Below are 142,363 nucleotides of genomic sequence, written 5' to 3'. Positions count from 1 at the left end.
TTCTGTCTGTCTGTCTGTCTGTCTGTCTTTCGTTTCTAATGTTTTGAAGTGTGCATTAGCTATTAAGGGGCATAACACACGTCACAGGTGCACCTTCGTTTATTTTATATACTGTATAAAGAACAACAAAATAAATACTTCTCTATAGCAGAAACCCCCTTCATGGATCACTGCCTTGCCGTGGCGAAGGGGCTTGAATAACTCAGAGAAGCTATGAACTATGCCGTGCAGGGCACCCAAGATGAACAGGTCATAGTGGAGAGTTTTGACCAAACGTGATCCACCTGGAGGAGGAACCGGCAAGCCACTCCAGTATCCCTGCCAAGAAAACTCCATGGAAAAAGACAACAGGCATATAAAAGTTATGATGCTGGAAGATGAGCCCCTCAGGTCGGAAGGCGTCCAACATGCTACTGGGGAAGAGCAGAGGACAAGTACAAGTAGATCCAGAGTTGATGAAGCGGCTGGGCTAAAGCCGAAAGGACGTTCAGTTGCGGATATGCCTGGAATCGAAAGGAAAGTCCAATGCTGTAAAGAGAAATATTGCATAGGAACCTGGAATGTAAGAACCATGAACCTGGGTAAGTTGGATGTGGTCAAAAATGAGATGGCAAGAATAAATATTGACATTCTGGGCATCAGTGAAGTAAAATGAACGGGAATGGGCGAATTCAGTTCGGATGACCATCATATCTACTACTGTGGGCAAGAAACCCGCAAAAGAAATGGAGCGGCCCTCATAGTCAACAAAAGAGTGGCGAAAGCAGTACTGGAATGTAATCTCAAAAATGATAGAATGATCTCGATACAAATCCAAGGCAGACCTTTTAACATAACAGTAATCCAAGTTTATTCACCAACTACTGGTGCTGAAGAAACTGAAACTGACCAATTCTATGAAGACTTACAACACCTTATAGAAGTGACACCAAAGAAGGATGTTCTTCTCATTATAGGGGATTGGAATGCTAAAGTAGGGAATCAAGAGATAAAAGGAACAACTGGCAAGTTTGGCCTTGGAGAGCAAAATGAAGCAGGGCAAAGGCTAATAGAGTTCTGTCAAGAGAACAAGCTGGTCATCACAAACACACTTTTCCAGCAACACAAGAGACGACTCTACACGTGGACATCACCAGATGGGCAGCATCGAAATCAGATTGATTATATTCTCTGCAGCCAAAGACGGAGAAGCTCAATACAGTCAGCAAAAACAAGACCTGGAGCTGACTGTGGCTCAAATCATCAACTTCTTATAGCAAAATTCAAGCTTAAACTGAAGAAAGTAGGAAAAATCACTGGGCTGGTAAGATACAATCTAAATCAAATCCCTTATGAATACACAGTGGAAGTGAGGAACAGGTTTGAGGATTTAGATTTGCTAGACAGAGTGCCTGAAGAACTATGGATGGAAGCTCGCAACATTATACAGGAGGCAGCAACGAAAACCATCCCAATGAAAAGGAAATGCAAGAAAGCAAAGTGGCTGTCCAATGAGGCCTTACAAATAGCAGAGGAGAGAAGGCAAGCAAAATGCGAGGGAGATAGAGAAAGATACAGTACAGGAAATTGAATGCAGATTTCCAAAAAATAGCAAGGGGAGATAAGAAGGCCTTCTTAAACGAGCAATGCAAAGAAATAGAAGAAAACAACAGAATGGAAAGAACCAGAGATCTGTTCAAGAAAATTGGAGATGTGAAAGGAACATTTCGTTCAAAGATTGCCATAATAAAGGACAAAAGTGGTAAGGACCTAACAGAAGCAGAAGACATCAAGAAGAGCTGGCAAGAATACACAGAGGAATTATATCAGTAAGATATGGATGTCTCATACACCCCAGGTAGTGTGGTTGCTGACCTTGAGCCAGACATCCTGGAGAGTGAAGTCAAATGGGCCTTAGAAAGCACTGCAAATAACAAGGCCAGTGGAAGTGATGGTATTCCAGCTGAACTATTTAAAATTTTAAAAGAGGATGCTGTTAAGGTGCTATACTCAATATGCCAGCAAGTTTGGAAAACTCAGCAGTGGCCAGAGGATTGGAGAAGATCAGTCTATATCCCAATTCCAAAGAAGGGCAGTGCTAAAGAATGCTCCAACTACCACACAATTGCACTCATTTCACACGCTAGCAAGGTTATGCTTAAAATTCTACAAGGGAGGCTCAAGCAGTATGTGGACCGAGAACTCCCAGAAGTGCAAGCTGGATTTAGAAGAGGCAGAGGAACCAGAGACCAAATTGCAAACGTGCGCTGGATTATGGAGAAAGCTAAAGAGTTCCAGAAAGACATCTACTTCTGCTTCATTGACTATGCAAAAGCCTTTGACTGTGTTGACCACAGCAAACTATGGCAAGTTCTTAAAGAAATGGGAGTGCCTGATCACCTCATCTGTCTCCTGAGAAATCTCTATGTGGGACAAGAAGCTACAGTTAGAACTGGATATGGAACAACTGATTGGTTCAAAATTGGGAAAGGAGTACGACGAGGCTGTATATTGTCTCCCTGCTTATTTAACTTATATGCAGAATTCATCATGTGAAAGGCTGGGCTGGATGAATCCCTAGCCAGAATTAAGATTGCTGGAAGAAATATCAACAACCTCAGATATGCAGATGACACAACCTTGATGGCAGAAAGTGAGGAGGAATTAAAGAACCTTTTATTGAGGGTGAAAGAGGAGAGCACAAAATATGGTCTGAAGCTCAACATCAAAAAAACAAAGATCATGGCCACTGGTCCCATCACCTCCTGGCAAATAGTAGGAGAAGAAATGGAGGCAGTGAGAGATTTTACTTTCTTGGGCTCCTATGTTTGTGCTTGGTTGGTACATTTATGAACATTTATTATATATCTAAGACCTTAAAATTCTTATAATACAGACACACTGCCCAAGGATCCCTTTGGTGCTGCTAACACAGCGGTTTGACTTCACTCTTGGAGGCGTACTCCTTTGTCTCTTCAGAAAGACTGATGCCGACAACAATACCAATTTAAATAGTCATGGCTTCCCCCAAAGATTCCTGTTTTCAAACCTCGCAACAATCAACTAAACGTACACAATCAAAATTTCATGAATAGTGTGTAGCTAGTGTTATGTACTGAAGTTCTCACCCTGGGCTAGCAGGAGGATACTGTAGATAGTTATGCAAATAAGGGATCAAAAGTGACGTTCAGTGATTGGATAGTTTTTAGAAAGTTCTTACAATTATGTGTACTGGAGCTCCATATAAGCAGGCTGACTGAACCCTTCAGCTCAGTTCTGTTCTGGCCTCTGAATAAACAAGAGCTTTTTGAAGAATCGCTTTGTCGTCTGATATGTTCACCCACAACTTAACAGCTAGATTCACTTGTTTTGGGATAGCTGACTTTCTGTTCTTTATATGAACCGTGCTGCTGATCTATTGAGGAAACATTCCTGGCATAAAATAGCATTCTCCCTTTCATCTGTCAGAACAGTTGCTTCCAGTTATTTGGGCCTTAAGATGGGGTGGTTGGTAACATTTTGAGAGATCAAACTAAACATTATTTTTAAAAGCCAAATGACCCATGTGGCTGTCCTTAATAAGCAGATCTCACTGTGAAAAACACCCTGGTTGTGTTTAAAATAGCCAAAAATACATCGTGCTGAAATGTGAGCAGCCTGTGCCATGGATACGGGGTTCCCCAAATAAAAAGAGAGGTTATTTCATTCTAGTTGACCAAAATTTCTGAAAGGCAAAGCTTTCGCTCTTCTTTCTATGTCAGCATTCATGTCTGGTGACAGTAGGACAACATAGCTGTCAACGTTTCCTTTTTTTTTAAGGGAAATTCCCTTATTCCGAATAGGATTCCTCACAAGAAAAGGGAAAAGTTGACTGCTATGTAGGACAATCCATACCCTTCTTTTGTATTCTATACCAAAGTGGCCTTCACGTACTCTTCATGTACTCATGCAATGTATCTTATCTGCCATGGACCTTTGAAGAAGATGCTATCTAGAACTAAAAGCTCTTCTTTGGATGTAGTGTAGGCACAGGCAAACTCGGCCCTCCAGATGTTTTGGGACAACAACTCCCATCATCCCTAGATAACAGGACCAGTGGTCAGGGATGATGGGAGTTGTAGTCCCAAAACATCTGGATGCCTGATGTAGTGTATGGGCTTGCCACATGATAATTTTAGGCAACTCATCTCAGTTGCTCTAATTACATTTTGCCTGGTTCCATCCTGGTTTGTGGGCTGGGCAAACATTTACTATTATCAGAATTTCGATCAGGTTTGTGCACATGGAATTGGTACCTCTGCTCTGTCAAAAGGTCTGGATCACATTTTGGAGGATAGCTGTGGAGGCCAGTCACAAAATGGCATCCCTAACACAAAATGGTTGCCATGTGGGGCATGGCACAACTCATGTGTGTGTCATGAGTCCCAAAAAGACATTCTGGAGAAGCTGGTCAGATCAGGATCAGGAGGTGTTTTGCCCTGTGTATCACTAATGATGTCAAGATTCCTGTGTCTGGCTGTGTCTTACCTGTGGTTGCTTTTTTCCACCCCTAGTTACTGAGCCAGCTCTGTTGCTATGAAGGGAAAACCTATCCTTCCATGCTGTTTATCATTTCTACTTCCTTTGGTTTTTTGGTCATGCAACCAAAATGAGCGATTTCCTATTCTATGCAATTAATAATCCCAAACACGATTTCTGGAAAGTGTGGATTTCAAGGGTTGCTCTAATTACATTTTGCCTGGTTGAAGAATAGCTGTGTCGTCTGATATGTTCACCCACAGCTTAACAACTATGGTAGGTTTTTAGACCTTTAAATGTCCCAGGATGAATGCCCAATAAACAGGTAGAGAGGAGCCCTTGAACGGATACAGGCTGAGAGCCAGAGAGCTTAGTTGGAGCTCTGGAAGATACTGAGGGCGTCTGCTGGTGTGTTAAGCTGTGAGTCTCCACCTATGCTCAGCCTATATATTTCCAAATAAACACAAAGATTGCAAATCACCAATAAACCTCCACTTAAGTCATTCAAAGGAAACCAATCGAGGTAGGCATTGCACCGCTGCATGCTGAAGTTTTGATCTTGATCAGTGCCCTCCTCTGCACTGATGTCAATTCAAGCAACACATTTAATGTCATATGTAGCTTGGCCCTTATCCAGATGATTAATCGAGCCCAAATAGGAAACCTCTGGTAGCTACCACAGCCGGGAGGGGACCCCAAATTGTTATGTGCTGAAGTTCTCACCTTGGGCCAGCAGGGGGATACTGTTCAGGTCCACATATGCAAATAAGGGATCAAAAGTGACGTTCAGTGATTGGATAGTTACAGAAAATGGTTACTGTTGCGTTCTAGTGGAGCTCTATTTAAGCTGGCTGGCTGAACCCTTCAGTTCAGTTCTGTTCTGGCCTGTGAATAAACAAGAGCTGTTTGAAGAATTGCTGTGTTGTCTGATATGTTCACCCACAACTTAACACAAATGTTTGGAGAGAAAGCAATCCATCTTAATGGATTGCTTTATCTCCAAAGTAATGTAGCCATATTAATGGTCCATATTTACCATCAGGATTAATTTGGGTGTATATTTTTGGTCTGGTTTTAAGAACTAGGTGTTTAGGTAACATATGGGGTTTATTATTACTATTATTGTGGCACCTAAATTATGATCAGATAGGGTGTTGTTTTATTCTAGTTCCCCTTATCAAATATTTTGCTTCTGAAGATTTTGTGATGGTGACCAGAGGTGCCATCTTGAATAAAATATTGTGGGGACCAGTAAGCAACACCCTGCACAATCAATCACATGACGTAGTGCACACACACCATTTCAATGGGAATGCCCATCAACGTTATGGGGGCCCGGCCCCCTCAAATCTTTTATTGTGGGGGCCTGGCTCCTATGATGGTGACCTGTGTAATAGTCAAAACAACTGTTACAAGTAGCCCTTGATAGACCTCTCCTGGGTTAATATTTCTAATCCTTTTCTAGCATTTATTTAAAAACACCACCACATCTTGTATTAGTCAATTCCATATACAGTGGTACCTCGGGTTACATACGCTTCAGGTTACAAACGCTTCAGGTTACATACGCTTCAGGTTACATACGCTTCAGGTTACACACTCCGCTAACCTAGAAATAGTGCTTCAGGTTAAGAACTTTGCTTCAGGATAAGAACAGAAATCGGGCTCCGGCAGCGCGGTGGCAGCAGGAGGCTCCATTAGCGAAAGTGGCGCTTCAGGTTAAGAACAGTTTCAGGTTAAGAACAGACCTCTGGAACGAATCAAGTACTTAACCCGAGGTACCACTGTATTAATTGTGTGCTGTGTGAATAACCTAATATCTTTCTCCAGGTATTTCCCTGCCCCCCCCCCTCTCTGAACTTCTCAGTGGCTTCCGGCTGGCCACGGTTTAAAAGAGAATATTGGACCAGGAATTGGCAAGATTTGGCAATGCAACACTTTTTTTAAATTCTAAGTTAAAGCTGCAGTCTGAAAAACACTAGAGATTAAGCCTCATTGGATGCAGCAGGACTTACTTCTGAGTAGGAATGCTGGAGAATTCAGATGAAAACAGAAATGGGAGCGGAAGCGGCCAGTGCTTGTTTATTCATTCCATGTCTTGAACGGAAATCAATCTGTTTTCGTTGCTATCAACCAGCAAACAATCTATAACTGATTGTGTTCCCCTCCCCCTTTTGCATTGTGTTTCCTCTGAACGGAAATGAATGGAGTGGTGTAATGTAATGATAGTGCAATTTATACAACACATAGAATTAACTGTGTAAATTATATAAGTGATGTAATTTTGCCACAGCAGAGACAAATAATGTAGTTTTTGGTGGAAGATGAACTGCAGTGGAAGAGAAACGGGGCTGCATGCAATGAATGCATGGCAGAATGGCAAACAATCCCTACTTCTGAGTAAACATGCCTAGTGTTAGGTTGTGGGTGAACATATCAGACGACACAGTGATTCTTCAAACAGCTCTTGTTTATTCACAGGCCAGAACAGAACTGAACTGAACTGAGGGGTTCAGTCAGACTGCTTATATAGAGCTCCAGTACAACGTAACTGTAACAATTTTCTGTAACTATCCAATCACTGAACGTCACTTTCAATCCCTTATTTGCATAACTATCTACAGTATCCCCCTGCTGGCCCAGGGTGAGAACTTCAGTACATAACACCTAGGTTTGTGCTGCAAAGCTGTAACCATGGAGGTTAGAAATATTGCTTGCTAATGCCAGCTCCTTGAGCTTCTGTTAAAAGGTTTTAAAGGAGCAGGTGCTGGTCTGAAAAGCTGGCAAACTTACCTAAGGTGGTGTGTTTGTGTAATACTTAAACTGAGAATTGAATAATGTGGAATAAAAGCATGTGGTATTGGGTGGTAGCCTACTAAGTTTTACACAGAGTAGAGCTATTAAAATTAATGAGCATGACTAAGTTAGGTTCACTAATTTCACCAGGTCTGCTCTGAGCAAAACCCAGTTGAATACCACCCACTGTGTGTTTCCCGTTACTTGAAGTGGTTTTCTGACACATCCATGCTTCTGTCCCCAAGTTCCTATCATTTCCAACCTCACCTTTTCCTTTAATACAGTAAACAGCATTCGCATTTCAGGTTGTGTTCGTTTGCATAGCTGATGTAATGAGAGCAAGCAGGCTTGAGTCAATGAAAGGAGGAGTGAGGAAACGCCTCGTTTTGCCAAATGACGCCTCCCCAATCCTCCTCCTCCAGAGTTTTGCAATCCTCCTCTGGCCCATTTTGGAAGGACACCAGGATCTGGCCATGCATGCTGCAGGCATTCAACATACGCGCTTGTAGCATCTGCACACCCTTCAAGATCTTGCCCAAAGAGTGAGCAATCATTTACACACAGTCCAGCGAATATCAGGCCACCCACTTGAGATTTTAACTTCAGAGCAGTTTTGTCATGCTGACACCTTCTGACTGTTACACACCCTTTCCTCAGGCTTAGAGCAAATTCAGTCTCCCCAACTCCTCCTCTCCTGACTTATTTCTCTTTTGCAATCTTCCTCTTGCTTAAGATAGCCAGATCCAAGTTTAAGAAATAAGAGGCAGGTGAGTGTGTAGCTAATCAGATATTAGTGCTAAGCCAAAGATGTGTGGGTGTTTTGTTGTTTAGTCGTTTAGTCGTGTCCGACTCTTCGTGACCCCACGGATCAGAGCACGCCAGGCACTCCTGTCTTCCACTGCCTCCCAAAGTTTGGTCAAACTCATGCTGGTAGCTTCGAGAACACTGTCCAACCATCTCGTCCTCTGTCGTCCCCTTCTCCTTGTGCCCTCCATCTTTCCCAACATCAGGGTCTTTTCCAGGGAGTCTTCTCTTCTCATGAGGTGGCCAAAGTATTGGAGCCTCAGCTTCAGGATCTGTCCTCCCAGTGAGCACTCAGGGCTGATTTCCTTAAGAATGGATACGTTTGATCTTCTTGCAATGCGTGTGTTTAGGTTGATGTTTTGTCCTTCTGTCCCTTGAAGTAAGCTCCCATCCTTTGTGGTTGTTGTTATGTACTGAGTTGAATAGGATCCAAACTGAAGCAGTCTGATTGGTCCTAGAACAATAGGATTCAGAATGCAGCAGTCTGATTGGTCCTAGAACAATGCAGCAGTATGATTGGTTTGCAGGAACCACCCAATCATGCTCCAGATAGAAGTGAATCCACAACCTAATTGGCTTACAGTAGAATTCCGGAATTAGCCAATCATGTGCAGCCCATTGTGTAAATAGTGTATATAAAGCAGATACTGTGAGGGGACATTCATTCATTCCTCCTCACCACTATGAGCTGAATAAAGAGCATGAAATCACCTTGCGACTCTGAGTATATTTCAGTTGTGTTGTTGTTTTTTATTTGCACCCCTTTGCAAAAGGGTTGGGTATCTCCAGTGCTTTTTTTTTCCTTTAAAAAAATGTTTAAGGGGTACTCTCATTTTCCTACTCATATTGAAATACTGCCCTTCAATGAGGCCAAACTTAGTTTCACAAAATGCTTAGGGATATGCATACCCCTGCGTCTCCCCAGAAAAAAAGCACTGGGTATCTCAAAGGGAATGTGCCCTTGTTATGAAGGCAATTTGACCATCATCCCCTCCCTCAGTTGCTCATCCCCTCCCTGCAGTTGCTCATATTTGGCTAATGGTAGGATTAGTGAGGGTGAGATTGATGTACTGCTTTAGGTTGTTGCACAATCTTCCTGTTTGGATACAAATCCCTATCTGTATCATCATTTATTTACTTATTTATTTATTATTAAAAACATGTCCATACTGCTTCCCCCATCAAGTCTCAGGGCAGCATGCAGCAATATTAAGATATACAGTGGTACCTCGGGTTATGTACTTAATTCGTTCCGGAGGTCCGTTCTTAACCTGAAACTGTTCTTTACCTGAAGCACCACTTTAGCTAATGGGGTCTCCTGCTACTGCTGCGCCACGCACGATTTCTGTTCTCATCCTGAAGCAAAGTTCTTAACCCAAGGTAATATTTCTGGGTTAGCGGAGTCTGTAACCTGAAGCGTATGTAACCCGAGGTACCACTGTATTTTATTCTCCTTCTCCTTCTTCTTTGGTGATCACTCGTAGCCAAGTAAGATTGCCTTCTATGAATACACTTAAAAGTGGATCCGTAGGTGACTGTGGAGGCCAATTCTGGCTCCGCACATCCTTCCACAGTGGGGGACATAGGTTTCCTGGCGGGAGTTGATCACGGTGAGGATTTACGAAAGTTGCCTTCCTCTTCGCTCGTCACAGGAAGAGAATGCAACTGAAGAACTAGGACAGAGTAAAACAAAATCTAATGTGCTGAGATCAAGCACCAGCAAAGGCCTGAGAGCTCAAAGGTGTTTTTAAGAGACACCTGGATGTCATTACTGTGGATGCTTGCCTAAGCTCAGAGGCAACAAGTCATGCGTTATGTACCACTAGAGCTAAATCGAGACAAAGCCTAATTATGCTGCACTGATGGGTAATAAAACTGCTAGTGCAACACCACAAGTCAGGGCATATTGGCTGGGTTGCCTTGGCAATGGGGACACACTCTCCTCTCTAGAACACAGGCAGAGTCAGCATAATATGAGGGCTTGGCTTGCACTCAGTCACATTGCCAAATCTCATTAGCTATTTGTGGAGCTACTCTGGGATACCTAATTGACTAGAATCGCATGGTGAAGGCCTTTCAAGTTAAAAAAAAAATACACAGAGAAGATGGTAAGGTAGCAGCAGACCAGCAGTTCAGTTGCAACAGAAAGGTGTCTGAAATCTATCGAGACGATTGGGCATAAATACTGGCCAGTTCATTTATGTCTGGAAGCTGTGGCTGGATGGTTACGTGGGAGCCGGTTGAAGTTAAATCCTTCGAAAACAGAGGTCCTCTGGCTGGGACGGAGCGATATGGGATTGAGGGGGCAACTCCCGTCTCTTGCGGGGGTGCAATTAGTGCCAGCATCATCCGTGAAGAGTTTGGGTGTAATCTTCGATACCTCCCTCTCTATGGAGGCGCAGATTACAGCTATAACAAAGGCGGCATTTTTTCATCTCCGCCAAGCTAAGCAGTTGGCTCCTTATCTCTCTCGCCCTGACCTAGCCACTGTGATCCATGCGACGGTCACCTCCAGACTGGATTATTGTAACTCGCTCTACGTGGGGCTGCCCTTGAGACTGACCCAGAAACTCCAGCGGGTGCAGAATGCCACGGCGAGACTCCTTACGGGGTCTTCGCTGCGAGATCATATCCATCCGGTGCTGTACCAGCTGCACTGGCTCCCGGTGGAGTACAGGATCAGGTTTAAGGTGCTGGTTTTAACCTTTAAAGCCCTATACGGCCTAGGACCCTCGTACCTACGGGACCGCCTCTCCTGGTATGTCCCACAGAGAAATTTACGATCTGCAAATAAAAACACCCTAAAGATCCCAGGCCTCAGAGAGGTTAGGCTGGCCTCAACTAGAGCCAGGGCCTTCTCGGCCGCGGCTCCAATCTGGTGGAACGCTCTGTCACAAGAGACTAGGGCCCTGCAGGACCTGACATCCTTCCGCAGGGCCTGCAAGACAGAGCTGTTCCACCAGGCCTTTGGTCAGGGCGCAGCCTGACCCCCTCCTCTGGCAATCTGCACAAAATTTTGCTTGATGGTTGCCATTAATTTGATTTTAATTTTATTTAATTAATTTTATAATGAATGTTTTAGAATGTTGAACTATTTTGATTGTTGTTAGCCGCCCTGAGCCCAACTTCGGCTGGGGAGGGCGGGATATAAATAAAATGTATTATTATTATTATTATTTACACGAATTAACATCATGGAGATTTCCCTACAAAACTGAATCAGGATTATCTCGCCTGCACCAAAATGTGTAGGGTTAATTTGTGGTTAGTAGTGAATGAAAGGCATTCTGCACAATGTGTACAAAATGGGAATCATATACCAGGACTGGAGATATACCACTACAGTGGTACCTTGTGTTAAGAACTTAATTCGTTCCCGAGGTCCGTTCTTAACCTGAAACTGTTCTTAACCTGAGGTACCACTTTAGCTAATGGGGCCTCCCGCTGCCGCCGCCGTGCGATTTCTGTTCTCATCCTAAAGCAAAGTTCTTAACCCGAGGTACTATTTCTGGGTTAGCGGAGTCTGTAACCTGAAGTGTCTGTAACCCGAGGTACCACTGTATTGCACTGGCAAAACAGCTGCCATATCCAATGTGTGCTCAGGCCGGGGGGGGGGGGGGAATACAGAACTGGAAAACACAAAAACAGCTTAAAAAGCAAATAACACACACACATTAGCATCTTTGGAAACATGTCACAGCACACCAGCCAGGGATCTCATTGCCACCCATGTGCCATGCAGGAATAGAGGGAGCCCGTCTCTGTAGGTCAAGCCATTACTCACATTGCCACACACCCTAATATGCAAGAAATATAGACAACTAGCCACAGGCTGTTAAAGCAGCAACGGTCAGGAAATTGCTGGTTTGAACCACGCCCAAGAGTAAAAAAGGTTACTCCCCCCCCAATACTATACAAGGAAGACATAAAAATCAGGTGGTAGCAGCAGCAGCAGCAACAGAAAAGGAACACTGTTTGTTCTCAGGGTGTTGCTGGATCAAATCCATACAGAAGGATTCCGTCCAATTTCCTTGTAGGCACCATTTATTGAAAAAATGGGATGGCTAATGCACACAAACAAATGCACACATGCTCCCAGGGGCAAGGAAATGGGAGGGAAGCCAGCGGGAGAGAAGTTTCCTGCACTTTTTAAATATATTGTATCCTTGTGAACCATTTAGAAACAATTGTAGTTCAGTGGTATATGAATTGTTTAAATAAATAAAAGTCAATACCGTTAAACCGCTCAGGACCGCAATACTTCATGGACCGCCGCTTTTCATATGAACCTACCAGGACCCTGAGATCATTTTCCAAGGCCCTCCTTCGTGTGCCTCCTTATTGAGAGGTCTGGAGGGTGGCAACATGAGAACGGGGCCTTCTCTGCAGTGGCTCCCTGTCTGTGGAATGCTCTCTCCAGGGAAGTTCGCCTGGCGCCTTCATTATACACCTTTGGGCGCCAGGCAAAAATCTTCCATTTTAACCAGGCCTTTGGTTTACCTGATCCGACATCCCATGCTCTTTTAAAATGCAGCTCTTTTGGGGAGGGTGTTATAGGGTTATTGTTATTGTTTTGATTTTATATATTGTGATCTTTTCTGTGAACTGCCCTGAGACCTCCGGGTATAAGGCGGTATATAAATTAAATCAATCAATCAACTGGTCTCAAAGTTGTGCCAGGGACGCGGGTGGCGCTGTGGGTTAAACCACAGAGCCTAGGACTTGCCAATCAGAAGGTTGGCGGTTCGAATCCCCGCAACAGGGGTGAGCTCCCGTTGCTCGGTCCCAGGTCCTGCCAACCTAGCAGTTTGAAAGCATGTCAAAGTGCAAGTAGATAAATAGGTACTGCTCCGGCAGGAAGGTAAACAGTGTTTCCGTGCGCTGCTCTGATTCGCCAGAAGAGGCTTAGTCATGCTGGCCACATGACCCAGATACTGTACGCCAGCTCCCTTGGCCAATAAAGCGAGATGAGCGCCGCAACCCCAGAGTTGGTCACGACTGGACCTAATGGTCAGGGGTCCCTTTACCTTTAAAGTTGTGCCACTGATAGTGTCAGGGCTCTGAATTGAAGGGGTATAGGATATGGAACATGTGTGATCTTCCCCAGTGCAGTTCATGCCCTGCCAGTGACGCTGCACCTTTCAACCTGTTTCACCAGCATGCATACCTTGAGTTGTTCTGCCAGCACCTCTGCCTGGGCAGTGGCGTATCTGACATTCTGTTTTGGTGTACTGGGGCTTCCACCAAATCTTATTGTGCTGGAGGATCTCCAGTGGTGCTCATAGCCTCCAAAATTTGTTCTAGATACCTGTTTTTTAAGGGCTTGTTCAAACTTCCACTTCCCTGCTCCTTAAACCCCCTCTTTAGTGTTCAGCTGGAAATCCAGACTGCCAATTGTTCCGATGGAGCACTAAAGAGTGGCTTTTCCCAAGGGAGAGCAGCAGGATAAGAGGCAGTGTGGATGAGTCTTAAATTGGAAGTTTGGGCTGAGATGAATAAAGTTTTCACCAAGGAACAGGTGGGTGTTAGGCCTGGGCATCCTTTAGTCAATAACTGTGTGGCTGCCCAACACACTTTGCTGCCTGAGGCAAAAGGACAAGATGGCACCCCCTCTATTGATGGTGGTCCAGAATTTCCGCTGCACCTGAGAGCTGCCTCACTCTGCCTAATAGTGGGACTGCCCTGTGTCCGCCGTCTGACGAATAAAATACACAGATAAAATGAATATATGAATAATAATCAGAAATTGTATGCTGCACAATTGCAGCCTAAATCATAAACTGATAAGGGGAAATGTTCTCAGAAGCACTGGGACTTGCCACGTGTTCCAAGGAACTCTAGCTTCTGCCTGAGCCCATAGTGACCCATTTTATAAACATAATTATACATTTGAATCATAAAATTGCAGAGCGGCACCAGATGTAGGGTGGTGTGGGTGGTTCCCCTGCACAGGGCACGGAGCTAAGGGGGTACAAAATAACAACAACAATTTAAAAACCTGTATTTATAGGGGTAAATATATAAGTAAAATAATAATAATGATAATAATAATTTTAAAACCTATATTTATATGGATAAATATACAAGTAAACATAGGGAAAACTGTACCAAAAGGAATTGTTGTGAAAATAAGAAATATCTGGGGGAGAGGGCCGCCAAATTTTGTCCTTGCTCAGGGTGCCCTATTACCAAGTCCACTCTTGTTGTAGACTTGGAAGGGACCCTGAGGGTCATCTAGTCCAACCCCCAGTATTCAGTTTCCACTTTTTAAAAAAATAAATGATAATTTCACTTTAACAAAAAAATTAAAAGTAACCCACATGGGCGTAACCTCAGTGGAGGCAGGAGGGCAGGCTGCCCTCCCCCAATCAAATAAATAAATAATAATACTTAAATAAAAGCAGAAAATTGTGGAAAGATTTTGATAGATTTTTCTGAGTGCTTGGGGTCAAAAGGTCGTAATCTAGAACTGTTCTTGAGACATTTCATTATCTGCTTGACAGACCTGGATGGAGGATATAGCAGAGTCCGTTCGCACAACGGAATGATGAATAGTACATGCCACATGCTTTTTGTTGTTTTATTTACAGTTCATTGTAGAGAAATTACAATCATGCATCTTGCCTCTGAGGGAGCAGAGAAGCAACCGTCCTTTCTCCTCGGAATGAAGAACACCGAGAGAAACAGAGAAAACAGGAAACCAGTGTACGTCACATCCAGCTTCCCATTCCCGTGGGAAAACCCAACAGTACTCTGACTGTGGAATGTAAACATTGTCTTGTGACAAGCACTTTGCTGCACAGTGAAGAGAGCAGAAACCAACATCCTCCCCCTTTCCGTGAACATCACTGGGCAGCGTGTTCGTACAATATCAGTACAAACCCAACTTCTGTACATAGGTACAGTGTTGATCCCTTGATACAATCTTGGACAATACATCAGCAGGAATTTCATTACCTGGCATATAGGACACCGTTACGAGTCCCTTCTGAATATGTTCCCTAGCATGTTGCACCTTCAACTGCAAGTGCTTCGTGCTTTGCTTACAACCTTCCGAATTCAGCAAAGCCAAACATGCTTTGTTGTCCTGGTAAACCTGGATTGGACATTTGACAGGAATTTTCATGTCTTTGCACAATTGTAACAACCATTCACAATCCTTAAGTGAATAAGACAGTGCATTCAGTTCAGCTTCACAAGTACTTAAGCTAATTGTTGTTTGCTTCTTGCATGACCAATCAAATAGACCCTGATTGTACATGTAGCAAACTCCAGACGTACTTTTCCTGTCTGTAGTGTCACTTCCAAAACTTGCATCTGCAAAAATCTCAAGACCACCAGACTTCTGATTGTTAAATCTCAGTCTGTAATGCATAGTGCCTTTCAAATAGCGTGCTATGCGTTTCAGAGCTTTCCAATCCTTAACAGTAGGATTGTTAACTTGTCTGCTTAGCAAATTACAGCTAACAGCAATGTCAGGTCTTGAACATCTGGCAATGAAGTTTAGCTTGCCTAGCACACTTCTGTACAGTGTAGTGTCAGAAAATGCTTCTTCAGTGTCTTCTACCTGATAACCTGTTGTCATGGGTGTGTCTACAGGGTTAGCATCCATCAGGTTTAGTTTGTTTAACACATCAGCAATTTTCCTTGACTGGTGTACTAGAATGTTACCACTTTGATCTTTCTCTATTTCCAGAGATAGGTAGTTGTTTACCTCACCAAGATCTTTCATGTCAAAGTGCTCTTTCAGTTGAGCTAGGGCGTTATTGTACATTGAGACATCTTTCCAAAAGAATAAAATATCATCAACATAAAACAAACAATACAGCTTCTTTTGCCCTTCCTCTTTGACAAATACACATGGATCAGCTTTCCCTTGCTGAAAACCTAGAGAAAACAATGCTTCAGTGAGTTTTGTGTGCCAACACCGTGCACTTTGTTTGAGACCATAAAGGGACTTCTTCAGAGCACAAACAAATCCCTGTTTTACCAGTACGCCATCAGGTGGATGCATATAAAGTGATTCACCTAGAGATCCGTACAAAAACGCTGTATTTACATCATGGTGACTAATGTGTAGATTCTCCTCTGCAGCTAGCTTGAGCATAAGCCTAATGCTCTCATATCTCACCGTGGGTGAGTAGGTCTCGTGATAGTCTTCACCTGGTACCTGTGCAAAACCTCTGGCTACCAATCTGGCTTTGTGTCTGACTATCTTTCCATTTTGATCAGTCTTCGCTTTGAAGACCCATTTGCTTCCAAGCAGTTTCATTCCTGGAACTACTGGAACTAGCTCCCAAGTTTTGTTCTTTTCTAAGGAATCAAGCTCAGCCTTCATAGCATTTAACCAAGGCTCAGCTTCCTTAGAATCCAAATCCTGGATTTCTTGGAAACTTGAAGGTTCAAATACCTTCTTGGAGCTTTTAACAACTGCCACTGCTGTCTTAGCATATTCATCAGCAAATCTCTTTGGAGGTCTGCCTTTTGTGGCTCTTTGTGACCTGCGAATTAGCCTTTGGTCTTCAACACTTTCCTCTTCCTTCTTTGGAGAAAAGTGGCCTATTGTGAACAATGGTTCTTCCAATTCCTGATCAGAGCTTTCAGAGGGTCGCATAGAGGCTTTCGCACTCTTGAAATCCTCTGACTTATCTGATTCAGTTTCAGACTCAGAATCAGAACCTTCATCAGTGGGTGTGGGTTGTTGTTGCTGCTTATCCTCAGTCTCATCACTGTCATCAGGATAACATTGAAAAATTCCCACATTCTCCCCCCACTTGGCATTGTACTCAACACTTCTTGTGAGCTTAATTGTCTTAGAGTCAGTCATCATTATTCTGTAAGAACCTTTCTGATAACCTAGTAAGATACCATGCAAACCACGCTTGCCTAATTTGGAGCTTTGTGGTGAATGAATCCACATGTCCGAACCAAAAATTCTCATGTGTTTGATGTATGGTTTCTTGCCAAACATCTTCTCATAGGGGGTACAACCAATCGCTGAAGATAACCTGCGATTGTAACTGTAAAGAAAACATGAGAGAGCTTCGGCCCAATAACTCTCTGGTAGATTGGCATCATGCAGCAAGGTTTTTAACCCTTGAAGCAATGTTTGATTTGCCCTTTCGCAAAGCCCATTCTGCCATGGCGAGCGAGGACTGGACAAATCGTGTTGAATTCCTTTCTCAGTCAGAAAAGCTTCAAACTGCTGAGAAGTGAATTCTCCCCCGCGATCTGTGAAAAGAATTTTTATCTTCTTACCATGCACATTTTCCAACCAAGCACAGAATTCCTTGAACCTTGGAAAAGCCTCTGATTTCTGCTTGAGATTGTACACATAAATATACCTGGAAAATGCATCAATGAGAACCATGAAGAACCTATTGCCACCTAAAGAGGGCGATAGTGGACCAACTAAATCAGCATGAACAATCTGGTATGGTTCTGTAGCTTGCCTACTAGACACCTTACCTTTCGCAGCCATTTTCACCTTGTTTGCTGCGCATGCCTTGCACTTCATGTGGTACCTGCAGGGTTTAATAGTCATACCTTCAACCAAGGCAGGCATTTTAGATACTGCCTCAAAATGCAAATGACCAAATTTTCGGTGAAAATCATGAATACATTCTGCATGCAAACTTTTGTTAGAACCTGCAATGCAACAAGTCTCATTCTGCACAACATCATCATAATACAAAACAAACAAACGATCAACACATTCAGCATGCAAAACATAATCGTCTTTCTTTGTGATGGTGCATTTCTTGTTCTTGAAGGAAACGTCAATGTTCCGTTCATTCAGCTGCATCACACTTAGAAGATTGTGTGTGGCATCTGGAACATAAAGTACATCATGTATCTCTAAGTCCAAACTGTGAAGAACAACAGTTCCGTAGCCTTGACTGGGGATCGTGTGGTCATCCGCCTGGTGAATCGCACCTTCCTGCGGTGTAAAAGACACGAACAGTCTCTTATCGTTGCACATGTGGTGTGTAGCTGCTGAATCAACAACGAAGAAAGATCTAGACGTCTTCTGGACCTTTGCGACCTTTGGAGTGAAGCGTGAGACCATTGCCTTGTGCTGCGTTGTCCTGGACACCGGACCTTTGCCTTTGCTTTGGCCTTTTCCACGCGCTGAACCTCCGCTGCGCTGCTCTGTCTTGGCCCTGGGATATTTGCATTCCCTCTTCATATGGCCTAGACGTCCACACGAGTAGCATTTCACTGCCTTCAAAGCTTTGGCGCCCTCTGGTGGTTCCACTGCACTCTGGGATGACGTCTGTGAAGACTCCCCCTTTCCCATGCAGCTAGCACCCCGGCGATCTGCTTCATTCTGGATCACGGCAGTAACATAGTTTACTGTGAGCTGAGCAGTCGGTTGAACAGCAATCTGAGTGGCAACGGACTCCCAACTTGGACCCAAAGAATGTAGTATCATGAAGGAATACACAGCCTCTGGAAAGTTGAGTCCTCTCTGTTGCAACTCATGTCTCAGATTTTGCATCTCCATCAGGTGTTTACGCACATCTCCACCTTCAGCAAGAGCCATATCATGCAGCTTTGCATAATAGTACATTGAGGAACCAGCTTCTGTCCTCAAGTGAGCCTGTCTTAAAGTGTCCCAAATTTCTCTGGCTGTGGTCTTTCCACGCAACAGACAGAGCTCTTCTGGGGATACTATCAACGTAAGCGTTCCCCGTGCTTTGGAATCCTTAGCATTCCAATCAGCTGTAATTGGAGCTGGGGGGTTGTCTGTAATAACATTAAACAGACTTTCTTTCCGCAGAATTGCCTCTGCATACTGCACCCACTCTGTGTAGTTATTCTTATTGAGCTTAGGAATCCCAAAAGCATCAACCAGCTTTGCGTTTGCCATTTCTGCTGCTTAAAACGAGCTGCGTCACAGTCCTGCAGCTTTAGCCAAAAGCACTTTTAAAAGTACTTTCGTTTTCCCAGCCATCCAAGCCTGTGAGCTTGTGCCTTTTGGAGCCTTTGCCTGTTACGCGGCAAAACGGCTTTAAAAGTTCAAAGTCCAGCCATAAAGCATAAACAAGGAGCTGGCAGGCTGCTCCGGGAGCATGAGCACATACCTTCATCAATCAAACTTGACGCGCAGAGCAGATAACGCGATCCGTTCCTCTGTACCTCTGCCGGCATTCCGACTCGGCTGCTGGAGTCTTTAATCCTCTGTTTGACTTACGTCTTTCTGGGCCCGGAACCAAAATGTTGATATAGCAGAGTCCGTTCGCACAACGGAATGATGAATAGTACATGCCACATGCTTTTTGTTGTTTTATTTACAGTTCATTGTAGAGAAATTACAATCATGCATCTTGCCTCTGAGGGAGCAGAGAAGCAACCGTCCTTTCTCCTCGGAATGAAGAACACCGAGAGAAACAGAGAAAACAGGAAACCAGTGTACGTCACATCCAGCTTCCCATTCCCGTGGGAAAACCCAACAGTACTCTGACTGTGGAATGTAAACATTGTCTTGTGACAAGCACTTTGCTGCACAGTGAAGAGAGCAGAAACCAACAGTTGACAGGTGTCTTGCCCCCTCAACATAAATCCTGGCTACGCCCATGGTAACCCATTTACAATATTTTAAATAAAACTGAAATGTGGTTGCTTAGCCTCCCTTCAAGTGTCCCTATTTTCCAGGAACATCCCTGATTTAGAGAAGCCGGTTTCTGATTTGATCCTGGAATGTCCCATTTTTCCTCAGGACGTCACTATTTTTCTTTTCTTTTTTTAAAATATTTTTTTATTAATTTTCAATACAAATATACATGTAATGCCATATCAGAATTTATCACAGATTATCTCTTTTAGACTTCCTTCAGCTTCTCTGCCAATCATCCGTATTTGATTTTTAGTTACGCATTTCCTTAATTTGATATTGCCTTTTGATATACCCTCCCTCTCATATTATCTTTTTTACAATACTCCTCAAATTCACAGAGCTTCTTGAAACCCCACCAGCGTTGTCTGTTCATCACATATACTTTCCAGATACCCTACAAATTTTCCCCAGTCCTCGATGAACTTTTGGTCTTGTAGATATCTAATCTTCCCAGTTAATTTGTCCAGTTCTGCATAATCCATCAGTTTCATTCTCCATTCTTCCAGCGTCGGTAGTTCCTCCTGTTTCCATTTTTGGGCCAGTAGTATTCTTGCTGCAGTTACTACGTACTGGAAAAGCTTACAATCCTTTCTATTTATTTCATTTCCTACTATTCCTAAAAGGAAAGTCTCTGGTTTCTTTATGAATGTATATTTCAACATCTTTTTCAATTCGTTATATATCATTTCCCAGAAACCTTTCACTTTCTTACATTCCCACCACATATGGTAAAACGTCCCTTCTTTTTCTTTACATTTCCAACACTTATTACATGTTTTAAACATTTTTGCTAATTTTACCGGTGTAATATACCATCTGTATACCATTTTCATACCATTTTCCTTTAACGCAGTACATGCTGTAAATTTTAAATTTTCCTTCCATACTTTTGCCCAGTCATCAAATTGTATATTATATCCAAAATCTCTGGCCCAGTGAATCATAACCGATTTGACTTCCTCATCCTTCGTATACCATTCCAACAGCATCTTATACATTTTTGACAAAATTTTACAATCATTATTTATTATTTCTGTCTGAAATTTTGAGTCTTTTTCTAGGTATCCACTTTCTTTAAAATCCTTTTTAAACATTTCATTAACTTGAAAATAATGCAACCAATCATATACATGGGACGTCGCTATTTTTCACTGGAGAAATGTTGGAGGGTTATGGAGTTATGTGAGCCGTCTGAAGGCAATCCTGTGTAAGGAAGTTTTTTTTAAAAAAAGTTTCATGTTTTATTATGTTTTTCCAAAACTTAATATGTTTATTATGTTTTATGCTGGAGCAACCCAATTAGATGTGTGGGGTATAAATAGTAAAATTATCATTCTGGAATGGGACGTCCCTATTTTGATCGGGGGAAAGTTGGAGGGTATGAAACACCCGTCTTGTTAAGTTACAATAAAGAAAGTAGGAGCCGGCAGATAGGGAAAACTACAGCTCCCAGAAGCCTTCGCAACTCCTCCTCCCCGAGCATCCCCGTCCCCCAAGCACCCCGTGTTCAGCTCGCGGGCGGTGAGCCAATGGGCGAAGTCAGGCATCGCTCAGGCAAGCAGCACGTGGGGGCCATGCTGCCCAATGGCAGGGCTGGGAGTGCATCTAGCCATATGAGAAGAGGCAGAGAAGGAGGAGTGAGCCAAAAAGAGGGGAAGGCGACGGGAAGCGAGAGGAGAGAGAAAGGCTCGGACAAGAAAGCAGCAGCGGGGAGCAGCAGCTTCCGAAGTTGGGAAAGGCCCGGGGGAGGGAAGAAGGACAAGGCACTTTGCAGCAAAGGTAAGAGGAGGGAGACATTGATGATAATAATAATAATAATAATAATAATAATAATAATAATGCAAATTCAAATGAATAAATGCATCTGTTTATTTCCATCGCCTCGTTCTCTGTATGGATGCAATGGGGGTATATATATATATATATATATATCACTGCATCTCCTGGGCTGTCAAGGGGAGCGGGGAAGAAATGATTTTAGAGGAGCATTGTTCGAGAACGACCAGGGACCATCACTTTTCCCCCCACCCCAGCATCCCTGCAAGAGGTCCTAGAGAAAAGCAGGGCCCCTTCACCCCAGTGAGTTTACCTATTGCTGGTTTTAGATTGTAAAGTCATCGGTTTTCTCATTAAAATTGAGTAAAGTGTAAATCTTGGTTGTTAAACTTTCCCCCCCCTCTTTTAAACACAATGCACTTGGCCCAATTTTAATAACTCGTCTTCCATTAGCACCAGAAGTGCATCACTGTTTTATTTCCCGAGAATACATCTATGCGCCAGGGTAGAAGTGAATTGTCTGCTCTCCCTGGCCCCCCCCCCGAGGGGTTGCAGCCAAATTATTTGGGCGAAATATTGCCAAGAACATTGGAAGTCTCGCTTGTTCCATCAGCCCTTGAGTGGAGAAAGGAAGGTCTGAAATTTTGAACCATCCTTGGGCATGTTGAGGGAGAAAGGGATACCTGCTTAGGTGTGTTTTGGAAGAATGGAAAGAGAGAGACTTTCCTCCTTTTCATAAGTGCTAGCATGTAGGCATGACCTGGTGAAACTGACTGCCACAGGTTCAGGTCAGAGACAAGGAAGTACTTGCACATCGCATAATGAAATTACGGAGTGCCTGGTCACAACATGTGGTCCTGGTTGATAACTTTAGATGGCTTTTAGAAAGCTTAACAAATCTTGTGGAAGTTGGACCTGGCACTGGATATCAGTCTTAAGAGCCAAAATAGAGTCCATATTCTCAGGCAGTGTTGCATCAGAGATGCTTGGGAGCAGAACAAAGGAGGGCTTAATGTGCCCTTGTTGTGGGCTTCCAAAAAGCTACCAATGTGGGAAATAAGATGCTGAACTACAAAGATCTTATACCTTGATATAGAAATGCCATTCTTGCTAAATTTACCTTACCATCCTAAATGTAACCGGGAAATCAGTATGGTGTGATCGAATCCTTCCTATGGTTATTACTTGTAAGGAAAGGTGTTGTAAGTCCTTTGGCTCATCGGGTAACAGGAGATTAGCAAGTTTAAGAAATCATCATCACCATCTCCTCCCCTGGCCTTGCCACACTTTTGTCAAGTCATTTGCCTCAGCTGTTGACTTCATTTTGTGTTTGGGCAGATCATATTCTCTCTTGATAGTTTTCTATCATACAATGTTATGTTGGCATGAGCTAAATGTTAAAAAAAAAATAAGACAGCAACATGATGGAGAGCATAGGACACACAGGAACCTTTAACTCAAACAAACACATATTTCACTACCCACTGAGAGAGCTCATGTTATTTTTGCTGTTAAGGATATATGGAGCTGCCTCATGGTGACTCAAAACAATGGCTTAGTATTGTCTCCTCGGGCTGGTAACTGGTCCACCAATGTTTTGGGCCAAGATACCTTTTACAGCTCTGCAATGGCAGATCATTTTTAATTGGAGACATTGGGAATTAAACCTGGAATCTTCCACATGTGGTCTTTTCCCCTTAGTTGTGACCCCCATCTCAGAGGACCTGAGAGACTGTTTTCTTTTTACTGGAAGAGTTTATGTGTAGTAAAAAGGCAAGAACACTGGTCACTGATCCAGTCTGAGAAAGTTGGAAGGCTTACCGTATTTTTCGCTCTATAAGACGCACCAGACCATAAGATGCACCTAGTTTTTGGAGGAGGAAAACAAGAAAAAAAATATTCTGAATCTCAGAAACCAGAACAACAAGAGGGATCGTTGCACAGCGAAAGCAGCGATCCCTCTTGCTGCTCTGGCTTCTGGGATAGCTGCGCAGCCTGCATTCGCTCCATAAGACGCACACACATTTCCCCTTACTTTTTAGGAGGGAAAAAGTGAGTATTATAAAGCAAAAAATACGGTATTTAAAGGGCAGGTTATTGGTAACAAAATATTCCAGAGCCCCTATGATGAATATCTTGCCTCCATCGAAGCAATGCCACTCTCTGCTGTTAGAGTTCACGTGGGCTAAACAAGCAGGTACCAAACAGAGAATTCAGGGTGAGGGGGTAAATATTATTGAGATTTTACTTAGCTGACCTCTGGTATATCATGTCGGAGACATCAAAGTTATATTGACTTGTAAACCTGGGAAATCAAGAAAAACAGCTGATAACTCTGCTGGTCAAAACATTATTCTATAGAAGTCTGGGTACTCTTTTGGTATATATCAGTATTTCACATCTCTGAGTCGAACAGTGAATTGTTTTCTTTCACTGTAGAAAGAGGACTGCAGTGTATAATTAATGATATTGGGAGTTCTTTGAAGGATGTTCTGGACTAAAGTGTGTGGGTAGGTTTTGTAGTTGTAGAAACAAAGGGGCACTAGGATTTCTGCTGAGTGCTTAAGCCCAGGCTGCTGACACACATTTGCAAGTGCTAATTTATTTGTACAGGAGCTTCTGGACAAGTTAAGTTGGTAGCTGGCTGGGGTGGGGTGGGGGAGTCTTACCAGTATGCTGCTTTGGAGGATGCCCAACTGCCTTATAAGCAAGGTTAAAATATTTCCAAAATGGGTGGGGGGTAGGTCAGGAGACATGTAAAAAATGCAGGGCTTGGGCCCACTGAGCCCCACCACTTTTGTCTGATCTTCCCATATGCCAAAGCAAGCCAGTGATGGGGCCGGAGGGAACCATGAGGTTATGAAGTCTGACACTGCAACCCAGACTTTTTTGTAAGTGTGCAGTTTTGGCCTTCTTTTAAGCAGCGAATTGGGAGCTTTCAGAGATGCTCTGTTTCATTCAAATCAGAGGCTGGGAACCTGGTTCCCTCATGTTGTTGGACTACAACTCCCATTATCCATGACCATTGGCCATGTTAGCTGGGGCTGATGGAAGTTGGGAACCCAGCAATATCTGGAGAACTGCAGGATCCCAGCTTCTGATTTAAATGCTCCAGTTTTCAGACCATAGAGATGTTTGGAGGGACTATTCCGGTGTTAAAAGCGTGAGACTTTATATAAACGATACCTTCCCACCACCATTTTTTAAAAGCACAAAAGGTGCTCAGAGACATTCTGCCTGATACTGGTTCCAGTCAGAACCCACAAACCCAAAGTGCTGCTTAGTTTTCTTAGCTTAGTTGTAAGCAAGATGAAAGATGCACTTTTAACTCACAGGTTCGTGGTATCCATGCAGATATGAGGGATTTTAACTGTGCAACTGAGCAGCTCTTTACACATGTGTGTTATTTAAAAATGGGGGGGGGGGGAAATAAGAATATAGGCAGGCTCCATTAAAATCCATGGTTTGCTGGTTTCCCTCTCCCTCGCCCCATGCCATCTTTAACTGACTCCAACCAAAGACGGATTGCGGCCATAGATTTCAGGTATGACCTGTGTTACGAAAGCACAAAAATGACAGACTCGGCCTGCTTGAAGCCATGCGTTGGCTTCTTTAATAAATCAGAGTGAATAATGGGGAAAGCTGATCTTGATCAGTGTTTTTGTGCCTTGGCTGGCACCTTCCCACCCACTATCCTCCGCTAATCCAGAACGAGACCTGTCTGTTAAGTACCCATTGAACTTTCTTTACAAAGCAAAGAGGGCATATTACTTGGGTTGGCTGGGGTGCATAGCCCTGTCTGCGGTTTGCCTGCCTTCTGAAGGTGGCACACGCTTGTAGAAATTACAGTTTTAAAAAAACCTGGATACTTCTGCAGTCCGACGGTGTAACATTTGGTGTAACAGTGGTGATCTGTTGTGCTTCTTAAGCTGCTTGGTCAGTGTCATTTCAGTGCTTTCGCCCCAATTGTCCAACGGGAGAATTAAGGTCAAGGGGTTAGGTGGTAGAGAAGAGGAAGGACTTCGACATTTCTTTCCCTGCGAGTTCTGTTAGGAACCAGTGTGGATAGCTAATCGGTGCTAGGGCATCGGTTCATATCTGATCCCTTGCAATGGCTATGGACTGTCTCGTCTGAAGACCGGTTGCTGGGGAAAGTGCTTTAGTCCTCATGCCCTCATTGCGGGCTTTCCATAGGCCGTGAGAACAGGATCGTAGAACCATAGAGTCCAACCCCCTGCATTGCAGGAATATGCAGCTGTCTCTTATGGGGATTGAACCTGCAACCTTGATATTATCAGCCTCATGCTCTGAGATTTTGGTCTGATGCAACAGGGCCCTTATGGGTGCAGCGCTCTTACATTACAGACACAAAGTCTTCCTGAATACCAAGTCTGATGCTTTCTTTGTCTTGGGCAACAATGGACACTTAATCTCTTGCTTTGCTCTCCTTGTCTGTATACAGGAGACAGTGGATAGGAATTGAGGTTAGCTGTGTTGTCCTTCTTCCTAAGTGCTGGCTAAACTGTTACCGCAGACTCAAGCTGCCTGAATACAACTGGTTAGTTTCTTATGGGGTGTTTCCGTTTTGGTCGGCTGGGTGGTGGTCATTATGGTCTAGATGTTGGGGGAACTGTGAGTGAAGGCAGTAGAGGATGGAGCCGTTCTTAACATTTGCATTATTTTCTGTGCTTTAACCAGAATTCTTAAGACACTCCTGCTTTTTGTGTATTAAATTTACTGTTATCTGTCCAGGACTTTGGGATGAATCAGGCATTTGGGATGAAGCAGGTGCCTACCTGCCTTTTATTATCAGTCCGCACTACAAGATGCATCAGTAAGTCTAGAAACAACGTAGTATTTGTCATGATTTTTATTATTTATTGGTCCAAACAATAATTTTAAAGACCTTGCAAGATTTTTAGTGTGATGGAACTCTTACATCAATCAGGTAAAATGGGCACTGATCTAGAATAGCGGTTTTCAAGCTATATGCCCAGGCGCTTAGTGGTTCCTTGCCAGGCAATCCTGTACATGTTTACCTAGAAGTAAGTCCTGTTTGCTTCAATGGGATTTACTCCCAGGTAAGTGAGTATAGAATTACAGCTTTAGGAGCTTATTGGAGGTTCTGCAATGGTTGACTAACCATTTAGTTTGGCAGCATATGGGGGGCTATCAGTGTTCAAATTTAAAAGGTAAAAGGACCCCTGACGGTTAGGTCCAGTCGTGGACGACTCTGGGGTTGCGGCGCTCATCTCGCTTTATTGGCCGAGGGAGCTGGTGTACAGCTTCCGGGTCATGTGGCCAGCATGACTAAGCCGCTTCTGGAAAACCAGAGCAGCACACGGAAACGCCGTTTACCTTCCCACCAGAGTGGTACCTATTTATCGACTTGCACTTTGATGTGCTTTCGAACTGCTAGGTTGGCAGGAGCAAGGACCGAGCAATGGGAGCTCATCCCGTCACGGGGATTCGAACCGCCGACCTTCTGATCGGCAAGCCCTAGTCTCTGTGGTTTAGACCACAGCGCCACCCGTGTCCCTTGTTCAAAATTAGCCGGGTGCCTTTTGCACCTGGCTATTGGCCCCTGCTCCTTGGGAGAAAGGCGATGGCAAACCTAGACAACATCTTAAAAAGCAGAGACATCACCTTGCCAACAAAGGTCCGTATAGTAAAAGCCATGGTTTTCCCAGTAGTGATGTATGGAAGTGAGAGCTGGACCATAAAGAAGGCTGATCGCCGAAGAATTGATGCTTTTGAATTATGGTGCTGGAGGAGACTCTTGAGAGTCCCATGGACTGCAAGAAGATCAAACCTCTCCATTCTGAAGGAAATCAGCCCTGAGTGCTCACTGGAAGGACAGATCGTGAAGCTGAGGCTCCAATACTTTGGCCACCTCATGAGAAGAGAGGACTCCCTGGAAAAGACCCTGATGTTGGGAAAGATGGAGGGCACAAGGAGAAGGGGACGACAGAGAATGAGATGGTTGGATGGTGTTCTTGAATCTACTAGCATGAGTTTGATCAAACTGCGGGAGGCAGTGGAGGACAGGAGTGCCTGGCGTGCTCTGGTCCATGGGGTCGCGAAGAGTCGGACACGACTAAACGACTAAACAACAACATTGGCCCCTTGCAACTTACTGAATATGCATGGGCTCCAGGATAGTGCCTGACATTTCCACTATCTGGAGGTGCATGTCTGGGAATCATTGGTTCTTGGCTGTTTTCACACACACACAACCTGTAGAATTCTATCAGTTACGTTTTATCTGCACAGTCAGAATGAATTTCAGGAACAAAAATGCTTTTTTCTGTGCAGCCTGAGCAGGGAACAACGTTATAGTTAATTGTTGTTGTTTGTCTTCATTTACCCTACCCCACTGCCCTACATTATGAATGGCCTGTATCACCATTAAGAAAAATAGGGTTGGAATGGGATCAAGTGACTTGTCTTCTTTAAGTTCTCCAAGCTCTTAACTTAGCTCAAGGTTGTCTTCTGAGCCAGCCAGGTGTTGAACTGATAATCAATCACAGCCGGTTCATCGTTTGAAAATCCAAGACTTGAGAGCCATCTGGCCCCAAGATGGCAACCAGACATTCCGTTTGGGCGACTGTAACCATGGTTTAAGGAGCCATTTGGCGCCTAGCTTATACAGTATATCTTGAGTTCCTAACACTGTTTCTAAACCTGGCTTATACCTGCTGATTGGCTCTACCTGTAGGGCCTAGGAAAGGTTATTGTAAGGCTTGCCTTGTTTGTTAGGGAGAAAATGTTCAATTGCATCGGGGAAAGGAATGTTTCGGCAATTAGGTATTGGGCAATATTTAATATTCCAATCCTTTTGCAAGCCAAGATCCTGTTCCCAGTATTTGCAGAGGGGCAAAAGTGACGGAGGAAGCTCAGCTGCTGACGTAGCCACGCTTTGGCTGAGCTGGCCTCCTGTCTGTTAGCACAAGGCAACTTGCCAGCTGTTACACCTTTTTGTGGAGTCGAAACCCCCGTTGAGAATGGCAGCTGTTCTGCCTGAGATCAGGCAAGCAGAACAAGGATATGGAGTCCTTCCTGTGCATTTGACAGCTACTTGAGGAAGGCTTTGAATATTTATGGTTGATGTGGCATTTTGTCTTCTTGCTTTAATTTGGTTTTTTTATTTCTTTTAAAAATAAAACCTTATTGTATGCTGAGCACCAATGGGGAGATTGCCCCAGAGTGACGATGCATGTCAATTTATGAGAGCAGGAGGACGATAGCAATTCCTCCAGTCCATTTCCCATTTAATCCATAGAAGTGCATGGTCATTCCTGGACCCACGTTCAGGGAACCTAAACCGAACATCTCTCCCCTGTATGACTTAGTAAGTGTTTTGCTAGCGGTGCCTCCATTTTATTTATCTGCTCTTAGAACGTTTTCTGTTTGCGCTTCTCTACAAACCCCCTCCCCTCCCCCCCCAAAGAAAAAAGTTCTCCTTTTTGATGGATGCCAGTGGGGAAGCTGCTGTGGAGTGATGGCGCGTATTAATGTTACAAATTTGGTCAGAGGCAGACGGAAAAGCAAATGGCAGGTGCAAGGCCAACAGCAACGCTTTGTTTACTCAGCAAAAGCAGACACTGAGACGGCTGTTTTGCATGAAGACTTTTGTGAAAGCAACTGAAATGTGGCAACCTGTAAAAGGGTGCTGGGAAATAATTCATAATGAATTGGGGAAAAAATGTTTAAAAGTACTTTTCCAAAACAATCCAGAGTCCTTTTTGTTGGGGATAATTCAGACTGAAATTCCCAGCTGTCAAAAAAGGTTATTTATGTATGCTACTACTGCGGCCAAGGTTTTGTTAGCCCAAAGATGGAAAATGTGCGAGGTCCCAACCAAAGAAGAAAGGCAACTTAAGCTGATGGAATATGTGCAGCTTGCAGACCTAACATACAGAATAAGTCACAGGCTTCCTCAACCTCGGGCCTCCAGATGTTTTGAGACTACAATTCCCAGCATCCCTGACCCCACTGGTCCTGCTAGCTAGGGATCATGGGAGTTGTAGGCCAAAAACATCTGGAGGGCCGAGGTTGAGGAAGCCTGGAATAAGGGAACAAGAAGAACAAACATTTGAAGAAGATTGGAAAATGTTTATTGAATATATGGGGCGGGGATTGTGTACACTTGAAAACGTTGGCAGCATTAAGATAAATTCAACAGTGTACACAGGTTTTGATGAATGTAATAATGGAATACTGAATGTTTTGGTTTATGTAAAATATGCAGGGATTTATGATAGGCGAAATGAACCATGGAAAGAGAAGAAGGCAACTCAATGACATTCTAAGGTTGCTGAAACGAATATTCTAAATTGTAAAACAGAAAATTTCATAAAAATTATAAACGTAAAATAAATACTTTTGTGAAAGCTCCTTGTACACATTTTAAGATCCTGTGCTGGTAACCAAAGAGTGTAGGGCAGGGGTCATCAAACTTTTTCAGCAGGGGGCCGGTCCACTGTCCCTCAGACCTTGTAGGGGGCCGGACTATATTTTTTTGGGGGGGATGAACGAATTCCTATGCCCCACAAATAACCCAGAGATGCATTTTAAATAAAAGGACACATTCTACTCATGTAAAAATACTGATTCCTGGACCGTCCATGGGCCAGATTTAAAAGGCGATTGGGCCTGATCCGGGCCTCGGGCCTTAGTTTGCCTACCCATGATGTAGGGACATGGAAAATCTCAGAAGCCAAAGCTGAGGGCAGACATGTTGTGCCACTAAGGCAACTCGAGTGACGGCAAGGGATCCAGAAGGGTCCCCAGGGATCCAGTACCTGCTCCTTCAGAGGGAGTGTAACTCCATCACGAGCAAGCATCCGCCCATCCATCTGGTCTAGGGAACTGTCCATTGGCAGTGTCTCAATAATATTTGGGCTGGGCTTCAGTTTGTTCGCTCTCATCCAGTCCATTACCGAGGCAAGACAACGGCCAGCAAACCTTCAGACAAACCTGAAGATGTAAAGCAGAAGCAGAGCTGTGTGGCACGCTGACGACATATTCCAAAACTCTGGATGATCCCACTCAGTGGTTTCATGTAGATGTTGAACAGCACATGGGATAACGTTGAACCCTGAGGAACCCCACCTTGACATCTCCACAGGACTGAAAAGCACTGCCCAAACATCACCTTCTGGAAACGACCGTCCAAATTGGACCAGAACTACTGCAGGGCAGTGGCACCCCTAAAATGGACAGCCGTTTCAGAAGGATACTACAACTGATGGTCTCAGAAGCCGCTGAGAAGTTGAGGAGAGTTAACAGGGACACATTTTTCCTGTCTCTGTCCTGACATGAAAATCATATAGGGTCATCATATAGGGTGACCAAAGCAGTTTCTGATATTTGGGAACCTTGCCCGAGAAGGGTAATCTTTGGTTAGGGCCCCTTGGTTGGGGGTCTGTGTGGCCCCCATTCAGCGTAGGAGTTAGAGGGGAAAGTGGTCAGTCCTTGGAGTTCTTTGTATGGAATTGCTTGCCTTGTCACGCTCTTTGGAACTGCTCCGATCTCCCTTCTTCCTGTCATGCTCCCCTGCCCTTTTCTGTCAGATTCGTAGCGCTATTTGACAACAGCGTCTGGAAGATTGATGTGACCTCCGTTCACAGAAGAAGCAGGTCTCTTGCAACATTCCTGGGGGGAAACGAATCCTTTGCAAGTTTTTCATGCCTACTCCTGAAAATGAAATGGAGACTTGTGTCTCTTTTAGTGCCATGAGAAGTAGCAAGTGTTTGTGGTGGGTGGAGGTCTTCCAGAATAGGGAACTGGGTGCAATTCATTCTCTCCCTACCCTGGCAAAAGGTGGGTTGTACCCAAAGCAGGAGTGGGGAGGAGTGAAATGATGGGAGCATGGCTCTTGGGCCTGAAGAAATTAGACACACCTTCAGTTCAGAGATGCAGCAGAATTGACTGCCCTCAGAGGAGGTACAGACAGAAAAGTGATGTGTGCTGAGAGACAGGAGGTGAGCTTCCCTAAGGGTAGGTAGTTCTCTTTCTTTCACCTTCTAAGGCTGTGTGCCCATCATTTGAAGCTCAACCCCTCCCAAGAACCCTGGGAGTTATAGTTGACTCCCATTGGAACTCCCAGCACCCATAACAAACTACAGTTCCCATTTTTGAGTGGTAGGGGAAACATGCTTTAAATGTACGGCATGTTCTGTGCACAGCCTAAGAGTAAAGTTGCTGTTTTTAGTGAAGCGTACCATCACCTTTTATTGGGACACGGGTGGCGCTGTGGGTTAAACCACAGAGCCTAGGATTTGCTGATCAGAAGGTCGGCGGTTTGAATCCCCGCGACGGGGTGAGCTCCAGTTGCTCGGTCTCTACTCCTGCTAACCCAGCAGTTCGAAAGAACGTCAAAGTGCAAGTAGATAAATAGGTACCGCTCTGGCGGGAAGGTAAACGGTATTTCCCTGCGCTGCTCTGGTTTTCCAGAAGCGGCTTAGTCATGCTGGCTACATGACCCGGAAATTGTACGCCGGCTCCCTCGGCCAATAAAGCGAGATGAGCGTCGCAACCCCAGAGTCGGCCACAACTGGACCTAATCGTCAGGGGTCCCTTTACCCCCTTTACCATCACCTTTAATTCAGAGAAAAGTGTTCCTCTACTGCCAGACATTGGGAAGCCGAGTGCTATGGGTAGATGCAAATGTTTGAGAGTTGCACAGAGGTCTTCTGTGTCTTTAGCAGGTGCATGGCAGACAGAAACCTCACCAACACAGTCTTTCTCTGCTTGGCACTATGGCGTTTGGGAAAATGCTGTACTTTTGGTGTGGGCAGTGATGACCAAACTTGGCCCTTCAGCTGTTCTGGGACTACAGTTCCCATCATCCCTGACCACTGGTCCTGTTAGCAAGGGATGATGGGAGTTGTAGTCCGAAAAAAACAGCTGGAGGGCCAAGTTTGGCCATCACTGGGTGTGGGGAACCTTTAGCTGCCAGAAAAAGATGGCAGCCGTTGGCTGGACGGGCAGGCAGTATCTTGGAACTCTTTTAGAAATCTTAAGGGCTCTCTAGCCCTGTTCAGGTGTTCAAAGAATGTGTGAGGACGCAATGTGTGGGACCCGTGTGCACACCAGCCACCCACTTCTAATGTCTCCATCTCTTCTGCCCCCAAACCCATGATCTTTAAATCCCCCAATGGGGCTTCTGTAAATGCATGCTTATTGTGGGTTTATTCTGGGCTCCTTTTGGAATAACAATACAACGCCAGCCTTTATCTTAAAGGCTCAGTTAAGGGTGGATTTGCTTCATGTGCTTTGGGTCTGTTTTCATCCTGGCATCTCGATGGGGTTTCTTTTAGTTATGGCTCCAAAATGCACCCATGCAAAAGCTGGCCCTGGGCCTGTTGGAGAAACAAGTGCTTTGATGGATCTCCCTGCCACATTTGGGTGCTGTTGAGAGAGTGCAACTGTGGCTTTCAGCAGAGAGCTCAGTGTGACTAGGGATGCTGGATGTGTCCATGTGTGGATGTCCCATTTAAGAAAGGATAGCAGGACCGTTCGTGGCTGTGTTGACTTTTCAGCTAGCTTGGTGGCCTAGGTGCTGTGGAAGTGACTCTCCAGCAGCGTGTTTGACAGTAAAGGAAAGATGTAGCTTGAGGATGTCTGACTCGTAATCTCTCTCCTTTTAACTGCACTGGCCTGGTACATTAGTGGCTCGGTGTCTATAGCTGATCTCAAAGGCAGGGAAGGAAGAGTTGGTCTGATTTCTGCCTTTCTGCTGTCTGTGAATTAAAATACTGTGTGTCCTTGTCTGTCCTGCTCCTTCAAGTCATATCGCATGCTGTTCAGCATAGTAATTGTCCATCAACTGAGCAAGGGGTGAGCAGGATCCTATTTTCTCATGTTCTCACTGTCGAGAGAAGTCTATCATTTCTTTATTCTCCCCATTTACAAGTCTGTGCTCTGAGACCCAAAGCTGTCTTTGTGTGTGTACACACTGTCTTCCCTTGGAGCAAAGATAATTGATTATCTGTCGCCGGTTACATGCATAAGCAATTGACAGCCTTCATTGGGTTTGTCTGGGCATGTTAAATTGCGAGATTTCTCGGATTTATCATCCAAGAAAACAACTCTGCCAAGAAAGCTCTACCAGGTGATTCCCAACTTCTGGTGGCCAGGGGACACTTTGCTTTCATGCACTGCAAAAGGTTTCTCCTGCAGTGTGAAAAACTTAATAATTTCCTTGCCTTTCCAATGGAGCCTTCTTGCTATTATTCTACGTGTTTTGCTCCTCTAAGCTTGCTGCCTGTTTAGAGGAGAATTACGATGCAAGCAAGCCTTTCTCTGCAGAGATCCAACAGGACGGGGGTGTGGAATTATAGGCATCTTGAATTATTTAATTTCTCACAGCGCAGCTAGGAATTCTCTGGTGCTCCAATTGTTTTTCTTCCTCGAAAGGACAGGAAAAGCAAATCGAAACAACACTTTCACAAAAGCGCCCTGCCGGTCTCTTCAGTTTCTTTTCCCCCCCTCCCCAGCATCCTCCAACTTTCTCTGTTGATAAAGGCTCTTCAATCAGCACCCTCATCAGCCTGATTGCTTTGTGCCTAATTGTGTCCTTAATGCTCTCCTGCACTGCTGAGATTGTGATGTCTTCAGGCTTGAAAATGGAAAGGAGAGAACTTTTGGTGGATGCCTTTGTCTTTTAAAATTTGCTTCTAGTTAGTACAGTGGTACCTCAGGTTACATACGCTTCAGGTTACAGACTCTGCTAACCCAGAAATAGTACCTCAGGTTAAGAACTTTGCTTCAGGATGAGAACAGAAATCGTGCTCCAGTGGCGCAGCAGCAGCAGGAGGCCCCATTAGCTAAAGTGGTGCTTCAGGTTAAGAACAGTTTCAGGTTAAGAACGGACCTCCGGAACGAATTAAGTTCTTAACCCGAGGTACCACTGTAGAATTATACACGGCCTCAGATGTTTGGGATGACGGGTGATACAGAAACGTGAAGGCCAGGGGTCAGCAAACTTTTTCAGCAGGGGGCTGGTCCACTGTACCTCAGACCTTGTGGGGGGGCGGACTATATTTGGGGGGGGGGAATATGAATGAATTCCTATGCCCCACAAATAACCCAGAGATGCATTTTAAATAAAAGGACACATTCTACTCATGTAATAACATGCTGATTCCCAGACTGTCTGTGGGCCGGATTTAGAAGGCGATTGGGCCGGATCCGGCCCCTGGGCCTTAGTTTGCCTACCCATGGTGAAGGCTGCAGCTGCCTTTAAATGTGAAGGAGGAGTATCTGCAGAATTCATTCCTTTCGCCAGATTTATTTTGCAAGGTATCTTGTCCCCCTGCCCCCCTCCAGTCCATCCACATTCTCAAGGAAGGTACTAATTTGCAAAACATGTTTCACGGAACAATCGGAAAGTGGAGATCTCAGGGGGGGGGGAATCACCCCTTTCCCTAAAGCCTACCATTTACAAAAATGTTTGCCTGAAAGGAGAGTATTTTCTAGCTCTTGTAAAACAAGTAAACCTGGATGTTAGAGATAAGATTGGTAACAGCATCTGATTTGCTATGAAGGAATAGCCTAAAGTACAGAATTGTCTAAATGAGGTCTCCTTCTCCGTATTTTGAGTGGGAGTGGCAGTGGATTAGAGCATGGGTAGGCAAACTAAGGCCCAGGGGACGGATCTGGCCCAATCGCCTTATAAATCTGGCCTGCGGATGGTCCGGGAATCAGCGTGTTTTTACATGAGTAGAAAGTGTCCTTTTATTTAAAATGCATCTCTGGGTTATCTGTGGGGCATAGGAATTTGTTCATTCCCTCCCCAAAAAATATAGTCCGGCCCCCCACAAGGTCTGAGGGACAGTGGACCGCCCCCCTGCTGAAAAAGTTTGCTGACCCCTGGATTAGAGGTTTGTTTCAGCATCCATTAAAAAACTCTTGAGTTTGGCTCTTTGTCACAAAGGGCAGCAGACTGGACTCCCAGGCAGCTTAAATACAATTCCTCCAATGGGCTCCCTTTCTGTTTCCAAAGGCTGTGGGTTTGAGTACCACACAATTGCGTGGGAATCCAGTCTTGTGCTGAAGACCCGCCGGCTGAGGATTCAGCTTTGATTGCGCAACAATGGGATCTGGCCGTGACAGCATAACCTTTAGCAAACCATATCGCAAAGAAGCGTTGCCAGTTAAAACCCATTGTCTGAAGTAGGAACCAAATCAAAGAAAGGGAAAGAAGTACCCAGCGTCCTCACACCTTTACTTTTTGCTTTTTTTAAAGTTCCTCGCTTCCCCGCTATCTCCCAACATTTCTTAGAGACTTCAAAGGTTGTAGATCAAAAGTGATTATTAAGCTCTTTCCTTTATTCCCTCAACCCTGCTTTAATCTGGGTTCTCTGCTTGCTCCAGTTAGCATAGGGACAATCACTTGAACAGAAGTAACTGCCTTGACTTCATCTATCTCCTTTTGAATTTGGGCTAATAATAATAGGCAATAGTAAAACAAAAAACCCCACTATTACCTAATTCATCTGCTGGAGCAGGGGCGACCCTGTCACCATAGTAACCCTGGTGAGTGGTTTTGTTAATGCCTTTTTAAAAATAAATTCCTTCCCCGGAAGACAAGTTCAAAATATTATACATATTTGTACTTTTCTGGGACTAATGGGTTGAGAGTACGGTCAAATGCTTTTGAACTTCCATATTCTTTTTGGAAAGCTTTATTTGGTCTCGACTTGGTTATTGGCACAGAGTGGACTCACCAAAAGCCAAAAAAACACAGTGAAAATTCAGTCTGGGTAACATTTGCACTATACAGTGGTGCCTCGCAAGACGAAAAGAATCCGTTCTGTGATTCTCTTCGTCTAGCGGTTTTTTCGTCTTGCGAAGCAAGCCCATTGACGGATTAGCGCTATTAGCGGCTTTTAGCGGCTTATCGGATCAGCTGATAAGCGGCTTAGCGGCTTAGAAAAAGGGGGGGGGAGGAAAAAACCCCCGCAGGAACTCGCAAGACATTTTCATCTTGCGAAGCAAGCCCATAGGAGATTCGTTTTGCGAAGCACCTCCAAAACGGAAAACTCTTTCGTCTAGCGAGTTTTTCGTCTTGCGAGGCATTCGTCTTGTGGGGCACCACTGTACATTTAAATTACATGACTTCCCCCAAAGAATCCTGGGAATTGTAGTTTATTAAGATCGTTGGGAATTAAGACTCAGTAAGGGATAAACTAGGGACGCGGGTGGCGCTGTGGGTTAAAGCCTCAGCGCCTAGGGCTTGCCGATCGAAAGGTCGGCGGTTCGAATCCCCGCGGCGGGGTGCGCTCCCGTTGTTCGGTCCCAGCGCCTGCCAACCTAGCAGTTTGAAAGCACCCCCGGGGGCAAGTAGATAAATAGGTACCGCTTACCAGCGGGAAGGTAAACGGCGTTCCGTGTGCGGCTCTGGCTCGCCAGAGCAGCTTTGTCACGCTGGCCACGTGACCCGGAAGTGTCTGCGGACAGCGCTGGCCCCCGGCCTCTAGATGTGAGATGGGCGCACAAACCCCAGAGTCTGTCAAGACTGGCCCTTTCGGGCAGGAGTACCTTTACCTTTACCTTTAAGGGATAAACTGCAGTACCCAGGATTCTTTGGGGAAGCCCATGTGCTTTAAGGTGTGACCTTGAATTTGGAAAAAAAGGCAGTCACTTCTGCCTTGGAGGACAGAAGCTCTTATGTGCCACCAGCACTCCCAGTTTGTTCTACAAAGGGGAGCATCCATTCATTCTGTCCCCCCCCCCCCGCATTTCAAGTGGTACTGTCCATTAGGAATATTGTCTTGTGACTACCATTTGGGACTGTGCTGGAGAAGCAGTACCTCCAGATTGAAGGCCGTGTTAAATTACATTCTAGGATTGACACTTTTCATCAAAACCTTTTAAAATCACTGACCTGGGTGTATCCTCCTCTTTTTTTTAACGTTTGCATTAGGTAGCCATGTCCGCCAAAGCAATTTCGGAGCAGACGGGGAAGGAATTCTTGTATAAATATATCTGCACGTCCTCAGCCATCCAGAACCGCTTCAGATATGCCAGAGTGACTCCTGATACCGACTGGGATCGGCTAATCCAAGATCACCCCTGGCTCTTGACTGAGGTGAGCAGAACCGGCTGTAGTTGTTGTTCCCCACCACCCCACAAAGCAAAAAAGAAGTTCTACAGGCCCAGAACAAAATGCTTTTAAGCCTCCTTGTTGTGCAGACAATGGAATGTACACAGCTGAAAGTTCATGGGCATCGGGAATGCTTACATAAAGGACTCCATCCACTCTTAACGTGTTTGAGGAAGAGGAGCTCTCCAAAACAGGCTAAACCTTTTGCCCATGGGCAAGAAGCGTTGGTCCCACTATGTGCTGGCATTCGTCATGCTTGCCTTCGTGCTGAAATAGACCCTTGGTTTCTTAGGGTCTTGGTTATAAAAGATTATGATAATAATAATAATAATAACAACAATAACAACAATAATAATTTATTATTTATACCCCGCCCATCTGGCTGGGTTTCCCCATCCACTCTGGGCGGCTTCCAACTGAATATTAAAAACAATACAGCATCAGACGTTAAAAACTTCCCTAAACAGTTGTCTTTTAAAAGTAAAATAGTTGTTTATTGCCTTGACATCTGCTGGAAGGGCGTTCCACAGGGCAGGCTCCACTACCGAGAAGGCCCTCTGTCTGGTTCCCTGTAGCCTCACTTCTTGAAGCGAGGGAACCGCTAGAAGACCCTTGGCACTGGACCTCAGTGTCCGGGCTGAATGATGTGAGAGGAAATGCTCCTTCAGATATACTGGACTGAGGCCGTTTAGGGCTTTAAAGGTCAGCACCAACACTTTGAATTGTGCTCATAAACGTACTGGGAGCCAATGAAGATCTTTCAGGACCGGTGTTATATGGTCTCGGCGGCCACTCCCAGTCACCAGTCTAGCTGCCGCATTCTGGATTAAATGCAGTTTCTGAGTCACCTTCAAAGGTGTCCCCACGTAGAGCGCATTGCAGTAGTCCAAGAGGGAGATAACCAGAGCATGCGCCACTCTGGCAAGACAGTCTGTGGGCAAGTAGGGTCTCAGCTGCATACCAGATGGAGCTGGTAAACAGCTGCCCTGGACACAGAATTAACTCCCAGGCTGCACACCTGGTCCTTCAGGGGCACAGTTACCCCATTCAGGATCAGGGAGTCCTCCACACCAGCCCGCCCCCTGCCCCCCAAGAACAGTACTTCTGTCTTGTCAGGATTCAATCTCAATCCATTAGCTGCCATCCATCCTCCAACCGCCTCCAGACATTGACATAATAGTTTTTTAAAATTATTTATACCCCGCCCTCCCCGGCCAGAACCGGGCTCAGGGCGGCTAACACCAATAAAATTACAATAACACATAATAGGAAAGAAAAAAAACCCAGTTAATTAAAATACGGGTTAAAATACAATTTAAAATGCAGATGGTCCAGGAAGAGATGGATGATAGAACTCCAGCGGTCAAGAAGTGACCTGAAACTGTTCAGACTTCCCACCACTCTCGGTCAACACAGTCCACCTTTTGCTAAAGAATTAGTGCACGTCCCACCTTTCCTTTTAATGCAGGGATTGGGAACGTTTTTTTCAGTCTGAGGGTGACATCTCCTTCTGAGAATCCTTCCAGGGCCACATAACGGTGGCTGGCAGGGCCAAAGCCAAAAGTGCATGAACCAGCACATGGAAACGTTTGCTTTCATACAGGAGGTTGGTTTCTATATACACAGACCTCCCCGTCCTCATTCCAGACAAGCAAGAGGCGTTGTAAGGATTCAAGGGGACATTGCAGTCAGGCAAAAACAAGTGGAATGTGATACAGGAGCAGAGAAAAGTGTGTGCATCCAGGGGAAGAGTCTTGAGGGCCAAACAAAAAGGCCCGCAGGGCCACATGTGAGATTCTCCAGCCCCATTTTAAATCACACCAATTTGCTTTCAGTCATAAGAAGCTAGTGATGAAGGAGGAGGAAAAGGGCTGAACTGAGCTTTCATCAGCCACGAGTCGAAGGTGCACACTTCATCACGACTTAGGAAAAGTAATTAAATTCTCAGGGTGACATTTATCTTAAATTGTTGTTGTTGTTTAGTCGTGTCCGACTCTTCGTGACCCCATGGACCAGAGCACGCCAGGCACTCCTGTCTTCCACTGCCTCCCGCAGTTTGGTCAAACTCATGCTCGTAGCTTCGAGAACACTGTCCAACCATCTCGTCCTCTGTCGTCCCCTTCTTCTTGTGCCCTCAATCTTTCCCAACATCAGGGTCTTTTCCAGGGAGTCTTCTCTTCTCATGAGGTGGCCAGAGTATTGGAGCCTCAGCTTCAGGATCTATCCTTCCAGTGAGCACTCAGGGCTGATTTCCTTCAGAATGGAGAGGTTTGATCTCCTTGCAGTCCATGGGACTCTCAAGAGTCTCCTCCAGCACCAGAATTCAAAAGCATCAGTTCTTTGGCGATCAGCCTTCTTTATGGTCCATCTCTCACTTCCATACATTACTACAGTGGTACCTCGGGTTAAGTACTTAATTCGTTCCGGAGGTCCGTTCTTAATCTGAAACTGTTCTTAACCTGAAGCACCACTTTAGCTAATGGGGCCTCTTGCTGCCTCTGCACCGGCGGAGCACGATTTCTGTTGTCATCCTGAAGCAAAGTTCTTAACCCGAGGTACTATTTCTGGGTTAGCGGAGTCTGTAACCTGAAGCGTATGTAACCCGAGGTACCACTGTACTGGGAAAACCATAGCTTTAACTATCTTAAATTGCCTCCCCTCAATTGCATTGGTACTTGTTCCACTTCCCTGTCTGGTCAGCTGTAAGTAATTCCACTCACCACAGGGGAGCCCTAACATAACCGCAAGCTGAAACACTCATGCCAGCGTGTAAGGATCCAAAAATATTTCTTCCAGCTCTTGCTTTGAGGATCCTATTAATCCTTGAATTAATTGAGAAAGCCACCCGGAGCCCTTGCTGCCTTCCGGCAAAGCTCACGGAAAACTATATTCTCCTCGCTGAGGCATGCCAGCCACTGACTCACATAACTAAGTGCAGGGTATTTAATTAGCCAGCAGTACAGCTGCCTTCCATCAGAGAGAAAAATGGGACTGTGTGGCAGATCTGTGTTTGGCTAAATGTGATTAAACTGGATGGCAGCCAGGAGATCAAGCTTATAGAAAGGAACTGGGGACAGGATGTCTCCTTGCACAGTTAAAAACTGGACCGAGGCCCTAAAACTTCCCAAGGTGACACAGAGGACCTAAGATTCTGTACCAGCTAAGGTTTGCACCCCAAACATGCAGCTGGCCACACTTGTCAGCTGACTGGTCAAATACTGTGAATCATAGAATTGTAGAGTTAGAAGGGAGCAGGAAGATCATCTAGTCCAAACCCCCGCCCCATAATGAAGGAATATGCAGCTGCCCCATAATAAAGAGATCAAATCTGCAACCATGGCGTTATCAGCACCACGCTCTAACCCAGGCACCCCCAAACTCAGCCCTCCAGATGTTTTGGGACTACAACTCCCATCATCCCTAGATAACAGGACCAGTGGGCAAGGATGATGGGAATTGTAGTCCCAAAAAACATCTGGAGGGCCGACTTTGGGGATGCCTGCTCTAACCAACTGAGCTATCCAGGCTTGTTAACGTGTTAATATTAACAGCTAACTTGATTTGTTTCTGTAACTAGGGTAAGGAATCGAAGCTGCCGATGATCACAATAGTTTTGTCCTCTTTCTAATTTAAAAAAGAAGGAATGATTTTTGAATATTTTGTCAGCCAACTATCCTAGCCCTATGCGGCCCAGGACCCTCGTACCTACGGGACCACCTCTCCTGGTATGCCCCGCGGAGGACCTCAAGGTCCACTAGTGACAACACTTTGGAGGTCCCAGGTCGCAAGGTGGTTAGATTGGTCTCAACGAGTGCCCAGGGCCTTTTCAGTACTGGCCCCGACTTGGCGGAAAGCTCTGTCACAAGAGACTAGGGCCCTGCGGGACTTGACATCTTTCTGCAAGGCCTGCAAGACAGAGCTGTTCCGCCTGGCCTTTGGTTTGGACTCAGTCTGACCCTTATGTTTCCCTCCCCTTACGGTTTTGATTTATGGGCTACTATTAAAATGAGGCTGCATTTTAAATTGTATTTTAATCCGTATTTTAAATTGGTTCCCCCCCAATTATGTTTTTATTGTAATTTTACTGGTGTTAGCTGCCCTGAGCCCGGTTCTGGCTGGGGAGGGTGGGGTATAAATAAAATTATTATTATTATTATTATTATTATTATTAAGCCATGAGGAGAGAGCAACGCCTGCACAGTTGTGTCTGCTTTCTTGTGCTAAAAATGTGCACAGATTGCTTCCAGGAAGCAACACTTATCTATGATCTTAGCTGTGCCGGTTTCTTTGTTATTTCTGCTATGTGACCTCTTTGCATGGAGAGCGTACAAGCGCCTAAACTAGGCCTCGCCCTTCTCGGAAACTGGCAAGTTGTTTGCAAGTTTTTCCACTTATCACCTGTAAGGCTAGTTTTCCACTTTTGGTTTCCCTTTTTTTTCCAAATCCCAGCGTCTCGTGGTGAAGCCTGATCAGCTGATAAAACGGCGTGGCAAACTGGGCTTGGTGGGGGTGAATCTTGACCTGGAACAGGTGAAGGCCTGGCTGAAGCCGCGTCTCGGACATGAAACCACAGTGAGTGTTGCCATTATTTCTTCCCCACCTACTTAACCGAGCTGTTGTCAAGATGAAACGCTGCAATAAGCTTCCTTTTGAGGATGGGCAGGATATTAACGAAGCAAATAAAAAGCGGCACGATTAATTTATGACCTTAAAAGAAGGCATTTTCCGTGGCAGCCCACTAAGTTGTGGAACTGAGGCACCTTTATTAATATAGCTTCTGGTGAATGCTGAAAACACACCTCTTCACCCTGGCCTTTGAGGTGCATCTTTTAAAGGCCCCCTTATTTATGTAATTTAAAGTTATTTTAAACTGTTTTTGGTATTGTGCCTAAATGTGGTAACCCACCCTGGGAACTTAGGGCGAGGGGCAGGGAAATAATAATAATTTTGTGAGAAAGTAGCACTTCATAATGCAGGGGTGAATAATACCTTTTGTTTTTGATATTTGGATGGGGTTTCTCATCCAGAGTATGTTTGTTTCTCATTTTCCACAGATTGCCAAAGCTAAGGGCATCCTAAAGAACTTCTTGATAGAGCCTTTCGTGCCACACAAACAGGTTAGTTTTATTTGTATGCGCAAGCGGAGATTTGCACGGATAACAGTTATTGCGGGAGCACAGCTTTAGTCTTGCACCTTAAAGGTTGCAGCTCCTTTCCTCCAGGACTCTTTTTCCCCACGGAGTGGCTTTTATTAATCAAACCAAAGAATTTTGAAAACCTTGGCAGAGAAATTGGATAACCTCACCTCGAGGCAACAAACAATGTTGCAGGGAGGGGTAGTGGAAACTCTCAGCCTGCTCATGTTCTCCTTCATATACTGTATTTTTCGCTCTATAAGACGCACAAGACCATAAGACGCACCTAGTTTTTGGAGGAGGAAAACAAGAAAAAAAATATTCTGAATCTCAGAAGCCAGAACAGCAAGAGGGATCGCTGTGCAGCGAAAGCAGCAATCCCTCTTGCTGTTCTGGCTTCTGGGATAGCTGTGCAGCCTGCATTCGCCCCATAAGACACACACACATTTCCCCTTCCTTTTTAGGAGGGAAAAAGTGAGTCTTATAGAGCAAAAAATACGGTACTTCCGTTGGTTCCGAAAACGCAAAAAGCTCTGCTGCTCTTTGGTCTGGTAAAACCTTTACCATTCCGGTGTCTCAAATCCACAGGCGGAGGAATTCTACGTGTGCATTTACGCAGCCCGCGAGGGAGACTACGTCCTGTTCTACCACGAGGGCGGCGTGGATGTGGGGGATGTGGACACGAAGGCTCAGAAGCTGCTGGTGCGCGTGGACGAGAAGTTGGATGAGCCCAGTGTCAAGAAGCATCTACTGGCACATGCCCCGCCGAACAAGAGAGAGTAATTCTGAAATCTTGCTCTTTTTATACATATATTAAAATGTTAATTGTGGGTTATGGACAGACGTGTTTTACATGGGTACCCCAGCTCCCCTCCCCCCCAAGTAGAGCTGGGCGATATATTGATAAGTTGTCCGAAACCGGTATGGCGTTCAGATCGCACCAGCTCTAAGTTGCCTGTGGATGGAAAAGGCTCAGGCAGGCAGATCCTGAGAAGGTTTCGGTGAGCACCTTCTTGGACTCCATCTGCCTGTGCCCTTGAGGAAGCCCCTTGCCGCTCGTGAGCAGTATCGGGGCTTGCTCAGCTGGGGTTGGTGGTGGAAGGCTTCCCACCCCCCATCTGAGCAGTTTAACGAAGGACCGACGCTCCTCGTTTGCACGAGAGCAGGGGAGGCATCTGGCCTCGCTCACTAGGGCTGGGCGATGCAACCCTGCTGCTGTTTCTACCTCCCCTAACTTGGGGGAACAAGAAGCAGGCAAGATACGTTTCAGACGTTGCGGTATATCAGCACATCATGGTATTTAGCTGCTCATATAGCACAGTGTTGAGAACCAGCCCTACTCCTGAGAAGAGCTTTGCTTCAAAGTCATCCGAAAGGTGTCTTCTGTTTTGCTTTTACAGTGGTACCCTGGTTTATGACCATAATCCATTCCGGAGGTCCGGTTGTAAACCAAAAGAGGTTGTAACCCAAGCCGCACTTTCGCCAATGGGGCCTCCAAAAAAAGGGGGGGCTTTAATAAAAAAAGGGTTGTAATTCAAAAAAAGGGACATGCACTTCCGGGTTTGACGTGGTTGTAATCCAAAACGGTTGCAAACCAGGGTACCATTGTATATGGTAGGCAAAGGTTCCCGGGAAGGGTTTGGAAAATGCTTCTGGGCCAGCTTTAGTTTAAAGGGACAGGAAGGAACTGCTTTTCAGTACAGTGGTACCTCTGGATGCGAACGGGATCTGTTCCGGAGCCCCATTTGCACCCTGAAGCGAATGGCAACCCGCGTCTGCTCGTGCATGCAATTCGCTGCCTCTGCGCATGCGCGCCACGTCATTTTGAGCACCTGCGCATGCGCGAGTGGTGAAACCTGGAAGTAACACGTTCCGTTACTTCCGGGTTGCAACCCGAAAATGCTCAACCTGAAGCAACTTCAACCCGAGGTATGACTGTATCAGATTTCAGTTATGTTCCTCCTCTAGCATCTGAAGCTGTCAGGCAGGACTTCCACGCTCAAGGCCTGGGTATACCTGTGGCTGGGGCAGGCCAGCCCTGCAAGCTTGCACCGAAGCTTGTAGTCACCACTTGCTTCGCCCCCTCTGCCCCTCTCTGGACAAGATCCCCTCCAACCAGCCATTCCCATAGGAGACACCAGTGGATAGGGGAACATACCCTTCTGGACAACAATGCTTGAAGGTGCCCTGAACAACTTTGGGTAGCAGTGCCCAGCTCTCCCGCCTGCGTTCCTTGCTGTAGCAAGAAAAGCCGGCCCAGGGAGGGTTTCCTGTTGGGCCCTGCATGGCAGAGGCTCTTTAGGCATCTTGATCATCTCGGCATGGGAGCTGGGGCAGTGGCAGGGACTGCAGCGCAACCCACAGAACAACCCTTCACCTGCCTCTGCGGCTTCGAAGTCTAGAGGAAGGCCAGCAGCTCGCTATAGGGAAGTGCTGCTTGCTATGGCGAGCATAATTGTGTGAAGTCCACTTGTGGTCTTTAAGAAAAGCATCCTTAGTACTCACAAAGGTTGGTAAAGAAAACATCCTCTGTTTTTCTCCTGTCCTTTTTTTGTTTCTGTGGTGGTGAACGGCTGGGTTCTCCCCCCCCCCTTTTTTTCTTTTCTTTTTACACTAAAAAATCATTTTCTCGACATGGAGGTGCCCTGCTGACATTTTGAAGGAGCCTGCTTTCCTTTTAATGTCGTCTTCAGGCGGATAATAAATGGCCTTTAGGGAGGGATCGCGATGGCAGATGACGCAGTCCCAATGTCTGACTCATTCAGGCCTGGGCGTCTGAAACCTCAGCTGGACTGATGGCAGACAGACTGAAGGAACTAACGATATGGCTGTATAACAGGCCCAATGTGGAGTGTCTTTGGTGTGCACCCATTTGGTTTTGATGAATTTGTGTCTGTGTCTGTGTCTGTGTCTGTTTTCCCATTTTGTGTGTGTTTCTGCCTTCTTTATATAGTGTCTTGGCGAGCTTCATCTCTGGCCTCTTCAATCTTTACGAAGACTTATATTTTACGTACCTGGAAATCAATCCGCTAGGTAACTCCTCTCTGTTGTTTTCAGTGAAATGTCCACATCTCATTCATTCTGTATTCTGCAGTTCTCAATTATACGGCGAAGTGTGGTAGAATAGAAAATGAAGATGGAGCACGGGCCGCTCGCTGCAGACAGGCAATGCATTTCCATGAACTTGTTCTTGTCAGAGTAATTTAAATTAGGCCTCCTCCACAAACAGGGAGCGTAGAAAGTGTCCATCAGTCTTTGAGAGCGCTGATGCAAGCGAATCTTTCCGGAGATTAATTTTGACGTCCAGTTCTCACAAGCTCCAGAAACGAGGGTCAAACTAGATGCAATATAAAATGCACTGTCGTCATTCTCCCTCCCTTGTGAGTTTGAAATAACAACCATGTCCCCTCTCAGCTTTAAAAATAAATAAATTAAAATAAACAAAAGGGTGAGTGATGAAGAACAATGATGTTTAGCATCACATCTAGTCTGGTCCTGAGAAATCCACTTTGATCAGAACATGTAGCATCCTTTATTTCCGAGGATCACTTAATATTTTTATTTATCTAGGGATTTTATTTGACATGGGATATATTGTGCAAATTCACTGCACCCTTGCCTGCATGTAGCAGGCATGGTTGGTGTATTGCATGATGTGTGACTTTCCCTTCCCCCAGCTGTATAATTCCCAGGGGCTTCTTTTGGCCCGTGGTGGGTATATGCAGGAAGCAGAGGTGGGGGTGGGGATGACAAATTTGCCTGCCACTTCTTGTTGTTGTTAAATATACATACTGCTTATATGCCAATATGGCTTCCAAGTGGTTTGCAACTATAAAATCAACCCACAATTAAAATACACGTAATATTAAAACATCCTTAATCGAAATATACAATCAAACAAATAACAGAAAAAGCCACTGAAAACCCACCTCTCAGATTAAAAGAACTAAATACTTAATAACCAGACCCAGGTGTCTTCATGAAAAAGGAGGGGGGACGACCCACAGATCATCATGTAACTATTATACACTTAATGCATTCAGGAGATAGTTGTAAGAGAGGTATTTGTAAGAGAGCACATTTCTGTTCAGTGAAAGTTGGCTTATTCATGTGTTACGCAATGTTACTGGCCTTTCACCCAGTAAAGATAAAAGGGGAAAGTCTAGCTCCTCTTTCAGGCCCTGAGGGAGACACATTTTTAAAAAATACTTCAGGATCCACTGTGTTTATTTTCTAAGTAAAGGTTTTGTTCTGAGTCTTTGGATGCTTTTTTGTGTTTTTTTTTCTGGGGTGCTCCTGCGATGTGAAGCAGCCTGCAGCCATGTTCATAATGGTCAGAAGTAGTTTGCTGCAGACTAAAAGGCACTTTGGCACATAAATATCACAGAAAGTGACCATGTATGGAGTTGACCTTGTTCAGCGTGGACTGGCTGTGGGTCTTGGGTAGATGTTAGCCACCCCTGTCTTTTCTGCGCCCAGATTTATTCCAGAAGTGTGCCCCAGCCATTGGAAGGTGCTGGTTGTGCTGTGATGGTGGATCTGGTTGAGCACTCAACAGGGAAATTTCCTACCTAGGCAACACCTTGAAACTAGATGCTTTTCCATTTGTTTAAATAAAAAAATTCCTTCCAGAAGCACCTTAAAGACCAACTAAGTTAGTTCTTGGTATGAGCTTTCGTGTGCATGCACACTTCTTCAGATACACATTCCATTTGTTTGTCCTTGTTAGTAGGTTCATGCTGATCTCCTCCTTCTGTCTCCCCCTCTCCCCTCGCCAACAAAGTTGTAACCGCAGATGGCGTTTATGTTCTTGACCTCGCTGCGAAGATCGACGCAACGGCTGACTATATCTGCAAAGTGAAATGGGGCGATGTGGATTTCCCCCCTCCCTTTGGGAGAGAAGCTTATCCAGAGGTAAACGAAAAGGGCTGCTCTCAGGGTGGTGTTAGGGAATTAAGGTGGCCTAAGTGCGTTCTGTTGAGCGTGAGGCTCCTTGACTCCAGCTAACGTGCAAGAAAGCCTCCGTCTCGAAATCCGAATTCCCATCAGAACATTTTGGTCTCCCCAAATCCCCTGTGTCTTGTTGCTTGGCAGAATGTCTCCAGTGGTTATCTGATGCTCTGGCATTTCTTAATTTAGTAATTACAGCAATTGCACAAAATACAAACCAAGGTAGAAGGCTGTTGTTTTTTTAAAAAAAAGAATTGTTGTCTGGCCAAGAAATCCATTTAGATACCTCTTTTCTTCCCTGCCCGCCAATCCCCATTAGTGTGTTATTGCTCAAGTGCTGACACTTAACTCAATTTGGCCAGGTTTCTAATGGATGAGTTATTTTAAAATAAAAAAAAAACACACGACCTCACTGAATCATCCCCCTTCCCAGGCACTAATGAAGACTCTTAGACTCTACACTTGTTAAGAATGTTAATGAACTTGGGTCTGGCCTCTGCAAGAACAGAAAGAAATGTTCTCAAAATCCACAGGGTAGGAGCAGCACCAAAAGGAAGGTTTTATTATTATTAACTGAGGTTTGGGCCCCTACCTATTAACTGAGGTTTGGGCCCCTACCTAATCACTTCATCAACCCCCTTTTTCTTCGTACACCTTTCTTGAACATCGGTTCTTTCGTCCGTCCCTCCAGTGGTAGCTGTGGTAGTTTGGCTAGCCTTGGAGATGAACAGAAAGCACCCCTCCTGTTTTTCACTGGTTTCTCTCTCTCTCATTTTGGGGGGTGCTTCTACAGCATTATTTGGGACCTGGGGTAGTCCAACTTCCTTCCTCTTCAGATCTAATATTTTCACCAGAGATTTACGTTGGCCTGGAATTGTTTAACTAAAATTTATTAGATTCCCATAGCACCTCACAGTATAAAATTGCTAGGATGACAAGCCTGGTATCCATACTTGACAGGGTAGGGCAAGCACAGGGGTCCATTATCCCTGGAGGACCAAATACAACTGATACCTGGCTGCCTTTTTTAGGAAGGCTCAATCTCTGTTATTAACTGAGGTTTGGGCCCCTACCTAATCACTTCATCAACCTCCTTTTTCTTCGTACGCCTTTCTTGAACATCGGTTCTTTCGTCCGTCCCTCCAGTGGTAGCTGTGGTAGTTTGGCTAGCCTTGGAGATGAACAGAAAGCACCCCTCCTGTTTTTCACTGGTTTCTCTCTCATTTTGGGGGGTGCTTCTACAGCATTATTTAGGACCTGGGGTAGTCCAACTTCCTTCCTCTTCAGATCTAATATTTGCACCAGAGATTTAAGTTGGCCTGGAATCGTTTAACTATAATTTATCAGATTCCCATAGCACCTCACAGTATAAAATTGCCAGGATCACAAGCCTGGTATCCATACTTGACAGGGTGGGGCAAGCACAGGGGTCCATTATCCCTGGAGGAACAAATACAACTGATACCTGGCTGCCTTTTTTAGAAATAATAATAATAATAATAATAATAATGGGGTTTTTTTAGTGGCTTGATACTTTGAAGAGAAACCCCAGTCCAGGCGGTGGCTGAATCCCTCCAACGCAGTTATCCTCAGTACCTCTGCCCCCGTCAAACACCACTGGGGAATGCTACTGAAGTACTACTGAGCAGATAGAGTTTTGCTGCTTTCAACACTGCCACCCAACCCTTCTGCCTCGTTAGTTCTTTTTTGGGTGAAAGAGTGGGGAAGTTTATCATGCCTGTGGCCTCCTCCTCAGACCTGGCCTTGACTTTACAGGCTTGTTTACATTATTATTATTATTATTATTAATCATTATTATATTCAGCTTAACAGGAGACTTGGGTTGAGAGATCAAGGGAACGCCTGTGTAAACAGGTGTGCCAAATGTCGTGACCTCCCTCAAGGAATCATGGAATCGTATTGCTGTAGGGGGAGAGGAGCCATGACTGATGACACACCTTGTAAATTCCTGAGGGTGGGACTAGATTTTATCTTTGGAAACATTGGTTTCAATATATGTGTTTGAAAACACAGAAATGAGTGCAAAGATGTGCACCTTGCCCCATTTTGACTCCAGAAAAGACATTTATCTGGCTTCATAACTCAATGAGTGAGCGAGTGTCATTTAAATTGATCTACGGGCATTTGTGGGGGGGAATGGAAAGATGGGGAAAGAATTACTTGCTCCTCCTTTATTTCCCCCCACAAATGCTCCTGGCTTTGTGTTATGAGAGAAGTGCGGAGTTTACTGTTTTGTCCTTAGAAGTTTTGATTCTAATAATATGCGGGCTCTTGTCTGCAGGAAGCCTATATCGCCGACCTAGATGCCAAGAGTGGAGCCAGCCTAAAGTTGACCATCTTGAATCCCAAAGGCAGAATATGGACCATGGTGGCTGGAGGCGGCGCCTCTGTAGTGTACAGGTACCAAGCGCATATCTTGTGGGAGTGGCAGCTGAATAATGTATGGTTCAACTCCAAGTTCCATCTTTTGATTAGTCATCGTTTGCTCTTCCTTGCCCAATCATCCCACACGGGTTAATCATTGTTGGAATGGAATGATGAGACTTTTGAGAGGTCCCTGGAACTCTCTCGGCGGTACATTGCCCTTAATACTTAGGAGATTTTGCTGTCCCTGAAATGGAGCCTACGCTTAGGCCTTAGACAACATATTCCATATAAATACACAGACTGATAACCTGATACATGATTTGCCACCCTGGGAATCTCTGCTATTTTTGCTTTGCTTTCAAAATGCAGTTGTAGCAAAAATGTATAGTGAGAATTCTCAGGTGTTTAGGCTTGTGGAGCGCGGCTTCACATATCAATGCCTGAGAGGCATGGTGGTCCTGCCACATTTTTCTCCCAGTTGCCATGGTGGCTGGAAGAAACTGTGCTTAGGCTCAGTTATGAACACTGCTGGGTAAATTCTTACCAACACTTAACTTTGGGAAGCCGAGGATATTTTATGCAAGATAATTTGATACGCATGCACACACTTCAATTCTGCTAAGTGGGTTCTAATCCTCGCTAACTAAACTGGCTTCTCTGTTTCTGTCTGCAAAGTTCAAAAAAACCCCACCTCCCACTGTTGGCTGAGCTGCTGTGTTGCCACATGAACATTTTATTTTAACTATTGTGGCGGGATTTTCTGACTGAAGAGCAGTTCAGCCAGGCTAGCTGATGCTCTTGCCTCAGTTCCTCATCGTGAACTAGGAACGCAGCCTCGTTCTTGCTCCGCTTTCCACAGGGTCTTATGGGCATCCTTAGTTTCGCAGACTGAGCCTTTTTAATATCACTTGTGTGCTTTCCACTTAGTGACACCATCTGTGACCTTGGTGGGGTGAACGAACTCGCCAACTATGGTGAATATTCTGGAGCTCCCAGTGAACAGCAGACCTACGACTATGCCAAGACTATCCTCTCCCTCATGACACGGGAAAAGCACCCAGAAGGTAAAAGAGAACATGGGGGGTGGGGGGGCACCTCAAGCCTGGGGACTGTTAGAATTCCTGCTCCATGATTGCAGTCACGGGATTGTTGTCTTTCACACAACAGTATATGTTTTGACTCCACAGAGTGGGAAGTGACTGAGACAGGATGTTTGTGTTACTCTGTTCCATGAAGTGGGACCTATTGTCCCTCGTTCTTTTTCTCTTTGCTGTCTGATACTAGAGAGAGAGGGAGCCATGTTGCAGTGCTCCGTGTGTGTTTATTTGTAAATAAAGTAGATTAGCCAAAATGCTGCGTTGCTGAGGTCTGTTACGCATGATGCGCAAACTCTACGGATCCCTAAGTGTGCCAGTGTCTGTTGGCATCGGTCACTGTGACGTTCAGGCTTGAAGAAAGCTTTTGAAGCTCCCGAACGATCGACCAGGAGGGAGAGAACATGCCAGTCGGGCATGTGTCTCTGCCAGGGTCCTACTCAAGTGTAGGCCGAGCTCCTGACAGGGACCATTCTGATTGGCCCAGGAGGCCATGCCCAACCAAATCCCCCTCTGACCAGCCATGTTCCACACCTTCCTTGAGCATTTTTGGCCTTCCTGGAATGAGCCACTGAACTGTGATATTGTCTCTTGGATGCGGAATGGAGAAAGGTGTGTTTTGTGTGTGGATGTAGAAACCTTGGGTGCGCCTTTTGTGTGTCAGGAGTGTGGTTTACTGTGGAAAGCTGTTTCATAGAAATACTTGTTGCTCTTCGACGCAACACCTTGGTGGTCGGACATTGGAACCACCGTTCTCTTGAACCCACCCTAGTGCCTAGAAATGACCCAGTTAATGGTCCATGCTGGCCAGGAAAAAGAATGTGACAACAAGCAAGGGAGAAGCAGATAAAAAGAAGAGAGGGAGCTGGCAGGTAGAGAAACTCAGATGGGGAAAGAGGAGAAGGTCAATGAGAGGTGAGAGGAGGAGGGACAAGAGGAAGGAACAGTAGCAGGAAGGAAATGCTCCTACCTGGCTCAGTGAAAGCTGAGGGGCAGATCTAATGGCCTCCTGGCCCCACAACCAGCTAGATCCTTTGGGGACTGAGACTCCCTGCCCCAGTGGTCCTCTAGGAAGGCCTAGCCTCAACCAGACCCTACAGGACTTCTACCCTAGTGCATTTTCACCAACACCTTCCAAAGAAGCTGGTAAGCATTTAAGTCCTGCAACTGCTTGCTGCTGAATGTGGTGATAATGAGCGATTGGGTTTGTGCAAAGCTTTCCAAAAGACAGCTTTTCTCCCGCCCCCAGAGACATCTAGGTGCATTCAGAATTTCTTCAGGGAACCAATGTGTGCATGTTATTTTAAAATGACCAACGTCTATATTGGAGCATCCTCCTGGCCAGTGCTGGATTTACATATAAGCTAAACAAGCTATAGCTTAGGGCCCCACTCTCTTGGGGGCCCCCCAAAAAATTAAAGGAAAACTGGATGTACCTATTACTAGAAATACCGTCTTTTACACTCACTAAGTTTAACAGGGTACAAAGGTCTGCTGTTCCAATGAACAGTGTGGGCTGCTATGGTGATATTGACATTATATAAAAAATCCATTGTATTAATGACAATTGCATTGTACAGGTTATAACCTTAATTTCATATTAATAAAGCTATTTATAATTATTAGTTTGCATCATATATTTACACCTATTATTATTTCATTTTATCGTGAGTTTCTAGAGACTAGATTCTGAGTCTTTGTAAATTGTGTTTCTAAAGGAACTCTTGTTATTGCCTAATGCCAACGTGTTTGCATTATTAAGTTTGTTATGAATAAAAAATCATTTTAAGTTAGAGCTTAATAATTATTTCACTATTAATATACTACTACTTCATTGTATTTCACTGTTAATATACTTCTTCTTAATTGTATTTCAGTTCAACAATTACTTTGATAAAATACATATTTTGTTAGGTGCAAATGGCTTTAGATACCTATCAGGTCCATCAATTACCATATAGCATATATTCAACACAAAAAACAGCGTCAATTTGTTGTTGACAAAGGACAGCTGGACATATAAAGGGCCTCGTTACCTTCAGTAGCTTAGGGCCTCATCAAACCTAAATCCAGTCCTGCTCCTGCCTATCAGCTGCTTCTAAAGCGCTCCAGGCCTAGAATTATGTTCTGGTATTTCTTAACAAATCAACTCCTTTCTCTTCCCTCTTGTTCCTTCCTCTACCTTGCACAGGCAAAATCCTGATCATTGGAGGGAGCATTGCTAACTTTACCAACGTGGCTGCCACCTTTAAGGTAAAGTTGATCCTGAAAAGGTGCATGGCACTGGTCATTCATATTGGCATGCTCATCTGAGTACGCTGGTAAAGAAACATTTACGTTTTGCTGAGTTTCCAGGGTGGATTGGAACTGAACTGAATGGGTTGTTGACTCAGCACTGTCTGTGCGAGTGCCGAGGGAACTTAGGTTTTGTCTGGGGCAAGTTGCAGCGCTGTGATGAGGTTCAGTACTCTTGCGAGGATCAAAAAATAGGTACTGCCTCTAGTCTTTCATCCTCGTTGCAGTGCACTGACCCAAGGTAGCCTGTCCTTCAGCTTCTGTGGTGAGAGGAGGCAAGATCAGGCGAGGCAGAGAGATGTGGTGTGAGCATCGTTAATGTGGATTTTGTTGGCTTGATAGCTAGAGCTAGCCGTGAGTGTCTGTGCATGATTTTCTGTTTTTAATATTTCCTTCTGCAGGGCATTGTGAGGGCTATTAAAGATTATCAGGGTCCTCTGAAAGAGCATGAAGTCAGGATCTTCGTGAGGAGAGGAGGCCCAAACTACCAGGAGGGCTTAAGAGTCATGGGGGAAGTAGGTGAGCAAAACCCTGAGGATTATTTAAACTTCAAATACTTCCTGCTTCCTCATTTGCTTTCATTTGTTTTTGCTCTCTTAGCCTCATTTAAAGAGCGTTGATGACAGCTAGCAACAAAGGTTTCACAATACAGTGGTGCCCCGCAAGACGAATGCCTCGCAAGACGGAAAACTCGCTAGACGAAAGAGTTTTCCATTTTGGAGGTGCTTCGCAAAACGAATTTCCTATGGGCTTGCTTCGCAAGACGACAATGTCTTGCGAGTTCCTGCTGGTTTTTTCCCCTCCCCCCCTTTTTCTAAGCCACTAAGCCGCTTATCAGCTGATCCGATCAGCAGATAAGCCGCTAAAAGCAGCTGAAAACTGCTAAAAGCCGCTAATAGTGCTAATAGTGCTAACCCGCTTATCAGATGATCTGATCAGCAGATAAGCCGCTAAAAGCCGCTAATAGTGCTAATCCGCTAATCCTTCAATGGGCTTGCTTCGCAAGACGAAAAAAACCGCTAGACGAAGAGAATCATAGAACGGATTCTTTTCGTCTTGCAAGGCACCACTGTATGGCCCCTGGGTTCCCCATCTGACTTCCAGCAGGGCTGATAAAAAGAACCTTCATGCCCCTCAGCCAGTCTCTTGAACTTGAGCCCAGAAGCAGGAGAAGGAAAGCCAGCAGACTTTCCAGTGCTTGCTCCGTTCAAAACATTGTTCTCTGTTTAAAAACCAGTGGCTGGCCCCAGGGCATTAAAGACTTGGTAACTCCAACTTTTGACAATTTGGGCTACATTTTTTTTATGCTGCTAGATTAAGACTTCTCTCTTACACTGTCTCCCAGTAGTCCTAAACTTAACCGGTGATGGTCATTGCTGTGTACCCATGATAAAGCAAGGCCTCTCTTTAACTTCACCAGACAGTGGACGCTCAGGTTGCGAACATGATCCATGTGGGATGCACGTTCGCAACCCACAGCGCCGCAGTGCGTTTCTGCGCTTATGCGCAAAGCGTGATTTAGTGCTTCTGCGCATGCGCGACTACAGAAACCCAGAAGTAACCCGTTCTGGTACTTCCAGGTTTCGGCGGTCCGTAACCCAAAAAAACACAACCTGAAGCGTCTGTAACCCGAGGTATGACTGTATTTCTAGAGTGAGTCTTTGCAGGGAGGCTGTAGCCTGTTCTGATTCTTCTTTTTTTCTTTTGCATTCAGGGAAAACTACTGGCATTCCTATCCACGTCTTTGGTACGGAGACCCACATGACTGCCATTGTCGGCATGGCACTGGGACACCGGCCCATCCCAAACCAGCCTCCCACGGCAGCCCACACGGCAAACTTCCTCCTCAACGCCAGCGGCAGCTCCTCGGTAAGGCTGGTACTGCAAACCTGAGAGCCGGAGTGGTTAACAGTGTCAGACTAGAACATGGGAGTAAAGGTAAAGGGACCCCTGACCTTTAGGTCCAGTCGTGACCGACTCTGGGGTTGCAGCGCTCATTCACTTTATTGGCCGAGGGAGCCGGCGTACAGCTTCTGGGTCATGTGGCCAGCATGACTAAGCTACTTCTGGTGAACCAGAGCAGCGCACGGAAACGCCGTTTACCTCCCCGCTGGAGTGGTACCTATTTATCTACTTGCACTTTGATGCGCTTTTGAACTGCTAGGTGGGCAGGAGCAGGGACCGAGCAACGGGAGCTCACCCCGTTGTGGGGATTCGAACCGCCGACCTTCTGATCGGCAAGTCCTAGGCTCTGTGGTTTAACCCACAGTGCCACCCACGTGCCACCAGGGTTCAAAACTCCAGATGGCCTTGAAGCTCGCTAGGTGACCCTGGGCCTAGTCACCGCCTCCCACTCTAACCTAACTCACAGGGATTAAAGGAGGGAGGAGAGAACCTTGTAAGGCCGCCTTGAGCTCCTTGCAGGAAAAGGCGGGACCTGCCGGTAAGAAATAATAATAACCCTATAGCACAAGGGTGGCTTATTTCCTGGCCCGAGGACCCACACTGATCCAGCCACCCCTTCAAGGGTCACATGCCAGTTCACGCATAGATCACATGCAGGCACACTCAATACGCATTCATGCTCGCCACAGGAACAAATGCACACAAACTTAGGTAGACAGCCCTCCCTGCTCCAGCACTGGGAATGTTGCCTTTTACGCTTAAAGAGTAAGGATTTATCTCCTGTCTTGGTGCTGTGGTGTTCAGTACTAAGATGAGAGGTGGAAGTTTCCTCTTCCTGCCCTTTAGGGGAGATTTCTAAAGAGCAGGCAGAGGGATTTCATCTCCTTCCACTGTGGTTTGGTGGGCTGGATTGGGGCTGTGTGTGTTAGCGAGCCACTAACCCCCTTTTTTTCTGGCTTCTCTGTTCCCCTTCAGACCCCAGCAACAAGCAGAACGGCATCTTTTTCTGAGTGCAGACCCGACGATCTGGCTCCGGCAAAGAAGGCAAAGCAGACAACGCTTTCTGGTAAGCTCCCAGTTTCTTCGGATTCCCTCCCAGTGCTGCTTTCCCATTCCTGCGTGCTCTCCCTTTGCACGGGCTGCTGGAGCGTGGAAATCGGAAACGTAATATTTTCAGGGAATCCTTTCCACATCTGTCCGTCCGTCCCCCTCTGCCCCCCGCCCTGCCAAGGAACATTTCCCATGGAATCCCTGCATTTTGCAGATAATTTTGGTAGCACGCTCTCTCCTTTTGCATGTTGCGTTGACCAGGTCTGTTGTGCCTTGTTTCTTGCCTTGAGAAAAAAACCCCTAGGCATCACTGTGTCTTTCTTTCTTTAAATTCAGGGACGGGGTGGGTGGGTTGGAGATCTTCTGAGCATCGCCTTCCACTGGAAACCTCCCCTTCAGCATATGAGCATGTAACGTCTTTGCACATAGCACCACCCACTTCCTGATTTGTGCAAGGCAAGGTTTTTAGCTTCCGTTGCTGGCAGCTGCAATGCGAAACCAGTGCTGCTTGCAGAAATGTGGCTCTGGGTCTGCCTCTTGTGGGATCTTCTCCCTTCTCTGGAACTTTTATCTCCCACACCAACTCCCCCTGCACATCCCTGGGGTTGATGCCCCAAAGTTTGAGATCCACCGATTCTGGGCCAGTTGTCCACAGCGATAGTTTTCACACACACACACACACACACACACACACACACACACACACCCTACATTGACTGACACCTTTCCCGCTTTCCCTACTAGCCTGGTAAGATTCAAAAGAGCTCCTGGGTTCCTAGACACCCGGTTTGAAAACCACTTAAGATTGCAGTTGCCTAAGCCCCTACCCCGACCCCCCCCCCCGGCAGCCTAATGTGAGACGAAAGCCAAGACAGGCAGCCTTGTCGGATTTCTTGCAATGGTGATTCTCTCTTTAACAGATGCGTCCCCACCTCCGAGACCTGTTCAAGGTAGGACCCCACCACTAGCTCAGCTCAGTGTCCAGCCTTGCTACCAGCTGCTTGTGCAGTTAATTTTCAACGGGTGTCCTGTGTGGTTTTTGGTTTGGGTTGGCCGGTGTTATTCCTGCTCTTTACCCTTTCAGTTTTGTTGCCTGGTTTGTCCCTGTCCCCTCTTGTCCCTGGTAATGTGGCTTTTTAAAAACACCTCTCTCTATCTTCTTTCCCCTCTTGCCTCTTATTTATTTTAATTCCCCCCCCCCTAAAACACAATTGTGGGAAAAGAAGGGCCTATGATCACCAACTACCATATTAGTCTGCATATAAGTCGCTGTCGAATGCAGGCCACACTCCTAAAATGAGATCTCTTTGAAAGCGGGGAGGAAAAATACCATAAATCGCTGGCAGCATCCAGTGTCTTTCACGGTTTCTAGATTCCACTCATAATGAACAATTCTCTGGGCACCTGTAGAGAAGGACTGTCAATGGTTATACAAAAGGTTCCACCTTAAATCACAGCTTTTCTACCTGTTAAGACAGTGATTATAGACCTGTCTCAGGTTTTATGCAAGCCAGAATTGGGGAAAGAGTGCAGACTATATTCAGACTGATGTGGTATTATTGTCAAGTCTTTTTAAACCTCTCCCTTGCTCTCAAGAGTGGTACAGTTCCAATGCAATCCTTATTGGCCCTCCTGCTATTGAATTGTGAGCTAGTTTGCCACTGACTTTGCAGATGTCAGGCATATAGCGCTTTCGGCCCCCATAGCCAGTGGTTTTTAGTGCAGTGCTGCAAATTCAGACAGTGTGTCTCTTTATCTTTCCCTGTCTCTATTCCTGCTCTTTGATCAGCACCATCTTATCCTTTAGTCACTGGAGTTTAGAGTAAGCTATTCTTACTGAGGGATTTTCTGTTGGAAATCTTCATCTGCATGATTTTAATAGGCTCACAGGAATGCAGTGCTATAGTACAGGAGATGCTATTCCAACAACGACAACAGCGTCCTTCAGTCAAAATACTCCCAGGAAGGATCACACCAATAAAACCATTGCAAAACAACGTTTTTTTCCTGTGGCTTACAGTTTGTGGTTTGTCTGGGGAAGCTGAACCACCAGCTGGGTTTGGACAACACGCTAAGCCCAAATAATGGCTTGGCTTAGCTTAGCACAGGAAAGAAACAGCTGGGAACCTCCTCTCTGGGAGCCCGCATGTTGGTTCGCTTGCTCACATTAAGCCATAGCACAGGGAACCTAAGGCCCTGTGCACAAGTGGCCCAGGGGGGTCGTTTAACCAGCCCACGAGCCACCCCTGAACTGAGCTGCCTGCTTAGCGAATCCCTGTGCGCTGCGCTAAACTGGTGCAGCATAGCACTGGGACTTGCTTCCGCATTGCCAGAAATTGCGTCTGCGCAGACGCAGATGCCGAAAATCACATCTGCGCAGATGCCAAAAATTGCGTGCGCAATCCGATCCCTGCATAGCATTTACCTCAGCGTTGCATGTGGACGAGGGCGCTAAAATAACTTCTTGCATATTGCTTGGCGTTCCTTGATGGAAGAGCAGCAATAAGCGAATCAAACCCTGGATTTCTCCTTCCAGATAGGGGATGGGATACTTGTTTTCTTGGCCCTTCTCCCTTGTTTTCATCCTGCCTCTGTTTCCTGCTCCCTTTCCCAATCCTTTAGGCACTTTAAGGTTTGGTCTATCATAAATAAAAACCCAAATACCCTTTGTTTACCCTATCCCACTTTAGCATTTGTGGTAGATTGTGGTGGTTTTTAGAAGTCTGGTTGGTGTGTTTAAGCTGCTTTTGTGTGCTGCCACTCAGCAGAATGAAACATTGGGTGGGTAGGTGGGATCTCTGGTTGGGGACTTCCATGGGAGTGTGTTTGCGTGTTGGTGATAGAGTGGTTGCCATTGTAATGAAAACCACCAGGGCAACCTTCCTCAGCCCAATGCTCTCCAGACTGAAGGTCTGATGGAAGTTGGAACCCAACAATACCTGGAGGGCCACTCCTGTTTTAGAATCATCATTACAGCTCCTAGTTCCAAATTAGCTTTCAGTACCTACAACAGGAAAAGCATATTGCAATGGAGAGATTGCCCACCTTTGTAATAAAATACTGGGCAATCTTGTTGGTTGCTCCCCTGTCCCCACAGGTGTCAGGTGTTTGGGATTACAATTGAGGAGCTCTCAAACTTTGCTATAAGTGAACTTTCAAGTCTCAAATCACTGCTTCCCAAGTCTGCAGATGTACCACAAGACAGTCTTGTGGTTTCAATATTGAGCAGGTTCCGTTTTATGTAAGTGGCCTTGGGGATCCCTCTGAGATAGGAGAGAGGTGTAGAAAGCTGTGGAACACCTGTTGTTCCCCCCGCCCCTTCAGCACTTCCAGGTATGCTCCGAAACATGTAGCTGGGCATTTCAGCATTATTTCAAAAATCCTGATAGCTGAATTAAAATGGGAGGCATGTCACTCTTATACTTGAAAATGCTTGTGGTTTTTTTTGTTTGATTTGTTTTCCGAGGATAAGATCTGCCCTGAGAGAAGTTGCCCTTGCTTCTGCAGAAGTTGCTGTTTAGAGCCAGAGGCGCAGCAAGGTCAGGTGGTACCCAGTGTGGAAATCTTTTTGTCACCCCCCACATTGCAATTTTTGGGAACGTTGCCCAAAGTTGCTGAGCTTCTTTTAGGGAGGGTGCCCTAGAGTTGTTGAGCTTTTTTCGCGATCCGTGGTCAGATTTTTGTGATCGGCGGGTGGCGCTCACATCACCTGTGGCCACTGATCGTGAAAATCCGATCACTGATTGCAAAAATACGCCTGCCAGGGATATGAGCGCTGCCCGCCGGGGAGTGCCAGGCTGATCGCTGGCCGTATTTGCGTGATCAGCGAGTGGATTTTCACGACAACGTTCACACCAGTCGCAAAAATCTGCCCACCAGGGGTGCGAACACCACTATGCCTATCAACCTGGGGGGATTTTGTAAACCCCCCCCTGGCATGACACCAGGGGCAGCCCTCACCCCTACCTTCCAATGCCCCTGTTTAGAGCATGCCCTTGATTTGGAGAAAAGCAGAGACTCGTGCAGAGATGCAATGGGCAGCTTCCTCTAAAGCTGGATAGTTTTGTTATGGCTCTGCACCAGGGGTCACTGAATGATCCAATGCAGAGGCACACCAGAATTGTTCAGTTCAGAGTGTTTCACTCTCCTGGTGGGTGCTTAGGGATCACAGAAGCTTTCCAAGATGAGTCTTTATTTATTACAGCTTCGTAGTTTCTCTCTCTCTCTCTCTCTCTCTCTCTCTCTCTCTCTCTCTTTGTGTGTGTGTGGGGGGGCAATATTTTGTGTCCCCCATCCTGTAGTTTCTCTCATTCTTTCTGGAGAGCACCGACCTTCAGGAGTGAGAAGTGCAGCCGCTTTTCATTGTACTGATTTAGGGGAGCAGTTGGGTCAGTCAAGATGTCCATTTGGAAGAAGCTTACAGCTTTGTTTACATATCTATGTAAGAATAGCCAGTGTGTAAGAATAGCCAGTGTGGTGGACAGGAAACCTTCCCAGTAAGAACCTGGCGACTTTGGCTGCTTTCTGTCTCTCATGCTTTGCTTCCTACGAATGGCTGGTATGCGCCTCCTTCTTGTAATGCAGAGAGAGATGCTTGGCCAGGGATGGCTTTTGCGGTCGCGTGCCTGGCCATGCGCTGCCGCTTGGAGCCTTTCTGTATGGATGTTAAACGTCTGGCCCTGGGTGGGCGGGGTCATCTTCTCTTTTCCCCTCATGCAGGTAAAGCCACCACCTTGTTCAGCCGCCACACCAAGGCGATCGTCTGGGGGATGCAGACCCGGGCTGTGCAAGGCATGCTGGACTTCGACTACGTCTGCTCCAGAGACGAGCCTTCAGTGGCTGCCATGGTTTATCCATTCACGTATGTTCACAGCGCCTCTGTCCCACGTGGGGGGGGGAGCTGCTCCCATTCCATCTTCCTGCATCTCAATTCCTTTCTGCCATTTTTCTGCGGCGGTGGAAATCTGTAGCTAGGCTGGGACAAGCGCTGTCCTGCTAAATATTATATATTTCCTCTCCCCCCCCTTTTGTTGCAAACTTGTACATTGCTTTTGTGCTTTGCCCTCCTCAATCTGGTTCCCTTTCATCTCTTGTCTCGGATTGAGGCCCCAGTGCAGTGCCGGATTTACGTATAAGCTAAACAAGCTATAGCTTAGGGCCCCACTCTCTTGGGGCCCCCCAAAAAGTTCAAAGGGGAAAAAACTGGATGTACAATTCCAAAATATAAGATAAAAAACAGATAAAATAAAACCTACATACAGCAGCAGTGTTTTGTGTTGTGTAGGCTCCTGTGATGTACGTCATGGGCCCCATCTGCTAGCCTGCTCCCTAAAATATCACTGGTTTGCTCATTTCTATATATAGTGTGCCTACATTCTGCATGGACTGATTGCCTCACAACATGTGCAAATGGCTTGAGATACCTATTGGGTCCAGAAATTACCTTATAGCATATATTCAACACAAAAAACAGCGACAATTTGTTGTTGACAAAGGACAGCTGGACATAGAAAGGACCCCATTACCTTCAGTGGCTTAGGGCCTCATCAGACCTAAATCTGGCTCTGCCCCAGTACATCCCATATCCTCCTGCATCATCTAAGTTACACCTACCGTTCATTGCAGCCTGTGTCATGATCCTTGGCATCATTTGACATTACCTGGTTCTGGGGATTACATAGTACTTGTAGAATCTCTGCCATGCATGTACTTGTTGCTTCTTTCCACAAACTAGCAAGCTGGTAGAATTCCATTATCGCCCATTGCATTTGCATAGCTGCCCCTTTCCTGTCCTGTTTCCTTCCTTTTCTTTTCCATGCTCCCATTAGGGCTGGGCGATACATTGTTTTCAACATTGTGATATATCACCAGCTAGACATCGCAATGCATCACAATATCTGAAATAAGGATGGAGCTATGTAGAGGCATTGGCTGGCTTCATGGTTTTCCCCGCATCGTGGTTTTTGCATAGAGCGCGCGCACACACACACACACACACATCTTTGATTTGCAACATATTGCCAGGTCAAGAATTATGTAACCGATATCACAATACGGACCTGTAATAGGTATGAGTTACTCGTGTGTAAGCTGGTGCCTTTCTCGGCTGATTTGCCTTGTTAAACCTTTCTGACTGCACAGCCCCTTCTCATGGTGGCTGCCTCAGTCACTGGCAGAATCCGTCAGTGGGCGTTTCTTGAACCCCTTCCAGCATAAAAGTTGTTTGACACCCAGTCTCCTCCTCCTCTCACTTCGCGGGAGTCTTCTGCGCAGGGAAGGCGTGGGTAGCGGAGGACCTGGGCTCTCCTCACTGATGCCCAGTGAAGAGTCCTGGAGCCCTCTCTCCAATTCCCCCATCTGCCTCCCTTTATCCCCGGTGTTGCGCTGAATGGCTTCCCCCTCTACTGAGCTGTTTCTCCCCCTGCTGCTGGGTCCTTCGCCAGCATCATCTGGGAGCCTCCCCTTCGCCTCTCGCTCCGATGTCAGTTCCCTGACAGGACCTCAAACTGGTTTTGGATGATATATCGCCTAGCCCTAACACACGTCATGATTCGTGATTTATTGCCAGGCCCAAAATTATGAAACCAATATCAAGACAATAGACTTCAAACTGGTTTTGGACGATAGATCAATATATTGCCCAGCCCTAGGAAACTCGGTCACAGGTAAATTAGCTTCATCTTGGCTGTGCATAGAAAACGAGCCTGCTCCAAAGGAGACTAGGCTGGAGCCCTCCTGCTTGTGAGCTCTCTTCCTGAGGGATTGTTGTTTCTGTTGTACGGATGAGCATTCAGACATGTTTGCCCCTACCCTGAAGTCTGGCATACCAGATGGAGATTGACCACCTCAGGGAGAACTAAGGCTTAGATGGAGCTGGGAAAAGAAGTTCCCATTTACCTACAGCAACAGAAGCTCCACAAGTGTTGCCCAAAGCAGTAATGCACATTCCCCACACTGGGAAATGTGCCACTGTTTTCGCCTGCATGTGGACCTTCATTTCTCTCTCTGTTGCAGCAGATAATTAATGTTGGGGCTTGTGATGCGTTTCCTTGCAGTGGGGACCACAAACAGAAGTTCTACTGGGGCCACAAAGAGATACTCATCCCCGTCTTCAAGAACATGGCAGACGCCATGAAGAAGCACCCGGAAGTGGATGTGCTGATCAACTTCGCATCCCTCCGCTCGGCCTACGACAGCACCGTGGAGACCATGAACCACCCGCAGGTGTGTGGAGTGGAGTTGGCGGGACCCAGGTCCTGAGGAGGAACAGAAGCGAACAAAAAATAATACAGTGGTACCTCGGGTTACATAAGCTTCAGGTTACATACGCTTCAGGTTACAGACTCCGCTAACCCAGAAATAGTACCTCGGGTTAAGAACTTTGCTTCAGGATGAGAACAGAAATTGCGCGGCGGCAGCAGCGGGAGTCCCCATTAGCTAAAGTGGTGCTTCAGGTTAAGAACAGTTTCAGGTTAAGAACTGACCTCCGGAACGAATTAAGTATGTAACCCGAGGTACCACTGTAATTCCGTTCCTGTGCAAGTAGCTACACCACAGCTTCCAATCACACATAGACTGAATGTGCAAAGGGCAGAGTGGGATTGTGCCTGCTGGTTCCCCCTGTGCAGGGTTCCTGATCTTGTGGTATGACCCCTGTGCACATAGCGCTAAGGGGATGTGGGTGGCGCTGTGGTCTAAACCACTGAGTCCCTTGGGCTTGCCGATCAGAAGGTTGGCGCTTTGAATCCGCGCAACAGGGTGAGCTCCCGTTACTCTGTCCCAGCTCCTGCCAACCTAGCAGTTCAAAAGCATGCCAGTGCAAGTAGATAAATAGGTACTGCTGTGGTGGGAAGGTAAACGGCATTTCCGTGTGCTCTGGTTTCTGTCATGGTGTCCCGTTGCGCCCGAAGCGGTTTAGTCCTGCTGACCACATGACCCGGAAAGCTGTCTGCAGACAAATGCTGGCTCCCTCGGCCTGAAAGCGAGATGAGCGCCACACCCCATAGTTGCCTTTGACTGAACTTAACTGTCCAGGGGTCCTTTGCCTTTTTAGCTTTATTTTTACACAAGGCTATATACACATATAGCTAATTGTGTCTAAGGGCCACATTCACAACTTCCATGAAATTAACAATAGTCAGGAGTCAGAGCCATTGGGCGCAGTCTTCTCTTCACCCGCCCCACCCCTGGCCAAATTGATATGTATACACAAGATCTGAAAAGCTGTAGCATTTGGACAGTTCTGGATGAATGAGATATTTTCAAAGATGGGAGGGATAGAGCTGCTTTGCTTTTTCTGTCCCCCCCCCCCAACTAGCAATGCTATGCAGAATAATGTAAATTTAACTTGCCTAATTTATGCAGCTTGCAAAATCAAGCTTTTCTTGTGGCAGATGTTGAATTGTCTGATGATACCCACAGTCCTGGTTTTAGGATTTCTGAGGAAACTTATTCATTATTAAATCCTGCATCCAAGAGCTTTAAAAAGCCTTGATAGTTGCCTATGCTTTTCTGATCTTCCTTATCGCTGAGGAGGGAGAGACTCCAGGAAGTCATTGCCGGTGTTGATTCTCTCTTGGGCTGCAGATCCGCACTGTGGCCATCATTGCAGAAGGCATCCCAGAGGCTCTGACTCGCCGGTTGATCAAGATGGCAGACGAGAAAGGCGTCACCATTATCGGGCCTGCAACGGTGAGAGAAGAAGGAATCATGGCTTTCTGTGGCTTATTCTGCTTTGTTAATTTGTTTTTAATGTGCGTTGATGTGAAAATCTATAAATTCTTTCCTGCACAGTGGTAAAGTATAATAATAATAATAATAATAATAATAATAATAATAATAATAATAATAATAATAAATTTATACCCCACCCATCTGGCCAGGCCTCCCCAGCCACTCTGGGCAGCTCCTAACAGAATATTAAAAACGCAATAAAACATCAAACATTAAAAACTTCCCTGAACAGCGTTGCCTTCAGATGTCTTCCCTGCCCCCTTTTCGTTCCCACCACAAAAATTGTGGGATCTTGTGAGGCCATAAATAAATACATGGGGGCTGAATCAGATCCCCAAATTGTGGGTCACACCTTCTACTCTCACAGATGGATCTGTTACTGCTACGTTGATGAGAGACCTTTTTTAAAAAAAAGGCAAATTGAGGGTAAATCAGGTAGGAGCAAATATGCTCTGTGATTTGCATATCCAAAAATCCCTTGTCACATGTACAAAAATTCTGGATTTGAATTTCCCATTTTAAGAAAGAGAGAGTTTTCGAAACTGTTGAGCTGTTACTACACAAACCACAACCGCTCCGATATTTCATCTCCTTCGTTTTTGTTTGTAGGTAGGTGGAATCAAGCCCGGCTGCTTCAAGATCGGAAACACGGGTGGAATGCTAGATAACATCTTGGCATCTAAGCTGTACCGCCCCGGAAGTGTAGCTTATGTCTCCCGCTCAGGAGGGATGTCCAATGAACTTAACAACATCATCTCCAGGACCACAGACGGCGTCTTTGAAGGGGTGGCCATTGGTGGGGATAGGTGAGAGCGGCGGCCCAAGCGATATTCCGTGTGCTCTGAAATCCTTGTTCAATCCATCCATCCATCTCCTTTATTGGCACACACAGGATACAAAAGTATACAAGTCAAAGCGTAAAATTGACATCTGTTCGTAAAAGGAGATACTTTTAAGACGAATCTATTACAGTGGTACCTTGGCTACAAACTTAATTTGTTCCGGTGGTCCGTTCTTAACCTGAGACCATTCTTAACCTGAGGCGCGCTTTCGCTAATGGGGCCTCCTGCTGTTGCCGTGCCGCCAGCACATGATTTCCGTTCTCATCTTGGGGCAAAGTTTCTAACCCGAGGTACTACTTCCGGGTTAGTGGAGTTTGTAATCCGAAGCATCTGTAACCCGAGGTGTTCCCTCGGGTTACATACGCTTCAGGTTACAGACTCCGCTAACACAGAAATAGTACCTCAGGTACTTTGCTTCAGGATGAGAATAGAAATCGTGCTCTGGCGGCGCAGCAGCGGTGGGAGGCCCCATTAGCTACAGTGGTGCTTCAGGTTAACAGTTTCAGGTTAAGAACAGACCTCCGGAACGAATTAAGTACTTAACCCGAGGTACCACTGTACAGACATAATAAGGCTAAAAAGTGCCTCTCAGGTCTTATGGCGATGTAGTTTTAATTCAACATTCTCCCTAATGCCATGCCTACAACTGTTCCATTGAAAGGAAACCCTGAAGAAGTCAGAGCAATCTTAACTTTTCTTTCAGCATGGGGTTTAAATATTTACCACAGATTTTTGCATGATATGGGCAGTAAAACAGAACATTCGCAATGGTTTTGACCTGTTTTACACCTCAAGGAAATCCTTGTTGTGTGAATTGTCCTTCTGGTTTTAAACTACACCCATCCACACCAGTTGTGCAGCCCGGTGTTTTGTGTAATGGAAGAAATTCTTCTATCCCTCTCTGTTGTGGACAGACAGCCGTCGATAAAAATTGTTGAGCCTTCGAGACCGGAGTTGAAATCTGGGCTGTTTGTGTTGTACAATATTCTTTAAGCAGCAGAATCTTCTTAACATACAGTGGTGCCTCGCAAGACGAAAAGAATCCGTTCTGTGATTCTCTTCATCTAGCGGTTTTTTCGTCTTGCGAAGCAAGCCCATTGACGGATTAGCGCTTATAGCGGCTTTTAGCGGCTTATCGGCTTATCGGATCAGCTGATAAGCGGCTTAGCGGCTTAGCAAAAGGGGGGGGAACCCGCAGGAACTCGCAAGACATTTTCGTCTTGCGAAGCAAGCCCATAGGAGATTCGTTTTGTGAAGCACCTCCAAAACGGAAAACTCTTTCGTCTAGCGAGTTTTCCGTCTTGCGAGGCATTCATCTTGCGGGGCACCACTGTAAATGCCTGATTAAAAAAATGTTGTTCCCTTGTGCCTAGATACCCTGGCTCCACTTTCATGGACCACGTTTTACGCTACCAAGACACACCTGGGGTGAAGATGATAGTGGTGTTAGGAGAAGTGAGTACCTTCAAGTTTGTTTTTCTGTCTCCAGCATCACTTGGCAATGGTATCTTTGTAGCTTCAGCTTAACATAGGAATATACGGAGTTGCCTTATAAGTCCCGTTCCTCCATCTAGCTCTGTATTGTCTACATTGACTGGTAGTAGCTCTGAGAGCTTCATCTAGAAGTAGATGATGATTTGTGTGGTCAGTATGCCTAGTATCCACTGTACACTACAGAAGTAGGAATGTTTGGCCACAGAGGAGGCTGACTTGAGTCTTCACATGACCTTCCTTTGCATTTGCTGAGCACTGTCTTCTCAGTTGTGCCACCACTGTTGCGAAAGCCCCTCCTTCCAGAAGGAAGCGTGACCAACAGCACCTCTGTATTCCCTTTAGACATCTTGCGCTCTTATTTTGCCTGGCATTTGGCATACAGGCTTTGGGAAAGTATTTTATTTTGCAGCTGCTTTTTCTCTGAAGATATGGGACTTCTATGAGTTCTTTTAAATACAGTGGTACCTTGGTTTTTGAATGCCGTAAACCCGGAAGTAGATGCTTCAGTTTTCAAACACATCTCAGAAGTCAAACATGCTGCAGCAGTTTCTGTACTGAGTTTTCCGTATTGAGTTTTCCATACTGAGGCTTCCGTATTGAGTTTTAGGATTTCAAACATTTTGGAACTCGAACGGTCTTCCGGAATGGATTACGTTCGAAAACCGAGGTACGACTGTGTGTGTGTGTGTGCGTGTGTGCTGTCAGACATTCAGCTTCCAAAAATAGTTTGCAAACCGGAACGGTCACTTTCGGGATTGTGACATTTGGGAGCCAAAACATTTGGGAACTAAACTGTTCAACTTCCAAGGTACGAGAGAGAGAGAGAGAGAGAGAGAGAGAGAGAGAGAGAGTGTTGTAGGTAGCCTTTAAAAAAAGCAACCTCACTGGCCTTTCATTTTATGGGGTTTACTGCATTGAATGGAACAACAGCATACAAATATTTAAATTACCGTATTTTTTGCTCTATAAGACTCACTTTTTCCCTCCTAAAAAGTAAGGGGAAATGTGTGTGCATCTTATGGAGCGAATGCAGGCTGCCCAGCTATCCTAGAAGCCAGAACAGCAAGAGGGATTGCTGCTTTCACTGCACAGCGATCCCTCTTGCTGTTCTGCCTTCTGAGATTCAGAATATTTTTTTTCTTGTTTTCCTCCTCCAAAAACTAGGTGCGTCTTGTGGTCTGGTGCGTCCTATAGAGCGAAAAATACGGTAAAACAAAATCTGCACATCTTCATCCTTCGATACAGGATTTCCCAAACATGGGTCTTTGGCAGTTTTTGGACTACATTTCCCACCATCCCTGACTACTGGTCCTGCTCGTTAGGGATGATGGGAGTTGTAATCTTTTTATGTAGCTCTCTTTATAGTTCTGAAGCCCTTGCGGTCCAATTTCACTTGCAAAAGTGGGGACTGATTTGGCAAAATACTTCTTTCTGTTTTAAAGAGCACTGTGCCCACATGGGTTGAGTTGCTGCCCTTGACTCCTTTTTTCTTTTCTTTTTTTTTAGATTGGAGGAACGGAGGAGTACAAGATTTGTAGGGGTGTTAAAGAAGGCCGGATCACTAAGCCTGTTGTCTGCTGGTGCATTGGGACCTGTGCCACGATGTTCTCTTCAGAGGTAAGGGAGGAATACATTGAATAGGGAGTAGAAAAGCTCTTTATTATAGTTGGGAGTGCTGGATCTCTGATTATATTAAACAGCTGTCGAAATGATGGATTCTAAAACTAGGAATGCATATGGGGTCCGGTATGTTTCCACGGAAGGGACGTGGGTAGCGCTGTGGGTTAAACCACAGAGCCTAGGACTTGCTGATCAGAAGGTCAGCGGTTCGAATCCCCGCGACGGGGTGAGCTCCCGTTGCTCGGTCCCAGCTCCTGCCAACCTAGCAGTTCGAAAGCACATCAAAGTGCAAGTAGATAAATAGGTACCGCTCCGGCGGGAAGGTAAACAGCGTTTCTGTGCGCTGCTCTGGTTTGCCAGAAGCGGCTTAGTCATGCTGGCCACATGACCCAGAAACTGTACACCGGCTCCCTCGGCCAATAAAGCAAGATGAGCGCCGCAACCCCAGAGTTGGTCACGACTGGACCCTAATGGTCAGGGGTCCCTTTACCTTTACTTAAACAATCCATCGGAAGATGCAGACATTGCGTCTTCCTTGTCACGGCAGAAAAACGAAAGTAACTCACAGACCAAGAAAACAGCCTCCCCCCCCCCATGTGGAGAAAGCCCCTCCCCAGATGCAGGACACACTGAGCTGTTAACCTGTAAGCTCTAAACCTCACAATGCAAGCCCAGCAGCTACCCAAAAGGGCTCCTAGGTGCAAGTTACATTGTGATGAAGCTTTTGGCACCGAGAGAGGAGACCGCTGGATTCTCAGTGGGAAAATGAGGTTGAGGAACATCCAAATACGAACAGAAGAAAAGCCCTTTTGGATCAGGACAATAGTCCAGTATCCTGTTCCTGCAGGGGCTGCAGGAAACCGTCAAGCAGGGCTCGAAAATGAAAGCACCCCCCAAAAAAAAACCCCTCCTGTGGTTTCTAGTAGCTGGCATTAAGGAGCATTTGTTTGCTATGATGTTAATTTAATGAATCAAACACTTGTCTTGCTAAAGACCAGGGCCGGATTTAGGTTTGATGAGGCCCTAAGCTACTGAAGGTAATGGGGCCCAGTTTATATGTCCAGCTGTCCAGTGTGGTGCAGTGGTTAAGAGCGGTAGACTTGTAATCTGGGGAACCGGGTTCACGTCTCCGCTCCTCCACATGCAGCTGCTGGGTGTCCTTGGGCCAGTCACACTTCTCTGAAGTCTCTCAGCCTCACTCACCTGACAGAGTGTTTGTTGTGGGGGAGGAAGGGAAAGGAGAATGTTAGCTGCTTTGAGACTCCTTAGGGTAGTGATAAAGCGGGATATCAAATCCAAACTCTTCTTCTTTGTCAGCAACAATTTGTCACTGTCTTTTTGTGTTGAATATATATGCTATATCATGGGTAGGCAAACTAAGGCCCGGGGGCCGGATCTGGCCCAATTGCCTTCTAAATCCGGCCCGCGGACAGTCAGTCCGGGAATCGGCGTGTTTTTACATGTGTAGAATGTGCCCTTTTATTTAAAATGCATCTCTGGGTTATTTGTGGGGCCTGCCTGGTGCTTTTACATGAGTAGAATGTGTGCTTTTATTTAAAATGCACCTCTGGGTTATATGTGGGGCATAGGAATTTGTTCATTCCCCCCCCCATATAGTCTGCCCCCCATAAGGTCTGAGGGACAGTGGACTGGCCCCCTGCTGGAAAAGTTTGCTGACCCCTGTGCTATATGGTAATTTATGGACCTAATGGATATCTAAAGCCATTTGCACATGTTGCCGTGCAACCAGTTCATGCAGAATGTAGGCACCCTATATATAGAAAGGAGCAAAGCAGTGATATTTCAGGGAGCAGGCGGGGCCCATTACTTACATCAGAGGAGCCTACACAACACAAAACACTATTGCTGTATGTAGGTTTTATTTTATTTGTTTTTTATCTTATATTTTGGAAATGTACATCTAGTTGGTTTTTTCCTTTAAATTTTTTTGGGGGCCCCCAAGAGAGTGGGGCCCTAGGCTATAGCTTGTTTAGCTTATACGTAAATCCGGCATTGCTAAAGACCCACCTATCCTTGTTATAACAGGTACAGTTTGGTCATGCTGGAGCTTGTGCCAATCAGGCATCTGAAACCGCAGTGGCCAAGAACCAAGCTCTGAAGGAAGTGGGCGTCTTTGTACCGCGTAGTTTTGACGAGCTGGGCGATGTGATTCAGTAAGTAATATTTTTTTCAAACAAGCAAACATCAAGCTGTATTGTTGTTTCATTGCTATGGCCGATGGCTGACGCAAATAAAGATTCATTCATTCATTCATTCATTCATTCATCAAGCTGTAACAGGCCAACACATAGCCTCTTCCATGTCCTTCTCTCAGGTCAGTGTACGAAGATCTGGTTTCCAAGGGAGTGATTGAACCAGCCCAGGAAGTGCCTCCCCCTACTGTGCCAATGGATTACTCGTGGGCAAGGGTAGGTCTGCTGTTTTCCAAGTGGTTACTGAAAGAGCTAGGAGGACGCATGGCTTCTTGGAATAACACAATCAAAGTGTTATGCTAACAGAAATTGGTGGAAGCAAAAGGACAATTTCATTATCCACAACCAGAGTGGATTTGATTTAAATCAAATCGATTTAAATCACGATTTAAATCACTAGTCAGTAAGACTTGATTTAAATCACCAGTCCATAAGTCTTGATTTAAAACTTTTTTTTTTTTTTTTACAGAAAGATTCATTCTTGCTGGTATAATCTTAATATTCACAACCAGATGAAGGTTTCATTTTTGGAATAATAATTTTTCAGGGTAGTTTTTACAGTTGTGTCAAAAATTGCTGATGTGGTTATACTATTAGAAATACACAGACAGATAATTATGAAATTATTGTGAGGTTTAATAAGTTAACTGTTTATATTTGGACAGCTTTTCTGCTGTACTTTATTGGAAGGAGAAAAATAAACATTTCCTTAATAACAATTTAGACAATTTACTTAACTCAGCAATAACATTATAGCATATATATTCATGTTTGTTAACTGGTGTGGTTAAACAATTTTTTTAAAAAAACAACAACCTTAGACACACATGAAAAACTTAAAACATATCCTTATTTCCTGATGACTAGCCTTTGGACTATAATGGAACTTAAATAGAAAACTATCTTTAGAAAGATTTCCCCTCCAAAAGCATTTTATTTTAAAAATCTGATTTAAATCACAAAAATCCGATTTAAATTAAAAAAAAACCAATTTAAATTAAAAAAAATCTGATTTTTATTTTTTTTATTTTTGTAAAAAATCATTGATTTTTATTTACCCTGTCTACAACACGTCTTCTGCAAACCTTTCTGAACTGAATATATAGAAGCATTTCCTTTACAAAGAAAACAGTTCTAGAAGAGTTCTAGCCTTGTTTCTAATGGAGGGGATTCTCTGTTTAGAAGAGTGTTTGTTTGTCCCCACCAGCAGTTTGACACGAAATTGCTCCAGCTCAGGTCTGCAACCTCCACAAGGTCTAGATCAGGTTCTCTCTTGTTGTTTATACAACTTCTTTGTTTGTTTGTGCACTCAACTTTCAGGAGCTTGGTTTGATTCGGAAGCCAGCTTCTTTCATGACTAGCATCTGTGATGAACGAGGCCAGGAACTGATCTATGCCGGCATGCCCATCACTGAAGTCTTCAAGGAAGAAATGGGAATTGGGGGTGTTCTGGGCTTATTGTGGTTCCAGAGAAGGTGAGTGTAGTTACTGCGCTGCTTGTTATTATTTGTCTATTATTAGTGTACAGTGGTACCTCAGTTTAAGAACAGTCCAGTTTAAGAACGATTTGGTTTACAAACTCCACAAAACCGGAAATACAGTGGTACCCCGGGTTACATATGCTTCAGGTTACATATGCTTCAGGTTACAGACTCCACTAACCCAGAAATATTACCTCGGGTTAAGAACTTTGCTTCAGGATGAGAACAGAAATCGTGCTCCGGCGGCGCGGCAGCAGCGGGAGACCCCATTAGCTAAAGTGGTGCTTCAGGTTAAGAACAGTTTCAGGTTAAGAACGGACCTCCGGAACGAATTAAGTACTTAACCCGAGGTACCACTGTAGTGTCTTGGTTTGAGAACTTTACCACCTTGGTCTAAGAATGGAATCCGAATGGTGTAAGGGCACCGGCAGCAGGAGGCTTCATTAGGGAAAACACGCCTTGGTTTAAGAACGGTTTTGGTTTAAGAACAGACTTCCGGAACGGATTAAGTTCGTAAACTGAGGTACCACTGTATTTATAATCCTCCTCAGTGAAGAACATTGCACATAATAAAACTGTAGATAAAACACAACTTAAACCCACAAAAACATAAGAAATAATTATAATTGAAAGTTGTATGGATAGCGCAGTTGTTGTTCGCCTGCCAGCCTTGGAGACATAATCAATCGACAAATGGCATGTGTCAGTCGGGCTGTGCCATTCTGTTGGTTGCTTTTTAAAAAAATAATTTTTTTTATTAGTTTTCAGTTACAACAATCCAATCATAGACTCATTGTAATGATGCTAAATTATAATACAATTAATAATACCGATCATTGAGATACCAAATTATACAATTTAGGTGGCCCCCCACGTGCTAGAATTGATGGTTTGATGATTTATCAATTATCCTGTCTGCAATGTTTCTTCCTGTCCTTGTAATATATTTTGTCTATCAGTTGTTGCTGTTCTCCATTATGCCTTGGGTGGAGCGAGGGTCCCATTGTTGTTTCATGAATTCTCCATTGCTCCGCCCCAGCTTCATTGTTTTGCAGCTGCAAAAATCACACTGTCCTGATAAATATCCCGTCCTCGCCATTTTTCTCTCAGCCTGGGAAGGGGATTGAGCTGTCGAACTTCAAATACAGTGGTACCTTGGTTCTCAAACTTAATCCGTTCCAAAAGTCCGTTCCGAAACCAAAGCGTTCCAAAACCAAGGCACGCTTTCCCATAGAAAGTAATGCAAAATGGATTAATCTGTTGCAGACTTTTAAAAACAACCCCTAAAACAACAATTTAACATGTATTTTACTACCTAATGAGACCATTGGTCCATAAAATGAAAGCAATAAACAATGTACTGCAGTCACACAATCAATCAATCAATCAGTAGCTGAACTGGGTTCCACACAGTCACATAAACAAACCAAAAAAGAGCCACAAAACTGCAAAATAAATAGCAAAAACAGCAGAAACGTGGCACTCAAATCGGAAGCGTAACACTCCAAACGGAGCACGTTCGGCTTCTGAAATAAGTTCGCAAACCGGAACACTTACTTCCGGATTTGCAGTGTTTGGGTTCCAAGTTGTCTGAGTACCAAGGCGTTTGAGAACCGAGGTACCACTGTAACTCAGTAATGAACCTTATCAACCCCTTGGCAAGCTCGCAGATTTCTCTCATCCCTCCGTTCAAGCTGGATGCTTTTTGTGATGCAGTTGAAAACAGTTGCAGAATGAAACTTCTAAAGGCAAAAGTACATAACAGTCGTATCTCTGGCCCCCCAGGTTGCCCAAATACGCCTGCCACTTCATAGAGATGTGCTTGATGGTGACGGCAGATCACGGCCCAGCGGTGTCAGGAGCTCATAACACTATTGTCTGTGCAAGAGCTGGGAAGGACCTCGTATCCAGCCTCACCTCGGGCCTGCTCACAATCGTAAGCATTGAACAACAGCCGGGCGAAAGTCGCCAATGATGCCTTTGTTGGAATATAGCTGAAGTTCTGTGCAGGACGAGCTTCAGTTCCCATAAATACAATGTAAAGATGGCCTTGCAATAGGGCGTCCTTTAATCTGTGTAGCAAATATTCTAGGGCGCTTGCATGACTCTTCTGTCCCCTATTTGCACTTTTTAGTATTATTTTGATTTTAGGATGATGATGATGATGATGATGATGATGATGATGATAATGATAATAATAATAATAATAATTTATTACGTATACCCCGCCCATCCAGCTGAGCTTCCCCTGCCACTCTGGGCGGCTTCCAACAAAATATTAAAATACAGTACTGCATCAAACTTTAAAAGCTTCCCTAAACAGGGCTGCCTTCAGATGTCTTCTAAAAGTCTGGTAATTATTGTTCTCTTTGACATCTGGTGGGAGGGCGTTCCACAGGGCGGGTGCCACAACCGAGAAGGCCCTCTGCCTGGTTCCCTGTAACTTGGCTTCTCGCAGTGAGGGAACTGCCAGAAGGCCCTCGGCGCTGGACATCAGGATTTCCCCACTCCCCACTGTCAGGCTTCGGGGACCCTTGGCCGTAGATAAGCAGGACAAAGCGAAAAGAGACACTTACCATTTAAAGAGTCTTTAACGATCACAGCGAAAGAACAAAGCAGCCATTCTCGGAATGACGGTGTTCCCAATTAAGGTTTCCACCTTGCAACCTGATCTCGCAACCACTGTGCTTTTTGTGTGGCCCACCTTATCTGCTCTACGTGACCTTGGACTGATAGGCAGGACACTGTCCGGCGAGAGAGAGTCTGTTAGCTCTCTCTCTCTCTTCCAGTTCTTCTTCACTTTGCTGTTCACCCCCCCCCCCGTTCACCCCAACTTTTGTCTTCAGAACTGTGCCCCTCTGCAAACCATTGTTCCAAATCTCTACTGCTCCTGAACAGCTTCAGGATCCTGGGCAGGGGGAGGGGGAGGCTCCCACCATTCCTCATCAGAGCTGTACTCCTCAGCCTGGTCTATTGACACCCACCCATCCCCAGAAGTTTTGGTTTTAGTGTGAGTTTCTTTCTTGTTTGCTGCTATCCAGGGAGATAGGTTTGGTGGTGCTCTGGATGCAGCGGCAAAGATGTTCAGCAAAGCATTTGACAGCGGCATCATCCCCATGGAGTTCGTGAACAAGATGAAGAAAGAAGGGAAGTTGATCATGGGCATTGGGCACCGGGTCAAATCGGTAGGTGCTGAGAACAGAGTCTGGTAGGGTGTAGTGGGAAAGGGGCACACAGCTGCCTGTTCGAAGTTGAGTTCCAAGGGAGGGGTTATTAATTGAGATTACTTTTTCCAAAGTGTGCCATTTCTTTCATTTCTGTTTTCCAAATTCGTAGATCAATAACCCAGATATGAGAGTTCAGATCCTCAAGGATTACGTGAAACAACATTTCCCTGCGACGCCTCTGCTAGACTATGCACTGGAAGTGGAAAAAATTACGACTTCCAAGGTATCAGCCTTCTCTTTTTCTTTTTCTCCTCCCCCCCCTTTTTTTTGGGTGACAACTTTTTAAACCTTGGTCTTTTTGTCCTACCCCATCACTCTGGGAGGTACATGTTTATTTGTTTGCTTATTATTATATTTATATCCCACCTCTCTTCCCAAGGAGCTCACAGTGGTGTAGATGTTTCCCCTCCACCTCCATTTTATCCTCAGAACAACCCTGTGCCGTAGGTTAGGCTGAGAGTTGGTGACTGGCCCAAGATCACCCCGTAAACTTCACGGCTGAGTGGGGATTTGAACCCAAATCACCCAGGTCCTAGTCCAGTACTCTTTAATTACTGCACCACACTAGTTTTAAGTGTACATAAATATTGTAAGTCCATAAAATAAGAGTTACTGGGCTGTTGTTTTATTTTACTAGCCCATCTGCCCCAGTATTCTTACTCCTCATCACTAGTGGTACATACAGAGTCTGGGAAAAAGGATGCGTCTGGTTAGGATGGATGGTTGGGAAAGAACTGTGCTGACAACAACAACAACAACTACTACTACTATTATTATTATTATTATTATTATTATTATTATTATTATTATTAGCTGCCCATCTGACTGGGTTTCCCCAGCCACTGTGGGTGGCTCCCAACAAAAAACAGTAAAAGCACAATACAACATCACACACTAAAAACGTCTCCAAACAGGACTCCTTGCAAGCAATTCTTACTTGCCATAGGTGACCAGGCAAATGGTTATTAACAAGTTGTGCTACATAATGGAAGCCTGGACACGAATAACACCTAGATGTAAGGAACTGCCAGTAGTTCAGCTAAGCCAGTCAGTTGTCACAGGGAAATTTTACTGGAGAAGTGATATAGGAAGCATGCAAATAAAATTAGGAATACGATACAGTCTAAATCTGGCCTGCAGTTGACTCTCCAGGATCTCAGGCAAAGTGCTGCTCCCTTCAGAATAATAATAATAAAATACATACATACATACCCTGCCCATGTGGCTGGGTTCTCCCAGCCACTCTGGCCAGCTCCCAACAGAATAATAATAATAATAATAATAATAATAATTAATAATGTGATAAAAGATCAAACATTAAAAACTTTCCTATCTAAACTTTCCTAAATGGGGCTGCCTTCAGATGTCTTCTAAAAGTTAGATAGTTGTTTATTCCTTGACATCTGGTGGAAGGGTGTTCCAAGAGGGCCGGTTCCACCACCGAGAAGGCCCTCTGCCTGGTTCCCTGTAACCTCACTTCTCGCAGGGAGGGAACCGCCAGAAGGTCCTCAGAGCTGGAGCTCAGTGTCCGGGCAGTGGAGGTGGAGACTCTCCTGCAGGTATACTGGGCCGAGGCCATTTAGGGCTTTAAAGATCAGCACCAACACTTTGAATTGTGCCCGGAAACATACTGGGAGCCAATGCAGGTCTTTCAGGACCGGTGTTATGTGGTCTCAGCGGCCACTTCCAGTCACCAGTCTAGGTGCTGCATTCTGGATTAATTGTAGTTTCCGGGTCACCTTCAAAGGTAGCCCCACGTAGAGCGCATTGCAGTATTTTCACTTGTAGGTGCAAGGGACTGGACCGGAGAATCTCAGGTTCTTCCCATGGCCCAGCCCTTGTTTTCATATTCTGTAGGCAATGTTTTCTGTACCGCTTAGAACCTGAAAGCTGTGGTACCTCTTGTTGTGGAGAATCTCAGGAATAGGAGCTCTATGGCAGTGCCAGGGATCCCTTTAAAGGCTATGTTCCCTCACTCCTCCACAGGTGACTAAACTTGGGTTTTTTAATTTCAGCGGGTCCACTCTAAGTAGATTTGTATGTCCCCAGCCAGAGAGATCAGTTGATAAATGCCTCACAATTTATCACTGAAATACTTCCAGCCGAATTCAAGTCCCTGCATGTTGCTACAATCTCTTGAAGGAAGAAGCTTAACTTTTCCATCCCTCCCCCTCCCCTTTTCTTCCACCCCAGAAACCCAACCTCATCCTCAATGTCGATGGGTTCATTGGTGTGGCCTTTGTTGATGTGCTCAGGAACTGTGGCTCCTTCACACGGTGAGCAGTCTTATTATTCTCCAGCTGCGTCTGTATTGTGGTTCAGAAGTTTGGTTATGGTGAATTGCCCTGATCAAATGAGACAACTGCTCCCAAGCATCTTGGGTGCAAGTGAGTTGAAGTAAACCCAGTAGGTAGAAGCTGTAGTTTAGAGTCGGAGCATATGCGAGACTTCAGTCAATCTGATTAATTATTTGATTAGCCACAGGCAGGCTTAAATAGCATCTTTTGATGCCCCAGTTGCCACCTCAGATGCAAAAGGGGTATGTGGAGACAGTGGAAAAGAAGAGCCTACTGAATCAGACCAGTGGCCCATGTAGTCTAGCATCCATTCTCACAGCTGCCCAACAGATTCCTCTGGAAAAACCCACAAACAGGACCCCAAGCACAGGAGCGCTCTCCCCTCCTGCAGTTTCTAGCCACTGGTATTCAGGATGTGGGTGGCGCTGCGGTCTAAACCACTGAGCCTCTTGGGCCTGCTGATCAAAAGGTTGGCGGTTCAAATCCCCGCAACAGAGTGAGCTCATGTTGCTCTGTCCCAGCTCCTGCCAACCTAGCAGTTCAAAAGTACACCAGTGCGAGTAGATAAATAGGTACCACTGCGGCAGGAAGGTAAACGGCGTTTCCGTGCACTCTGGCTTCCGTCACGGTATCCCGTTGCGCCAGAAGCGGTTTAGTCCTGCTGGCCACATGACCCAGAAAGCTGTCTGTGGACACACGCCGTCTTCCTTGGCCTGAAAATGAGATGAGCTCTGCAACCCCATAGTCACCTTTGATTGCACTTTGACTGCCTTTGACTGAGTCCAGGGGTCCTTTACCTTTTACCTTATTCAGAACCACTGCTGTGCTGCGACCGTGGATGCAGAGCATAGAGATCATTGCTTGTAGCCTTGAGTTTGCCCAATCCTCTTTTAAAGCCACACAAACGGGAGTGTGTATGTGTGTTGGAGGGAAGGTATGCTGCTGCTGTAAAATAGTGGGCAGACATAGCAAACGACGCAGCGATTTCTCCAAAGCAGCTCTTTATTTGTAAGCTGGAACAGAACTGAACAGCAAACAGCGCAGCCGGCCTGCTTTTATAGGCAGCCGGCTGTCAGCATTCTAGCAACAACAACCCAGGGTTTCCCGCCTAAAGTAACTGACGTGGACCTGAGTGAAAACTATATGCACGATACTCCTGGTGGCCAGGGTGAGAACTTCAGTACATAACAGCTGCCATGTGAGGTATGAAATGGCCTTTGCGTTTGTAAGAACTGTTCGCATGTTCCCAAATACAAAGTAAGACGGAAATGACTGAAGCATCCTTCCCTAATCTGGTGCCTTCCAGATGATGTTGGACTCCCAAGTCTCCTCAGCCCCAGCCAGAATGGTTAATGGTCTGGGATGGTGGGAATTGTAGTTCAGCAACTCCTAGAGGGCACCACACGAGTTACACCTGGTTTACCCAGACCCACAGCAACCCTCCAAGGTCTCAGACAGAGGCCTTTCCTATTCCTGCTTCCTGTGATTCTTGTGAACCCTTCCCCAATAGCATGTGGTTGCCCAGTCACTGAGCTATAACCTCTTGACTAAAGTATATTAGAAGCTTCCATCATTTTTTTAAAAAAATCCATTCTCAACAGCTGAGTTGCAGCGGGGCTAAGGGATAGTAGGTTTGCACAACCAAACAATTTCAACATAGAAGTACGGTCACTCAGGTTATCTTGACTGGGTTGTGATGGGAAAGCTCGTTTAAATGTCAGGAAAAAGAGCGTCTCATCTCTGGCAACTGCTCTTGCCTCCATCTTGGTTTTTTTTTTAGAAGCAGGATTCTGTGGTATGTGTCACATGGGAGCAGGGGTGGCTTCTATGTGGCTTTTGTATGTTAACCAGCCTCTGAAAATACGCAATGCAATAGGATTCATGTTTTAAGCAAGAACTGCTTGGTTTGTATTGCAGGGAAGAAGCTGACGAATATATTGACATTGGTGCCCTCAATGGCATTTTTGTGCTTGGTAGAAGTATGGGGTTCATAGGTAAGTCCTAAAGCCACAAGTATTCTTCCATAAGGCAGCAGGGCTGGGTTGGACGGATTTTTATACTGGGGTGGAGAACTTCAGGCCTGCGTGCGAACTCAGGCCCACCAAACTGTCATGATTCCAGCCCACGGTCAGAGGTACACTGGCCTCACTCCAGGCATTCGGCTGGAATCCTTGTTGACCTTCCGTCTGCATCTCCCGGCAGGCAAGGTCGTAAATCGGCGATCTTCCTCAAACGTGAGGAGAACACACCCTCCTCCTTCTCTCCCTCCCTGCACTCCCCCAGGGAGGGGAAGAAAGAGACAGACAGGAGTCCTTTTACATGTTTTATTCCTGTCATTCAGCAGTACAGAGAAAACGTGTCTGTACCCTCCAGACTCTGGCAGTAGAGTAACTGCTCCACCCCAGTACTTCCAGCACAGGTCAGATGACACTCTGAGCTAACATCCGGTGCTCAGTACAGAGAATGGACTGCCCCTTTTTCCCACCAGTACAGTTCCAGACCACAACATCCTGTTTTGCTTTCCAGCCACCTGCAGCTGGCTTTTGCATTGCTGCTTTTTCCTGACACAAACCTCCCTATGGCCCGTGAGGATAGTTTGCCCAAGCCACACCCCCTCCTTACCTATTGCCTGACTAATTGTACAGTGGTACCTCGGGTTACAGATGCTTCAGGTTACAGACGCTTCAGCTTACAGACTCCACTAACCTAGAAATATTACCTCAGGTTAAGAACTTTGCTTCAGGATGAGAACAGAAATTGCGCCGTGGCAGTGCAGCGACAGCAGGAGGCCCCGTTAGCTAAAGTGGCACCTCAGGTTAAGAATAGTTTCAGCTTTAAGAACGGACCTCCAGAATGAATTAAGTTCTTAACCCGAGGTACCACTGTATATGACGTCTGGTAAAAGGCAAGGTTTGGACAAAGGAGGCTCTGGCAGCCCTCATTGTCAGGGCTAGGGAAATCTTGCTTATAGAGTTTCCTCAGTGCTGAGAAACATCCGATCATCAGTGCTTGGGTAGCAGCACACAAACATTTTTTGCCCTCAGTAGTTTGATTCCTAACTGTACGGACCAGAAACGGGTCATCTTGACACCACTGTGTCAGACTTGGCTTGACCCACCTGTCAACCTGGGCCTGTCAGGAGTTCAGCCTACACTTGAGTAGGACCCTGGCAGACACACATGCCCAACTGGCATGTTCCCTCCCTCCTGGTCGATTGTTCAGGAGCTTCATAAGCTTTCTTCAGTCCGAACATCACAGCAAACAATGCCAACCGACACCGGCACACTTAGGGATCCGCAGAGTTTGTGCACCATGCACGTGACAGACCCCAGCAACTCAGCATTTTGGCTAGTCTACTTTATTTACATATAAACACACACGGAGCACTGCAACATGGCTCCCTCTCTCTCTAGCATCAGATAGCAAAGAGAAAAAGAACAAAGGACAATAGTCCCATTTCACGGAACACAGTAACACAAACATCCTGTCTCCGTCACTTCCCACTCTGTGGAGTCAAAACATACACCGTCATGTGAAAGACAACAATCCTAGGACTGCAGTCACGGAGCAGGAATTCTAACAGGGGGTATGGAGATAAGGATCTGCCGCAGCCAGCTGCTTATATGCCACCCGAGCTCATCTGTGCTGCAGAGCTGCAAAAACACATTCTTGCTAGGCTGTACGTTGCAAACCTTGACCCATCTGCAAGGGGATGGTCAGATTGTTCTGTACCTGTCTCCTCTTCCATCCAAGTTGCCCATCCCAAGCTGCAGAGCAGCGACAGCCTTCCACCTGCTTCTAGGCCCCTCTCCTACATAGGGCTGGCAAAAACCTGTGTCGTCCCCACAGTTCCTTTGAGACAAAAAACACCTTTGCACAAAAGGGGTAGCAGGAAGCTGTTGCAGACCTGTCCAACAGATGCTGCGGTTAAGAGTGGTAGAGTTGTGTTTTGGGTCTTCGCCTCTTGCTCAGCAGCAGCTGGGACTGTGCTGTGGAGTGGGAATAATTTTAATTTCTCCTGTTTTAGTTATTTTTTAATTTTATTTTAAGAAAACATTGTTTCAATTGAATCTGAAAGATTGTACACAGTAAGAACCCTCTGTGTTAATTTCAGGGCATTACCTGGACCAGAAGAGGCTGAAGCAGGGTTTATACCGTCACCCTTGGGACGACATCTCCTATGTTTTGCCGGAACATATGACCATGTGACAACAACAGGGGGCAAAATGAGTTGCCTTTATGGAAGGCCAGTATGGGCATGATTGTACTATATGCCCCGGCTGCCGATGTATAGGAATACGAGGACTGGCTGGGCTGAAATTCTATACAAGGCAGATTTTTATAGCCCTAGAAGTGGATTCTATTAAAAAAAAAAAGAGATAAACCAAAACCCTTCGCTATTTCCTGCTGTATTTAATATATATAAGCAGTTGCACTGTCTTGCTTGTTCTGTGTTTTTATTTTTCTCCCCTCTGCTTTTCCGCAGTGTTTTCTGACCAAGTTTTAATGTTTTTATTTTGATCCATGACCTCATTAGACTTGAAGAACCAGGGAGTCATGACTCCTGAAGTACCAAACCCTTGAAGAACGTTGTCCTCACAAGCTGTATAATTTTGTGGTACATTTGTCCTTTTTTGTCTTCTGTGTGTTCATCTGCACAGTCTGATTGTATTTCTAGTCGGGGGGACTACTGCTGATTTAATAAGCCATTCCAAGTCGGGTGTAGTCATTTTAAAATGTAAACTGGTGATATAAGCTGTTCTTCAAAACTGTGAAATCTGCGAGTATTCCAGTTTCTGTATTTATGCAGCTAATGTTTTTACTTATCATAAAATAAAACCTAGATCTACAATTCTTGCAAAGACTGACCTGTCAGTCAACTTACAAGATACACCATCTCTTGGCCCTTAACTTATATTCACAACAGTATTCAGTGCTGTGTCTCTGTATCATATAACCTGTCTCAAATAAATAGTACAATAATAAGTTGTCTTGGCTTGATTTTGTAAAGGGAGGCGCAGAACTCCTTAAACCCAAATTTGAGCTACCTATGAAGAAAATATTTTTACGTGACAAAGCTGCATGCTTTCCCCAAAGTGGTAAAATTTGGCTCACATTCAAGCATATACAGTGGTACCTTGGCTTACATACACTTTAGGTTACAGACTCCGCTAACCTAGAAATAGTGCTTCAGGTTCAGAACTTTGCTTCAGGATGAGAACAGAAATTGTGCTTTGGCGGCGCAGCAGCAGCAGGAGGCCCCATTAGCTAAGATAAAGTGTAGTGTGGGTTAAGAACTTATGAACTTATGAAACCAGCACTAAAAAGCAGTGGGGGAGATGATGAGAGGTGAACCAGTTGTGGACAGGGGGCAGATCTCTGATTTGTAATGTTGATCTGTGATGTTGTCTTTCACCAGTAAAAATCAAAGAGGACACAACAGTTCTTTCCTGCTAATGCCTGGTGCTAGTGTAGGGGTTTGTGTCAGTATCATGTGGGTACTAGGTCCTTTGTTTACTTTTTTTATTGATATTGTCCCTCTTCCCCCCTCCCTCTATTTCCCCCCCCAACCGAAATATGTCCGTGGCAAAAGTGTCTTACTAAACATTAACAAACTGTGATGAAGACCCCTGGACTCTGGTTGGCTACTTTTGCTTTTGCATTTGCCGTGCAACAGCAATGTTTTAATATTTGTTAAGTATACTCAGAGTCCTATAGTGATTTCATGCTCTTTATTGCAGCTTGTAAAACAGTGATGGAATTGTCCCCCAAACCTCAGGCTTTTATATACATTATTTACACAATGAGTCCCATCTGATTGGCTGGTTCTGCTTCCCTCCTGGAGCCTGATTGGTCTTTTCCTGCAAGCCAATCAGTTGTTGCATTCTAGGATCCTACTTGCCTATTGTTCTAGGATCCAAGCTTAGTACATAACAATTTGGAAACTAAAAAACAACAGCTGCCCCCCCCCCCCCCCGCTATGTGTTGCATGGAGAAAATCCATAGAGAAATTTTTTAACTCCTGCTTTCCTAACACTGGGCCTAGTGGGCATTGTGATAGGAATTTTGATGTCTTAGATATATGTGAATGTTCATAAGTGTACCAACCAAGCACATACATAGATCAGCACAGGAAGACCGACCTGGAACCATTTTGATTCCTAAACTGACCAAATGTTTTCTCTGCAAGGTCAAAGTGGGAAACCTCCCCATTGTCTCTTGCCTCACAAATCCTATCTTAAGGACACATTTAAGATATGAATACGGTGTGAGCCTGTGACATGGCCCGGGAACTAAGTATTTAACATTACAAATGACTGGGCAGGCTACCCAGGCAATCCAATCAAGTAACCTGCCAGACAGGAGATAAACAATGACAGGAGAAAAACAACATTCAAATTTCTGTTTTAGACCGCCTTTTCTGTGATGTAGGTGTGATGTATCTGAGGGGTGGTCTTAGGTTACACCCCTTCTGTGATGTATGTATGATGTTTCTGGGGGTGGTCTTGATCTACAGGGTGGCAATTTCAAAAATCTTTATAAGGCCTTGCGCGCCATTTTTCTGGGTTCCTCCTCTCCTGCGGGTGAGGGGAGCACCCTGTTGCAACAGATCAATAAAGATCAGGCTTACTAGCTGCTTTGCTTCTCAATATTCTCTGGTTGGCCTCTGTTATTCTCTCCTACCTATAGGGAACCTATGTAAGGACTCTATATGAGCTCTTGGATACCCCATAAGGGAAAAGAGCAATTTTTATTTACAACAGCATCTAGTGATGATCATTGGATTCAGGGCATATAAAAGAAAATGCTTCTTCAAGCAGTTCCTAGTCAAACTGTGGCAGTCATTCCCACAAGAGGCAGCAATTGCCACCAACCTGGACAGCTTTAAAAGGGTAGACAAATTCAAGGAGGAAGAGGGCTACCAATTGCTACTAGTCATGAGGGCTATGCTCTTGTCTCCACAGCTGGAGGCATCAGTACTTCCAAAAAAAGTTGCTGGAAACCTCAGGAAGGGAGAGTTGCAATGCTCTTGTGCTCAGGTTTGCTTGAGGGTTTTTTCCCATAGGGGCAACTGGTTAGCCACTGTGAGATCAGGAGGCTAGACTAGAGGGGGCATTGGCCTAATCCAGGAGGACAATGCTTATGTTCTTGTGTTCAAATCGGAGTTGCCTCCCAGAGATTACAGACTGGCAGATACTCATGTTAGAATATCTACAATTAGCAAAACTGATGGGATCATTTAGAGGAATATCGAAACAAAAACAACTAGAGAATGAATAGGGACACGGGTGGCACTGTGAGTTAAACCACAGAGCCTAGGACTTGCCGATCAGAAGGTCGGCGGTTCAAATCCCCGTGACGGGGGGGGGCACCAGGTGGCGCATTGGAAGATGGCCGACAATAACATCTCTCTGACCCACACGAGGTAATTAAGAGGATGCTATGGGAAGTATGCAGTCTTCCTACCCCCCCAAGGAGATGGGGGGGCTGCCTTGCCAGCGGTGTCCACAATGCACCCCCGGATCCGAGAGTCGGGGGTGCTGGTCACTTGACACGAGCCCTCGATGAAGTCAGCTCTTCCTGACGCCGATTCCAATCAGCACGTGCTGGTTAGCTTCAGCTCGGAATTATAATTGGAAATATATAATTGGAATGAAGCTGAAGCATTTACATCAAGCAAAGTTCGAGAGATAAGGCTGCTGATTAATGCATCTCTGTGTTTGGAGCGACGGGAGGAGACAAATAAATCAAGCGATGAACCACCATTATGAGACTGGTATGTGCAGAGCGAAAAAAAGAGGGGGGGTGGAGGAAAAACTTTTATTTTCTTTGCCTCATGTGAGTATTTATAAACCTCCACCCCAAGAGAGACGAATCGTTGCCTTTTACTAATCGCAAGCAAGAATTTAAGAGCTGTGTGGAGTGAATTATTGATTGAAGAGAGGACTGGTAAATATGGAGTGCGGAAGGAAAATTCTATGACGCAGTTGTTAATGGCGTCTTGCTAAGCCAGGCTTGTCGAAGAAAGACGAGGGGAGGAGGACCAGGGTCATTGGAATGTAAATAATGGATTGAATGTGATAGCCTGGCAGAGCCCCTTTGTGATATATGTGGCAAGCTTGGGAAAATTAAATAGGATGGACCGAGGATAAATTTTTGAAGAAGGGGAGTAATGGCGGCTGTCCTTATGAGATATGACTTTTGGAGTGTGCAAAATCCACGCAGATGTTGTTTGTTTCTAACCTGCTTGCGAAGATTATCAGAGATTGCAAAGAAAGGAAGATATGATAACAACAAGAAGATGAAGAAGTAATAAAGAGACTATCTGGACAGAGCTGGATAGAATCGTTGGATAAAAGCAGTAACAGAAGTGATGTTTTGATTCTCGTTCGGAGCTTGATGTAAGGGTACCCCCAACAAAATTTAAAAATCTGGCTGTATAATTTGGAAGTAATATGATTTGGAAATAATGTGATTGAATTGGCCTGTTAATAAAAATTAGGTTTAAAAAAACAACAACAAATCCCCGTGACGGGGTGAGCTCCCATTGTTCGGTCCCAGCTTCTGCCAACCTAGTAGTTCGAAAGCACGCCAGTGTAAGTAGATAAATAGGTACCACTCCGGCGGGAAGGTAAACAGCGTTTCCGGGCGCTGCTCTGGTTAGTCATGCTGGCCACATGACCCGGAAGCTGTACGCCGGCTCCCTCGGAAAATAAAGCAAGATGAGCGCCACAACCCCAGAGTCAGTCATGACGGGACCTAATGGTCAGGGGTCCCTTTACATTTACCTTTAGAGAATGGATAATATTTAAGAATTATGTAAAACTTTATTGTACAAATAACTCCATATTAGCAGAAATTGAGTGATATTTGTAAAGAAACAGATCAAAGGAATGTATACAAAGCAGAAAGAAATATACAATGTAAACCTGTGTAAAAAAGAATGTTATATCAAACAGTATAATAAGTAGGATGGGAAGGACTGTGCGGATGAGTACTTTTACTATGTAAATAGCTTTCTCTCTCTCTCTTTTTAAATTTGATTTCTTTGTTTCTTATTTTTGTTACTTCTTTTGTAACTTTTTTCTTTATAAATTTTCTATTTTATATAATTTTCTTTTTTTTAACCTGTTAAGAGATAGTACATAATGTTTGTATAGACATGCAAATCTTTAAATCAATAAAGAACTGATAGCCAAAAAAACAAAAAAACAAACACATGACCCCAAAGGTCATCCAGCCCAACCCGCTGCAATGCAAGGGACCAGAGTACCGGGACCTTTTTTCCTAGAGGGGGGAAAAAGCACTGATTACAACCATTTGCCACGGTGGGAGCTGGAAGCCAGCAACACCTGGAGGACCACTGGTTACCCACCCTCTGCCCTTTCCTATGAGCAGCTTTCCACCGCCGTCACGCGATGAGCTTATCCGTCTATCCCCGTTCGTAAGTCTATGTTTCGGAAACGACGCAGGGCGCGCGCGGAGGCCGGACGCCCGCTCCTTGTTCCTTCCGCCGCTCTGCCCTGCGTCTCTATGGTCACGCGGGAGACGCCGCCTCACAAGAGGAAGAGAACCAGCTAGAGCCGGGCTCAGGGAGAGGAGAGAGCGCTCAAGATGGCGGCGGCTGGAGGCGGAGGGGACTTGGACGGCGGCGGCGGCGGCGTCCCAGAGAGCGGCGCCCTCTCCCAGGAAGCGGAGGGCGGCCCGGACGCGGAGAGCGACTCGGAGGTGTTTTCGTGCGTGGCTCACTGCTCCGAGCTGGCCTGGCGGCAGAACGAGCAGCGGCAGTTGGGCCTCTTCTGTGACGTCACGCTGGCTTTCACCGGCGGCAGTAACGGCGGCGCGGAGCAGGAGGCGGCGGCGGAGGGGCGGAGGGAGAAGGGCGCCGGCCTCGGAGCCTCTTTCCCCAGCGCCGAACCGCCCGCTCGGGAGTTCCGCGCCCACCGCTCGGTCCTCGCGGCCGCCACCGAATACTTCGCCCCTCTCCTCTCGGGGGACTTCGCCGAGTCCCGGTCGGGCCGCGTGGAGCTGCGCAGATGGAGCTCCGAGGCCGGGCCGGACCCGGAGACGGTGGAGGCCGTCATCGGCTTCATGTACACGGGCCGCGTCCGCGTCAGCCCCGGCAACGTCCACGAGGTCCTGGAGCTGGCCGACAGGTGAGGCGGGTGGCCGGGGTTGGGGGGGGGGTCATGGGTTCAAGAGGAGCGCGGCTGCTTGGCGGGTTAGTGGCAGTGATCAGAAACAGCGGAAGCTTCGTTTAACGTCGAATGATACAGTTCTTTAAATATTATTACTATTTTACTATCTTGGGGGGTGGGGAAAATACATTCAGTGCACTGTTTATTTTTTTAAAGAAAAGTTTGCGATTGCTGGCTCGTCAAGATGTATTGGGAGTATGCTGTGTCGCACATTAAGCACAAGAACTGTATGTTTATCAGGCTTGTTTTTTTGTCATCTTAAGTGCCCCACCCATAGTAAAAGGGACATACTGACGTATATGATTGACATGCCCATACTTTGAAAAGTTTTGGACCATAGTGGAATGCCGAAATGATGAAAATTCCAACAGCATAGGTAGACATGCAAATGCATTCCTCTTCTCTCAGACTGTTGGCCTTTAATTATCCGTAGCCTTTTAGAAGTGGGTGAGATGTATTCCCCCCCCCCTCTTGGTTTTAACGTATTAATTGGAAGGTTGTCTGTTTTGGGTTGCCCTGGTCAAGATAATGCAACTCAACAAATTCGATAGAATCATAGTAATATATTCCAGAGTTGTTTATTTTATCAATATTTATAGCATCTAATAAGAGGATAAGTTATAAGGATTTGATAGCACATTTTTGGTGCCACCTACTAGAAGAACAATAGTACAATGTTGGGAGAAATCTGGATAATGTATCTTAGGATGGAAACATATGGTATATAGCAGAAAGCGTATGGTATATAGCAATATCAGAAAAAGTTTGTCCGCATACTCAAAAAAGGAAAAGCACAGCCTCAGGATGTTAGCACTGTGGGTTGGGACTTTATATGCAATGGACACTGGAGAATATGAGGCATTATCAGAAGTGGCGAGAAGGGTGTGGCTGGGGCACTGTCTCCCTTCAGCTACGGACAATTAATTAGAATACACTTGGAACTATAATGCAAGATTTAGATAAGATATGTGTGAGGGATACTGTATCATTTGAATCACCTCCATGATAGTTTGTGGTTATAGATATATTTTGTATTTCATTTGTTGAAGTTGAAGACCCCCCCCCACCTCCATGTACTGTCATTTCTGTCCTCATGCATGAAAACTCTCCCTTACCATGTTCTTTGGTAGGTAGAAAAATATTAATGCAGAGAGTGCTGAGCCAGTTGTACATACAGCTGAAGTAAAGACAACCCACCTAGGTCAGTGGGGTAAACTGCCAACCCCAACCTTCATATAAATACATGAAATTCTGTGATGTATGATGACTGACTGCCATATTTTCCCAGTCATTTCCTTCCTTCCTACCTACCTACAAAGACAATCAGTCTTTCTGATTGCCAGTGTGGTGTAGTGGTTAAGAGCAGTGGACTCATAATCTGGGGAACCAGGTTCGCGTCTCCGCTCCTCCACATGCAGCTGCTGGGTGACCTTGGGCCAGTCACACTTCTCTGAAGTCTCTCAGCCCCACTCACCTCACTGAGTGTTTGTTGTGGGGGAGGAAGGGAAAGGAGAATGTTAGCCGCTTTGAGACTCCTTCGGGGAGTGATAAAGCGGGATATCAAATCCAATCTCTTCTTCATAAATTTATAACAGGGCCATGAATTTATTTTTAAGATATACGTTTGCATTAAATTTGGATTTTATTTTAAAATGGGTTACTTTTTATAGGTGAATGTTTTTGAAATTCACAAGATTTAAGGAGAAGATCTGTAAGAAGGATGGGTTTCTGAAGGGGGAGAAGCTGCCCAAATGTTAATGCTGTCCGTTAATTGTGACTTTCCATATCATGGAAGTTAGTTCTCGAAAAGGGCCAACAGTTCAGTAGTGGAGCATATGATTGTAATACATATAAGGTCTGAGGTTTAGTCCCTAGTGCATCTTTACAAAGCATATTGGAAAGCAGGACTGGAGGAAAAAAATCCGTACTTGAGTCCTTGGGAACCATTTCTAGTTGGAAAAGAGTAGACAATACTGGGCTAGATGGACCATTGGGCTGACTGGGTATAATGGTAATATACTTGTATATAGACTGAGTGGAACAATGAATTTTGCACAAGATTGGAGATGGGTGAGATGAAACCATGCAGGTGAATGTTGAGTTCTTATTAAATGTTTCTGCCCCACCTGTATAAATCATGTCCCATCTGTGTCATGGTTTTATGTGACTTTCTATTTTGTGGAGCTGAACAGTTAAAGCATCTTTAATGTAGCTACATGAAGGTGTAGAAAGGGTAATGTCGCCTGTCCCTATTAGGTGTTTGTAAAGTGAAAAGCAGGGTACAAGTTGTTAGTTATATAGTATGACGTTTCTTCACTCCTCTCTTTGAACTATTTAAAATATATGTCTATTTCTTTTGCAGGTTTTTATTGTTGCGTTTAAAGGAGTTCTGTGGGGAATTCCTGAAAAAGAAACTGAACCTCTCCAACTCTGTAGCCATCCATAGCTTGGCTCATATGTATTCGCTGAATCAACTGGCACTGAAAGCTGCTGACATGATCAGGAGGAACTTCTACAAAGTCATCCAAGATGAGGAGTTTTTCACTTTGCCATTTCACCTCATCAGAGACTGGCTTTCAGATTCAGAAATCACAGTGGACTCAGAAGAAGTTCTCTTTGAGATGGTTTTAAAGTGGGTTCAAAGAAACCCTGATGAAAGAGAAAAGTACTTTGGGGAACTCTTTAAACTTCTCCGTCTTTCTCAGATGAAGCCCACTTACTTGACCCGACATGTCAAATCTGAAAGGCTTGTATCCAGAGATGAAGCTTGCCTCAATCTTGTGTCAGAAGCAGTAGAAAGCCATGCTCTCAGGGCTGAGAATTTGCAGTTAGGCACCCTCCAACCAGTCACTTCTGCAACATGCCTGCCTCGCTTTGGGCAAAACATGGATGTTATCATGGTTATTGGTGGTGTGTCCGAGGGAGGCGACTACTTGAGTGAGTGTGTGGGGTATTTTATTGACGAAGATAGATGGGTGAATTTACCTCACATACACAATCATCTCGATGGACATGCTGTTGTAGTGACAGAATCCTATGTTTATGTAGCAGGATCCATGGAGCCTGGCTTTGCCAAAACTGTAGAAAGATACAACCCAAATCGAAATGTCTGGGAGCAGGTTTCCAATCTGATAACCAGGAAGCATTCTTTTGGCCTTGCCGAGGTAAAAGGGAGCCTGTACAGCATTGGTGGGCATGGGAATTTTATCCCTGGTTTCAAAGATGTAGCTGTCTACCACCCTGACCAAGACAAGTGGCAAAATTTGGAGTCTGCACCAAAGATACTTCGGGATGTCAAAGTAGTCACTGTAGATGACAGGTTTGTGTACATGGCTGCCCGAACCCCGGTTGACGGGGATAGTGAGGAAGGCTTAAGAGCTGTCATCATCCGATATGATGTAGATGCAAGACAGTGGCAGGATTCTGAGTCTCTGCCACTCCTGGACAACTATTGTTGTTTTCAGATGGCTGTGGCCAACACAAACTTTTACCACACAGCCTCATGTTGTCCTAGGAGCTACCCACAGGATCATGAGGAAGTCAAGAGAAAGATCTCTAGCCAGGTGTCGGATGACATTCTGGAAAGTTTGCCACCAGAGGTTCTTAGTATTGAAGGGGCAGCCGTCTGCTATTACAAAGATGATGTGTTCATCATAGGTGGATGGAAGAACAGTGATGACACAGACAAACAATACAGGAAAGAGGCTTACCGCTACTGTGCTGAGAGGAAGCGCTGGCTGTTGCTCCCTCCCATGCCCCAGCCTCGCTGTCGTGCAACAGCCTGTCATGTGAGGATCCCCTTCCGGTCCTTGCATGGTACCCAGCGATATCCAATGCCGCAAAACCTAATGTGGCAGAAGGACCGGATCCGGCAGATGCAGGAGATACACCGTCATTCCTTAAGCTTGCGGAGGATGCCACGGTCACAGATAGAGTGCTAACTTGAATAAATGGAGTTTGAAAAATGCCTTTCTGTCTTGCCATGCTCAGCATGGTCCTCCAGCTGTAGCCTAAGCAGTTATGTTTAGGCACTGAGGATTATTGAAGGGGATCTAGTTTCCTGGGCTTTAAATAGGTTGGCAGGATTGTGAGCATCACATGTGAACTTGGGTGTATTTTAGCCATAATATGGAGGTAGGCATAGTTTTCAAGCTCTTCAATCCTTTAGTTTCCCCCACAGATGGGATGCAGATATAGAGCCCAGCAAAATAATTGTTCTGTAAATCTGTAGATGTGTTCACAGATGTCCAGTGTCACAGCACAGCCCCTCCCCTCCCTTGGAGTTTATTCCATTTAGGTGTGGGTGAAGGAGAATTTCCCAGTGTATTGGGGCCTCTCACTCCTCTTAATGCATTTATACAGGCTGTGTGAAGTATTTTTTTACTTACTTTAAAATACTGATAAATCTCATACCATTTCAAAATTTGCATTTTAACCTGTTAGTTTTATTTGCTTTCGCAAAATTATTTCTTTTTTTTTAAAAAAAATCTGCAATTGCTATGAATGCGCTTGCTTTTCTTAAACTTGGAGCCATGTGCAATAGTTTAATAACAAACCAACCCCTATATATTATAAGTAAAGCACAATCTTTCACAGAACTTCAAAACGTTCCTATGCTTATAAATATTTTATAGTTATATTTATCTAGAAGCATTTGCGTTTACAAAGAGATTGTGGTGAAAACCAGATATTCTAATAGTTGAATTATTTTCAGTCCTATATTAAAAGATTTCAGAGTCCTTACTTTTGAGGGTTTCACTGTAATTTTTGGTGATGCCCTTTTCTACTTTGGAGTAGTCCCATTGATTTCAATAAAATTAATATGTATATGGTTCAGGATTGTGGCCTTAAAGGAATGAGTGAAAAGACCAAAAAGATAAGCACTACAAGTCCAAATTCATAATCTGAAGGAATTGGGGGTTCATTAATGCAGGGAGAAAGCTCAATGAACTCTGTGTGTTCAGGTAAGTCTGATTAGGAAAAAAACACTCAACCTGCCTTTGACAATCAAATATATTTGCCTTTATGATGCTCCATTCCTTGTTCTGACTGTGTTGAGTACTTGAGACTGGTTGGAGTGGAACAGTTGCCTCAGTTATAATTTTGATAGTAAGGGTCCAAGTCTCACCAATGTCTTAATGGTGTTTTGGCAGAAAATAAAATAGAGAAAAATTATTTGAGTCTGGTGGAAGTTCTGTGCTGCTTTCGTCCCTCAAAAAAGCAAGGTCTTTGCTTTCTCGAGAATTTTGTTAATTTTATTGGAGATGTAACTTCTTGGTCCAACTTATTGGGCACACTTAAGCTTTAGACCATTACAGAATTATTTCTCAGGCAGGCAAACTGCACAGTAAATAATTAATGAAACTCTGTAATATCGTAAGTTGGTCCAACAAAATATTTCATTTTACCTTTGTGAATTTTGTCCTTTTGGGATCGATGTGACCACTTTCTACTGATACCTTACCAAGTTATCCAAGGCAGGTTTCTCATTGATTTCCTCTGGCCTCATCACTTCCCTTCCCCCTACCCTCTCCTGACACCCAAACATACAGTGGCAGTATTTATCCTGCCCCTACTATTATCTTCAGTAAATTACTTCTGGCATCATTGTTGACATAAGGCAGTTGTGCCCCCTCCACTCCACTGTCAATGTGTACAGAAGCTTAAGGTGTGATGGTAAAGTTAAAGGGAAGTACTCAGGTGAGATCAAGACCTGAGTCATGCAGTTACTGGGCTCTTGTGTAAGTGGAATACTTGGAATAAAATTGGTCACTATTTCCAAGTTTCTATAAAGGAACTCAAATATTATTTCCCCTGGTTTCTCTGCCCTTCTTTGTCTTTTGGTGGTTTCCCCTCTGTTAACTTGTCCACGTTTATATGATGCTTAATTCAGGATAATTGAGATGGGACAAGGAGAAATCAGTATGTGAGAAATCTGCATTGATCAAGATTGTTATGAAAGTTGATTACAGTATTGTTAAACAGCAGGGACTTAAATACTGTCAATTCTTGTTTTCCAATTTAGCAAGAAGCATAACTCATGTCTGATACAGTGGGGTAAGTCTTTAAACTGCATGGGTGTGCACAGGTTTTCTTGACTTGCATTTGACCCTTAATAATTGCCTTTTACAATATATTTTTTGGATTAGAAATCTGTGTTCATTAAATAACTGTCTTGTTATCAAGTTCAGACTAACGCAGCCTTGTCAAACAAAGGAAGTCACAAACATTTAAGAGTTAAGTAATGCCCACTTGCTTGCTTTAAGATATATTGTATGGACCAGCCAATTATTTATGGAGAAGATAGATACTTCAAAAAGCTTGTTGAAAATTCAGGGCTCAAACAGCCCTGCTCAGTCCATTGGTAGAGGTACTGATTAAGAGAAATACACAGAATCATTGCCTAGCATCAAATTTTGGATGCATCTATATAGAAAACAAACTTTAAAAATGGGAATTGTATTTTTACAAGGTCTGAATGTTGTATGTTAGAAATTTCTCACAGCACCAGGATTGAATGGGAAAAGCAATGAGACTTTAAGCAGTTTAAGCTTGTAGTGTAGACACGGCCCTATGTGTGTCTGTTAAATGAAACACTAGCTGAAATGCAACACAAGTTTTGAGATTTCATGACAGATTATCTGGCCTGTGGTGCAGAATGGTTGGTAGTCACCACAAAAGCGTATAATCATATTGACTGTGTACTGTATCTGTGCAGTTGTTCAGTCTGGCTGGTAAGCTTTGCTTTTTAAATTAAATCCTATGTCACTTTGGATGTTGCTTGTGAATGCCAGTCACTTAGTATACAAGTGTCTACATGTCTTGCTTTGAGATTTCTGTTTGCATGGAGAGTTAAGAGCACACTAGAGAACAGTCCCATTGTTCCACATGTAGTGTTAAATGTTGGGACTTCTTAATGTATACTCTGGATGTTAGGCTACTAACTTGCTCCGTTGTTCTGAGTGCCTCTTAGCCCCCCTGAATAGCACAGCTCATGTGCTGCATGCAAAAGTCCTATCTACTTAGTCATGTCATTCCTTGATGAAACACAGCAGTTGATAATTATTGTTGCCTGGCAAAGGGAAATCCTGTTGGACCATCCAGATTACTCCCAGTTGGTGAAGACTGATAGCTGTAGGCTACATTTCTAAACATCACTGAGAGTCCCAAATCATTGGACGTGTACTTCGCTGGCTACGATAGGACTACTCACCATAGATAGGTCCTTTCGTTCTCAGCAACTTAAAAGACCTCAAGAAATTGCAGTTGAGTTACAGAACAGGCAAACATGCCAGCTGTCAGACTTGGGAAAACAATCTCCCTTAAGCTGTACTGATTCTCTGCTATGGCTGAATGCATGTTTCGCACACTGCCTTCCTCTTGTGATGCTAGTGGACACAGCTAGATCTTTCTGTGATGCCTGAGCTGACATTATTACTGAAGTAATACTGTCTGTAGGTTACATAGTCTTTCCATTAGTAGATTTAAACATCTGTCTTGTTTCTGTGTATTTCCGTGAGGCTTACCCTTACAGAGTGAGAGTTAACAGTCATGTCAATGCAATGTTATTTCTGTAATCTCTGCAACATTGCCACAAATGACTCCTCTGTGCTTGCTGCAGCCTCTAACCACAGGAGGGCAGAATTCACATATAAAAATTAAGATACCAGTATTTGCAGTGTGACCAGTGGTCCATTTTTAGGAGGCCACATAGAAGTGCTACTAGTATGAGCGCCTATCATTTAATAGTAATAGTAATAGTAGTATTCCAGGGAGACATCTGCTCACAGAAGCCAAGCTGAATTGGTGGTATGCACATCAGTCTGTTCCGCCTCCCTATTTCTGGGACACTTGCCACAAAGCTATCCTAGTTGGAAGCCATTTTTCTCCTTGCTTCCCCTGAGCCCAGTTAAGGTGGCGTTGAATGTAAGTCTAAAAGTTAGTTGGTAGTCCCAATAATTTCTCATGGATCAGTGAACCTCAAAAACAACACATGGTTTTGTTCTTTCTTCCTCATTCCAGCCCCAATTTGCCTTGTGTCTGCTGCTTAATAAACTGGGTAACATAAGCTTCATATAATGAAATGCAGACATCCATCCCTTTGGGTAGAGTCCTTTTGAAGCTATGTCCCTAAAGTCTATTTTTTAAACCTGCAAATCAATATATGTTGTACTACAGTTCTGTAACACTAAACTTGATCTCAATAAACATTTTATTTCTCTATTTCTGTTCTGACTGCTTAATGTTATTGCTCATAATTGTTTATGAATGTGTTCCAAAAAAGTATTCCCCAACAGCCTGGGGAATTTAGATCCCATTTGTCTCCTGCTTTCAAATTCAGCTTGTGGTTGGGGCATTCTTCAGCCATGAAGGAAAGTCTTCAGTCCCCATTTTTTTATCCCAGTTATGGTCACTTGGACAAGAAGAATGAATTAAAATGGACTGCATCAAAGATAATGACTGGGAATGTTCGGTATTCATCATTTTGTCAGCCTTGTAGCTGTAGAAAATTGACAAAAGCTTAGCTTATCTGTCCAAGCTGTCTTATGTTAGCAAATTACTGTGGGTTGGACTGCAATTAAATTAGTTGCACTTTGGTTTCATTGAAATCAATGTGAAGTTAGTCATAATGAACTTAAGTTTTCATGTAGCCTGGATAACTCAGTTGGTTAGAGCATGGTGCTGCTAACACTAAGATGGCAGGTTTGATCCCTGTATGGGACAACTGCATATTCCTGCACTGCAGGGGGTTGGACTAGATGATCCTTGGGGTCTCTTCCAACTCTGTAATTCTATGTTTCTATTGATCATAACGAGGCCTATGGAAAATTAGTCTAGCTCCAAGCTATTTGTGCAAAAGTCTGAAATTTTCTTCTGGGAGTACCCATAAGAATAAAAAGCACTGGTTTCAGCAGATTTGGTGTACGTACTCCAACAAACATGTTTATATTGACAGCTGGGTTTGAGGGACGCAGGTGGCGCTGTGGGTTAAACCACAGAGCCTAGGACTTGCCGATCAGACCCGCGACAGGGTGAGTTCCCATTGCTTGGTCCCCACTCCTGCCAACCTAGCGGTTCAAAAGCACGTCAAAGTGCAAGTAGATAAATAGGTACCACAACGGTGGGAAGGTAAACGGTGTTTCTGTGCACTGCTCTGGTTCGCCAGAAGCAGCTTAGTCATGCTGACCACGTGACCCGGAAGCTGTACGCCGGCTCCCTCGGCCAATAAAGCGAGATGAGCGCCACAACCCCAGAGTCGGTCACGACTGGACCTAATGGTCAGGGCTCCCTTTACCTTACTCCAAACAAACATGTTTATATTGACAGCTGGATTCCACTCTGGGTGGCTTCCAACAAAATATTAAAATACAATAGCATGTTAAACATGAAAAGCTCCCCTAAACAGGGCTACCTTCAGATGTCTTGGCCTAGAATCCCTTGGTTTTCATAAGGAAAGGCAGTGAATTGAGTCAAGCCCCCTGGCCCATCTTGCTCAGTGACCTGCTTGAGACATCCTCCAAGAGACTCAGGCAGGAGTCTGAGATTCCACTGAGCTATGGCCCTTTCACCTTCCCCCATAGACGTCCAGGTGGAGAATCTGGAGCAGGACCTGCACTTGGAACAAGCAGAGGTGGTTATGCAGAGGGAGGAAGTGTCACGTGGCGGGCCCAGCTTGCACGCTCTTCTGCGACACCTACAGCCTCCAGGGCGAACTACACACTGTTTTGGACTAAGTACATACACTTCGAACAGCTTCCAGCCTTCGGAAGAAATAAACAGAGCAGAGGCAGGTCTTGGGTTGCGCCGCTGTTCAGCCTGGACATCTTTCATCGGCCCTTAGAAACAGTGCAAAACAGTGATCCCAGCGCAGACGGCATTTCCTCTTGTCGTACTTCCTGGCCTTAAGGATTTTGGGAAGGATTTCCACGTGAGAGGGAGGAGGCACTTATTTAATCATCCGTTCGGTTGTTTCCTAACGGAACGATGCAGCCCTTAAAATAAAAAAATCCCTTTGCAAATGCTATTTTATATGCTTTATGGGAGGGGGGGAAACAACTAAAAAACCACAAGTGCACAGAGTAAGGTAAGAAGAAAAAAACAAGAAATACAACCCATGTAGAAAACGAAAGATACTGTGTACGGTGCCAAAGAAAAGAAGAAAAATTGTCATTGTAGTTAACCAGATCTCTTTGCAAATCACAATAGAAGAGACAAATGAATGCCTGCCAATATCTATCTGTCTGTCTGTTTATCAGGTGCTTCACTTTGGCTGAGGGATCATTCCTTAAATCCAGGGATTAGCAAACTTTTTCAGCAGGGGGCCAGTTCACTGTCCCTCAGACCTTGTGGGGGGCTACAGTGGCGTAGCGTGGGGGGTGCCGGCCGCACCGGGCGCAACATTGGGGGGGGGGGCACGTTTGGCCGGCCCTCCTCGAGGAAGCAGGAACCCCACTGTCCTCGGACCTCCTCCGAAGGCTGGCGGTGGGGCGGAGAGACCTTCTCCCCGCGCCAGCCTTCGGATGGCTGTCCTGAAGACTTGTGGTGGGAGCAGTAGCGTAGCGTGGGGGGTGGAGGGGGGGCCTGCCGCACCTGGCGCAACATCTGGGGGGGGGCGGAAGAGACTCGAGTGCTAAAATCCACGGGTTAGGGGGCGCAAATTACTTGCCTTGCCCCGGGTGCTGAGAACCCGCGCTACGCCACTGGGGGGCTAGACTATATTTTGAAAAAAAATAATGAACGAATTCCTATGCCCCACAAATGACGCAGATATGCATTTTAAATAAAAGCACACATCCTACTGATGTAAAAACACCAGGCAGGCCCCACAAATAACCCAGAGAGGCATTTTAAATAAAAGGACACATTCTACTCATGTAAAAACACGCTGATTCCCGGACCATCCGCGGGCCGGAATTAGAAGGCGATTGGGCTGGATCCGGCCCCCGGGCCTTAGTTTGCCTACCCATGCTTAAATATGACTTTTTGAGTCTGGCAATGCCACTAATAGGAACCTCGCACGCACTGGCTCACATTAAGCTGCCGCGTAGCTGCGCGCGAGAGCGAGAAGGTCCGGTTATCGGGATCTTGCAGGCGGCAACTCCGCCCGGGGTGGAACTAAAGGCAGGGTGACCCCAGATGCCTCACCCGCATCCCGGGGGGGGGGCGGAGTGGGGTTTGGGGGCGGGAAGTGCAGCGAGCAACCTGGCCGCGATCGAAGCAGCTTGGAGGAAACCTCTCCCCGGATCTTAGCCCGCAGCAGCAGCCAAGAACTCGGCCCGGACCCCGAGGGGCGGAGACGCAGGAGGAGGTGCCTGGGGAGCCCAGCCCAGCTCAGGGAAGGAGACCTCCCTCTTCTTCTCCTTCCTTCTCCGGCTTTCTCCATTCTCGATCCCAGTTACAAAACTCCTCGTCGTCCGGGGACGGCTTGCTGGGCGAAGATCATGGTTAGATCCTGGGGAAGGCGGGCGGGAAAAGGAAGGGGGCTTTGCTAAAATGCGCTTTTTTTTTTTGCAAGCCGTCGGAGAATACGCTTTCCAAAAACACGAGGTGCTTTAATTCAAGATCTGTGGGGGGGGGGGGGGGGTTGGCTGCAAAGCAAATTGCACAGCGCTTCCAAGCGATCTCCCCTACCATGAATATGCCCGTTTCTTAGGGTGAGGTGTGGGAAGGCGGAAGTGTGTTGGGTTGTGGGGGTTTGGGGGTGGGGAGACATGTTGGGAACCCACTTTCTGAGCCAGAACTGGTGGGAAGGGGATGCGGCTTTTGGAGGCGGCCTTGCGCTTGTCCAAACAAGAATATGGGGTGTGTTTATATGGCAGAATTAGGGGCTGATCTTTTCATAAGGCGGGTGTTTAGTATGAAGGAGGGGGTGGGGGTCCAGGAAAGCAGCTGTCTGGGGGGGGCGTGCGTTCCCCTTCTTTATTAGGAGGTCGCCAAACACTGGAGGGAGCTGAGCGGATTCTGTGCCAGGGAGGCAGCTGTCAGGAGCAGCTTTGCTTTGCTTATGATATTGTGGTTATGTAATCCTTACAACAACTCTGAAAGGTAGGCCAGTGTTATTATCCCCCCCCCCCATTGCAGACAGGAGGGGTGGAGGCTAAAGCCGAGAGAGAGAGAGAGAGAGTGGCTTGTGCAAATTCAAGCTGGCAGTGACCCGACTTGTAGCTTAGGCTCTGCTAAGCCAACTGCCCTGATGCAAGGTGATCTGGGAGGGGGGGGGGTCAGGTTTGTGGGGTCAGGTTTCACGTGGTTTGAGGAGAGAGAGGGTCTCTGGGGTGGAATCGTGGGGGGTCCGTGACTGGGGATGAGGAGGGGGAAATTAGATCGTTATAGGTCTTTCCCCTTGGTGAACGTGGTGGGAGATTTAAAGCAGAACATGGACTGCAAGAAGATCAAACCTATCCATTCTGAAGGAAATCAGCCCTGAGCGCTCACTGGAAGGACAGATCCTGAAGCTGAGGCTCCAAGACTTTGGCCACCTCATGAGAAGAGAAGACTCCCTGGAAAAGACCCTGATGTTGGGAAAGATGGAGGGCACAAGGAGAAGGGGATGACAGAGGACGAGATGGTGGGACAGTGTTCTTGAAGCTACCAGCATGAGCTTGACCAAACTGCGGGAGGCAGTGGAAAACAGGAGTGCCTGGCGTGCTCTGGTCCATGGGGTCACGAAGAGTCGGACACGACTCAACAACAACAACAACAAAATACTAAGGATGAATACTCTAGGTCAGCGTTTCCCAGCCTGGTGGTCCCCGTATGTTGTTGAACTACAACTCTCATCACCCCTGAGCTCTGGCCTTGCTAGCTAGGGGTGATGGGAGTTGTAGTCCAACAACATCTGGGGATCCACAAGTTGAGAAAGGCTGTTCTAGGTGCTTGTTCGTTGGTGCAACGGGGGAATGGAGGAAAAGCAAGGAGCCTTTGGAAGTGGAGGTTGGGAGTCCACCGCCCTCCAGATGTTGATGGACTCCAGCTCCCATCAGCCTGCCAATTAAATAGTCAGGTATAGTGGAAGTTATAGTCCCAGTGGTCTTTCAGGGAAGGCTGAAGGTCTTGGCAGGAAGTGCAGGAATGTCCTTGGGAAGTGGAGGGTGCAGGTTGGAGATGAGAAATGGTTTCCTTTTGCAAGACTATCAAGAAGACTAGACTGGGGAGGGGGCAGGAGTTGTCTGGGATGCTCTATGGGAGAGTAAAGCCCACAGGCAAGGATTTGACTTGTTCTCTTCCCATTGGCTCCCTATGCCAATTTGTCCAAGTCCCTCAAACCCTTTGAGCCTTTGGCCTTCTCTGCAACTTGGCACTGACTCCTCAGAGTAGCAGCAAGTTGGGCAGAAAGGTACCCACAAACACACCTGTGTACACCAACCATGCGTGTATTGGGGGATGCTGTGGGTGTACTTGGGCTTTGGGTCTTTCTTCCTAAGGAGGTCAAGTTAGCCTTCTCTCTGTTAAACTTTACATCAAAAAGTGAAGACTTTTTTATTGGCCCACTGAGATCATTCTTATTCAGCTGCTTGCTTTTTTTTTTTAAGGCTCTGCTGTTGTTTTTTTTAATTCATTTTTATTTGGTTTTTCATTTTTACAATGTCTGTAATCATTACATTACATTCAAGTTTCAATTTCCCCTTTCCCTGCTGACTTCCCTCAATTTCCACCCCTGGTTTATTACATTTTATATTACATCCTGCTGTTTATATATACTTCTGTATTATCGTACTATTAAGTTTCTTGTTTTTTTATAAATAAAATTGCCAATGTTTATTTAAATCCTGCCAATAACACTATTTTTTTTGTTTTTTCTGCAAATATGATGTAAAAGGTTCCCATTCTTTTTCAAAGTCACTGTTGTCTTTTTCACGTAGTTAATCTGTTAACTTTGCCAACTCTGCATCGTTCACCAGCTTCTCTTGCCACTGTTCCTTTGATGGTATTTCTCCAGTCTTCCAGTTCTGTGCTATCAGAATTCTTGCTGCTGTCGTCACATAATGTCTGGTTTTTTTTGGGGGGGGGGCAGTTGTCCTAAAATTCCTATCAAAAGGGCTTCTGTTTTTTTTTTAGTAAATGTCATTTTAAAAGGCTCTGCTGTTTTTAATTATTTATTTTTTAACTGTAGTTTTATATTTATGCTGAGCTTTATATAGCATGAATGCTGCATATCACTTATACGCTACGCTTTTAACAATGTGTATTATTTGCATGTCGTTTATACGTGCTGCTTTTCTGTGCTAGGGGCTCAATAACCGTATTGCTATTGGGGGCCCTGGTACAGAAATGTAGCACATATAAAAGGTAAAGGGACCCCTGACCATTAGGTCCAGTTGTGGCCGACTGGGGTTGCGGTGCTCATCTCGCTTTATTGGCCGAGGGAGCTGGCGTACAGCTTCCGGGTCATGTGGCCAGCAGGACTAAGCCGCTTCTGGCGAACCAGAGCAGTGCACGGAAACACTGTTTACTTTCCTGCCGGAGTGGCACCTATTTATCTACTTGCACTTTGTGCTTTCGAACTGCGAAGTTGGCAGGAGCAGGGACCGAGCAACGGGAGCTCACCCCGTCGCGGGGATTCGAACTGCCGACCTTCTGATCGACAAGTCTTAGGCTCTGTGGTTTAACTCACAGTGCCACCACTGTAAATAAAAAAATAACAGAACACGCATTGTTGAAAATGTCATGTGCTGTGTCTTTCCCTAGGTGCCTGAGCTGGAGAAAGCGACTGTCCGAATGAAAGATCCTGAACGCGTAAAAAATGTAATTTCAGCCCTCAGAAAAGGTGGGGTAGGAAAATTCCAGGTGCGTGCTCCTGTATTCATCTGTTTGTCTGCTGTTTGTCGTACCCTTAATTTATCCCTCCCACCTGGCCTCTTCCCAGATGTATTGCACAAGCAGCTGCATGAACCTCGGATCAAATTTTTACCTCAGGCGCTGCCTGGTTTTTGTCTTTGTCTATTTACTAGTGAAATGCCTGTCAAATGATGAGAATAGAATGGGTTTAATGCAGTGCTCAGAATGTTAATCATATGAGTAACCGTGAAGCCCTTAACATTCTGCACTGAGAAAGCCTTCTCCTTAAAGTTGTTTCTTGGGAAATATGGCAATTTGGGGGTCATCTGGATTTCATGTGAAAAGTCAGGTTCCCCAAACAGGTTCTGTTAACTTAATGCTTTCTGCTGGTATCTCTCCAGCCTGCATCAGAGAAGTGATTTAAGAGCACTTGGCAGACAAACACTCACCAACATCTAAAACTTTATTACACATAGATATAGGAGCTATAGAAATGCTAAAATGAAACCGTGGCAAAGATTGAATGGACTCATGTGGCACGTGTCACCAAAGCACAACAATTGTAGTAAATGGGAACACAGACTTTTATTTCTTTCTTAAAATTGCACTTATTTGACTACCATGCGTCAAAGGTAATTCGCTTTAGCTCGGGTGAAGATGTGTTGAATTTACCGGCCACTGCCTGACTAATGTATGCTAGATGTTGCTTTCTTCAAAGCAAGAAGAAACAAGGTTGTGTTGGCAAATTATTACCCGTCTTAAGCTGAGTTTCCCTCTGTAAATGAAACCTGGCATCCTGTGACATTGATGCAAATAACAAATGTTTTGACGGTTTGACAGGACAACTTGGAATGACTCCGGCCCACTGTAACTTAAGAATTTATTGGGTTCCTTCTCAGTCTCAGTTTTGAGCCTGCTTAGTGTGAAGCACCAATCATCAGGTGGAATCACTTGATGTGCAGAGATTCCATCATGCCTTCCCACCTCCCCAGTTGATAGGCACTGGGAATCGTCCCTTAGCCCACCAAACAGCAAATGGGCAGGCTGAAGAGAGTGCAGTTGTGCAGATGGGGAGATCACCTTCCTCCACATTTAAATCACACTCCATGCAGGCAGCTCCAAGCAGCTGTTTGATGAGCTTAGTGAGTGACACTTGACAAATTCAGCAGTGGTGATGGTAGCAGAGGCAGGCGGCATTGAAGGCCTGAAGGCTGCCCACCTGAGATTACTTGGTAACTCTTGAGAGTTACCAATTTCTTGGTTCCCTGAATCTGTAGAGTAGTTTCTTGCGCTAGGCAATGAATCCCTTGTAATGTCTCTCTCTCTCTCTCTCTCTCTCTCTCTCTCTCTCTCTCATTTTCCCTCCTTGTTCTCACCAGGTCATTTCTGATTTTGACATGACTCTGACTCGGTTCGGGTTCAACGGTCGGCGCTGCCCTACTTCCTACAGTGAGTCCAGTTTTGGCCCTTTGCTATTTCATCTTTCTCTTGTAAAACACCACTGACTTTTATCTCTCCCTCTTGGTCCCTCCAAGCCTTTGGGACAGTCCACATATATTCCTATCCCTTTTTTTAAAAAAAATGGTGACACAAACCATTCATAACGTAAGAATATTATTCACCACCGTGAGCAGGGCAGTGGGGGGGGGGGTAACGGAAGACAAGTTACAACAATTAACTATAACATTGTTCACTGCTCCTGCTCAGGCTGCACAGAAAAAGCATTTTGGTTCCTGGAATTCGTTCCAATTGTACACATAAAATATGACTGATAGAATTCTACTGGATGTGGTATTAGTGTGTGAAAGCAGTCCAGATGCCATGATGCTCCAGATGGTGGGCACTATCCTGGCGCCCAGGCATTTGCACTTGGTCGCAAGTGGTCAATAGCCAGGTGCAAAATGCGCCTGGCGCCTGGTTAATTTCGAACACTGACCCCAAATGAGAGTAAACTGATTCAGGGTTATTTGCAGATGGTACCTGAGTAAATATTTTCACAAGTGGTGGTCCTGGGAGAAGCTACAAGAATTCTGGAAAACAATATTTTACAAAATTGGGCTTATCACAAGTCAGATACTAGACTTAGATCTCTGAATGGTGTTATTTTCCATATTTGATGAGGGGAACCAAAATGTTACTAAAAATTGTATACGTGACAAAAAATAATAATTGTTATAGTAGTTAACCAGACCTGAATTCGATATTTTGAATTTGGCATATATTTTGTGTGTGTGTCTCTTCAGATATCATAGATAACAGCCGGGTCATCAGCGAAGAAGGCAAGAAAAAGGTATGAGCTTTCATATCTTGGCATGCTGTTGGGTTGAAATAAGCGACAGACGAATGACGAGTGTCATATTGGAGGCATCTGCCGAGCATGTCTCAGGGAGTCCCTTTTATTGAATATTACAGCATTGCCACATATGTGCTTGTTGCTGATTGGTTAACACAAATACAATGCAAGGGTTGCATATAAGCATTAATCATCAATAGATTAAAGGTTGGGAAAGGGAACACAGAATTGGACAGGCGTGAAAACCTCCTTATTAAACTTATTACTAGTGATTGATATAGCAAGACTTAAACTATTACTAGTGATTGATATAGCAAGACTTAAAAGAACATAACTATCGCATCCCGTAGATGTGGTCAACCATGCATTAAGAACAGGTCAGGGTACAATGTTTCATGAACTCAATGTGAACTGAACATTCTAGGGTGAGGAAGGAATACTTCAGCTTAGAACGGTTTGCCAGAGTCATGTGCAGAAGCAAAACTTCCCATCAGCATGCTGATATTTTAAAGTCTAAACTGACTTCCCAGTTCCATTCCCTCCTGCTGCTAGGAGCTCAAGGAACCTTGAGTTCTATGAGGGGACTAAGGTTTTGAAACAGAGAATTCTCCATTCCTTCTATTGAGAGGTTAAGACCTCATGAATGACTTTCTGAGTTCTCTCTATTCTACAGTCTCCGTGTAGGTTTGGCTTGCCTGCAACTAGTCCCCCAAGCAAGAAACCAAATAACAGATAACATGAAGATGCTTTTCCTGTTTCTGTCGCCCACCCCCTTGGGGGACTGTAGCCTGCAGGTACTGGCTAATGGTCAATACCCATCCCATCCTCCTAATATGATGGGGAACAGGCTATGCAGTTGGTTGTCCCAGTGCTAGCCAGAACCTCCATCTTGGAAAACCTCCATCTTGAAATGTGCGTGTTTTATCTTCTGACTAGCTAAATATCCCCCCTTCCTTTTCTTGATACTGGGAACTGTTCCAGCTAAAAGATCTGCTCCATCATTACTACCCTATTGAAATTGATCCGTACCGGACCACGGAGGACAAGTTGCCCCTCATGATAGAATGGTGAGTATTTGTGTCAGAAGAGGTAATGTTTTCCTTAACAGGGAGGAAGGGTGCTTTCTTCCATTACAGAACACACACACCCCAACTCCATTAATGAGAGTCCCCCCCCAATATTTTTTATTAATTTTCCAATTTTATAACAAACATAAAAGAAAAACATTACAAAAGAACAAACATATATCCTAGTTGTTAAAATCCTAATTTAAATATCATTGTTAGATGACTTCCTCAAATCCCCCCAGCTGAGTTTCCATAGAACTCATTGTAGCAAGTTTCCAATATCCACTTTCAAATAAAATTAACTTATTCAATTAACATCTTTCGTTCTTTTCATAATATTTTCAATCCAAAATGTTGTACAATTCAGCATATTTTACTCCTAGGCCAATTTGGTACTTACAAGTAATTCTACATATGTTATCTTAGAATATCTAACTAAATAGTCCTTGATATTCTTCCATTCTTCTTGATGCTCCTCCTCTTTCTGTTTGCGGATTCTTCCAGTCAGGACAGCCAGCTCCTAAAAGTCCATCATCTTCATCTGCCATTCCTCCACTGTTGGTATTTCTTGTAATTTCCAGTTTTTGGCTAACAAAATTCTTGCTGCAGTTCTGGCATACAAAAACAGTCTAACATCTTTCTTGGGCAATTCCAAACCTATTATTCCAAGTAGAAAGGCTTCTGGCTTTTTAATAAATGTATATTTCAACATTTTTTTCAACTCATTATAAATCTTTTCCCAGAAGCTTTTCACCTTGGGACATGTCCACCACATATGATAAAAGGTACCTTCCTTTTCTTTACATTTCCACCATTAATGAGAGGTTTGAGGATCTTAAAAGAGATCGGGGGCACAGACACATCACCTGAGACAGGTCTGATCTGTGGCGGTCAAGCAAACACGAGAATCGCTCATGTGCCTGGAGAAACAAACCAACTAGAGGTTCTGTAAGCTCAATAGATACACCCACAGAGGACTCCTGGTCCCTGATAGGACAGGTGTGTGTGTTCCAGGTGGACGAAGGCCCACGACCTCCTGGCCCAACAGAAGATAAAGAAAAGCGATATCGCCCAGGTTGTGAAAGAGTCGGATGTCATGCTCAGGTACAAAATTTGGATGATGTGTGCAAGAAGAGGTGGGCAGGTGGGATGGGGGAACAACTTTATTTTTGTGGTCTGTGTCCTCCTCTGCCTCAACCCTTCCGGAATTCGCTGTCAGGGCAAGGTGGAATTTTGACACTTGAAATTGAAGTGTGCCATTGTGTTTCGGAGTTTGAGGGCTTGCTGATTTTTCACACGCCTACTTGGCACACAGAATGCAGGTATTTTAAACTTGCGAGAAGTGAGGTTACAGGGAACCAGGCAGAGGGCCTTCTCGGTAGTGGCACCCACCCTGTAGAACGCCCTCCCGCCAGATGTCAAGGAAATAAACAACTTACCAGATTTTTACATCTGAAGGCAGCCCTGTTTAGGGAAGCTTTTAATGTTTAATAAATTACTGTATTTTAATATTCTGTTGGAAGCCACCCAGAGTGGCTGGGGAAACCCAGCCAGATGGGCGGGGTATAAATAATAAATTATTATTATTATTGTGCAGTTGTTGACCAGATTTGGCAAGGCAAAACATGGCTGTGGATGGGGAGATTTGGGAGAGCAGCAGGACTGGAAGCCGTAAAAGAGGGAGAAGCAGCCAGAGCCTGAAAGACAGTTGTTCTGTCACAAATGATAGCATTTATATATCATGTTCGATGTATTCAAAGCATTTCACATTTATTAACATTTAGGCTAGTAGGGTTGGTCAGCTTTATTATCCTTGTGGAAGGGGTTGAGGAGACAGAGGCTTATTTAAGGATCTCTCCACACATTCATTTTTGTTTTTGTTTTTAGTTAACGGCACAATTAAGATGTAAATCGTGATTACAAGAAGTGTGTCTCATGCATGTACACTAGTTGGTGATCTAGGATTGATGGCGGCTTCCTACCAGTCGAAAGTGGGTTTGTCCCATGTAACGTGTGCCATATCCCTACAGTAGGGTGGATTTTCAAGGCAACTGAAATAATAAGCAAAAACGTTGTTAAAATAATTGCCAGGCAAAATGTTGTGTTAAAATGATTGCCAAGCAAAACGTTGTGTTAAAATAATTGCTTTAAATAGAGTTTCCCATTGTTATATTGTATATCTCCTTTTTTTAAAAAAAAAAAACCATGCATACAAATTGTTTAATTTAAACACTGCAATATTTTGACCCTGTCCGGACATTGCAGTAAGCCGTGGTTTAGTGAGCCATGAATGGAAATAGCCTTGTGTGTTTCACCATTTGCGTCGAATGTTACGCTTCCTTTCTTTCTTGCATTCAGAGACGGCTTCAACATCTTATTTGACCAGCTTCACCAGAACAAAGTACCCCTCTTCATCTTCTCAGCAGGTGTGGGTGATGTGCTAGAGGAGATAATTCGCCAGGCTGGGGCATTCTATCCCAATGTCAACGTGGTCTCCAACTACATGGACTTTGACGACAGTGTGAGTTGAGCCCACTTCACTTCCCCCAACTCCTATCTGCCCTGGCATGGAAGCGGTGTGCCAGTCTGAACACTGTGTTGGGGGGGGGCTTAGAAAGTTTTGGGATGGTATTAATAGGACGGGATGAACGGAAGGCAGGAGTGTGCCTTCTGGGGTCAGCCAGAAACTCCCAGGCTCTACCAGGATGAGCAGAATTTTGGTTGTAGTGATAGGTAAAGCTAAAAGGACCCCTGACCATTAGGTTCAGTCGTGACCGACTCTGGGGTTGTGGCGCTCATCTCGCTTTACTGGCCGAGGGAGCCGGCGTACAGCTTCCGGGTCATGTGGCCAGCATGACTAAGCCGCTTCTGGCGAACCATAGCGGCGCACGGAAACGCCGTTTACCGTCCTGCAGGAGTGGTACCTATTTATCTACTTGCACTTTGACGTGCTTTCGAACTGCTAGGTGGGTAGGAGCAGGGACTGAGCAACGGGAGCTCACCCCGTCGCGGGGATTCGAACCGCCGACCTTCTGATCGGCAAGTCCTAGGCTCTGTGGTTTAACCCACAGCACCACCCATGTCCCACGGTTGTAGTGATAAAAATTATTTATAAGAGACTCGGTCCCAGCTCTCATTGAGCCATCAACACAACCACACCTCTCTGGTGCTGTTCAGCGAAGAGCATGGGCAATGAAATAAGCTGAATGAGAGCTTTAAGTGCATATGGCGGATAATTTGTCATAAAAATGACTGAACAGGCACTATAGCACATATTCATGTTTACTACATCCAGGTGAGGAATCATTTTGCTGTATAGGGAAGTTTTTAATGTTTAATGTTTTATTATGTTTTTGTATATGCTGGAAACCACCGAGTGACTGGGGCAACCCAGTCAGATGGGCAGGGTACAAAGAATAAAATTATTATTATTATTGTAACATCAAGTAGTTGTCCACCAGTGCTGTTTGGAGAGTTTTGGAGTTTATTCACACTTGCCTGGTGATGAGGGTACTTGAACCCTTGGAGGTGTGCTGTGTGACATGTTTGCCAGGCACTTTGAAGGTAAAATCACTCATCTTTGTGATGACTTGGATTCCATATTTGTGGCAAATTTGGGTGAAGTGTCCAATGCAATGTCTAGGCCAGTTTCGTGGGATCAGTTTAAGTCGTTGAGGCCTGAGGATGTAGATAAGGCGCTTCAAAGAAGCACCAAGGCTGTTGTCCATTCAGCATCTGTGCAAGACTTTCCTTTTCCTTTTCTTTTTTCTATAATTTTTATTAAATTTTCTGTTTTACATTTTAGGATATTCATTTAACCAACCTTTAAATTTCAGTGACTTCCCTTCTTCTCTTTCCATGGTTCATTTTACAAAACATAAATCCCTGCATATTTTATATAAACTAAGCCATTCAGTATTCCATTATTACATCCATCAAAACTTTTTTCTTAAAAAATGTTTAGGGTTACCCTCATTTTCCTACTCATATTGAAATACTGCCCCTCAATGAGGCCAAACTTAGATTCACAAAATGATTAGGGGTATGTGTCCCTCTGCGTCCCCCCCCGAAAAAAAGCACTGATTACATCCATCAAAACTTATTTACACTGTTGAATTTATCTTAATGCTGCCCATTTTTTCAAATAAACACAATTTTAATCCATATATATTCAAAAAACATTTTCCAATCTTCTTCAAATGTATGTTCTTCTTGTTCTCTTATTCTATATGTTAGGTCTGCAAGCTGCACATTTTCTATCAGTTTAAGTTGCCAGGGAATTCCCAGGTGTTAAAAAAGGTTATTTATGCATGCCACTATTGCGTCTGTTGCTTTGTTAGCCCCAAAATGGAAATTGAGCAAAGTCCCAACTAAAGAAGAATGGCAACTTAAAGACTTTGCTTTTTCAGTGAGCTTTCTAAGAGGAGATTTCTGTGTTGGATCTTCAAGCATTTCTGTACATGCAATTGTTTAAACTGTTTTTATATAGGTGTTTATTGTTTATTGTGAAATCGCCTGGATAAGCTTCAGATGAAATGATTTGTAAATTGAAAAGGACACTGGACCTGTGAAAAATCAAAAGCTTCTCGAACATAGCACTGTATATGACGAGCTTAAAATAATGTTTAAGTATAACTTTATGAAAAATACAGAAGCTTTTCTACTAGGGATAACGGACACAGGTATAGCAAGAGAAGATCAGAAAATATTCCTCTATGCCACAGGAGCGGCAAGGATCCTAATAGCTAAAAATTGGAAAAAAGAAATTGTGCCAACAAAAAGGGAATGGCAAGACAAACTGTGAGAGTATATTGAACTGGCTAGATTAACAGAGGCAATTAAAGATCACACTAGACAAGAGTTTCAAAAAGCATGGGGAAAATGCAGAGAATACTTCACAAAACAGTGCCCTAAAATACATACCTGGACTTGTTTTGATTAATGTCTGCAGGAGACTTTGTGGATATTTAAGTTATAATTAGAAAAATCTTAATAATTATTCATAAAGGAAACAGCTTATAAGAAGTAAATAAGGAAGCCAGATACAGGATAAAGGAGGTCTTTTATTTGGTTGTTTGTATTGTTGTATGTTATGCTTATTGTATGTTATGTCCATGTTTAATGAGGGTAGATTTCTATATTGGGGGGGTGGGGGGTTTATGCTATGTTGTAAATAAAATTTCCAATAAAAATTATTTAAAAAAAGAAAGAAAAGGACACTTAACGACTTTGAAGTAATTACTGCTGAGTAGTTTGGCTGCACACAAACACAACACAGAAGCTGCCTATTTCTGTGACTCGTTTATCTCATTTGTTTTTGTGTCCTCCATGCAGGGAGTTCTGCGAGGTTTCAAAGAGCCCCTCATCCACACTTACAACAAGAACAACACGGTCCTGAAGGATACAGAGTATTTCCAGCAGCTGTGCACAAGGACAAACATCTTACTCCTTGGAGATTCCATGGGCGATCTCAGTATGGCAGATGGTGTCGTTGATGTGGAGAACATCCTCCGGGTTGGCTTCCTGAATGACAGGGTGAGTTGGGATTACCCAGCCGGGCACAGCTGACTGTGGAAGGGCTGTGAGACAAGGTGAGATGGCCCTTTCGGGTGGCAGACTTGGAGAGCTGGGAAAGTGGCCATCGGTCCATGAAAAGATTGTGCCCCACCCCTTCTTGTGCTGCCAACAAAGGCTTGATCTGCAGAAATTAGCAGAAAAAAAGCATGGAGCATAGCTGTCAACCATGCCTTATTTGGCGATAAAGTCCCTTATCGCAGTGCTGTGTCCCGCTGCTGTCCCTTATTGATGATGTCCCTTAAATTTCCCGGGTTTCAAAGGAAGCAGCTCCTCTCCCTCCCTGCCTGCCGGCCAGGGAGGAGGGAAGCTCCAACTGTGTTGCTTGGCTGCGTTGCTCACCCAATAAGGAGTCTAAGAATGACTGGGGGGTGGAGCTTGCATGCCTTGTGCTAATCAAATCGGCCGCGTTGCCCGGGGACTTGCCTTTGCTCAGCACTTCCCAGCGGAGAGGTGACGGTGGTTTCCCTTACTGCATCCTCTTTGCCGGGTTGCTGTGCAGTGGGAACCACCGCTTGAGGCTTCATTTGGCTGCTGGCTGGGCTTTCTGCCTTTGGCTCGGAGGGACTCAGAAGTTGAACATACCTGTGCTTGGAAAATCCCTTATTTTGGCTGCTGATCCCTTATTTTCTAGGCTGCTGGTCCCTTATTTTCAAATCTGTAAGTTGACAGCTACGACATGGAGATATGCAGATCAAAACTGGTGTTAAAGGCATCGCTGCGGTAACTGATAATAAGACAAAGCAGTAGGCAAATATGAAGATTCATTCAAGTGGCTAAACAAACGAAGCATGCAGTTTGCTTCAAGCTTGCATTTCTCATGCTCAATTCTGACACCCCCCTTTTTGGATCTTTTGCTGTTGATATTTGAATGCATTCCAGAATTTGTGAGAACTGCTGACTTGCAGGCAAACGGCACACTTCGTAACAAACAGTAAATCTAACCCTGTGGATTAATTTAAACTAACTTTAAAACACATGTTCTAGTGCAAGGCTGAACTGACAGTTAGGTTAGAGGTTATTTTATTGGCATTGGTAACTGGCTCCTCTTCGGTGATGAAGAACAGGGTGGAAGCAATAGCTGATCTCATGGAGGAACCCCTGAGGATCTTTGAAGTAACTTCAGGCTAGAACACTGCTTGGAAACCACTGTAACAACACTGTGCTAGTCAATGCTGAGTGCCTGTAAGACCTATTCATCCTCCCTATGAAGGTGACCCAGAAACTACAACTAATCCAGAATGCAGCAGCTAGACTGGTGACTCAGAGTGGCCACCGAGACCATATAACACCAGTCCTGAAAGACCTACATTGGCTGCCAATACATTTCTGAGCGCAATTCAAAGTGTTGGTGCTGACCTTTAAAGCCCTAAAAGGCCTCGGCCCAGTATACCTGAAGGAGCGTCTCCACCCCCATCGTTCAGCCCAGACACTGAGGTCCAGCTCCAAGGGCCTTCTGGTGGTTCCCTCCCTGCGAGAAGTGAGATTACAGGGAACCAGGCAGAGGGCCTTCTCAGTGGTGGTGCCCTCCCTGTGGAACGCCCTCCTACCACATGTCAAAGAGATAAAACAGCTATCTGACTTTTTGAAGACATGTGAAGGCAGCCCTGTTTAGGGAAATTTTTAATGTTTGATGTTTTATCGCATTTTTAACATTCTGTTGGGAGCCGCCCAGAGTGGCTGGGGAAACCCAGCCAGATGGGCGGGGTATAATAAATTCTTCTTCTTCACTCCATGCAGGTGGAGGAACAGCGGGGGAAGTACCTTGAAGCCTATGATATTGTGCTGGAGAAAGATGAAACGTTGGACGTGGCAAATGGCATCCTTCGTTTCGTTTTGGCCGAAACAGCCCAAGCCACACAGCCCACTTGCCCTTGACGACAAGCTGCCAAGAGATGCTCCCTCCTCCATTTCTTACTGCCCTTTGCTATGCCATAGACACATACCAGTTCTCCCCGTTTCTTGCCATTGTCAGTATCCTAGATCATTAAAACTGAGCCGAGCTGACATGTAGCCTCTTCTCTCAACCACCCTGTTCCTTACTTAAAACCCAATCCTGGCTGTACAAGGCAAGACATGTGGAATCGCCTTGCAGTACATTTCTCGGCGGACCAAAATGTAGAATTTGCGAGGAAGCAATCGGGCCTCTAAAAGGCAAGCCAACGCTTGAAGTTTCTCCTTGGGGTACTTCTAGATTTAGTTACGAGGACGAATTTCCAGAGCGAACCAATTGCGTTTAAAATCATCCCAGGGCTATGGCAACTTTCAGGTTTGAGTTCCTGCTGGTTTCTTGTTCGCAGCAGGCTGATGATGTGAAGGGGTTGTGGACTCCAAACTGGGCTGTTTGCACCTCTTTGTGGCTTTGCCACATTGTGCAACCCGATTGTGCACATAGCGATCGCTTCATATAAGCAGAGAACACCCAGATTCCATGTTTTGCAGTGGATTCTTGCAAAGTGATGCTGCAGGTTTGCTGCCTGCTAGGTGTGGGTCAATGCAATTTCAGCCACTCTGTTCCTTTTTAAGCCACACCATCCCTGGCTCTCCTATGGCTTCCTCTGTTGCAGCAGACACTCGGACAATGTTTCCTTAACGCATTGTCTATTTTTCAAAAAGGCCACAATTCGTGTATATTCATATGCAGTGTCCCCCTGCCCCACTGCATGTGAAACATCTCTTAAAACGAAAATCTAAACATAATAGGGGGTGCCAATGGTGAAATTCACTTTTCAGTCAAAGCACAAGCCAGTGATTTAAGAGGACATGAATGCTCGTCTGCTGTATTGAACCAATCTGATAAAGTTGGAAGTCTTTGGCAGAAATTCAGGCCTGTAAAGTTGGGTAAAATACCTTGGCTATACTCTTGGCAGGTGAACAGCCTAGCTGGAATCCTACAAGCTTGAGGCAAATGTTTTGTTTGGGTGGAACTGGTGTGTGCTGGTACAATTGCAGTTTCCTTTAGGAGTGTAGCTGTTGTTGCACGCTGGACGAAACAATTGTTTACCTTGGGCAGTTTTCCCCTTTAAATGCCAGTTCAAATGTGTGGTAAATCATCTTTTTAAAAGATACCTTGTTTGTTACGGGGGGAGCTTTATATGATTGGAAGTTTGAAAGCCAGGTTGAATATTCATCATTGAGACGGCACAGTAGAATGGGATATTCTTGTATGAGTTATACAAGACAGTTTTAAATAAGAACAGGGGAATGGCATCTTCTGAGCATTCAATTCCACCCCCTTAAAAAACCATGCGTTTTGACAGGGTTTCTTTTGCACTATTTTTGGTTTCACCTTTCCCCTGCCCCAATTTTGTTTTACAAAGAACAAATCACCCCTTCCCAGTTTTCTGCACAGAATCCAAGAACGTTGAATTGTTTGGGTGTTTTTGTTTTTATTATTCAAAGGACATGTAAAGATAATAAAACAGAGATTTCCTATTTTGGAAAAAAAAAATTGTATGCTTGTCTGGCTGCTTTAATCTAAATTCTTTTTCTTTTTTTAAAATACAACACCACCACAATATGCAAGGAAGTTATGAACCACTCCGTAACCTTTGTAAGATGGGATCTTTTACCAAACCTTTCATGCCTCCCCCTTCTCCTCCAAGAAACCTGGGTCCTGTAGGTTTGAGTGGGTGCTGACAATTGTGCTCGCAGTTCCTACCCATTGTCACAGAACCACGGGTCCTGGAATGCTTTGAGCCGGGTTGAGGATATGACAAAGCAATTAAGCTCATGGCATAATATGACGATAAATATTTATTCACGCCTATTGAAAGCTCTTAGAATGGCCTGCAGCAGACAAAACCGCTAAGCTGCTACTGTCTCCGTTGACGTTTGTGCCACATGGGAAAACTATGCAGCTAAATTGCTCCATTCACAAGAGTTGCCGGCTTTTTTCTCCGGCACGGCCTCTGTGTCTTCAAGGCCTGACTGAAGCTTTGCCTGGCATGCATTGAAAAGAAAAGTTTTGCCTGCTGAATAGCTGAATGTCCTACAGCTATTCTGAGGCGTAGGAGCCCTGCCCAAAGAAAAAAGAGCTGGCCAACCTGCCAGCACTCTTTATTGCTTCTTCTTCTCAGGCTGAGCAACCGCACTCCTGATTTAGCAAGGGCACAGTTGCCCTGACCTTACACCTTCATCAGAGCAGTAGTGAAACTTCTTAAAGAGCTTTTATAACCTACAATAGTTCAGGATAAAGGGAACGAATCTAGAATCTAGTTGCAGAGCGCAACCAAAGATTGGGCACAACCGACAAACTTTTCTTAGAAAAAAGGTTAAGGCACCTACTGCCATCTTTATTGCAACTGCACACAATGCACTGGGTTGTATGCAGCCAGGATTCCAAGATGGCAGCAGGCGCAGACAAAATGGCTGCCGCTGTTGCCTAAAATCTGTCAGGAATTCTAACATCATCTCCCTTGCTCTGCCGTCCCTCTGTTATAAAATGGAGGCGCAGGGGTGGGGGTAAGGAATATGGAAATATCAAAACCGAAAGAAAGACGGCAGTCTCGCCACCCTCTTCCTCCTTAACACTAAATCCTTGCAGTTAATTTAGTCAGAGACAAATCAGAACAAACAACGCCTCACTTCAATGGAAGGGTGTTAATGTGCATTTCTCACAAGCTGTTTTTTTTAAAATAGTAAAACTGGCTCTACTCATTTCTAAAGTTGGGGATCTTCCAGCCCCCATGGTATTGAGGCTTTCACCAACACCACGTGCCCACGATGGTGTTTGCTTCCCAGAATGGAGATCAGCCAAGGGGAAAAAATGGCAATAGGCTAGGCAGAGCTAGTCATCTCTCTCTTGGATGGTAACAACCACAGCAGTTAGGGGGGCTATTACAGCTCACTGAATTTTTCAGTGTGGCTACAGCTCCCTAAAGAAAAGTATATGGTAAGGCCCAGCCCTATGTTTCAGATTTAAGGTGTCTTGCAAGCCCTGAATAATCCCATTCCAGAGGTTTGGGACTAAAGGATTAGAGTAAAAAACAAAACAAAAACAAAAAAACAAAAAGAAGCAATGGGGACTGTTTGCAGGACGAAATGTGTTAAGTGTTGGAAGAGTTAACTCTCATATAAGACCCAGAAATGGTCAAGCCTTTCTGGAAACCCACAATTGCCAAAAAAAACCACTGACATGCCACACACAACACTGAACAAGGTTGTGGGGCTGTAATCTTTTCAGGCTGCAGATGGAGGACGATGTTTTTGAATTCTCCCCTCTCTAAATTCACTGGGGAGAGCTTTACTACATGCAGGGACGTTTTTTATTTCTTCTTTAGTGTGGGGGAGTATTTTTTTAAAAAAAAGCATTTCCCCATCTTCCCTCAAGAGGTATTGCAGCCCAGAATTTTTCCACCTCATTTATCTCCACCAACGTGTAGGACAAATGAAACAAACTGGTTGCAGTGAGTAAAAATGATGCAAGACTGCTTGGAAGGGTACAGGCAGGAAGGATGAGTTTGTTTAATGTTCAGGTTGAAGTAGATGGTATGTTTGTATTCACTGGTGGCTCTGTAGGAGTTTACTGTACAAAGTCAGCTGGTATGGTATGTGGCTTGCAGGCAGTTTTTCGAGCAAAACAAGGGCATTTTTCTTACCCACTTTAAATCCGAAGTTGTCAACAGGTCTGCTCTCCTCTTGGACCTTTTAACAGGAGCTTGTCTGCAAAAAACCCCCACAGCTGAGCATTTTCACCACCTGAAGAGAAAACCATCATCACCTGCTATTGTCTGCTGCCGATCAAGTTAATGTTGAAACGCACAGATGCAAGGGGAAGCCCAAAAGTTGGCAACCCCTTGCATGCTTTGACTAGCAAGGCAGGTAATGGAAGGTTGCTCCCATCCCACCCTCCTTGCACTTAAATCTCTAGTTTCTATCTCAGCCTAATCTTCTGAAGTAGGGCTTGTGGAACAAAAGTGGGCATCATCTATGAATTCGGAATCCTCAGAGGTAGGACACTTGTTGGAAGCCTCATGAAATGACTCGAGAGACTGGAAAAACAGATAGCACTTTTAAAAAACCCCTGTAATGTGTGTGATTGTGTGTGAGAGAACAAGACTGCAAGTAGGGGTTATGTGCACTGCACATTTTTTGGTGGGGGTCAGGAAGGGAGAAGTGGAGCTTGGAATAAACGGTATTTGCTGTGCTTATGTTATGCTCCTTCCAAGATTTGCAGCTGAAGGAACTTGGGATTTTATTGATGTACGCAAGATGTCAAATCGGGGAGAAGGAGGCAAGCAGGACTAGTACAGTGGACGCTCGGGTTGCGAACGTGATCCGTGAGGGAAGCACGTTCGCAACCCGCAGCATTCACAACCTGCAGGGCCACATGTGTGCACGCGCGGGTTGTGATTCAGCGCTTCTGCGCATGCGCCGAAACCCGGAAGTAACCCGTTCCGGTACTTCCAGGGTTCGGCACAATGCGCAACCCGAAGCATCTGTAACCCGAGGTATGACTGTATAGGGAAAGAGAGCAGTCCTTATTCCCTACCCTTTTGGCTGCAGGGATTCCAGACTGACTCATCTTGAAATTTCCAAGTCTGTCCTTTTAACATCTAGCAGTTGCTAAGCCGCCTTAAAAAATACCAGTTCCAGTCGCTGCAGAAATCCAGCAGGTATTTCTGAGAGTGTTGCTGCCCTCTGGTCCTGCCTGCTTGCTTTCTGTAGGCATCTTGCGAGAGCAGGATTCTGGGACTCGATGGGCCTGATCTAGCCAGGTTCCTTATGTAGGCACAGACTTTCCTGGCATAAACAAGCAGCAATGAGGGAAAGCTGCACCTATTAAGAGTCCGCCATCACAACCTGGTCACAGAGGCGGCCAGCCAGCAGTCCCTTGGCCTAATCTCGTGTAGTCCTTGAACTGATTTCAGAAGCCCTCAGGGGGCAACACAGGCAGCTCAGGACTACAACAAGAATGAGCAGTCCTTTCCTCAGCAGCCTGCTGGGTGAGGAGGGAGGCGGAGAGAGAAGCAGGGCCAGAAAAAGGAGGAAAGAGGGACAGACAGAAAAGGATGCGGCAGAAAGAATGGTTAAAGCGGTGCACCCTTTTGGCCACACCCACTCCTGTCTTCTGCTCCGCCCACTGCCATTGCATGGTCTGATTACATCAGAAGCAAGGCATCCCTTGACGGATTAAGAGGCTGCCCACGCACCCGCCATTCAAAGAATACTGGAGCAGATAGGTAACCTTATCTCCACGTTTCCGCTCCAATCCTTTCTAGTTTTGCCCCGAAAGAAAAACTTAATAGCTCATTCTTGGAAATACACTTAAGTAATGCATTTGTTTGGTTCCCGTCACACGTTTCGGGATTCCTTAATACAGAATTCAGCTTCCTCGATTTGGCAAGAGAACACACAAAAATCCAATGGGGGGGGGCAGGGTGTGCGCTTGGAAGCAGCAGAAGGCCTGAGTCGATGAGACGGCTCCTGCTCACGACAATTTTGTTGCAGATGGGATGCCTGAGGAAATAGAAGGGATTCAGTAAATGGTGTGGTGTGTGGTGGTTGTCTGGAAAGGCAATAAGGCAATCGTTGCAAGCGCTAACTCCCTGATTTTGGTATGTCGAAACAGGATCTCAGTTAAATAGTTCTCAAAAAAAGGGGAGAGGGGAAAAAAGAGCAAAGGTACAAAATGTGGAACAAAATAGGTTTGCGTCTGTAGGTTCAGTCTCTTTAACTGAGGAAAGGGAGTTAGTGAGCTTCTGGCCCCGCAAAGTAGGGGAAGAGGCACCAAACTGGAGTGCTTTTTTAAAAACAACAACAACGAAGCCCAATCCCAGAGTCCTTTCTCTTTTAAAGTTCCTCGTGTTTAACTTGATCCTCGTCTGATTTCAGCTTCAGTTCCTCTGCTGTGATCTTCCCATCCTTATTCCGGTCTTGGTTTTGGAACATGTCATTGACCACTTTTTCCGGGTCAGGGCCTGGCATGAGACGACCTTTGCCTTCAGAGATCTGAGCTTTGATGAACTCTGAGAACTGCAGAGGTGGGGGGGGGGGAGAGAGAAAGCAGGGAAAAGGATAAGCCATTTCCACTGGGAAGGGTGTGTGTGGCATATGCATTCAACAACATGGGAAACAGCATTTCAAGACATCCAGCTCCTATGTCTGGCTTCCTTTATATCAGTCTCTTTACTTTCCTTTGCCTACTGCTTGCCATTTTTCAAGGTTGAGCAAGATGCCAGACTGATGGGGGAAAAAATGAATTGCTAAAGGTGCATTAACTTGAGTGGCTCTAGATGACAACGCAAGAGACGGACAAGACAACTGGAAAAGGGCTGCAGCGTCCACAGGCTGTGCCCTCTGCAGCAAGACGAAGGAAAACCAGGTCCTTAATTGTGTTGGGAGTTTCCATGAGTATAAAAGGCTCTCTACTGCAAAAGTTACATGGGAACACGAAGGAACCACCAGATGATGGGGCTTAAATGCATGACCCTACAACCCTTTTCTACCCAAGTTGCTCCCTCACGTCTGTAACACCTTAAAAGGGCCCACATCTCACTGCAAGTTATAACCAAAATATTTATCATCTGCTACACATAGCTGTAGCAACCCAATGCTTCCTCTTCCTCTTGCTTCCTCTAGCAACCCAATAATGTACAGATTGTTTTTGGGTGTGTGATGTAACGTTGCATTTTTGATTTCACCATCACTGCAGAAGGGAAAGGACTTCTATAGATGATTTGTTAATTGTTTTATATGATTTAAGCTGTATTTGTGATGTTCTGTTATGTTTTATTACGTTATTGTTATTTATTGTTTGTAAGCCACTTTGAGGTTCATATGAATGAAAAGCAACATAGAAATACAAAAAATCAAATCAAAACAAACAAATAGTCACTGGGAAGTAGGGCTACAATGTTAAATCAATTGGTCAGTTAGTTTTTTTTAAATAAAATTTAAAAAGCTTTTCAGCTGAATGATACAGTGCTCCTGGTTTTCTAAAAAGAAAAATATTTTCAATGCAATGCTTATACAAACTGTAAATGGTGAGCACCATCATATAGGCAGGGATGTCTCTTCCAAGACAATGCCTCCAAGACAACACACATGTGCATCTTCTTAAAATAAAAAGTTTGCTCTTTGCTCCAAGCTATTGTTTTTACCCGCATACAAATGCAATAATTTCCCCCCTATTAATTTACTAAAACTCGAACAACTAACTATAGGGTAGATGCTCTTACTCTGGTGGAACGAACAGTTAGTACAAATGGATCCAGCCATGGATCCTGTCACCCCCCCCCGCCCCCAGTTCAGATTCTTCAGTACCAGCTGCACCCTTTCTAATACAGAATGCAAAATCTCACCTCCTCAGGTGGGACTTCACCATCCTTGTTGAGATCCATGGCTTCAAACAGGTTTTCTGGTAGGTCGCTGTGCCAGACAAACAGGTATCCTTCTGGAACTCCTGGCTCCCGGTGTAGCAGCTCTAACTCAAAGTAGAGAACAGCACTGCCAGGTACACCCCGGGCTGAAAATGCAAGGCGCACATATCAACAGGGCAAGGTCATCCACAGAGGCACTAGCTAGGCAGCAGTGACCCGGAGTCAAAGCTAGGAGAAACCTATTGACAGGAAGTGACCTCGCTTCTTGAGAGGAAGTGGTATCAGAGGGTTTAGCTACTATTTCTCCTCCTCCTCACTGTTTAATGCCATCACAAGGCCATATAAGGAGCCGTATTGCCACTGCCTACTGGCTATAACGTTATTACTCCTAAATTATAATCATGAATTCAATTCATATTGTCTAGTTTCTCACAAGAACGTCTATAAAACCTGGACCTCAAAAATATTTTTGTCCTGAAGCACAGCTCCTGTGATAAACCGACAATGCCCATGCCAAGTTTGAACTACTCTTTCTTAGCATTTGGGCTCTGTAAATATTGGCTACTAATCATGCCTTGTGATGAATAGCAAAAAAGTTTCTATGTTCTGTGCTAAAAAATAATTGTAAAACTCTACAAAAGGCAATGCAAATTATGCTAAGTTGTGTGCTGCCTTGCGTCATTTATTTTCCTGCTAGTCATAGGGAAGACCACTCCGTCCTACTCTGGCTTCTGAGATTTTACCAGGCAATGCATGCACAGACTTCCAACTGTATTTCTGCAGCCTTAGGAGCTAGAAAGTCACTTTAGGGAAAAAGAAAAAAATAAAATTAAAAAAAGAAGGGACTGTCCGGTTGCTGAACCCTGAGTCCAGTATCCATTTCTTCTGCCTGTGATGTGGACTCTGAAAACAGATGCCGGAGGCATTGCCCACAACCTTACCTCCACTTTCGCCATGACCCAAATGGGGAGGAACGATGACGGAACGTTTTTCCCCCACGCACATGTTGAGCAGGCCATTGTTCAGGCCTTCAATTATCTTGTTGGTCCCCAGCGTGGCTTCTTGAGGGCTTTCATAGTCATGGCTGTCAAGCAGGAAAACAGGGAGACCATTGGAATCCTTGGAAATATTTTCTGCAGGAATCTCAGAAGTGTGTCTGGGGACCTCTTCCCCAGAATTCTGCTCTTAAGAAAATCACACACACACACACACACACACACACTGGTACCTCGGGTTACATACGCTTCAGGTTACATATGCTTCAGGTTACACACCCCGCTAACCTAGAAATAATGCTTTAGGTTAAGAATTTTGCTTCAGGATAAGAACAGAAATTGTGCTCCGGCGGCAGTGCTAAGCCCCATTAGCTAAAGTGGTGCTTTAGGTTAAGAACGGACCTCTGGAACGAATTAAGTACTTAACCCGAGGTACCACTGTGTGTGTGTGTGTGTGTGTGTGTGTGTGTATATATATATATATACACAGAAAAACAAGGTTACGAAGCTAATCCAAAAAGAAACACCCCCAAAAAACCAAGACACAGAAGAAAACAATGGCATGGCCCTCCTTCCTTATATCAAGGGCACTACAGACAAAATTAGCAAAATCCTCCATAAACACAATATCAAAACAGCCTTCTGCACCAACCAAAAAATAGCCAATATCCTCAGAAACCCAAAAGACAAAATCCAGCTGGAAAACCAAGGGGTCTATGAAATACCCTGCAAAGTCTGCCCAGCCACGTACATTGGACAAACAAACAGACGAATAAATGCACGTATCGCAGAACACAAGAATGCCGTCAAAAAAGAAGAAAAAACTTCCTCTCTTTTCCAACACATGAAAGAAACAGGACACGAAATTAATTTTGCAGATTCCAAATTGCTCTTTAACATGGAACATCACCACAAGAGAATAATCATGGAAGCCATCGAGATAGAGAAACACCCTCACAACATGAACAAGCGTGACGACACGTCCCGCCTGCCAGACATCTGGAAATTAGCCCTCCCCACAAAAACCGACACCAGAACCAGAGGCACACAGAACGCCGTCACCAATCAACCACACCAGACCCAAACCCAGACCCTCTCCACAGACATATTACAGACTCCATCCAGTAGCCAAACTATAGTGGCACCTCCGGATGCTGCACCCCCCTGCAATCCCTACACAGATCTGGCTGGCACAAGGCACAAAACCACAGCTCGCCCCTATACACGAAGCCAAGCCAGAGCACAACTAAATGCAGCACAGCCATCTTCTCAGAAAAACTCTTCACAAGCTCAAGAGGTCAAGACACGAAAGCTTTAGCAACTAATCTACACTTAATGACCCACCCAGTGGTATTCAGAATATCACTCATGAAATCACTCAAGATATCCCTCAAGTAATTAAGGAACAAAAGAAGAAAAGGCACACTAATCTAGGAACTTCCTCTCTGCCCAGAACGTTGGAGGCTATACACCACACCCCTCAACAGTACTTATAGGAACTCAAACACCAGACTCTGCTCTGTTCCAGTAACAAGAAGCCGAAAGCACCAGCCTGAAGATGACGAGTGAGACCTCGTCGAAACGTCGCCCAGACACCCCGACTCTTACACGGGAAGACACCCGAAGACACCAAAACCTGCATATATATATATATATATATACGCACTGATTGGCATATATATTTATTTTGCATAATTTACTTTGCTACTCCCAGTGATGGGAAGGAGGAAAAGAGCCGTGGAAGATGCAGGAAATGTGCTTTCAGGTTTCAGTGAATTCTGATCCTCCCTGCTCTCACGGCAGACAGCCAAGGAAGTAGACAAGGAAGCTCTTACAGAGTCTTTATTCAATACTGACAGAGAGAGGCCTCTGTACGCTGCCTCTTAGGTCAATGGCGTTGCTCCAACTGAGCTCCTCCCCACTCCCTTCCCCTTACGCTGGTTGCCAGGGGCTAATTGTCTCTGAGTCTTTTGCTCTTCCACTTTCAATGCATGCCGGGTTCTGGGAGATGGGGGGTCGGAAATGCTCTCCAGTGATAACGTGTCAGCTGCTCTGGCCCTGTCTTCCCCTTCTCTTCTCCCAACACCTCCCAACTCTTCTGTTCACCTGTCTCTGAGCTGTGACCTTCCTCAAACCACTGCTGGAAGCCACATGACCTGGAAGCTGTACGCCGGCTCCCTCAGCCAATAAAGCGAGATGAGCACTGCAACCCCAAAGTCGGCCACGACTGGACCTAATGGTCAGGGGTCCCTTTACCTTTACAACTCTGTGAGGCACTGACTTAGCCCCAAGGTCACCCAGTGAGCTTCATGGCTGAGTGGGGATTTGAACTCTGGTCTCTGACACTTGTAACCAATATACCACACTGGGAAGCAACAGTGAAATGGCCCAGGTGAGTGTTGCTGCCCCATGAGGCCATCCACTACTTCCCTTTAGGTTACTCTGTGATAAGGCAATGTAGGTATTTGTTGACATTTAAAGGAGGGCAACCAAAATGGTCAAAGGCCTGGAAACGATGCCTTATGAGGAACGGCTAAGGGAGCTGGGCATGTTTAGCCTGGAGAAGAGGAGGTTAAGGGGTGATATGATAGCCATGTTCAAATATATAAAAGGATGTCACATAGAGGAGGGAGAAAGGTTGTTTTCTGCTGCTCCAGAGAAGCGGACACGGAGCAATGGATCCAAACTACAAGAAAGAAGATTCCACCTAAACATTAGGAAGAACTTCCTGACAGTAAGAACTGTTCGACAGTGGAATTTGCTGCCAAGGAGTGTGGTGGAGTCTCCTTCTTTATGGAGGTCTTTAAGCAGAGGCTTGACAACCATATGTCAGGAGTGCTCTGATGGTGTTTCCTGCTTGGCAGGGGGGTTGGACTCGATGGCCCTTGTGGTCTCTTCCAACTCGATGATTCTATGATTCTATGAAATTTCTGCACTGCAGGGGGTTGGGAGCAGATGATCCTTGAGGTCCCACCCAACTCTACAATTCTATGAGATAAGAAGAAGAAGAGGAGTTTGGATTTGATATCCCGCCTTTCACTCCCTTTAAGGAGTCTCAAAGCGGCTAACATTCTCCTTTCCCTTCCTTCCCCACAACAAACACTCTGTGAGGTGAGTGGGGCTGAGAGACTTCAGAGAAGTGTGACTGGCCCAAGGTCACCCAGCAGCTGCATGTGGAGGAGCGGGGAATCGAACCCGGTTCACCAGATTACGAGACTACCGCTCTTAACCACTACACCACACTGGCTCTAAACTTTAAGCAAAAGACTCACGAGGAGAAGAGCTTGGTGCCATCCAGGAGGGAGCAGTTGTAATGGTAGCGGACAAAGTCTCTGTCTTGGGTGGTGACGTTGCAGTCCGCAGGCCGGTGGATAGTCTGTATTTCCACAGGGTCTGCGGGATTGTGGAAATCGATGACATGGACGTCGAAGATGAGCACAGCCGAACCAGGGATCTTGTTCCCTAGAGGACAAGAAGGACAGAGACTGGGGCTTTTTTGGGTGTAAAGAGTGAGGATGCATACACACAAAAGTCCGCCAAGGGTCACAGCTGATTCGAGGCAATTTGCAACCTCTAGTTGAAGACCCAGAGTATGTCTCTGGGATCTCTTGCCAATGTCCCAGCATACATTCGGGGGCCATTATTTCCATTTCTTTATGTTTCATTGTTTGGCCCAGTGTTTTCAGCCTTTACACCTTCTGGGTAAAGGAAAAGGGACCCCTGACCATTAGGTCCAGTCGTGACCAACACTGGGGTTGTGGTGCTCATCTTGCTCTATAGGCCGAGGGAGCCGGTGTACAGCTTCCGGGCCATGTGGCCAGCATGACTAAGCCGCTTCTGGCGAACCAGAGCAGTGCACGGAAATGCCGTTTACCCTCCCGCCGGAGCGGTACCTATTTATCTACTTGCACTTTGACGTGCTTTCGAACTGCTAGGTTGGCAGGAGCAGGGACCGAGCAACGGGAGCTCACCCTGTCATGGGATTCAAACCGCCGACCTTCTGATCGGCAATTCCAGGCTCTGTGGTTTAACCCACAGTGCCACCCACGTCCCAACACCTTCTGGGAGCCCTCCCCAAATCAACCTTTGTTTTCTTCGCATACGAAAGCCAAAGCAACATTGGTGGATTTGCGGGGCCACTCAAACCCAGCAGAGATTTCAAAGCTGGGGGGGTTGGTTTGTAGATAAAAGCCTTCAAAGGGTTCCGCTGAGGGGCTCCCCACACACCTCAACCTGTTCGCTCTACTTACCTGCCCCAGTTTCTCCATAGGCCAAGTGGGGCGGGATAATGACTCTCCTCCTTTCACCAATACAGACTCCTTGAAGCCCCTGGTCCATTCCTGGAATAATGTAGCCTTTCCCAATGTAAGTGTCGTAGGTGTGGTTTCGTGAATAACTGGAATTGGAGAGAGAGAATCCGTGGGGAAGAAGTGTCTTACAAACTGACGTTACAGCAAAGCCTCAAGTTTTCCCCTCCAGATTTCTTAAACCGTGGCTGAGCCCATCCAGAGACAGACCGAAAGAGCAGGGCGAGACATGAGCTCTGTGGCTCCGATAGGCTGGAAAGTGAGAATATGTCATCTCCCCACTCCAGCAAAGAATTATTGGGCAAGGTTCAGGCCACTGGTAGCCTAAGTAATGGAAGGACTGCCAGGTCTCGCTGCTCAGCCTGCACTTTGAGCTGGCTCTGTTTACACCCCCCCCCATATATATTTTAATAATTTTTATTGGAATAACCCCCCCAATACACAATCCACCCTCATTAAACGTGAACATAACATACAGTGAGCATAACATACAACAATACAAACAACGAAATAAAAGACTTCCTTTATCCTGTATCTGGCCTCCTTATTTACTTCTTATAAACTCTGTCCTTTATGAATAATTATTAAAAAATTTCTAATTGTAACTTAAATATCCACAAAGTCTAATGGAGACATTAATTGAAACAAGTCCAGGTATGTATTTTAGGGCACTGTTTTGTGAAGTATTCTCTGCATTTCCCTCATGCTTTTTGAAACTCTTGTCTAGTGTGATCTCTAATTGCCTCTGTTAATCTAGACTCTCACAGTTTGTCTTGCCATTCCTTTTTTGATGGCACAGTTTCTTTTTTCCAGTTTTTAGCAGTTAGGATCCTTGCCGCTCCTGTGGCATAGAGGAGTATTTTCTGATCTTCTCTTGCTATACCTGTGTCCATTATCCCTAGTAGAAAAGCTTCTGTATTTTTCATAAAGTTATACTTAATTTTTTTTTTTACGCTTGTCATATACTGTGTTCCAGAAGCTTTTGATTTTTTCCACAGGTCCACCAAACATGTATAAGTGTCCCCTCTGCACACTTCCTCTATATTTTGATGCTCTTCTCACCTTCCCCTGTCCTGTTCTGCCTTGGATAGACTCCTTCTAGGCTAGGGATATAAAGGGCGTTGTGTTCTGTTCTGCCTTGCATCTGTCGCACGCCTCACCTGGGATAGCTCAGTCGGTAGAGAATGAAACTCTTAATCTCAGGGTTGTGGGTTCAAGCCCCACATTAGGCAAAAGATTCCTGCATTGCAGGCGTTTGGACTAGATGACCCTCGTGGTCCCTTCCAACTCTACAATTCTATGATTTCTGTTCCACTGAAATTAAAGTTCCATGAAAACGACATTATTCAGCTCGCTCACTGTGGCCAAATATAACAATGCAATTAACAATGTAATTAACCACATTATTATTTCATAATTTCAAGAGGGAGGAGGAGATAATAAATAACATAATGAAAAGAAATGATTATAGAAAATTGGAGACTGGGGAATGGCAGCTGTGAATACTGATCATAATCACCTGCCTGATTTCTGTTTCTGTTTGCAGATGGCTATGCAAATTGACTCAATTTCAGGTAGAGCTTCCCATTTTGACGGAATTTCCCAACAACCCTATTCTAGAATAACTGAACTTCTGCTTACGTTAACCTAGCCCTACAAAGAATACCAAGGAATGACAGCTTGGTGGAGAAGGGAAGGGAAGATAGCAGCGCTTTCTTATCAATGACAGCTGCATTTCAGTCCCCGTTACCTGGAATCAAAGAGGGTTCCATCCATCAAGGTGCCATTATAATGGTACCGCACGAAATCTCCGGTCACAGCCTTGCGCTTGCAAGACGCTGGCACTTCCAAGTGCTCCAGGGAGATGCCATCTTTTGGGTTGTGCAGGTCCACCAGGAGAACATCAAACACCAGGGAGGCTTGAGGGGGGATGACAGTGCCTGAGAAAAGGAAAGGAGGACCAACTCAGCTCAGGTGGCCACATGGAGCCAGGTCACGGGGAGGAACACTTTAAACCACCCCATTTTTTAGAGGGGACGCCAGCTAATCTGCTTTTGAAATGCCATTCCTTTCTTCAAGAGAACCGTACGGCAAAGTGTGCTAAGGTTGTGGTTTCTGCCATTTGTGATAAATCCACAATTGAATGTAGCTGACTTCAGCCCACAAAAGTTGTGGTTTTGAGGCTTTTAGTTCTGGGGTCCCCGACACGATGCCAGTGAACCCTCAGACACCCTCTCAGTGCCCACCACAGCCCCCTACCAGAACATTCTTTTTTATATTTGTACCGTTTTGTTTGGCTTTGTGAAGAGTCTCAAAGCGGCTAACATTCTCCTTTCCCTTCCTCCCCCACAACAAACACTCTGTGAGGTGAGTGGGGCTGAGAGACATCAGAGAAGTGTGACTAGCCCAAAGTCACCCAGCAGCTGCATGTGGAGGAGCAGAGAAGCGAACCCGGGTCCCCAGATTACGAGTCTACCGCTCTTAACCACTACACCACACTGGCTTGTGAGCTGTTGTATGGTTGGGAGGGGTTTGTCTGTGTTTTGTGTGTGTGTGTGCTTTGCAAGGAGGGGGTCTGGTGCATTTCCCCACCCTTGCATTTCCAAATGTGCCCCCCAGACCTTGAAAGATGGAGGACCCCAGCCTTAAACATTACTGCATAGCTCATTTGCAGACGCCATGTTTTTAAAGACATCTCTGTGTGTGGATGCTTTAGCTGAGATCCCTGCATTGCAGGGAGTTGGAGTAGATGACCCTCGGGGTCCCTTCCAACTCTACAATTCTACGAATTCTTGTCTGTCATCACCAACTTTTTGTACAGGAGCCCCTTGTATGTATGCAAAAACGTACATACATTCTTATGTAAGCGGGACCCTTGAGATCTGCTAGCAGGTACAATCCAATTTCCCCCCTCCAAAAGATATTTATTTCTAAATACAATAAAGTCTTATTGTCTTTTTTTTTTTGGAAAGAAACAAAGAAAGAATTTATTTGTGGATTTCTTTGACACAGAATCTGAGGTGATTTCTTGCAAACTTTCAGAATAATAATATTAAAATTTAAATAATATAATAAATTTAAATTCTTCTGCAGATATGTAATAATAATATAATAATTTATTATTTATACCCCGCCCATCTGGCTGGGTTTCCCCAGCCACTCTGCGGCTCCCAACAGAATATAAAAAATGTGATAAAATATAACACATTAAAAACTTCCCGAAACAGGACTTCCTTCAGATGTCTTGTAAAAGTCAGATAGTTGTTTATTTCCTTGACATCTGGTGGGAGGGCATTCCGCAGGGTGGGTGCCACTACCGAGAAGGCCCTCTGCCTGGTTCCCTGCAACCTCACTTCTCGCAGTGAGGGAACCGCCAGAAGGCCCTCAGAGCTGGACCTCAGTGGCTGAATGATGGGGGTGGAGACGCTCCTTCAGGTATACTGGGCCACGGCCGTTTAGGGCTTTTAAGGTCAGCACCAACACTTTGAATTGTGCTCGGAAACGTACTGAATGAATTCAGTTCGCCTTGTGGTTCAGATACACAATTTCTTGACCACCTTACCGTAGCCTTTCTCTCCGTAGGCCAGGAACGGGGGGATCACTATTTGTCGTTTCTCTCCAGCACACATGCCTAGCAGGCCCTCGTCCATCCCTTTGATCAGCCAACCTGAACCCACGTAGGTGTCATAAGTACTGTCTTTTCCATAGCTGGGAGACAGGTGAGGATGGAGAAAGGGAAAGAGACATCAGGCAAGGAAGCGGTTCGGCAAAAAGAACGCCACCTTCGCAGCACAGCACTGGTCAAAAACAGCCACCCACTAAAATGTAAAAAAACAAAAAGGTAAAGGACCCCTGCAAGGTTAAGTCCAGTCAAAGGTTACTACGGGGTTGCGGCTCTCATCTCGCATTCAGGCTGAGGGAGTCAGTGTTTGTCCACAGACAGCTTTCCAGGTCATGTGGCCAGCATGACTAAACTGATTCTGGCGCAACGGAACACTGTGATGGAAATCAGAGAGCACGGAAACGCCATTTACCTTCCTGCCACAGTGGTACCTATTTATCTACTTGCACCAGTGTGCTTTCGAATTGCTAGGTTGGCAGGAACTGGGACAGAGCAATGGGAGCTCACCACCATCACGCAGATTCGAACTGCCAACCTTCTGATCAGAAAGCCCAAGAGGCTCAGTGGTTTAGACCACTGTACTACCCGCTCCTCGTCTTATTCTTATTCCTCAAACTTGGCCCTCCAGATGTTTTAAGACTACAATTCCCATCATCCCTGACCACTGGTCCTGCTAGCTAGGAATCATGGGAGTTGTAGGCCAAAAACATCTGGAGGACTGAGTTTGAGGAAGCCTGTTCTACATCGTTCTTAATCACTACATTTAATTGCAATTAACACCACTACCAAAGATCCAGCATCTTTGACCAGATAGCTGCTCTGCCTATTATACAGAATGAGAGTCAACTTAAAAACATAATGCTAAATGCATCTTTGAATTTTGTGGCTGTGATTCTCCTTCTGTTTTTTAAACCACCAGCAGCCTTGGAATGGTAGGGGTCAATCCAGTTCGGGACTGTAGCCAAGGGACTGCTATAATTGCAACTGCAACGACAATGATTATTATTTTGCTGTCTTTCACTCTCTGTACCAAACCTCTGAGCCAAAACACGCCATCTCCCCTTCAGCACATCCTACCTGGAGTCGAAGGGGGTGCCGTCGAGAAGTGTGCCATTGTAGTGGTAGCGCACAAAGTCAGAGTTCTCCACTGTGCGGTTGCACCGCTGCGGCTTGGAGACAGTGGTGATCTGCAGCTTGTCTTCTTTGTTCCAAATGTCAAGCAGGATGACATCGAAGTAGAGGGTGGTGTCCGGGGGGATCAGGCCAGCTATGGGGTTGAAAATGAGGAACGACCATGGAGACTGAAATGATAATTCTCAGGGGGACTGGGAGGCCACCACAACCACTGCCCCTTCGCCAGTGGCACCAGGCCATTCAATACAGTGGTACCTCGGGTTACATATGCTTCAGGTTACATTACATACGCTTCAGGTTACAGACTCCGCTAACCCGGAAATAGTACCTCGGGTTAAGAACTTTGCTTTAGAATGAGAACAGAAATTGTGCGGCGGCAGTGGGAGGCCCCTTTAGCTAAAGGGGTACCTCAGGTTAAGAACAGTTTCAGGTTAAGAACGGACCTCCAGAACAAATTAAGTACATAACCCGAGGTACCACTGTATTACTATTTATCTATTTCTATACTGCCATCCATCTGCGTGGAACTTTACCGAGTACAGGAAATGCATAAAGGGGAGGAGAAAAGAGTGATGGATGGGGAAGCCATGTAAAGCGAAACGGGTGGAACCGGAAATGACAAGAAGTAGGGAAGCTCAAGCGTGTTTGGAGACGGGAAACAACTTCTCGGTATAGAAACCTGCTCTTATTATATTAGGGCCTTCCAAAACCCCAAAATTTATTTTATATAATTGACTTTTTATTTCTATTCTTTGTATATCGTATTGTTGTTTTATTGTGATGGCCAATGGCTGATGCAAATAAAGAAGAAGAGTTTGGATTTGATATCCTGCTTTATCACTACCCGAAGGAGTCTCAAAGTGGCTAACATGCTCCTTTCCCTTCCTCCCCCACAACAAACACTCTGTGAGGTGAGTGGGGCTGAGAGACTTCAGAGAAGTGGGACTAGCCCAAGGTCACCCAGCAGCTGCATGTGGAGGAGCGGAGACGCGAACCCGGTTCACCAGATTACGAGTCCACCGCTCTTAACCACTGCACCATGCAAGATTCATTCATTCATTCTCAGGGCCTTGCAATGCAGTACAGCACTATCCTTGCTATGGCTAGCTCAGTCGGTTAGAGCATGGTGCTGACAATGCCAAGGTTGCAGGTTCGATCCCCGTAAGCGACAGCTGCTTATTCCTGCATTGCAGGGGAGTTGGACTGCATGATCCTCAGGGTCCCTTCAAACTCTTATGATTCTCCTACCCCCATGCTAGGATCTAGTTGATCAGATCACCATGCACACTCCCTGGCATTTTTGCTTTTTTAATGCACCCTTAAAGGCACAGATATGCAGCTAACATATTGTCAGGCTCAGGCCACGCCTGTCAACCCTGGACTCTTGCCACTCACCCACGCCGATGCTGCCGTAGCCAAGATGAGGGGGCACAATGAGGTGCCTTCTCTCGTTCACACACATCCCCTGCAGGCCTCTGTCCATGCCGGTGATGAGTCGCCCCACGCCTGCCACGCCGGCCACTGTGGCACCCCGATCATAGCTGGAAGGGGAAGAAGGCATTGATGGAAGGGATGAGCAGAAACAAACAAACAAAAAATGGAGCAAAGAGAACTCTAAAATGGACAGTTAACAGAAAACATGATGTGTGGTCATGGCCACTGGCTTAGATTGCTTTAAAGGGGACTGGACCGATTCACAGAGGATGAGATGGTCTATTAGCTATGGCTCCAGGCAAGCTCCAGGTTCTCAGGAGGCATATGTGTGAATGCCATTTGCTGGGGAGCAACACCACATAAAGGTACGGTAAAAGGTAAAGGATCCCTGGATGGTTAAGTCCAGTCAAAGGCAACTATGGGGTTGTGGTGCTCATCTCGCTTTCAGGCCGAGGGAGCTGGTGTTTGTCCACAGATCGCTTTCCCGGTCAGGTGGCCAGCAGGACTAAACTGCTTCTGGCGCAACGGAACACCGTGATGGAAACCAGAGCGCACGGAAACACTGTTTACCTTCCCGCCACAGAGGTACCTGTTTATCTACTTGCACTGGTGTGCTTTTGAACTGCTAGGTTGGCAGGAGCTGGAACAAAGCAATGGGAGCTCACTCCGTCGCGGGGAATCAAACCGCCGACCTTCTGATCAGCAAGCCCAAGAGGCTCAGTGGTTTAGACCACAGTGCCACCCACATCCCCTGGAACACCAGGTGAGGGCTGTGGCTCTCATCTCCTGGCTACAGGCTTCTCCCATCTGTGTGGTTGGCTGGCAACTATGAGAAACAGGATGTTGGACCAGCTAGGTCAGCCTTGGCCAACTACCAGATGTTTGGCACTACAATTCCCATCAGGCCCAGCAACAATTCTGGCCAATTCAGAGGCAACGAAAGTTTTTGTGGCGTGGTGGAAGCGGAAACACGTCTCCCTGAGTTCACTTTGGGGCCTGGCCTGGTCGTTCCATCGTCAAAGTGGACCTCATGGAAAGCTATTTGAGAACCAGAGCTTAAGGCTGAAAAGCAGCATTGTATTATAAAACCCCCCACAAACTCTTCCTGTAACTGTTGCAGGAGCAAAAAGGAAAAGAAATCTTGCTGGCTTCAAGATGCGTTTGTATACACTTACGAAAACTATTTTAGGACCAATTCAATTATTTACCCAAATTGCACCGCAACAGCAGAAACCACCTTTTTAAACAAAACTATGCCCTGAAGCAAGGAATGTGGGTGTATGCCTGTTTTAGTAAGGCAGAGATTCTGTAAAGTTTTGCTGGGAGGAAAAAACCCCCAAAACCTCCCAAACTATTCCTGCTAGCAGGGAGAGGAGCAAATGAAACCTGATCTCCAACTTCCTTTCAGTCAGAAAAGGAGGAGCAGAATAGCCTGATCCTTCACTCTGAATTCGCCAAGAGGATCAGCCTGCATGTCATGATATGGGGGAGGAAAGGCAGTTAGCACTGAGGTTTCAAATCAAGACCAGGTTTTCTTCCAGATCTCTGGAAAACTGGATCCAGGCATTTTATAGGACTGCTGCTTTCAGTGTGTGCATTTTGGACGGGAAAAGGAGTCGCCGTCCTAAGTTGCAAAATCCAGCCTTTTAAAATGCATAAGCAGCTGCAGCCTCATGCGGATGACACGTCTACAGCCCAAACGGCAGATCCCATCATGGACGCCATCTCCTCCCACAGCCTATAGCAGCTCACTGCCTGCCCCCTCCCTTCCGACACACCGCTATCTTGCTTCGTAGCTCAACCTGCCTGTGTGGGCAGTGAAGTTTGATGCTCGAGACACGATTTCAAGATGCCTTAATAGTTTTGTTATGGTTCACTCTAATATACCTTATGATGTGCCAGCTAAATTACACATAAGATTCAGCGATGCTGAACCGAGGGATAATGTAATAGCAAAGGACAGGGGTTGTTGCGCCCCTTCTCAGTCAAACAATTTGTCTTTTGACGCAAGGGAACCACCAGGAAAGTGAGTGAGTGTTCTTTATTTATTAAGAGAGTTCGGACGCATCACAGGTTTAACTAAAAGTTCCACATCTTTATTTTTTTCAGTTTTAAAATGAAGCCTGCAGAAGTTCAGATCTAAAACATCCTTACGTGAAAATGTCCTGCTCTAGATATGTTCCCTTCTCCCTCTTAAAATTTATTTTCTCAATTCTGTCCTTATTTGAATTTCGCTTTACTATATCATGTGGAATGTTGGGCTGCAATTTGGTTTGATCCGGCAAAGGAATTCTTACGACTTTAACTTTCCTTTCCTTTGACGCCCCCCCCCCCAATATGCACCCTCAAATTCTGCTCCAGAGGGTTGGGAGAAGATTTTGGGGACATGGGGGGGGGGGGGAGAAGAGAAGGGAAGTCCGATTGCCTGAATGGGAATCCATGCGTGCAACACTGGCTACAATTCTATGTTCAGAAATTCCAAATAGTGCACCGCGGTACTATGCTTGCAACCATAGAAAATGAGTCCGTCCTTTAAAAAACAACCACCAGCCATTCAGCAATGATAATCTTTCCTTCTCTCTCTCTCTCTCTCCTTTGATACCCATTTACCTGGGGGAAAGTCCCACTGAACTCTATGGGACTTATTTCCAAGGATTGCACGGATGGAGAAGGGAGTGTCAAGGAGAGGTGCAAACTGAAGGCTTATTATCCTTTGATGTGATCTGATTTTATCATCTGTGGACTTGAGGAATGTGGGTTGCTCTGAGTTTTCACAGGAGCAGCCTACAGCAAAAACAGGCCAGACCTAATAGAACGACGTCCATTTTGTCTTATTTCAAACACTTCGCCCTCCTCAAAACACTCCTTGCACCTCCTTACCCCCCACAATAATAGTTGTTGTTTTTTAACAAGTTCCTGGGACTAAATCTCATTGTGTGGTCAGATTCCACAATGATATAACCTAAATTTAGCCGATGGGAAGAAATGATCTAAAGTATGTTTGCTAAGGCAAGGGTTTGTTGCCTGAGCTGCCCCCGCTTTCTCAGAGATTTTAAATGTCCCTTTCCTGAATATCCAGCATTTCTGAATGGAAATCTCTAATTCTGATACTGTCAACAGTATTCTATCCAGTTCCCCCCAAAGCAAACAAACCTCTTTCCAATGCTCTGGTCACAGAGTCATGACCAATATGTACTTTTAAATATATGCTTTTAATTAAATTATTTTAATTTGAAGCATTACATGCATTTCGTGTCCACCTTCACCCTTGCTTTGCTCCTCATCCCAGTACAACACAGGAAAGCGCCCCCACAAAATCTATTGCATGCCTGCTCATGTTTGTACCAGGGTGGACCCCTTCTTTTTTCCAGACCTGGCTCTCTGCAAAGTCCACCCTGCACCCTTCTAGCCAGAAGCTGGCTTGGCAGCTGCAAACCACTGTGCAAAAGCATCTGAAGTTATGCGAGGGATCAGCGGCTCCATATTTCTCTTTCCCCGAGGCCCCAAAGAGGCAGAAGATAGAAGGCACATACCGCCAGAAGCACGCAATTCCTCTTGCAAGGGAGAGAGAGGGAAGGAAGGTTTCTCATTGCTGGCGGGCTGTTGTTTTATTTTAAAAAAGGAAGGGCTGTTTTTCTACGGTTGCATGCATGGCTATTTCAAAAGCGCAAAGATGAAATATTAAAACGTGGGTCTCCCATCTCTCAATTTATGGGATAATCTCCTAAAGGGAGGGGCAGGGACAGTGTTAGAAACTGAGATATGAAATCTAGGCACTATGGCAACTTAAACGTAGGTTGTGGACACAATAACGGAATGTCTAGGTGCACTTTTTGATAACAAGAATACAAAGCTGAAAATGAATGAACTGCAGCTAAAATATTATGCTCCTTTTCCACATGGTCTAGTCCTTCCCCTGCCCGCCCCCCTAATATTCTTAAGAGGGTTTCTTCTCCAGTCCTCGGAGAGTAGCTGGAAGCGGGGGAGGCGGAAAAAGGTCCTCCTTTCCTTCCACTCTGCAGTTTTAATCTGAAATCTTGCACCCAGAACCCAGAAACCGCTTTTGCTCATGAAATAATTCCCTGTCGCAAAATGCGCCTAGAACAATGGGAGTTTCGAACACGGGGGCGTGGGAGATATTTTGCCACTCCTTAATTCCCATTTGCCAGGGACTGCAGGTGAGCCACCACTAGTCACCCTAACCCTTTGTCTCGGGATCAAAGGACCCAGTCCTGCCCTGGACGGGCGCTGCTGCGCATTTCTCAGCGAGGGAAACGAGAAGGGGGGGAAAGTACCTGGAGTCGAACTTGGTGCCGTCCTGAAAAGTCCCATTGTAATGGTACCGGACGAAGTCGCCCATCTGGACTTCTCGCAGGCACACTTTGGGGATGTAGTATCTGTCGATGACGACGTCCTCCAACGGGCCGGGGTCTCCCAAGCCGCGGACCCCGAGCAGGCTCAGCGCCAAGACGAGGCACAGCAAGCTCATGGTGATGATCTTCGACGGTGCGCCCTCGGGCAGGAAAAGGAAGGCTCGGCAGCTGCGCCTGGCGCTGGAAGCAGCCGAAGGGGGAGCGGACGGGGGGGGGGTGAGTGGGAGGGAGGGAGAGAAGAGCAGAGGAGGCGCTTTCCTAAAAAAAGAAGAACGAAAAAACCCGAAACGGAGGCCTGGAGGATTGCAAGCCAGCCGCTCCGATTTCTGTAGACGTGTAAAAAAGCGGCCTGCGGTTGGCTTGCAAAAACGGGATCGTGGCGGGATCCGATCGCTCTCAGCAGGCAGGGATTGCTTTGCAACCGATTTGGGAATGTGCGCGTGTCCCCCCCCCCCTTGCGTTTAGGCTTTTGCAGCAAAAACTATTTCAAAGCGTGTCCGGGCAGCCAGAAAAGCCCTGAGAAGAGAGGGCTTGCTTTTAAAAAGTTTTTTAAAAGGTCCTAGTGCTTGTTGGCTACCCGACTGGAGAGTCAGAGAAAAGTCATGCTTACGTGGTCCCCGAGGGTGCGGTGGGGCAGGAACTGAGCTTTACTGTACAACATCCCATGGGGAACCCTCCCCCAGGAGGGTTTTTTGGGGTTTTTTTTTTGCACAAACTTAACTTTTGGAATGCGTTGCCTCAGTATGAACTGATGGCTTTGAAAGGGGTTTAAATAACTTTTTTTTTAAAAAAAGGTATTTATTAAAAGTTTTTAAGATATAACAGGAAAAAAGAAAAATAAACGTACAAAATAAAAAACAGTTAAAAACACACATTAATTTTCAATAACATAACTTCCATACACTTATTTCCTCGGACCTCCTCATACCTCCCTTCTTTGTATTCCAGTTCGATTTGTTAGTTCAGCAAATCCTTACCATAAAACTTTTACCCATTTGTGAAATCTCTTCCCCCCCCCCCCCCATATCTCTTAAAGCATCATAGCTGGAAACCGCTTAGTTTCTATCCAACATCCTTCTAACGGGGTTTAAATAACTTTTTAGTGGATATTGGGCATGAAAGCTAAATGGACAGACTGTACATGTTCAGAGAACCAGCATATCAGATGCTGTTAGAAACAGTCTGTAGGTGTGGATCTTCATATAGACTTTATAGTTGCTTGGCCTGGTTTTTATTTTTTATTTTTTCCAGAGTTACTGCATTTCTCAAACCTATAATCTGAAAAGTGCCACGGACTGTATTTGGGCGCATTTTTGCCTAATGATTTGCCCGTGCAAATAAACTTATGTGAGCTAGAACAGACATTTGATTTTAAATCGGCTCCCTTTTTATCCGTTATAAACCGTTTTAACAAAGCTGTATAAGCAGGGGGGGCGGGGAGCGACTCCAAGCTGCTTTCTAAAGCTTTCTCAACTACATTGTGCATTCTTGATTTCTAGATGTTTGTTTTGTTGCGCCTCACTGTTGCCTTACAAATACCCTAAAGCAAACCCACATCCCAAAATGCACTGTACAAAATAAAACCAACACGACGACACTCCAATCCAGCAAGTCATCCTCAGCCATGACCCCGGCATTCATAAACATAGACAGGATTTATGCTGAGGGGGGGCATAACCTCAGTTAGATAAGTATTTTTTATTGATTTTTATTGATTTAGGGGGGCACCTGCTCCTCCCTGCCCTCCCCCGGCTATGTCCATGTCACCGTTGAAAGCCAGCATAAAGAGGTAAAGTTGTAACAGTCCTTTTAAAAAATCCAAGAGCCATCCTAATTTCTGTGAGAAATCAGGTACTCCCTTAAAGAGGGCACGTATTGCGGAGACCTGGAAACCGACACCCTGTGTTGTGGGTGGGTACGATTGGTCAGCCACAACACCCAATTGGTAGGTCCCACAAAGCTGGGTGCAATCTGTCCAATGGGACGCAGTCCAAACGGTTCGAGGAACCTATTTACAGTGGTGCCTCGCAAGACGAAAAGAATCCGTTCTGTGATACTCTTCGTCTAGCGGTTTTTTCGTCTTGCGAAGCAAGCCCATTGAAGGATTAGCGGATTAGCGCTATTAGCGGCTTTTAGCGGCTTATCTGCTGATCGGATCAGCTGATAAGCAGCTTAGCGGCTTAGAAAAAGGGGGGGGGAGGAAAAAAAACCAGCAGGAACTCGCAAGACATTGTCGTCTTGTGAAGCAAGCCCATAGGAAATTCGTTTTGCGAAGCACCTCCAAAACGGAAAACTCTTTCGTCTAGCGAGTTTTCCGTCTTGCGAGGCATTCGTCTTGCGGGGCACCACTGTATTTATACCCATGCACGTGACCCAAAGTTTCCTCTTTTGGCGCATGCATTTGGAAGACCCGCCCACCTCTCCCTGCTTTTAGGGTTTTGCGCTTGACCTTGCTATGCCGTCGTGTGTCGTCTGTCATTGGGACAGGGGCAGGAATTTCCCCACTTGACTGATTGGCTGTTGCCATTTGGGTTTCGCCTGCCGTGTAGCAAATCGTCACAACTTGTAAGGTTGTGGATAGGCTCTGGTTCAGGTGATAGGGCTGGGGGAATGCTCTCGCTCTCGCCATCTGTTATGTACTGTGTTGAATAGGATCCAAAATACAGTGGTGCCTCGCAAGACGAAATTAATTCGTTCCGCAAGTTTTTTCTTCTTGCGGGTTTTTCGTCTTGCGATGCACGGTTTCCTATAGGAATGCATTGAAAATCAATCAATGCGTTCCTAGGGAAACCGACTTCAGACCAGGTCCGGGGACAGTCTGTCCCCTGACCTCTTCTGAAGGCTGGGGGGGGGACAAGGGCTTTTCTTCCCACCCCCAGCATTTTAAAAAACCCCGGGACAGCGGAGGACTTCTCCGCTGTCCGGGGCGATTTAAAAGCCCCTGGGAAGGCAGGCAGGCGGGACAAAGACTTTTGCCCCCCGCCAGCCTTCAGAAGAGGTCCTGGACCTCTTCTGAAGGCTGGCGGGGGGCGAAAGTCTTTGTCCCCCCCACCTGCCTTCAAAAGCTGTCCGGCCAAGGCTTTGCGGACCTCTCCGCGAGCAGCGGCACCGCTGCCGCTGTTTGCGGAGAGTTGCCGGCATGCCGAAGCCTGCGCGCGCTGAGATCAGCGCGCCCAGGCTTCGCGGACCTCTCCTGCCTTCAAAAGCCGTCCGGGATAGCGGGAAGCTATCCCGGACTGCTTTTAAAATGCTGGCGGTGGGGAGCAAAGCCTTTCGGCCCCCGCCAGCCTTCCTGGACCTCTTCTGAAGGCCGGAGGGGGGGGAAAGGCTTTGCTCCCCACCGCTAGCATTTAAAAGAGGTCCCCGGAGATTTCCCTATGGGCTTTCGTCTTGCGAAGCAAGCCCATAGGGAAATTCGTTTTTGCGAAGCGCCTCCAAAACGGAAAACCCTTTCGTCTAGCGGGTTTTCCGTCTTGCGAGGCGTTCGTCTTGCGGGGTACCACTGTAAAGCAGTCTGATTGGTCCTAGAACAATAGGATTCAGAATGCAGCAGTCTGATTGGTCCTAGAACAATGCAGCAGTATGATTGGTCCGCAGGAGCCACCCAATCCAGCTCCAGGTGGAAGTGAATCCACAACCTGATTGGCCTACAGGAGAATCCCGGAATTAGCCAATCATGTGCAGCCCATTGTGTAAATAATGTATATAAAGCAGATATTGTGGGGGGAACTTCCATTCCTCCTCACCACTATGAGCTGTATAAAGAGCATGAAATCCACTCTCAACTATATTTCACCATCCCTATGTGAAGGATATTCCATTAGAGGAATCCAGGGACTTGATGGTTTGGTCAACCCCTGAGAGGGGGTTGTGCCTGTGCCTGAGTCCAGAGGGACATTTGGGTGGCGGAGATAGCCCGTTCCCGGCTTTCCACTTATCCAGGTGTTCACCCTTGGCTGACCTATGCTGGAACCCTGGGTCAGCGCTACCTGAATGGCAGGGAGCTAGTCAAACCAGAGCCTATGCAACCACTCACTTTCTGTAATCAATAAAATTGTGGTCTAAATACTGCCAAAAACCAAAATTTGCGTCAAGTGTGAATTTATTTAGGGGGGTGGTTTCTGGGTCTGAACACACAAGAGTTCACTCAGAGTCTTGCTGAGAAGACTTCTTTCAAGCTCTCGCCAACCTGATTTTCTTCATCGGCTGGCACTACCTCAGACCCACTGATACAGATCTAAGGCAGAATGATTTTATTTTACTTTTTGGCCATTTTTAAACTCCTGACCTGAAGGCCATGAGATTGGGGTTTTTCAATGCCATTTTTTGGCTCCTGACCTATGGGTCATATTTGCAGCCTTTGTTTTTTTCTTGAGCTTCTACCAGCAGGTCACATTTTTGGCCATTTTCCAGCTCCTAACCTATGTGCCATGTTTTCAGCCATTTTTGTTCTCCTGACCTGTGTGGGTCGCTTCTTGGAAAATGAGCGAAAATGTGAGCCACAGGTCAGAACTCCCAAAAAGTAATAATGAGAGGAAACAGGACCTGAGGGTGAGGATGGCATGAAAATAAGAAATTTTGGAGGGGAGACACCACATTTTGTCCTTGCTCAGGGTGCCATATTACCAAAGTCTGCCCTTGCCTTTGTACTTTTCTTTCTGCCAATTACAGTCACATGAGTGGACAGCAAAGAGCCTATGCATCATATCCTTGTCACCTGTGTCACCAACTTTTGTGAGTTGTAAGGGGAAGAACATGTCTACCTGTGTAAGTTCCAGGCATGAATTACAACCCCAACTTTCTAGGACTCTGAACAGGGCCGGATTTAGGTTTGAGGAGGCCCTAAGCTACTGAAGGTAATGGGGACCTTTATATGTCCAGCTGTCCTTTGCCAACAACAAATTGTCGCCGTTTTTTGTGTTGAATATATGCT

The 142,363-nt window shown here is 45.4% G+C and overlaps 4 protein-coding genes and 2 long non-coding RNA genes across 8 annotated transcripts; 3 read left to right on the top strand and 3 right to left on the bottom strand.

Annotated features, from left to right (window-relative positions):
* The first annotated feature begins 21,332 nt into the window (after positions 1–21,332).
* Positions 21,333–83,317, top strand: ACLY (ATP citrate lyase). 2 transcript variants are annotated; one of them, XM_082194731.1, is made up of 29 exons: positions 21,333–21,496; positions 37,428–37,592; positions 42,057–42,179; positions 42,662–42,724; positions 43,331–43,521; positions 45,696–45,775; positions 47,526–47,656; positions 49,995–50,113; positions 51,008–51,144; positions 53,366–53,427; positions 53,871–53,988; positions 55,184–55,338; positions 56,350–56,440; positions 57,345–57,374; positions 61,144–61,285; positions 63,480–63,648; positions 65,011–65,115; positions 65,767–65,963; positions 67,373–67,454; positions 69,000–69,110; positions 71,160–71,287; positions 71,449–71,542; positions 72,647–72,801; positions 74,593–74,743; positions 75,849–75,992; positions 76,144–76,257; positions 78,228–78,310; positions 80,249–80,325; positions 82,446–83,317. In XM_082194731.1, exons 2-29 carry the CDS (start codon positions 37,434–37,436, stop codon positions 82,538–82,540), a joined length of 3,306 nt encoding a protein of 1,101 aa, XP_082050857.1. In that variant the 5' UTR covers positions 21,333–21,496; positions 37,428–37,433; the 3' UTR covers positions 82,541–83,317. The 2 variants fall into 2 exon arrangements, with proteins under 2 accessions (XP_082050857.1, XP_082050858.1); XM_082194732.1 differs by lacking the exon at positions 57,345–57,374.
* Positions 59,627–61,137, bottom strand: LOC309516422. The gene is made up of 2 exons (XR_014212904.1): positions 60,756–61,137; positions 59,627–60,628 (listed from the first exon to the last, which is right to left on the bottom strand). It is a non-coding gene; the product is annotated as an uncharacterized lncRNA (long non-coding RNA).
* Positions 83,318–87,844: 4,527 nt separating the features above from the next.
* Positions 87,845–96,753, top strand: KLHL11 (kelch like family member 11). The gene is made up of 2 exons (XM_082194857.1): positions 87,845–88,488; positions 90,893–96,753. Exons 1-2 carry the CDS (start codon positions 87,947–87,949, stop codon positions 92,469–92,471), a joined length of 2,121 nt encoding a protein of 706 aa, XP_082050983.1. The 5' UTR covers positions 87,845–87,946; the 3' UTR covers positions 92,472–96,753.
* LOC309516436 lies at positions 96,528–98,876 on the bottom strand. The gene is made up of 2 exons (XR_014212919.1): positions 97,943–98,876; positions 96,528–97,030 (listed from the first exon to the last, which is right to left on the bottom strand). It is a non-coding gene; the product is annotated as an uncharacterized lncRNA (long non-coding RNA).
* An 836-nt stretch (positions 98,877–99,712) lies between these two features.
* On the top strand, positions 99,713–117,538 carry NT5C3B (5'-nucleotidase, cytosolic IIIB). 2 transcript variants are annotated; one of them, XM_082195094.1, is made up of 9 exons: positions 99,713–99,974; positions 103,219–103,297; positions 104,688–104,757; positions 105,552–105,598; positions 106,583–106,668; positions 107,683–107,772; positions 109,027–109,189; positions 112,003–112,203; positions 113,983–117,538. In XM_082195094.1, exons 3-9 carry the CDS (start codon positions 104,706–104,708, stop codon positions 114,118–114,120), a joined length of 777 nt encoding a protein of 258 aa, XP_082051220.1. In that variant the 5' UTR covers positions 99,713–99,974; positions 103,219–103,297; positions 104,688–104,705; the 3' UTR covers positions 114,121–117,538. The 2 variants fall into 2 exon arrangements, with proteins under 2 accessions (XP_082051220.1, XP_082051219.1); XM_082195093.1 differs by having other exon boundaries at positions 103,219–103,317.
* Positions 117,539–117,684: 146 nt separating this feature from the next.
* On the bottom strand, positions 117,685–137,957 carry FKBP10 (FKBP prolyl isomerase 10). Its single transcript, XM_082194916.1, has 10 exons — positions 137,353–137,957; positions 133,019–133,164; positions 131,567–131,756; positions 130,430–130,575; positions 128,618–128,807; positions 126,811–126,956; positions 125,833–126,022; positions 122,507–122,649; positions 121,548–121,711; positions 117,685–120,219 (listed from the first exon to the last, which is right to left on the bottom strand). Exons 1-10 carry the CDS (start codon positions 137,544–137,546, stop codon positions 120,037–120,039), a joined length of 1,692 nt encoding a protein of 563 aa, XP_082051042.1. The 5' UTR covers positions 137,547–137,957; the 3' UTR covers positions 117,685–120,036.
* Between the last annotated feature and the right edge of the window lie 4,406 nt (positions 137,958–142,363).

Source organism: Podarcis vaucheri (genome assembly GCF_965113315.1).
Source record: "Podarcis vaucheri genome assembly, chromosome: 13".
NCBI classification, from domain to species: Eukaryota; Metazoa; Chordata; class Lepidosauria; order Squamata; family Lacertidae; genus Podarcis; species Podarcis vaucheri.
The sequence above is the reverse complement of the archived record's forward strand: the minus strand, read 5'-3'. Positions and strand labels throughout refer to the sequence as shown.

Coding starts and splice junctions, on each gene's coding strand:
- ACLY (XM_082194731.1), top strand. CDS start 37,434: ATGTCCGCCAAAGCAATTTCGGAGCAGACGGGGAAGGAATTCTTGTAT. Junction 37,593..42,056: donor ACCCCTGGCTCTTGACTGAG/GTGAGCAGAACC, acceptor TCCAAATCCCAG/CGTCTCGTGGTGAAGCCTGA. Junction 63,649..65,010: donor AGACCATGAACCACCCGCAG/GTGTGTGGAGTG, acceptor CTTGGGCTGCAG/ATCCGCACTGTGGCCATCAT.
- KLHL11 (XM_082194857.1), top strand. CDS start 87,947: ATGGCGGCGGCTGGAGGCGGAGGGGACTTGGACGGCGGCGGCGGCGGC. Junction 88,489..90,892: donor GTCCTGGAGCTGGCCGACAG/GTGAGGCGGGTG, acceptor TTTCTTTTGCAG/GTTTTTATTGTTGCGTTTAA.
- NT5C3B (XM_082195093.1), top strand. Junction 103,318..104,687: donor GTGGGGTAGGAAAATTCCAG/GTGCGTGCTCCT, acceptor TGTTCTCACCAG/GTCATTTCTGATTTTGACAT. Junction 104,758..105,551: donor GCGCTGCCCTACTTCCTACA/GTGAGTCCAGTT, acceptor GTGTCTCTTCAG/ATATCATAGATAACAGCCGG.
- FKBP10 (XM_082194916.1), bottom strand. CDS start 137,546: ATGAGCTTGCTGTGCCTCGTCTTGGCGCTGAGCCTGCTCGGGGTCCGC. Junction 126,957..128,617: donor GGAACCCTCTTTGATTCCAG/GTAACGGGGACT, acceptor CTCCAATTCCAG/TTATTCACGAAACCACACCT. Junction 122,650..125,832: donor GGCACCAAGCTCTTCTCCTC/GTGAGTCTTTTG, acceptor CCTGCTTGACAG/CCATGACTATGAAAGCCCTC.